Here is a 141,632-nt window from a genome sequence, read left to right as displayed (position 1 = left end):
TAAATGTTGGCTGTTAGGTGAAATCCACAAACAGCAGTGAAATTCCAAGATTTGGATCCTACGGGAGCTGGCATAGCCTAAACTGATCACAGCTATGCTAATTTGTGGTCTGTATTGATCCCATTATCAAACCTCCAGTGTTTGAAGTTGTGACCGTGTTTTCTCTTTAAATTTGGCCTGACAATATATACATTTTCCACACAAATGAGGGCGTTGAACATGCTGTTGCAATTCGGCTGCCATTGACAGGACTGTAACGCTTATTGTTACACCTGAAACGATTAAAAATTACATTTTATTGTTTACTTCCTGTTTCGTAAAAACCGGGTCCTGCATAGACGTCCTATATTAAATATGTATCACTCCGAGGCCGCAACCGAGATTGTGAAAGCAGTTTTGAGTTTTATCACAGCAACAGGAGTTCTCTTCCTCTGAAATAATTGGGAATCATAGGCGTCGCTACCATTATATCAGAGGGGGACGTGTCCCCCCCACATTTTAAAACGGCCCGTTTGGACCCCCCCACATTTACTGAGTAGGAAACTCCACCTAACGCTGTTTCGATTGCTCGTGAAAAACTCCGTTCCACTTGGTTCATAAGAGAATAACCTCACCGCTGAAATCCACTCCATGTTTACCACAGCGCTGCAATACCGTTACTATAGTAACAGACCTAACAAAGCCAGTGGTCTCTTCGAGCGAGCGTAAAACACCGTAAAGAGAACCGTCGGTGCTGGTCGAAGCTGGTCGAAGCTGGAGGAGGTGACGTCAGTGTCATCCCACAAAGTCCAGCTCATGCTGAAGCCTGACTGTTTGTCACATGGCCCCAGGAGACGTTAGGTTGATGTTAAATCAACTTAGAAAAGTTGGGAGGAAGCTACTGTTTACTGTCAGTTACAGTAGACGGTCTTATTTGTCTGACGACATGTTGTTGCCTTTTCTGCTCCCTCCCCACACACAATGGACATGAGGAGATTCCCAACAAAGACACGGAGAGTTAGAGTTGTTTTCAGCATTAACCCATGTTGTAATAAGGGCCAGGTTAGCTCCTGTTAGCCTGCTAGCTTCAGCCTCGCCGAGCCAGTGCACACAGCCACCTGCTCCTATTCTTATCAGCAAGAATAAAACACATGTGATGGACCGTCAGGACACAGTGGAGCATTATATGAACAGGGACACACTGATGCAGCAGATGAGGCAGCGCATCATTATAAACACATCCACAAGGTTTGTTGTGAATTAAGTAGTTTTATAAGCAAATAAAAATAAAGACATGCATCTTTTTGTAAGTTAGTATTTTTAGTGTTTCAGTATTATCTGCATTAAGCAGTTTGGTTCATTTTTCTATGGGATTTGCCAGTTTTTTGTCTCTGTAAATGAGAGAAGGCCTCAGATATGGAGGCTGTTAGTGTAGTAGCACCAGTATGTTTGACAAAACTGTTGTTTCACTTGGAATTAGTTTCTGTTTGTCACAGAGTTTTTGTTGAATCTGCCTCTGAAATAGTCATGAAGTGTTTACTTCTGTAGGTAAAATAGTTTAACAACCTGCTAAAATCCACAGGAAAACGCAACTACTTCATATTATTATATTATATTTCATAATATACTGATGTACTTTTTTTCACCACCCACCCACAGAAGGTGTCCCCCCCACATTTTTAATGCTTCCTACGCCACTGGCTAACGCAGGGGTGGGCAAACTTTTTTCGCTCAGGGGCCACATTGACTTTTAAAATTTTGCACACGGGCCGGGTCAGCACCAGATGCATACATATCAAACATAAACATAAAAAGGCATTACAGTGTTATTACTTACATGAACTTTTAGTGAGAACAGTGTTGCTGATCACCCATTTTTGCCAGTCCATCAAAGTCTGGTGTCAGTTTTGTTGTGGCAATTCTCAGAACAGATCTGAGGTGTTCATCACTCAACTGGGATCTGTGGGGTGCTTTGTTGGTGTTCATCACACTAAAAGTCTGTTCACACACATATGTAGAGCCAAACAATACCAGCATCCTCTGTGCTATCTTCTGGATGTTTGGAAATTTGGCTGCACTTAATGAAGCATAAAACTCATCCAGCTTAACAGAGTTGAACTTCTCCTTCATGACAATGTCACATTGGAGATCAATCAGTTCCAACTGCAACTCTTCTGGTGCTGTTTCAGGATCTTGTGTGAAGGGACATGACACCAGCTGAAGTGACTTGTCAATTTTTTCAAAATCAGAGAAGCGACGGCAGAATTCTCCATGCAGGTCATCCAGTGATTTCCTGTATTTTTTCACATGTCGAGGGGCCTCTTTCAGGGTCGCCAGTGTGGGGAAATGAGTGAATGACTTGTTTGACATTTGTTTTGAGAATAAGGCGAGCTTGGTTTTGAAGGCTCTGACGTTTGTGTACATATCATGCACAAACTGGTCTTTCCCTTGTAGCTTTACGTTCAGCTCGTTCATGTACGTCAGTATGTCTACAGCAAACGCTAAATCACAAAGCCAATCTGTGTCACTCAGCTCAGGAAAATCGTCAGCTTTCTCAAGTAGCTCCAAAAATGAGATAATCTCCTGTTTGAGCTCCCACACTCGTTGACACACTTTCCCCAAACTTAACCAGCGAACATTGGAGTGGTAAAGCAAGTCCTGGTGATCGGCGTCAGTTTCTTCAAGAAACTTAATAAACTGACGATGCTGAAGTCCCCTTGCTCGAATAAAGTTTACGAGTTTTACAACTGGCTTCACAACGTGGTCAAGCTGCAAAACAGATTTACACAGTGCTTCCTGGTGGATTATGCAGTGTAAGAAAACTACTTCCTGCTCAGGGTTGTCCTCTTTCACCCGGTCCTGGATTCTTTTGAGCAATCCGACATTTTTTCCAGTCAGATTTGGCGATCCATCTGTGGTAACGTTGACGAGCGTACTCCAAGGTAGCTTGTGCCTTTCCATGGCTGCCGACACGCTGTTGTACAAATCCTCCCCCCTCGTTTTCCCCTTCAGGGATTCCATGGCCAAAAACTCCTCCGTTATCTCAAAATGGTCATTAATCCCTCTGATAAAAATTAAAAGCTGAGCGGTGTCCTTTATGTCATTACTTTCGTCCAGTGCCAAAGAATATAATGTAAATGACTCCGCTTGTTTGTTTAGCTTGCTAGCTAAATCTTCATCAATTAGCTCAACACGGCGAGTCACTGTCCTGCGTGATAAGCTTATTTTTTCAAATTTGTTCTTACTCTCAGGACACAAAATAGCTGCTGTCTCTACCATGCACTCTTTGAGGAACTCTCCTTCGGAGAAAGGCTTACTGGTCTTTGCCAATTTGAATGCCAGTAAATAACTTGCCTTCGTGCTTGATTCTTGGATGGCAGTTTGTCGGGTAAAGGTGTTTTGCTGAGCCTGCAAACTAGCTGTCAATCTCTGTGCGATAGCTTCCTTTTCTTGGGCTGACTGGTTGTTAGCATAATTAGCATGCTTGGTCGAAAAGTGACGGCTGATGTTATATTCCTTAAAAACCGCAACGGTTTCTTGACAAATAAGACATACAGCCTTTGACCGGACTTCAGTGAAAAAGTATTTAGTTGTCCATTCCTTATTAAACACTCGACACTCACTGTCGACTTTTCTTTTCTTTGGCCCACTCATTGCTGCAGATGGGTTCAGAACAGTAGCAGAGTAATAACAGAGAGCAGCCCGGGCACCTCAAAATCAAGTCAATGTATCGCTGCGCCTAATGCGCCACCTGGTGGAAAGCCAGGTATTACAGGAAAAGGTCAAATGAATGTTGTCACAATTATGATATTTGATTTGAGCAATTCTGTTCCAATCTTTGGCGGGCCGCATGAAAAAGGCAAACGGGCCGTATGTGGCCCGCGGGCCGTAGTTTGCCCACCCCTGGGCTAACGTGATGCTAACGTGATGCTAACAGGCTCTTTCTGCATTTTGAAGCAGTTTTTCTTCCATTTACCGTTGATCTGATCTGACAAACTTGATGTGGATACAAAGACTTTGTTCTTGTCGATGGTCGTTATCATTATGGGTGCTGCTAAACATGCTGCGTTGTCTCTCTGTTGTTGTAGCTGAGGACGAGCAGAGCAGCGTCGTCTGTCATAGACCTGCTGCTGTTGTCATTGTTCAGTTTACTGCTGCTCTCTTTATGTCTTGCTGTAATTACTGTACATTGTGTAATTGTGATATTCTCTCCACAGCTCTGTGATCTTATGACCAGACGCTGCACCAGACCAGTCTTCACCTGCCTGAGGACAGCACGTGATAATAATTGTTATCACTGTTTTTGTTCTATCCTGTATATGTAATGCATTTTATTCAAATCCAAATACAGTAAACTGTTGCCAGCATATCTGGGTTTCATTATTTGTGCAGCATTTTAAAATAACAAATGTAAGACATTGAATGTTTAATGCAACAGACCACACACACAGTTACAGTTTTTCAGTGAACAGATTATTCTCATGTATGATCAACAAAAACAAAAAAAGAACAGAAGCACCAAACATGTTAGAAGCTGAAGAAATAACAGGTCAGTTCCAGGTGTGGGACGCCTCCCTGCTACACAGGCAAAGCCAGTCTGGTTGGCCTGGTCCGCAGTGTCTAGCTGAAGAAGAGAAGTCAGCTCCTCATACGCCATGGCGCCTCCTTCTGTTCTTTCTTTTCTTGCTTCTCTCTCTTCTTGCAATCCTTCTTTTCTTGCTTCTCTCTCTTCTTGCGATCCTTCTTTTCTTGTTTCTCCCTCTGCTCACGTTCTTTCTTTTCCTGCTTCTCTCTCTTCTTGCGATCCTTCTTTTCTTGTTTCTCTCTCTCCTTGCAATCCTTCTTTTCTTGCTTCTCTCTCTCCTTGCAATCCTTCTTTTCTTGCTTCTCTCTCTCCTCACGTTCTTTCTTTTCCTGCTTCTCTCTCTCCTTGCGATCCTTCTTTTCTTGTTTCTCCCTCTGCTCACGTTCTTTCTGCAGCTTCTTATCTGCCTTTTTTTGCTCCTTCTTGGAAATCTTAGGCTCGCTGAGTTTCTCTTCCAGGAGCCTCTTCTCCTCTCTAACCTCGTTAAGGAGCTGCTGCATGCTCTCAAGGCTTTCGTTTTTAACTGCGAGCACCTCTTCCAGGTGCAGCAGTCGTGCGTGCATCACCTCTGCGCTCTCCTTCAGTTGGCAGTCGAGAGCGTTTTTTTTACTGGTCATAGTGATGATGATGTCTTTATCCTCTTCTACGTGGGAGTGCAGAGTGCTAAGTTTACAGGTCATATCAGCACACCTCCTGTCCAAAATTATAGACCATCTCATAGAAACAGCTTTGTAGACCTGCAGCTCTTCCACAGTGTCTCTGAGGCACTGATTTTCATCGGCGGCTTCTTTGAGCTGCACATCCATAAAGTCATGCATGCCTGCCAATGCATGCTGTTTAATGGCCAGATCCTCCTTTAATGCTGCTGCCTGCTCCTCCCACTTTTGCTCCTTGTGGGCCATCTTCTTTTTTAGAGAAGCCAGGTCGGCACGCAGCTGATTGTTTTCTGCACGTAGCAGAGCAGCACTCTCACTCCTGAACATATCTTTAGTTGAAGAAATGATCTTGAATGCTGGAAATATTGTTCTGCTGTGAAAGAAATAGTCCTCACTCAATGGAAAATAATCCTGAATGCTTGAATCACTGTGTGCCAAAATGCTCTTGTTTGTGTACTAAGCTCCACGGCGACAACCTTTGATGATGTCATCAAAGGTTGTCGCCGTGGAGCTTAGTTCAGTGTTTTGTTTTGATTGTGGTGTGCCGTCTCCATGGTAACTTCACCCGGTTAGTACGGTAAAATAACACATGAGACGTTTCAGTATATTCACGGGATTCAGATTTGTGATTTTAACAACTAGCTAGCTAGTATGGTATCCAATGATACCAGATGTCGCCTTTCCCTTTAAGCCTCACAGCATGGGATGTCCTGTCCACCATCTGATTTGGTCCAGTCCACCTAGGCTCCGACCACTTCCTTTTTATCACCTTCAGGAGGACCCACTCGGCTGTGTGTGGTGTGGCTCCGCCTGGACTCTCCGTCTCTCCTTTCACCTGTAATGCAAAAGCTGACACCAAAGCTTTAAATTCATTATATTATGGTTTCTATTAACACCATACTGCATACTCTTTCAGTCTCAGCGGGCCAGCTGGTCCGGGAAACTGTAGACCTGCAAGAAGCTCATAGGTTGTAAATCATATGGTTATTAACAGAACATCATACACACATCAAGTCAATAGAAAATATTTGAACCCATGTTAATTTGGTCTGTGCACAGATTTTAGCCCATTTTTTGTTTTAGGTTTTAGTTTCATCCTTTCCACTTTTCCCTGTGACTGTGGCTGATATACTGCACCATACCTATGTTTTAGGCCTAAAGCCTGCTCCACCTTGCAACCCCCCTGCAGAACCTGGGTCAAATACATTAATACCTGTCTCACCCTCTTTTTTTCTGGAACAGAACACCATTCACAACTCCACCTGTTTCTGAAACATCCAGATAAAATGGAGCTAAGTGATCTAGGTGAGCCAGATCGGTGCGTAAAACACCGTAAAGAGAACCGTCGGTGCTGGTCGAAGCTGGTCGAAGCTGGAGGAGGTGACGTCAGTGTCATCCCACAAAGTCCAGCTCATGCTGAAGCCTGACTGTTTGTCACATGGCCCCAGGAGACGTTAGGTTGATGTTAAATCAACTTAGAAAAGTTGGGAGGAAGCTACTGTTTACTGTCAGTTACAGTAGACGGTCTTATTTGTCTGACGACATGTTGTTGCCTTTTCTGCTCCCTCCCCACACACAATGGACATGAGGAGATTCCCAACAAAGACACGGAGAGTTAGAGTTGTTTTCAGCATTAACCCATGTTGTAATAAGGGCCAGGTTAGCTCCTGTTAGCCTGCTAGCTTCAGCCTCGCCGAGCCAGTGCACATAGCCACCTGCTCCTATTCTTATCAGCAAGAATAAAATACATGTGATGGACCGTCAGGACACAGTGGAGCATTATATGAACAGGGACACACTGATGCAGCAGATGAGGCAGCGCATCATTATAAACACATCCACAAGGTTTGTTGTGAATTAAGTAGTTTTATAAGCAAATAAAAATAAAGACATGCATCTTTTTGTAAGTTAGTATTTTTAGTGTTTCAGTATTATCTGCATTAAGCAGTTTGGTTCATTTTTCTATGGGATTTGCCAGTTTTTTGTCTCTGTAAATGAGAGAAGGCCTCAGATATGGAGGCTGTTAGTGTAGTAGCACCAGTATGTTTGACAAAACTGTTGTTTCACTTGGAATTAGTTTCTGTTTGTCACAGAGTTTTTGTTGAATCTGTCTCTGAAATAGTCATGAAGTGTTTACTTCTGTAGGTAAAATAGTTTAACAACCTGCTAAAATCCACAGGAAAACGCAACTACTTCATATTATTATATTATATTTCATAATATACTGATGTACTTTTTTTCACCACCCACCCACAGAAGGTGTCCCCCCCCACATTTTTAATGCTTCCTACGCCACTGGCTAACGTGATGCTAACGTGATGCTAACAGGCTCTTTCTGCATTTTGAAGCAGTTTTTCTTCCATTTACCGTTGATCTGATCTGACAAACTTGATGTGGATACAAAGACTTTGTTCTTGTCGATGGTCGTTATCATTATGGGTGCTGCTAAACATGCTGCGTTGTCTCTCTGTTGTTGTAGCTGAGGACGAGCAGAGCAGCGTCGTCTGTCATAGACCTGCTGCTGTTGTCATTGTTCAGTTTACTGCTGCTCTCTTTATGTCTTGCTGTAATTACTGTACATTGTGTAATTGTGATATTCTCTCCACAGCTCTGTGATCTTATGACCAGACGCTGCACCAGACCAGTCTTCACCTGCCTGAGGACAGCACGTGATAATAATTGTTATCACTGTTTTTGTTCTATCCTGTATATGTAATGCATTTTATTCAAATCCAAATACAGTAAACTGTTGCCAGCATATCTGGGTTTCATTATTTGTGCAGCATTTTAAAATAACAAATGTAAGACATTGAATGTTTAATGCAACAGACCACACACACAGTTACAGTTTTTCAGTGAACAGATTATTCTCATGTATGATCAACAAAAACAAAAAAAGAACAGAAGCACCAAACATGTTAGAAGCTGAAGAAATAACAGGTCAGTTCCAGGTGTGGGACGCCTCCCTGCTACACAGGCAAAGCCAGTCTGGTTGGCCTGGTCCGCAGTGTCTAGCTGAAGAAGAGAAGTCAGCTCCTCATACGCCATGGCGCCTCCTTCCGTTCTTTCTTTTCCTGCTTCTCTCTCTTCTTGCAATCCTTCTTTTCCTGCTTCTCTCTCTTCTTGCGATCCTTCTTTTCTTGCTTCTCTCTCTCCTCACGTTCTTTCTTTTCCTGCTTCTCTCTCTTCTTGCGATCCTTCTTTTCTTGCTTCTCTCTCTTCTTGCGATCCTTCTTTTCTTGTTTCTCCCCCTGCTCACGTTCTTTCTGCAGCTTCTTATCTGCCTTTTTTTGCTCCTTCTTGGAAATCTTAGGCTCGCTGAGTTTCTCTTCCAGGAGCCTCTTCTCCTCTCTAACCTCGTTAAGGAGCTGCTGCATGCTCTCAAGGCTTTCGTCTTTAACTGCGAGCACCTCTTCCAGGTGCAGCAGTCGTGTGTGCATCACCTCTGCGCTCTCCTTCAGTTGGCAGTCGAGAGCGTTTTTTTTACTGGTCATAGTGATGATGATGTCTTTATCCTCTTCTACGTGGGAGTGCAGAGTGCTAAGTTTACAGGTCATATCAGCACACCTCCTGTCCAAAATTATAGACCATCTCATAGAAACAGCTTTGTAGACCTGCAGCTCTTCCACAGTGTCTCTGAGGCACTGATTTTCATCGGCGGCTTCTTTGAGCTGCACATCCATAAAGTCATGCATGCCTGCCAATGCATGCTGTTTAATGGCCAGATCCTCCTTTAATGCTGCTGCCTGCTCCTCCCACTTTTGCTCCTTGTGGGCCATCTTCTTTTTTAGAGAAGCCAGGTCGGCACGCAGCTGATCGTTTTCTGCACGTAGCAGAGCAGCACTCTCACTCCTGAACATATCTTTAGTTGAAGAAATGATCTTGAATGCTGGAAATATTGTTCTGCTGTGAAAGAAATAGTCCTCACTCAATGGAAAATAATCCTGAATGCTTGAATCACTGTGTGCCAAAATGCTCTTGTTTGTGTACTAAGCTCCACGGCGACAACCTTTGATGATGTCATCAAAGGTTGTCGCCGTGGAGCTTAGTTCAGTGTTTTGTTTTGATTGTGGTGTGCCGTCTCCATGGTAACTTCACCCGGTTAGTACGGTAAAATAACACATGAGACGTTTCAGTATATTCACGGGATTCAGATTTGTGATTTTAACAACTAGCTAGCTAGTATGGTATCCAATGATACCAGATGTCGCCTTTCCCTTTAAGCCTCACAGCATGGGATGTCCTGTCCACCATCTGATTTGGTCCAGTCCACCTAGGCTCCGACCACTTCCTTTTTATCACCTTCAGGAGGACCCACTCGGCTGTGTGTGGTGTGGCTCCGCCTGGACTCTCCGTCTCTCCTTTCACCTGTAATGCAAAAGCTGACACCAAAGCTTTAAATTCATTATATTATGGTTTCTATTAACACCATACTGCATACTCTTTCAGTCTCAGCGGGCCAGCTGGTCCGGGAAACTGTAGACCTGCAAGAAGCTCATAGGTTGTAAATCATATGGTTATTAACAGAACATCATACACACATCAAGTCAATAGAAAATATTTGAACCCATGTTAATTTGGTCTGTGCACAGATTTTAGCCCATTTTTTGTTTTAGGTTTTAGTTTCATCCTTTCCACTTTTCCCTGTGACTGTGGCTGATATACTGCACCATACCTATGTTTTAGGCCTAAAGCCTGCTCCACCTTGCAACCCCCCTGCAGAACCTGGGTCAAATACATTAATACCTGTCTCACCCTCTTTTTTTCTGGAACAGAACACCATTCACAACTCCACCTGTTTCTGAAACATCCAGATAAAATGGAGCTAAGTGATCTAGGTGAGCCAGATCGGTGCGTAAAACACCGTAAAGAGAACCGTCGGTGCTGGTCGAAGCTGGTCGAAGCTGGAGGAGGTGACGTCAGTGTCATCCCACAAAGTCCAGCTCATGCTGAAGCCTGACTGTTTGTCACATGGCCCCAGGAGACGTTAGGTTGATGTTAAATCAACTTAGAAAAGTTGGGAGGAAGCTACTGTTTACTGTCAGTTACAGTAGACGGTCTTATTTGTCTGACGACATGTTGTTGCCTTTTCTGCTCCCTCCCCACACACAATGGACATGAGGAGATTCCCAACAAAGACACGGAGAGTTAGAGTTGTTTTCAGCATTAACCCATGTTGTAATAAGGGCCAGGTTAGCTCCTGTTAGCCTGCTAGCTTCAGCCTCGCCGAGCCAGTGCACATAGCCACCTGCTCCTATTCTTATCAGCAAGAATAAAACACATGTGATGGACCGTCAGGACACAGTGGAGCATTATATGAACAGGGACACACTGATGCAGCAGATGAGGCAGCGCATCATTATAAACACATCCACAAGGTTTGTTGTGAATTAAGTAGTTTCATAAGCAAATAAAAATAAAGACATGCATCTTTTTGTAAGTTAGTATTTTTAGTGTTTCAGTATTATCTGCATTAAGCAGTTTGGTTCATTTTTCTATGGGATTTGCCAGTTTTTTGTCTCTGTAAATGAGAGAAGGCCTCAGATATGGAGGCTGTTAGTGTAGTAGCACCAGTATGTTTGACAAAACTGTTGTTTCACTTGGAATTAGTTTCTGTTTGTCACAGAGTTTTTGTTGAATCTGCCTCTGAAATAGTCATGAAGTGTTTACTTCTGTAGGTAAAATAGTTTAACAACCTGCTAAAATCCACAGGAAAACGCAACTACTTCATATTATTATATTATATTTCATAATATACTGATGTACTTTTTTTCACCACCCACCCACAGAAGGTGTCCCCCCCACATTTTTAATGCTTCCTACGCCACTGGCTAACGCAGGGGTGGGCAAACTTTTTTCGCTCAGGGGCCACATTGACTTTTAAAATTTTGCACACGGGCCGGGTCAGCACCAGATGCATACATATCAAACATAAACATAAAAAGGCATTACAGTGTTATTACTTACATGAACTTTTAGTGAGAACAGTGTTGCTGATCACCCATTTTTGCCAGTCCATCAAAGTCTGGTGTCAGTTTTGTTGTGGCAATTCTCAGAACAGATCTGAGGTGTTCATCACTCAACTGGGATCTGTGGGGTGCTTTGTTGGTGTTCATCACACTAAAAGTCTGTTCACACACATATGTAGAGCCAAACAATACCAGCATCCTCTGTGCTATCTTCTGGATGTTTGGAAATTTGGCTGCACTTAATGAAGCATAAAACTCATCCAGCTTAACAGAGTTGAACTTCTCCTTCATGACAATGTCACATTGGAGATCAATCAGTTCCAACTGCAACTCTTCTGGTGCTGTTTCAGGATCTTGTGTGAAGGGACATGACACCAGCTGAAGTGACTTGTCAATTTTTTCAAAATCAGAGAAGCGACGGCAGAATTCTCCATGCAGGTCATCCAGTGATTTCCTGTATTTTTTCACATGTCGAGGGGCCTCTTTCAGGGTCGCCAGTGTGGGGAAATGAGTGAATGACTTGTTTGACATTTGTTTTGAGAATAAGGCGAGCTTGGTTTTGAAGGCTCTGACGTTTGTGTACATATCATGCACAAACTGGTCTTTCCCTTGTAGCTTTACGTTCAGCTCGTTCATGTACGTCAGTATGTCTACAGCAAACGCTAAATCACAAAGCCAATCTGTGTCACTCAGCTCAGGAAAATCGTCAGCTTTCTCAAGTAGCTCCAAAAATGAGATAATCTCCTGTTTGAGCTCCCACACTCGTTGACACACTTTCCCCAAACTTAACCAGCGAACATTGGAGTGGTAAAGCAAGTCCTGGTGATCGGCGTCAGTTTCTTCAAGAAACTTAATAAACTGACGATGCTGAAGTCCCCTTGCTCGAATAAAGTTTACGAGTTTTACAACTGGCTTCACAACGTGGTCAAGCTGCAAAACAGATTTACACAGTGCTTCCTGGTGGATTATGCAGTGTAAGAAAACTACTTCCTGCTCAGGGTTGTCCTCTTTCACCCGGTCCTGGATTCTTTTGAGCAATCCGACATTTTTTCCAGTCAGATTTGGCGATCCATCTGTGGTAACGTTGACGAGCGTACTCCAAGGTAGCTTGTGCCTTTCCATGGCTGCCGACACGCTGTTGTACAAATCCTCCCCCCTCGTTTTCCCCTTCAGGGATTCCATGGCCAAAAACTCCTCCGTTATCTCAAAATGGTCATTAATCCCTCTGATAAAAATTAAAAGCTGAGCGGTGTCCTTTATGTCATTACTTTCGTCCAGTGCCAAAGAATATAATGTAAATGACTCCGCTTGTTTGTTTAGCTTGCTAGCTAAATCTTCATCAATTAGCTCAACACGGCGAGTCACTGTCCTGCGTGATAAGCTTATTTTTTCAAATTTGTTCTTACTCTCAGGACACAAAATAGCTGCTGTCTCTACCATGCACTCTTTGAGGAACTCTCCTTCGGAGAAAGGCTTACTGGTCTTTGCCAATTTGAATGCCAGTAAATAACTTGCCTTCGTGCTTGATTCTTGGATGGCAGTTTGTCGGGTAAAGGTGTTTTGCTGAGCCTGCAAACTAGCTGTCAATCTCTGTGCGATAGCTTCCTTTTCTTGGGCTGACTGGTTGTTAGCATAATTAGCATGCTTGGTCGAAAAGTGACGGCTGATGTTATATTCCTTAAAAACCGCAACGGTTTCTTGACAAATAAGACATACAGCCTTTGACCGGACTTCAGTGAAAAAGTATTTAGTTGTCCATTCCTTATTAAACACTCGACACTCACTGTCGACTTTTCTTTTCTTTGGCCCACTCATTGCTGCAGATGGGTTCAGAACAGTAGCAGAGTAATAACAGAGAGCAGCCCGGGCACCTCAAAATCAAGTCAATGTATCGCTGCGCCTAATGCGCCACCTGGTGGAAAGCCAGGTATTACAGGAAAAGGTCAAATGAATGTTGTCACAATTATGATATTTGATTTGAGCAATTCTGTTCCAATCTTTGGCGGGCCGCATGAAAAAGGCAAACGGGCCGTATGTGGCCCGCGGGCCGTAGTTTGCCCACCCCTGGGCTAACGTGATGCTAACGTGATGCTAACAGGCTCTTTCTGCATTTTGAAGCAGTTTTTCTTCCATTTACCGTTGATCTGATCTGACAAACTTGATGTGGATACAAAGACTTTGTTCTTGTCGATGGTCGTTATCATTATGGGTGCTGCTAAACATGCTGCGTTGTCTCTCTGTTGTTGTAGCTGAGGACGAGCAGAGCAGCGTCGTCTGTCATAGACCTGCTGCTGTTGTCATTGTTCAGTTTACTGCTGCTCTCTTTATGTCTTGCTGTAATTACTGTACATTGTGTAATTGTGATATTCTCTCCACAGCTCTGTGATCTTATGACCAGACGCTGCACCAGACCAGTCTTCACCTGCCTGAGGACAGCACGTGATAATAATTGTTATCACTGTTTTTGTTCTATCCTGTATATGTAATGCATTTTATTCAAATCCAAATACAGTAAACTGTTGCCAGCATATCTGGGTTTCATTATTTGTGCAGCATTTTAAAATAACAAATGTAAGACATTGAATGTTTAATGCAACAGACCACACACACAGTTACAGTTTTTCAGTGAACAGATTATTCTCATGTATGATCAACAAAAACAAAAAAAGAACAGAAGCACCAAACATGTTAGAAGCTGAAGAAATAACAGGTCAGTTCCAGGTGTGGGACGCCTCCCTGCTACACAGGCAAAGCCAGTCTGGTTGGCCTGGTCCGCAGTGTCTAGCTGAAGAAGAGAAGTCAGCTCCTCATACGCCATGGCGCCTCCTTCTGTTCTTTCTTTTCTTGCTTCTCTCTCTTCTTGCAATCCTTCTTTTCTTGCTTCTCTCTCTTCTTGCGATCCTTCTTTTCTTGTTTCTCCCTCTGCTCACGTTCTTTCTTTTCCTGCTTCTCTCTCTTCTTGCGATCCTTCTTTTCTTGTTTCTCTCTCTCCTTGCAATCCTTCTTTTCTTGCTTCTCTCTCTCCTTGCAATCCTTCTTTTCTTGCTTCTCTCTCTCCTCACGTTCTTTCTTTTCCTGCTTCTCTCTCTCCTTGCGATCCTTCTTTTCTTGTTTCTCCCTCTGCTCACGTTCTTTCTGCAGCTTCTTATCTGCCTTTTTTTGCTCCTTCTTGGAAATCTTAGGCTCGCTGAGTTTCTCTTCCAGGAGCCTCTTCTCCTCTCTAACCTCGTTAAGGAGCTGCTGCATGCTCTCAAGGCTTTCGTTTTTAACTGCGAGCACCTCTTCCAGGTGCAGCAGTCGTGCGTGCATCACCTCTGCGCTCTCCTTCAGTTGGCAGTCGAGAGCGTTTTTTTTACTGGTCATAGTGATGATGATGTCTTTATCCTCTTCTACGTGGGAGTGCAGAGTGCTAAGTTTACAGGTCATATCAGCACACCTCCTGTCCAAAATTATAGACCATCTCATAGAAACAGCTTTGTAGACCTGCAGCTCTTCCACAGTGTCTCTGAGGCACTGATTTTCATCGGCGGCTTCTTTGAGCTGCACATCCATAAAGTCATGCATGCCTGCCAATGCATGCTGTTTAATGGCCAGATCCTCCTTTAATGCTGCTGCCTGCTCCTCCCACTTTTGCTCCTTGTGGGCCATCTTCTTTTTTAGAGAAGCCAGGTCGGCACGCAGCTGATTGTTTTCTGCACGTAGCAGAGCAGCACTCTCACTCCTGAACATATCTTTAGTTGAAGAAATGATCTTGAATGCTGGAAATATTGTTCTGCTGTGAAAGAAATAGTCCTCACTCAATGGAAAATAATCCTGAATGCTTGAATCACTGTGTGCCAAAATGCTCTTGTTTGTGTACTAAGCTCCACGGCGACAACCTTTGATGATGTCATCAAAGGTTGTCGCCGTGGAGCTTAGTTCAGTGTTTTGTTTTGATTGTGGTGTGCCGTCTCCATGGTAACTTCACCCGGTTAGTACGGTAAAATAACACATGAGACGTTTCAGTATATTCACGGGATTCAGATTTGTGATTTTAACAACTAGCTAGCTAGTATGGTATCCAATGATACCAGATGTCGCCTTTCCCTTTAAGCCTCACAGCATGGGATGTCCTGTCCACCATCTGATTTGGTCCAGTCCACCTAGGCTCCGACCACTTCCTTTTTATCACCTTCAGGAGGACCCACTCGGCTGTGTGTGGTGTGGCTCCGCCTGGACTCTCCGTCTCTCCTTTCACCTGTAATGCAAAAGCTGACACCAAAGCTTTAAATTCATTATATTATGGTTTCTATTAACACCATACTGCATACTCTTTCAGTCTCAGCGGGCCAGCTGGTCCGGGAAACTGTAGACCTGCAAGAAGCTCATAGGTTGTAAATCATATGGTTATTAACAGAACATCATACACACATCAAGTCAATAGAAAATATTTGAACCCATGTTAATTTGGTCTGTGCACAGATTTTAGCCCATTTTTTGTTTTAGGTTTTAGTTTCATCCTTTCCACTTTTCCCTGTGACTGTGGCTGATATACTGCACCATACCTATGTTTTAGGCCTAAAGCCTGCTCCACCTTGCAACCCCCCTGCAGAACCTGGGTCAAATACATTAATACCTGTCTCACCCTCTTTTTTTCTGGAACAGAACACCATTCACAACTCCACCTGTTTCTGAAACATCCAGATAAAATGGAGCTAAGTGATCTAGGTGAGCCAGATCGGTGCGTAAAACACCGTAAAGAGAACCGTCGGTGCTGGTCGAAGCTGGTCGAAGCTGGAGGAGGTGACGTCAGTGTCATCCCACAAAGTCCAGCTCATGCTGAAGCCTGACTGTTTGTCACATGGCCCCAGGAGACGTTAGGTTGATGTTAAATCAACTTAGAAAAGTTGGGAGGAAGCTACTGTTTACTGTCAGTTACAGTAGACAGTCTTATTTGTCTGACGACATGTTGTTGCCTTTTCTGCTCCCTCCCCACACACAATGGACATGAGGAGATTCCCAACAAAGACACGGAGAGTTAGAGTTGTTTTCAGCATTAACCCATGTTGTAATAAGGGCCAGGTTAGCTCCTGTTAGCCTGCTAGCTTCAGCCTCGCCGAGCCAGTGCACATAGCCACCTGCTCCTATTCTTATCAGCAAGAATAAAATACATGTGATGGACCGTCAGGACACAGTGGAGCATTATATGAACAGGGACACACTGATGCAGCAGATGAGGCAGCGCATCATTATAAACACATCCACAAGGTTTGTTGTGAATTAAGTAGTTTTATAAGCAAATAAAAATAAAGACATGCATCTTTTTGTAAGTTAGTATTTTTAGTGTTTCAGTATTATCTGCATTAAGCAGTTTGGTTCATTTTTCTATGGGATTTGCCAGTTTTTTGTCTCTGTAAATGAGAGAAGGCCTCAGATATGGAGGCTGTTAGTGTAGTAGCACCAGTATGTTTGACAAAACTGTTGTTTCACTTGGAATTAGTTTCTGTTTGTCACAGAGTTTTTGTTGAATCTGTCTCTGAAATAGTCATGAAGTGTTTACTTCTGTAGGTAAAATAGTTTAACAACCTGCTAAAATGCTAAAAACAGGAAAACGCAACTACTTCATATTATTATATTATATTTCATAATATACTGATGTACTTTTCTTCACCACCCACCCACAGAAGGTGTCCCCCCCACATTTTTAATGCTTCCTACGCCACTGATGGGAATACATCGAACCATTACCAAACTTGACCTGTGAGGGGCAGCAACATGCCAATTGGCATCCAGTCTGCCAGAAATGAAGAAGAAGAAGAAGAAGCCGCAACCAGCAGTTAATACGGGCACCATTTAATCCGGCACACCGGGCGTCAAAGAGGAAGTCAGGAAGTAAAACGAAAAACAGATGAGGAGGATGAGAAAATGATGATAACATCAACACTGTACTAAGAGCAGCACAAAGAAGAGCTGAAGAAGACGACGGGCCACACCAGCCAGAAAGTTCAGGCTCTGCAAAGATGACACCGGTGTGATTTACAGTGACTCCTGTCCGCGAACTATATGTCAGCTAGCACTGTACATTCTGACGAGGAGGAGACACTTGAAGTCAAAACCAAACAAGGTGAGCTGACGGTGTGACAGGACTGATTAAAACGGTAGAATAGTTTGATGAAAAGGCTGATAAAAGCTTATGTTCAACTTTGTAGCTCAGTATCTGTCCTGGGAGCTGATATGTTGTCTGTTGGTCTCCACTGTTTGTTAGTTTGTTTTGTATTTTGTTAGTTGGTGGATTCTGTTGCCTGTGGACAGAACCAGGTGAGCTGTTTTTGTGCAGTCAGAAGTATTTTTATAAAAAATCCGCGTGAATCAGTTTCTCAGCTGAATTTGATCAAATCTACATTCAGCTTTACAATATTGGTACTGAAAGAGCTCGTCAAGTAGCGCAACATGGAATAGGTTCACACACATTATTTGGTACTTTATTGCATTTTTCGTCATTGGGGAAGCCTTTAACCCTCAGGCGTCATTGGGGACTTTTTTGTCCATTTGGGTAATTTTTGCCTCTTTACCTGGCCACCATCTGCTGTTTCACTTCGCTGAATCTCTCTAGCAGTTACAGGCAGCATCATTTCATCCTGAGCCTCTTCCACATAGAAACACCATCTTCATCTTGCTCCTTGGTTGTCACAGAAATAAAATTATGTTTTCTTCACCTTGACACATTGAAGGGGGCATGTTTTTGTTTACTTGAAAGAGTGTCTGTGGATGTATACTGAAGTAACTTCATCAGACATTACATACATAAGTTTTAACACCAACAATGACTACTGCAAAGACATGAAACAGCACACAGATGCATGCACACACACACACAGACACGCACACACACACACACACACACACGTATGCACACACATGGACACATACACACATGTACAAACACATGCACACACACTTAAAACAGCCTACTGAACACAATCCAAAACACATCCACAAAACACAAGGATTTTATGCATAGGAATATTGTAGGAGCCATGAAGTCAACGTGTAATTGCCTTTGTTTGTCGCTAGATGGCAGGTTAGGGTTGGTGGGTAAGGCTTAAATTAACACAGGTGATTCAGGTGAGCAGATCAGACAGGTATGGGAGCTGGGAGGTCGTACGGTTTTTACCGCTGACAAGGTTTCTTTGTTTTGTAATCATGACCTTAAATACTTTTGTTAACAATAAAAGGGAACCTCACCCAAAGATTATAATGCATCAAACGATTCATTTCTGAAATAACAGCGCGTAGGAAAACAACATCCCCTGCTCCCAACTGAGTGGCTGAAGGCTGGTAAAATCGCCACTACAAATATAATGGGTTAATGGCTGATTTTAGTGGTGAACAGTAGAAAATGTCAAATTTAACTATTTTTTTCAAAAATGAAACCCTTACATCAAGAAATGCATGGTTATATGTTGTTATAGCTATGATATTAAAAAATGTAGTATTATAATAGGAGTTACTGGGACCTAAGTGGAAAATACCATTTTAAACTGCTGCTACACAAAAACTAATAATGCATCAAACTCAATATTTTGGCTAATCTTTGACCTATCCATGACAGATATAAAAATAATGCCTCAGCTACCTAACTTTTGTTTTGTGGAAAATCATTTTTTGTGTTTTCTTCATAAAAAAAATACTGTGACATCAAGTAATCAAACTTGCATTTAAAGAGTTAAATTCCTCAAAATGATTTAATGTTTGATAGTTTTGAACAGGGCTGAAGTTGTTTAACATATTTATGCAGAAAAAGGAAGAAAAAATATTAATCTGTTAATTTTTTATAGCAGTTTTTTGGAAGTGGACTTTTTTGTCCCCTAATGACACAAAAGGGTAGTAAATTAAAGTGACGCCTGAGGGTTAAGTACTGTCCCCGCCACCAAAGCTATGCAAAATATAACCTAATAATTTCTAATAAAATAAACGTATATTTACAAAATTAAAAAAAAAATGCTTTCATGTAGTAGCGCATGTTCATGTTCCAATTAAAAATGTGTGCAATATATTAGGATTAAATTCTTTTATCAGGCTACCTTATATTTTTCCTAGCTAATTTCCTGACCTTATGAGCTGCAGGGTCAAACCTGTATGATTCTGTTGAGCTGTGATTAATACACTGCTCTGCACTGTCACTTCACAAGGACACTTTAGTATAATCACTGCGCAATGATGATCTGTTTACTTCCATCTTGCACTACTTTGCACACTAGTACCACCTCACAGATCCATGTGGTACCTGTTACACTCTGTTCATCAGGGTCTATGTTTGCCATTACACCCACCACTCATGTCCTGTTCTGTTCACTAATGTCATGTCAATTTACAGCCTTACTTTTAGATTACATTATTTACCTTGTTTACTTGACCTTATGTTATGTTATTTACCTTATTTCATGTTAATTGTTGTACGTTTTATGTATGCACCGATCACTAAGGCACATTCTTAGTAATCCTCTTCACTTACATGGCGTAAACACGATTCGGATTCTGATTCATGCCCCGCCCACCTACATGATATCGCACCAATAAATAAAAATATATAAAGTTCAATTAGATAAAAATTCCGATTTTTAATAGGATTCTACCACTGGTGGCTAATAACGGTATTGCACTTTAAGCCATTTCCGCTGCCGAGGACGGCACTTATTTTTAGGGTCTTTCGCATTTTCGCTCAGGCGATGCAGACTTGACTCGGAACTCAAAGGGGGCCTTAAACTATACACGTGTTCCGGGCATCGTTACCATGGCGGACCTACAGATGAGACTGCTCCGAAAGAAAATCCAGAAAAGAAATGAAAAGAACAAAGAACGCAAATTATTGAAGGAACAGGCACAAAATGAGGAGATCGGTATGTTTTCGTGTTGAAAGCCGCCATGTTGTTATTTGCGTACAGTGTACTTCGGAAAGTGACAAACTTCGCCTGCTGCTAAGCTAGCAGTGCGTAAGGCACGATTTGTTTTTTTTGCTAGAACGATTTTGGCAAAATCTGAATGATTAAATCCAACATTTACTGCTAACATTAGTTCATATAACTTTATAATTTTCAACCAGATAATTGTATTTAAGTCGCCGCATATACGGCTCGCCGCGGACATATAGCTAGCTGCTAGTTTAGCACATCCTGTAATCAAATGCGATTCTTTAGAAAATTTTGTAGTTTTAATCTAATACGTTCTGTCGTTCATTTGTCGTGTTGTGTCGTGCTGTAGAGGGTTTGTCAGAGTCTAACGAGCCGGAGGACAGTGCTGAGGAACCATCCACTGCTAGCAAGCAACCCAAGAAAAAACAGAAGCAGCAGTCAGAGGGACCAGTGGAGGACACCAAGGAAACTCCTCTGAAGAAGAAGAAAAAGAAGAAAAGGAAGCTCAATGATGCAGTGGGCTCCCCAGGTATCATAGCACTAGCCACTGGATATTGACACCACCTTTTCTGGAAGCTGTTGTTAATGCCATGACTTTGATTTCAGTTGAAAAGAAGAGCAAAACTGGTGAAGAAGAAGAGGAAGATGAGGGGGAAGAGCAGGCAGCTGTAGCAGATGTCAAAGATGTTAGGGCAACTGCAGATCCAGAGGAAGCTGCTTCTGAAGATGAAGAGGAAGATGATGACATGGCTGAAGAGGAAGAGCACGATGATGAGGAGGAGGAGGAAGGAGATCTACCCGAGTTACCTTCTGGATTAACAGGTATTACTCAAACAATGGCTTGTGGCTGTAGACCTTAACTGTCAGCAGCTTTGTTATAATAGCAGACGTGTTACATTGTGAAGTTTGGTCCTCTGTGGACTGCGGTGTTCCTCTGCTTGTCAACAAGACCTTTCAGTTCCTTCCCTTTAAAACACACAGCACAGTGTGTAACAAACTAGCTCTGCATGTTGCCTTCATGTGTTGCCCTTTCAGTGTTTCCATCATGAAGCGGGTGTCAAGTAAGGCAGACAGAAACTCTTGTTGTTCTCTTGGGGGAGTTACTACTGACTCTTCTGACAGGATTAACTGCAAGGACATGATAGATTAGAAGATTATACTTGCTTGTAATGGCTCCTAGAATTGTGATAGCTAGTCTCTTCTCAACAGCTGGTAACTGATAGGGAAATTGAAGCTTCATGAAGCAGTGAACCACACACTGCTTTGAAGTATTTCACACAAACGGTAGAGCGACATCTGCTGGCTGTGTGTCAGAACCGAAAAACCTCAACAAGGTGTGATTGTAGATGTACCGAAGCAGGGATCAACTCGCTGTCTCGCAAAACTTCAAAGATGTCAAACAAATGTGCTCAAGCATAACATAACTAGTCACTACTGTTTCAGGAGCATTTGAGGACACATCGTTTGCCTCTCTTGCTGGGCTGGTGAGTGAGAACTCACTGAAAGGAGTGAAGGAGATGGGTTTTGAACACATGACAGAGATTCAGCACAAATCCATTCGCCCCCTGCTGGAGGGAAGGTATGTCTGATTCTCCAGAGACATGTTAAGAATTGATATACCATAATACAATACTGAATCTTATGCGTTTGCCTTTCTGTAGGGATGTTCTTGCTGCTGCGAAGACAGGAAGTGGTAAAACCTTGGCCTTTCTCATCCCAGCTATAGAACTCATCTACAAACTCAAGTTCATGCCCAGGAATGGTGAGGTGGCCTGTAAAATTATGCACAACTGTTACTCTGATGACTCTCCTGCTGCTATTAAACTTGTTTTCTCTTTGTAGGCACTGGTGTGGTGATCCTCTCCCCCACACGAGAGTTGGCTATGCAGACATACGGTGTGATGAAGGAGCTAATGACACACCATGTGCACACCTACGGCCTGATCATGGGAGGCAGCAACCGCTCAGCCGAGGCCCAAAAACTGGCCAACGGCATCAACATCCTGGTGGCCACGCCCGGCCGTCTGCTGGACCACCTGCAGGTACAATAAGGGGAGATCTGAAAGAGGAAAGATTTGTTTGGTTTTTAGTACGTTAGGGCTTCACTGATGTTCTTTCTCTGTCTTCAGAATACACCAGGGTTCATGTTCAAGAATCTACAGTGTCTGATCATCGACGAGGCCGACCGTATCTTAGAGGTCGGCTTTGAGGAAGAGCTGAAACAAATCATCAAACTGCTGCCAAGTGCGTTTGCTGAAGCTTTTTAAAAAGTTTTGTAGTATTTTATCAAGGACCACACTCACCTCAACTCATCCCATTCTTGCCTCTACAGAGAAGAGGCAGACGATGTTGTTTTCAGCCACTCAGACCAGAAAAGTGGAGGACCTGGCTCGCATCTCCCTGAAGAAGGAGCCGCTGTATGTTGGGGTGGATGACAACAAAGACAAAGCCACAGTTGATGGCCTGGAGCAGGTACTGTCTATGTTCCAGCGTCATACAGGAAGTGGATTGACTTTGAGAGCTGAGAGTCTGATTGAGTGAGGTCTCCTGTGTTTCAGGGCTATGTGGTGTGCCCATCAGAGAAGCGCTTCCTGCTGCTGTTCACCTTCCTAAAGAAGAACCGCAAGAAGAAGCTCATGGTGTTCTTCTCTTCCTGCATGTCTGTCAAGTTCCACTATGAGCTCCTTAACTACATTGACCTGCCTGTCATGGCTATCCATGTAAGCCTCATCTCCCAGCATCCATCAGTCATTTATACAGTGATCTGCAGAGCTGGCTGATTAATATTGGTGTTCATCTCTCAGGGCAAGCAGAAGCAGACCAAGCGTACCACCACCTTCTTCCAGTTTTGCAACGCTGACTCTGGCATCCTGCTGTGCACAGACGTGGCAGCTCGAGGGCTGGACATCCCCGAGGTGGACTGGATCGTCCAGTACGACCCCCCAGATGACCCCAAGGTCTTAACTAAAAAAAAACGACACATATGTCTGATGCGGAATTGTGATTGTCACAGAACTGATTTTTAGTTTGACTTGCCATCCACAGGAGTACATCCACAGAGTGGGCAGAACAGCACGAGGCATCAATGGCAGGGGCCACGCGCTCCTGATCCTTCGGCCCGAAGAACTTGGCTTCCTGCGCTTCCTCAAACAAGCTAAGGTGACCATCTCAGTCAGCTGTGGGTCAGTCATGCTTTGACTATATGTTTTGTTTTGGTTTACATTTGTCTTATTTTGTCCAGGTCCCTTTGAGTGAGTTTGAATTCTCCTGGAGTAAAATCTCTGATATCCAGTCCCAGGTGAGAATTATTGATATCTCTGATATTTAAAAAGTCCTGATTTCTTTTCTTTTTTTAACGTTTGAGTCTGTATTGTTTCCTTTTTGTTGTTTCAGCTGGAGAAGCTGATTGAAAAGAACTACTATCTCCACAAATCAGCCCAAGAAGCCTACAAATCCTACGTGAGGGCTTACGACTCCCACTCGCTCAAACAGATCTACAGCGTCAACACCCTGAACCTCCCCATGGTGGCGCTGTCCTTTGGCTTCAAAGTCCCTCCATACGTTGATCTCAGTATCCTTTGCTGTCATTATCCACATGCTACCAACAGTGATTTCAGTGATGCCTGTGAAACGGAGGAAAGTGTCCAGATACTATCAGTGTTGTCCTTAATTCAACTTTTCTCTTCAGACGTCCACAGCAGTAAAGGAGTAAAGATGCAGAAGCGAGGCGGCGGAGGCGGCTTTGGATATCAGAAGACCAAGAACGTGCACAAGTCAAAAATCTTTAAGCATGTCAACAAAGGAAAAAGTGACAAGAGGCAGTTCTCTCGCTGATCATCCTACTCTGTAGGCTTTTATCATCTAACTGAACTGTACCTCAGTAAAGGGGTCTGCCAGTTGTACTGTCCTCACTTGGCTTAGGATATTTTGTAATTGTACATTCTGTGTTAAAGGTCAGCTCGGTGGACCTTTGTCTGCGCCATATTAAATCTGTACTGATTCTGTTAACATTCCTATGAATCATTTGAATGAATGATGAAGACAATGCAAGGTGTTAACATTTTATTAAACAACTCTGGTATTCACATTTTAGCATCTGTACATTCCCGCAGAGCTGAAGGGCTCTTGCTTTACATCTCAAACAATTACAGGAAAATCAATACAATTAGAAGGATTTCTGCATAAATGACAAAGTTGAACAGAACTTTGTAAATCAAGTAAGATGGACTGAACACGTTGACATCATTCCCTTTACATAATGAAAGATTAACATTCAGGTGACTTCATTCTGAAGTAAAAGTGGCAAAAATATGAAAAGCGTATGTAATGACTATAAATTAGTGTTGTGAATTAAAAAATGTCCATTATTAAAGGTAGGGTAGGAGATTTTGAAAACTCAGTGAGTGTCAGCCAGATTTTGAAAGTAAACACATGCCCCTTTCTCTTGGAGCTCACCCCGAAGCCACACCTTCCAACCAGTCTGTGACTTCGGCCATCATGCACGTACCTCTCTGATGCGTGCAGAGCAGAAAGAGAGCAGCCAAACCAGCCAATACTCCGCGCAGGGTTCACCCGGAGGATTGGCTGACATTTTAGCATTTTCTAGCTTCCACAGATGATTAATATTCTTCATTTTAAAGCGAAACTGCCGAACTAATTGGTTGCTATCGGATTGTAAAGAGAAGTTACACTAATTTAACAAAAAGTGCATCAGAATGAAATCTCCTACCCTACCTTTAAAACAGGTGAAGAACATCCCTTTAACAACCTGCTCTGCTCAAATTATACCCCCCCACACACGGGATAAATTATAAAGTGCTGCTGAGTGTGCAACGGTCTGCATCCGAATATTATTTCAATCCAAATGAATGAGTTGAGGTTCTTTCACGGTTTCACTTTTTCATGGACGGTATTTTACATCTATGCTTTAAAAAGTGACCATTTCCAATATAGAATTAGTCCTGGGCAGTGTGTGTAACATCCATTCAGTGCGTCATTCAGATCTTTAAGACAAAAGTACCCTATGTACAGAACAGTAAAAACAGTATCTACTTTTGTTACAGTGACGAGGTTCAATAGATTTCCTGTGCTGTGGTGAAGTAGTTGAAGGTTAATTCATAGATTTTACTGGAGGGTTAAAAAACAGTTTCTCTCTAAAAAGAGAAAATTCCATCTAAGAAAAAAAAAAAAAAGCTCCACATGTGGTGTTGCTCTTTGTTCCAGTCGGCACTTGAGGTGGAAGGTAAACTCCTGGAATACTACACATCGCTGAAGATGACTGTATGTAACTGGAGGCAGCAGTCAAGTCCTGTCCTGTGCATGTGTCCTTTTTCTGCCTTGTTACATAGTAGCCTTCATCTTCCCACCATGATCCAGCAAATTACTGCTCCTGATCTATGAGATGAGAAGAAACAAGCATTTTAATATGCAAATATGACGACCGAGGGGGTTCTGAACACACAGTGTGGGAGGAAAATCTGTTCAGTGACAGAGCAATGTTGCCAGCAGGTACAAGTAACACAGGAATATGCACACTGAACAACACCGAGGAGCGACCGATGCAGGGGTTAAATATTAGATAATAATGTCATCTACAACCGTTTCCTCTGTGACCACATTGACGTTAAAAATTTGCTAATTTTATAGCAGTTGATTAGTTCATTGATCCACATGGGTTGATTCTGTGCCCTAACCTATAAATATCTGAAACCTCTGCATCAGTCAGACCCACTGACACACCAAGTTAGTAAGACCCGTAAACCGTGTCCATGCCACAAGTTAGTCATAACTCCGCCAAGTGAAGGCATGCAGGAGCAAATGTCGGACCTTAGGGGTCCACTCTGGTGGGGGGAGGTGTGGGAGGAACCCCCCATGGGGTGCCATTCATCTTCTTTCCTAAACCTGTATTCAGTAAATGAGAGAGAGCATCCAAGATGGAGAACAGTCAGACTGCTGTGGTTGTTCGATCAAAGTTCAGGTATAATTATATATATTAAAAAAGCACATTAGAAGGAGTTCCTGTCTGTTGCAGATAAAATACCATACATAGTTATTATGGCAGTTACATACCATTCCCATTGCAGCTAGGCTCTGTGGTCTCCCAGTTCATGGCTTTCTGGACAGCCTTCTTCCATCGAGCAAAGCGGAACTCACTCTCTGTGAAAAAAAACACACAGCTTTTTAGTCATGATGCTGGTACACCACTAGATGGCAGCAAATATAAAGTAACAGCCGACCTTTGTCACAGCACACATCTTTAACCACAGTAAATATAATTATTGTTTTTAGATAGATAGATAGATATGTGGCTTTATGGAAGTTTTATTTGAAGGAGGTGGGACAGTAATTTAAAGGACATGAACATGACACAGCTGTCTGTAGTTACTGCTCTCTTTGTGGGACACTGTTGGGAGGGAAGTCATTCTAGTTAGCTTTGTAAAACCTTTCTGAATAATCACCTGATAAAAATCAAACACACACCTGTTTTACTAAAATTACCACAGGACTTGGTTTCTTACCATCAGAGTTGATCTGAGGTTCATATTTTTCTGACATGACATGTGGGAGCTGACCGGGGCTCAGGCTCCACACATCCACCCCCTCTGCTGCTCCAGCTGCCATGGCTGCACCCAGGGCTGTGGTCTCTGACATGGTGGGTCGCACTGGACCAAGATTAACACAAAGAAACAAACATCATATTAGAAACAAATCCTTTCAGCAAGAGTACCCACATCCCTCAAATTAAAAAGGTTCAAACAGCAGATGGACTTGGTGTAGATTGTCAGTGCTTTGGACTAATGATGAGGCACGAGTACCGTATTTTCCGGACTATAGGTCGCACCGGAGTATAAATCACACCAGCCAACATATGCGTAATGAAGAAGAAAAAACCATATATAAGTCGCACCAGCGGGAATTCCTCTTGAATTCCTCTTAACTTAAGTGGTGCAGCTGCAGGGCATTGAGAGTGAGACACATGCATTTCAAGTCCTCACGCAGAGAAATTATTAGTTTCACCGCACAGAAATACCTGTAAACATACTGTAAATAAGTAAAGGCAGAGTACTGTGCGCTCATATAACTGTCTGCGACAATTAGCGACATATCGACCACACGCGTCACCTATGCTCGGAATGCAAAGTGTGGACAAGCTGGAGAGAACCGTCAGGAGAGGAGCAGAACAGCTACCATTATATTTGTAATGGGACCTCAGGACACAAGGCTAACTAATTGTATATGTTTTCATATATAAGTTGCATACCCAGCCAAAGAATGAAAAAAAGTGCGGGTTATAGTCCGGAAAATACGGTACTGTATATACATTTGTGCTCGAAGTCTACTCTTGTGAATTTAAAGCCAAGGTTCGTGTTTGTTTTTTAAGTGGGGCAAAAGTCAGGGAAGACACACAGGTTTAAAGTCCTCACATAACTGGTTACTTATATTAACAATGATTTTAAAACGCCCAAGTTACTGTTTGAACTTTGCTATTGCTACAATGGCAGCTCTTATCTATGTCCCAATAACAGATTTACTGTTGTATGGCTTAATTTTGAACTGAACATGAAAACCGTCTTATATACCCTGAGTCATTGTCCTCTTACCAACGGGCATGCAGAGGATATCAGCTTGTAACTGCATGAGTAATCTGTTGGACGTCATGCCTCCATCCACCTGCAGCTGTGTCAGAGGGATGCCACTGTCCTGGTTCATTGCATCAAGAATCTGATACACACAACATAACAGGAACATGATTTAAAACAGACTTTAACACCTCTACAAATGTAGAATGAAAAGGTTTCTTTCTTTCTATTCGGGATTAAACCACAGCATCCATCATGAGACACTACTCACCTCTCTGGTCTGGAAGCAAACAGCCTCCAGGGCAGCAAAGGCTAAGTGGTTCCTGTTAGTGAACTGTGTGAGCCCACAGATGATGCTGGAAAACACAGACAGAAATAATCTGTTGCTGCAAAAAAACAACAAAGACACTTTCATCAAGCATTGCATTGTTGTCAAGCTGCCCGTCGTACCCTCTTGCACTCGGCTCCCAATAGGGGGCATAGAGCCCAGAGAATGCCGGCACAAAGTAACAGCCATAAGATGTGCCTACTGCAGCAGCTAGCTTCTCTGAAATGACAGCACAAGAAGACAAAGACATGAATTATTCACATAAATCTAAGAACATACACATCATTAGGTTTGTTTGTTTACAATATTTAAGGTGTTATGTGTTTATTATAGAAGGTGAGGAAAAATGTTATAAAGCTAGTACCAATCTCTGAGGAGGACTGCACAATGCCCATGTTGTCCTTCAGCCACCGTACCACTGCTCCTGCAATGGCCACTGAACCCTGAAGGAAAAGAGACAACCATCAATTACTAATCAGTGTAATCACAATATGGATCCAGATTAAAGATGAACACTGAGACACACACCTCAAGTGCATAGCAGGCTGGCTCATCTTTTCCCAGTTTGTAGGCAACTGTGGTGAGCAGGCCATGGTCTGACATCACAGGCTGACAGAGACACAGGAAAGTTATATAGATGCTGAACTAATCTTACTAATACTGAGATAATTATGAATATATTTAATATTCTACCTTGGTCCCGGTGTTTCTAAGTAAGAAGCAACCAGTTCCATACCTTTAGAAAGAATAAAAACAGACAAATGAAGTCATGTGATTAGATTGTGTGTGAGCTTCACAAACTCATTTATAGCTGGTGTATTTCTGCATGGTTATTTGTCTTATATTAAACTTAAAATATGTTACAAGGCACTTTGATTTGTGAGAAAGACACTGAACATCTGAACAGCAGAGCCATTGATGGGGAAATAGGATTCTCTTCTAAAGCTGTCAAGTCAAACTATTTTGGGACTAATTTGCATAGTAGTAAAAGTAGTCCACTAAAAATACTCAGGATCATTAATGGGAAAAATTCACTTGTGTACACATTGACATATGAATAAAAAGAACGCTTGGTGGAAAAAATGGCAGACGGCTTACGTGTTTTTGGCCTGGCCTTCTCTGAAGCACATCTGACCAACCAGGGCGGCTGACTGGTCACCAAGACACTGAGAAAAGGAGGACATGGTTGGTCAGCTGTCTATACAAACAATACCTGAGTGAATACATCTCAAAACAAATTGGCCTTGTAACAGAAATTAAAACTCCACTACGTCCATGTTTACAGTTCTCTATAACAGTGGTCCCCAACCACCGGGCCGGGGACCGGTACCGGTCCGTGGGTCATTTGGTACCGGGCCGCACAGAAAGACTGAGCAAAACATATATTATTCATTATCTGAGTCTGAAAGCTGTTTCATTTATAAATCGATCAGATTCATCCGCCTGTGCCTTTAAGCACCTGCCCAGACGCTTGTCTCGGTCACGGGATACGGCCCCAAAATTAAGCCCACAAGCAGCAAAAATGAAAAAAAAACAAACGTCTTTGGAGAGCTTCTTCGGAAAGGGGGAAAAGGCCTAACGAGGAGACAGAAGAAGAGGAGCCTACCCCTTCAAAGAAAAAGAAACCTGCATTTAAAAGACTATATCAGGAGTCCTATTTAAAATACGGATTTATTGCAACAGGTGATTCTCACACACCAAGTCCGCTCTGAGTGATGTGTGGCGACAGACTCGCAAATGAGGCAACGAAGCCTTCAAAACTGCGAGACCGAGCACCCTGCATTAAAAGACGAGCCATGGAAGAAATCATGAACAAGAACGACTGAAGCAATTAATGACGGCCAAAACAAAATTACGGAGTGGACTGGACATAAGAAACACACTTCGGGTGTCATGTCTCCCATTATCCCCAGATGGGACCGCCTCATTGCTGGGAAAGTGAGAAATTTTTTTTTTTTTTCTGTGCCGGTCCGTGAAAGTATTGTTTTACATGATACCGGTCCGTGGTGCAAAAAAGGTTGGGGACCGCTGCTCTATAATATATCTGATTATTTAAAAAAGTGCCAATACATATGTTCAGTTGTGGCATGAACAATGCAGTATGATTAATGTCTTGTACCTGTTGTGTGTTACATTTTAATCACTTCAATGTCCGGAAGAAAGTCACATGGAACACACACACTGTAGAACTGTGACAGCATGACTGCTAAGAAAATGTATTTGACAAAAGTAACTCCTTACCCCTGAAATTGGAACTCCGACAAGAGAGCTGGATTTCTGGTTAGAAGACAAACAGGCATATGGTTAGAACCTTGAATAATCTACTCAGTCATGACAAAAGGCTTGCATTACTTTATATGAAATTATGCCATAATAATGTATTATCACACATTTGAACAGAGTCTTTGATGAGGATCTCTCCTCTAGGTTTTCAAATGGTGATTATTTCATTCATCTGCAAAAGATTGCAGGTGGGAAGAAACTCCCACTTACTTTGTTACATACTTTGACACTTTGTGCCAAAAAATGTGACCAATAAAAGAAGAGGTAAACAAACAAAGCTGCCATGTGTCCGACCTAACGGACTGCAGTGCAAGGTGCACATTACATAACAAGCTTCAGCAGTAATGAGTGAGTTTTTGTGTAAAGATAAGACAAAAAACCCAGACAAACACAGGCAGTGAGCTGCAATTTATCCATCACAGCAGCTTCTCTATTCTACACACACACCACCAGCCACTCAATTCAAGAATTTACATAAAAGTTTTCCCCAAAAACAAAACTATTGATATTTTGAAACCCTGTTTTTTAATCCAACAGCTTAACAATATTTAGGCTGGAAGTCTTTTACTACTTCACTATCAGTTCTATCAGCATATTATCTGCTATTCTGATGAATTACACCTTTTATCTTATCTACTTTTATAACCATTACAGTAATTATAAGATTGCACGAGACCATTCACCAGAGTATTTTATGACTATTTTCTAGCACTTAACACCTTGATTTTACTAAAAGAGAGATGTAGGGTAGGTCCTATCAGGCCAAACACAGTGATATTCTCATACACACATATAACCCCAGGTTTCTTCGAGCTTACCATGCAGCCATATATTTCAGAGGAGCTTTTGACCCTGGGGAGGATTTCCATTGGGACATCAAAGTACCTACAAGCAACAGGGAGGCATCACATCACACAGGGTTCATACGTTTATAAGCATCATTGCACTTTTATTTCACAAACTTCAGAATCTGTAACTTGGAGCCAATATAGGTCATTTTTGTAAGGTCTTTGCTCAGCTAAAAGAAAAAGACATACCCCACTATTGGAAATGCTCTGTGATTTTGATTATGCCATTGGTACACAGTATTTATCAGGAAATACAGTTAGCTCACTTCCTTTTTGTTTTTTCTTACCTGCAGAGTTCCGGATCCCAGTCCATGGTGTGAATGTTGAAGAGCATGGTGCGACTGGCATTAGACACGTCCGTACAGTGGACCCCTCCATTCCTGCCTCCTGTCAGACACTGAGGAGAAATTGCACAGGGTTGACTTCATCGCTTTCAACATCAGTATTTATATAGACAGGACTTACCCAGATGATCCAGGAGTCCACCGTGCCGAACAAAGCACGCTCACTCAGCACAGCCTGTTTCACCTCATCCACATTATCCAGCAGCCAACGCAGTTTTACCGCACTGAAGTAAGTGCTGATAGGGAGGCCTGTCTTGTGCTGGGGGAGGTGAGGAAGATACAGATTAGAACAGGTCATCAACATGTCTTAAAGCAGGGGTCTCAAACTAGCGGCCCGCGAGCCGATATTTTGTGGCCCCCCCACTTGACATCAAAGTTTAGTGTTTTCTCACACACTTATTTGCTAAAGCTCACCCTGTGCATTTTATTTTTAGTTCTCAGCAGCCTAGCCATGCTGGTATGTTGACGGTGTTTGTTTTCAGGTGCTGCGTGATCTCTGTGCGCATGTAGCAGTGCTCCGTCAGAATATAGTCCCAGAATGGATCAAAGTAGGAGACTGCCGCATTTAATCAGCATTTCCATTTGTGCTCGCTGTGAATACGCAGGTCACATAGTACTTGGAATGTCTTTCTTTCTTTTTAATCAGGATGCTAGTTGAACAGAACCCGTGTTCTCAGTAGCTGCCCTCACTGTAAACAAGCTGCGCACACGCCTGACTCCTGGACATGTGTCTGTGTGAGGAGCCAGTGAAAAACTTCTTTTCATGTTAAAGCAGCTGGACATATTTTATTTAATTTCTATTCACAATTGATGTTGTTATTTTAACTTACATAAATGTGATTGTCTGTACTGTATCTCCAATGGTACAGCAAATCACTCATTAAGGAATATGACATGCGGTTTATTTAGCAAACAATGTTTAGATTTTAGTCTTAGTGAAACTGAGGGAAATTCAGGCCCAGGAAAATTGCTGCTTATCAATTAATTGTTAATCGATCGATAAGGTCATTCATCTAACGATTAATGAATTAATCAATAATTTGCATCCCTATTCTGACCTGTTAATAATAAAGATTGAGACGATTGGACCAGTTGTACTTTTTTGGAATATTTGAAACCCTTTTTTTTTTAATGCGGCCCACCCTCACCCAGACTCTACCCCCAGCGGCCCCCCAGGTAAGTTGAGTTTGAGACCCCTGTCTTAAAGAAACAAAAACATCCACCTTCGTTTACCTTGAGATGGTTCTTGTTTCTGCCTGGAGCTTTGTTGATGAGCCTTTCCACTGTTGATTGTGTGCGCAGGTCCAGCCAAACTAAGTACATAGCAGAGACGAGCAAGTAAAATACAATGATGCAAATTCCATTTGCTGCAGATTGTATTTATCATGAAAGGAACAGCACTGCAACAAGTATAAAAATGTTTTTGGCAATAAAGTCACCAGAGCACCAGAAAATTCTCTATTATCTTGTTGTGTACTGGTAATATGATTTTGCAAATCTTGTGAGAATCCAGGTGCCTTTCAAAGTAATTTTCACTGAAAAGTCTTCTCACAACATTGGAATAATCTGAGGAATGAATGACAATCAGTGACATTCCTTTCTTTTGTTCTTTTAGTTTACACTGAATAAATGACAACCCAGCCCCCAACATATCGCCTAGATTCCATCTAAATTCCAATGAAAGCGACCCATCAGGTTGTCAATAAACACGCTTGTAATCACCCTGTGGGTCCGAATCAAAGCCTTGTCTTGTCTGTAATATAACCACATAAAGGCAGAATGGGTGTGCTCACTGTGTCCTCACTGAACCACAGGTTAGTGGGGGAGTAGACACACCCTGAACACTAGAACATGTGTCATGTGTTGTGCAATTTCTCAAACGCGTTTTGAATTCTGATGCACTCACCAATGGCGTTGTAGAGTGGCTCACCAGTCTCTTTGTCCCAAACGAGGGTAGTCTCTCTCTGATTGGTCACCCCAACCGCTGAAAGTCAACAAGATAAATATCAATGAAAGCCAATACTCTCTGTAAGGTGTGGTTGAGTTTTGCACTCGCAGCCTACACCCAAAGTTCAGCAGTGCACAACGTGAGGGTCTCACCTTTTATGTTAGAGATGTCGATGTTGAGCTGGCAGAGTTTCTCACAGGTCCTCTCCATGCACTCATACACAGACTGCATTATTTCTTTGGGGTCTTCCTCCACCCATCTGAGTCAAACACAAACAAAAATGCATCTATAGAACATGTGTGTGCATAGAACTGAGCAGGCAACTGTTCGTCTGGATCTTATATGGATGTATGGAATATACTGGATTTTAGACAGAAATTGTTCTAGTTATTGTCTGGAGCTAATAAAATTAGTCAACTTAATGGCATCTCTTTATGCAGTTTTCAAAAGAACTTCACTGTTAGAACAACATTTTAGGCAGAACACACATCATATCCCGGTGGTATAATGTGGTACTGTGTACAAGGTGCTCATCAACAGCTAAATTTGTGTCAGCTTGTTGAGCAACCAATAAAATAAAGGTGGACCTTAGACACAGCTGTGTAACACACCATACAAAGTTGAATGCTGGATATAAAATGCAGTTACATTGTAACCTAAGCAGTCTGGTTTGTTTATATTTAATATCTGAAGTGGAATTAGGTTTTCAGATAATGTAATGTAATAAGAGCTCTTTTTTTAAGTAATATGTAATTTGCCCCAAGTTTCACTCAAGTCACTCACCCCTCCTTGGGGAAACTCTGGTTGATCTCTACTTGGTAGTGACTGATCACTTCAGCTGTTTTAGCATTGAATACCTGTAAGGAAACACAGTCCATGAGAAACTAAACACAGGAACAAAAATAAACTATGGATGTAAAATCAAAATAAAGTATTTAAGCCATCTTTATAATGCAGCACAGTGATGCAAACATTTTTTCAGTGGCATCAATGAGACCATCCTCATAGGAGGAAAGTAAAACAAAGAAAAGTGTAGACAGCTGGTGATGATCATTGGCTGGACGTCATCCTACAGCAGTTACTACAGTCATCTCACCATACTGGCCGGGGACACAGAAATCAAACATTTCTAGCTAGCAATTAAATCAAGATAAGAAAGGAATAAAATAGTGGAAGCGTGTGATCTGCAGTCAGACAGATGTCAGCACATATTCTAATTAAGTAATAGGATAAACCTGTGTGCAGCACTACCCTCCTGTATACACGGTGCAGTGTGTCCCTACAGTCCAGCTAAAAAACAAGTATATTTGAGTCAAATTGAAACCATATAGCAGACTGGTGACACATACTACGGCTGATCTCTGTGACAACAGAGGGAAAGAGGTTGCATTCAGCTGAAGTCACACTGCTGGAGAGCAGGGAGGAACATCATTACCCTGTCATAGGACACAGAGCAGGACATCATCTGATGTAAATTTAGTCTGAAATTGCATCATAAATATGTCAAGCCTGAATGAGCATGTATTCAGGACTCTCTTACTCAAGAGAGTAATTTTACGCAGGAATAATTTGTTAGGAAACTACACTTGTTAGCTAAACGTTACATTGGAAATAAGGCTGAAATCTAAATATTTGGTAAACTGTTCCTTTAACATCTGAAAAATCTAATCAGAGAATTCGCAGACCTCATTTACTTTTTACCGACTACACTTGTCTACATTGTAGTATGGTGGATTATCTTATTACTGAAACCCTCATGAGGAAGCCGTAAAACACAAAATTGCAAAACATTTTAGTGTCACAAATACGTCAATATCCCCAACAGCACGCAAAACATGTGACTTTAATAAGGAACTTTTAAATACGTGTGAAAATTTGGGGGCTAGTTAATGAATTTGTATGCATACACCTGCTGCTACATATAAGTTTGATGAGACAAACAAGGTCATGATGTGGATTTATTTTAGCTATCATCATGACTGCTTATTGCCGCCGGGATCTTGCGATGAAACTCAAAAACAACCTTCTAGGTTAAAGTTTAACTTATGGGTAGATGTACCTTTTATGTGCTTGACCTGAGTGTCAGCGGATGAGCATTCAGCCATGGACCATACGAGTGGTCATAGGCCATCTGAATAGAACTGGTCAACGATTAAGAAAACATCTTGGAGAAAGATCACCTACAGGACATTGATAATTAATCACCACCACAATTGTGTAAAAAGTGGAATAACCAAGAATAATCATCAGATGGAAATGGCATGGTGAGCAAAACTACAACAATGCCACGAATTGTGACAGAGTCTGAGAGAGAAATAGCTTATTTTTAGCCGTTCTCTAGTGACATCCGTTTCACAGTTTCAGCCGGCTCCTCCACATCTCTGGTACAGGTCACCCTTTTGTTTCAATTAATCAACTGAAAGCTGTTGGCAGTTCCACTTGGGCATCAAAACAGAACTTTTATGTCTCTACGGAACTCCATGGTTGCTGTATTTTGTGCCAAAGTTCAATTTTCCAGCTGACCTACTTGAAGAAAGTTAAATTATGTTCAGAAGCGACAACTAAGGATGATTAATGTCACCATTTTATATGACAGCACCACTAAAACAAAACAAAACCATTACGGAAGTAAACTTTTAGTAAACCAGATAAACAAAATAGTGAAGAACTAATTGAGTAGAATGAGACATGATCACCTGGAATATGTGTCTTCACATTTAGCTACTTTAATTTAAAAGTTATTATACATTATAATATGCATATGCATAGCACAAGGTTTGATCAACATGATCAGTCTCCTTATTATTTAGAAACAGTAATCAATAACTTATCCCAAAGTGTGTTTATAACTGGTCATCACTGCATGTTACATTTATTAGCAGGAGAACCATTTTGCACGTTAAAACTGATTTAAACACATTGATTACACGCTTTGATTTCAGTCATGGAGTCCGTTCACCAGTGTGAGATCAATGACTGACATTGGTTTTTCTGGCTTTATGTTTAAATGTGAACTGCACATGATCCATTTATCAATAAACACACGTTTAACTAGCTAACACAAGAACACACAACTCACACATACAGACAATTATACGCCTTTATAGCCTGCTAGCTAATTAGCAAAGCATTGTTATTGTTTCACTTCCCGCACGTTTCCATGCAATGACAGCGTGTCTGTAGTGGAGTTAGCAGACAGCTAATGACAGATACCCACACATGTTGCGTCAGACATTCAGCAGACATTTAGGTCACTCACCAGAAACCTCGTCGAGCTCGTGCCCTGGTCAATCGCTGCAACCAGCGGGTCCATCCCTGCACGGGTTTCTCGTGGCGGTTAAAATACTTCAAGAAAACACACAACCACCGGCGGCTGTCTTTGAGGCTGTCTGTGGTTCCCACGCACAGCTTTCTCTTGTTCTTTGAATACCGGCCGCGACTCCTCGTGAGGGGTAGGACGACACCGGCAACGGAGGGCGAGACCCTCGAGTAAGAGGACGTACCGGAACCGGCCTGCTCTGTGATTGGCTGCTCTGTCGAAGGCGTCGGTCACACTTCGTCCTATCAGGATGGGGGGCACGTTCATTCAGGAAGCGATTCAGAGGTCGCACCACCAAACTTTTTTTTGACGTTAAACGTTTAACTCCTGTATTCTGTGCGGAAGAGGATTAGAGCCACTGGAAAAACGACAGAAATAAAAGTAATTCTGATTTTAATCTCAGAATTCTCAGATTAAAATCAGAATGACTTAAAATCTCGGAATTCTGAGATTCAGAGATTAAAGTCAAAATGACTTTTTTAATCTCAGAATTCCAAAATTTCAGTGGTCCTAATCCTCTTTCATAATTTGACCTACAATTATGATATTAAACGCTCATATTTAGACCTCTGAATTATGGTTATACACAATATTTAATAACATGTTTGATCATTACACTTTGTCTTTATTGGCCTGCTTGCATGACACCTTCCAGATTATGTTAACTAAAAATTTCAGTTTCCACATACTAAGATAAAATGGGCAGTGTTGTTCTGTTCCAGCACAATACTCTCACACAAACACAACCCTTACATATGTAACAGCTCTAGTAGGAGTACAACTTTATACACACACAGAGACAACAGCTGTTGCAGCACCTCCTCTGCAGGCTGGCTGAAGGATTCAACACACAGTTTGGCCTTCTCTCCTTTCAGTCAGATGGGTTTCCACTGCTTACTGGTGACGATAGGAGACTAGAGTTTAAAAATAGAACAATCCTTATTTGTCTTTGTTGGGACTTTATTGTTCTACTAGATAGCTATTATAGTTGGTCGGGTTGTTTTTTTGTTTTATGCCAAATTGACAGTGACAACCACCTATTGGATGATGTGTCATTTTGGATGATATGTTCTGCTGACACATTTGCTCATTCACTTTTCCTTCAGTTACAATTGGGCCTTCGCACCACTCGGTGCTCGGGCCCTATCTTCAAACTGTGCACTGTATTGTGATATGGGCTTGTGTCTGGGGTGGGTAAAACAGACATAGTTAGAAAGACCCCAGTCTTTGTTTTTGGGGGTTTCTGGTTGCAGTAATGTTGCTGGCAAGTCTGCAGTTGGTGAGTTTGGTGGCTCAACATCGCACACCAGGAGGACTGAGATATGGCCGCAGAAGACAATATTACACTCAACAAAAATATAAACGCAACACTTTTGTTTTTGCTCCCATGTTTCATGAGATGGACTTGAAGATCTAAACTTCATTCCAGATACACAATATTACCATTCCTCTCAAACATTGTTCACAAATCTGTCTAAATGTGTGATAGTGAGCACTTCTGCTTTGCTGAGATAATCCATCCCACCTCACAGGTGTGCCACATCAAGATGCTGATCTGACATCATGATTAGTGCACAGGTGTACCTTAAACTGCCCACAATAAAAGGCCACCCTGAAATGTGCAGTTTTGTCTCACAGCAAAATGCCACAGATGCCACAAGCATTGAGGGAGCGTGCAATTGGCATGCTGACAGCAGGAATGTCAACCAGATCTGTTGCTCGTGCATTGAATGTTCATTTCTCCACCATAAGCCGTCTCCAAAGGCGTTTCAGAGAATATGGCAGTACATCCAACCGGCCTCACAACCGCAGACCACGAGTAACCACACCAGCCCAGGACCTCCACATCCAGCAGGTTCACCTCCGAGATCGTCTGAGACCAGCCACTCAGACAGCTGCTGAAACAATTGGTTTGCATAACCAAACAATTTCTGCACAAACTGTCAGAAACCGTCTCAGGGAAGCTCAACTGCATGCTCGTCGTCCTCATCGGGGTCTTAACCTGACTCCAGATCGTCGCCGTAACAGACTTGAGTGGGCAAATGCTCACATTCGATGGCGTCTAGCACGTTGGAGAGGTGTTCTCTTCACGGATGAATCTCGGTTTACATTGTTCAGGGCAGATGGCAGACAGCGTGTGTGGCGTCGTGTGGGTGAGCGCTTTGCTGATGTCAATGTTGTGGATCGAGTGGCCCATGGTGGTGGTGGGGTCATGGTATGGGCAGGCATCTGTTATGGACGAAGAACACAGGTGCATTTTATTGATGGCATTTTGAATGCACAGAGATACCGTGATGAGATCCTGAGGCCCATTGTTGTGCCATACATCCATGAACATCACCTCATGTTTCAGCAAGATAATGCACGGCCCCATGTTGCAAGGATCTGTACACAATTCTTGGAAGCTGAAAATGTCCCAGTTCTTGCATGGCCAGCATACTCACCGGACATGTCACCCATTGAACATGTTTGGGATGTGCTTGACCGAGGTATACGACAGCGTGCACCAGTTCCCACTAATATCCAGCAACTTCGCACAGCCATTGAAGAGGAGTGGACCAACATTCCACAGGCCACAATAGACAATCTGATAAACTCTATGCGAAGAAGATGTGTTGCACTGCATGAGGCAAATGGTGGTCACACCAGATACTGACTGGTTCTGAGTCCCCAGACCGCCAATAAAGCAGAAACAAAATGCACATTTCAGGGTGGCCTTTTATTGCAGAAGTGCTCACTATCACACATTTAGACAGATTTGTGAACAATGTTTGAGAGGAATGGTAATATTGTGTATCTGGAATGAAGTTTAGATCTTCAAGTCCATCTCATGAAACATGGGAGCAAAAACAAAAGTGTTGCGTTTATATTTTTGTTGAGTGTATATGTCCATAGTTTTCCTGGTGCATGAATGTGTTGTGAACTTATAGACTCAAATAAGTATAAGTATAAAGTATAAAGCTAAAACTTATTAACAAAACCCAATGAATTGGACTTATATGACCAGAATCTACCACTCTGATCAAAGTTTTGCGACTCTTCTGTGTTGTGACCATCATGACCTTTAATGATGGTCACAACACAAGACCTACTGCACAGTGACATCTACTGTTCAGCAGTGCCTACTAAACTGCATGACCATCACTGTTTCTTTATTTTGTGAGGCATATGCTCTAATATATATATATATATATATATATATATATATATATATATAATATATATATATTATTTATATATATAATATAATAACAGTCAACAACCACTAGGTTTAACACAAACAGTGTGGCTGTGTGGAAAAGCATATCTGTTGTGTTACAATTTTCAGACAGCTGTGCAATATCACCACACTGTGCCTTAAACTTCGAACAGATTCTACAATATAAAGATACAGTTTTCCTTCTCCAAAATCATTGACAGAAGAAACATTCATGTCTGTGCTTTATTAACTGTACACCAATCCAACAAACAGTTTATATTATAAACAGAACAGAACATTAAAAAAAACATTTTTGTTTGGACTACTGTAGCACCAGAGCAATATGCAATACTTTGTTAAGTATACCCTGGCACTTTTTGCACTTATTCTTATTGTTCTTATTATTTTTTTTCTGACTTGTATATACACATTGTACAAAGCTGTATTTTGATTTATTCAACATATTCTATATTTGTATATGCTTATATCATGCAGACCTGCTCCCCTGCTTTCGTTTTTTAGTCTTAATCTATTACTGTTGAGTCTGCTGCTGTAACACTATTTATCTGTCTGTATACAGATGTATGTACAGCTATCTGTGTTTGTGTTTAAATTTAATACTGCATACACCAACATTACAACAAAACCTGCCTAGAATCCAATACAGTACTTGTAGATAGTCCAGGTAAATAAGATTTAAGACTCAGCACATTGCAAACAACATCAGCTCACTGTGCGTCGGCTTTGGAGGCTTCAGGTGCAGCTTCTGTCTGGCTGTTCTCCCTGCTCAAAGCTGCCTCCTTGTTTTTGGCTGCATTGTCAGCCCGGTTCTGCTTCTCTCTCTCCAGGGCTTTCTCCATCTCAGTGTAGTAGTCCAGAGCCTTCCGTACTGGGTCGATAATGTGTTGCTGGGAGAACGTATGAAGAATGAAAGTGATTGAACCAAACATGAAAAGATTCAAATCTGGGATTGTATTACCTCCAGACAGGGGAAGAGGTTGGCCAGCTCAATGAAGAGGGGCAGGAGGACGAATCTGATGAAGCCTGTTTGAGATGAAGGCTTGGTCACTTTGTCCCGATCCATAAAGGGAGTGACTGGGAGGCCCTCTAGCTTCTCCACATCACTCTAACCGCAGAAAGACAACACACGGATATTAAATACAAATACATGGTGGTACAACCCAAGACAGCATCACCCAAGATCAAGCCATCATGACTGGTCTGACCATGTGAGCAACAATGGGAGGGTGCTGCCTCACCTGGTTGTAGAATTCCTGCAGAAGACAGTCTAACCAGGGCTCAGCCACCTCCATGGGCCGTGCCTCATTGGAAATGTCACTGACTTTGATCAGGATCATCATTAGCTGCACAAACATGAACAAAACAATGAGGAAACTCACACTTACGATCCAGGGGATATTCCACAAGACCTTTGATGACTTCTGCTTAGGGTTTGGAAGGTACTAATCAGATCAACCGGGCAGACTCATGAGTCATGAGATACCCTGTAAGGAAATCTTCACCACTTGCATCCTTCCAGTTTTTAAGGAATTCTAGCAAGTGCAGTTGCCTGGATGACTGAGAATGTAACATGATAAAGTCTTTCACATCGATACAGTGCACTGCTCTGTTGCTTCAGTCTTACCGTGTCCTTGTGGTCCTTGTTGTTGAAGTCAAAAGCAGGCAGGAGGGACTTAAACTTATTGAGAATCTCATTGTGCTTCGTCATGTCAGTGGCCAGAATGCATCTGCAATTATAACAATACACACACCATCACATACTGCTGTGATGTTATGATCAAATGAAATGACAATATGTGAGTAAAATGAGAACGAGGAAGATGAGCTCACTTGATGATCCCCTCTCTTATCCGTTTGTACTGATCCATGGACAGATTTCTGAAGATGTTGCTCTCTGTCTATAAAACAAAGCGCTGTTCTGGTCATTGTGGCAGCTGTGTGGTTGAAATGATCTTTATATTCTCAACTGTGTTATGGCTGCTTGCCTTCTCCAGAATCTCAAAAGCTACAGCACAGTGGTGGTTCTCCAGCGGAGAGATGTCATTGTAGCGAAGAGCAAGCTCAGTCCGAGCATTTATCTGAAACAATGAAGTGTTATAAAGTTTATACTTTAATGATAATACAACTTGAGATAAGATATATTACATAGATCGTCCACTGGCGACAGTGCACTCTCCTCTCAGTATGTATCACTGATAACTTGATGAGCTAATTGAGATGTCAGAGATTTACTACCTGATAGGCATTGTTGTATCCTGTGTGGTCAAGGTCGTGGCAGACTGCTGAGGTCAGCATGATCATCAGGTCAATGCTGTCCATCTTACTCCTCAGATCAGTCAGCCAGATCAAACCATACATCTGTTTAGAGAGGTGAAAAACAAAGTATATGTGATGGGACCTGGAGATGTTCTGTTACACAAGAAAATCTTAACACACTTTTGGTTTGTCTTTAAAAATCTGGCCCCTCTGAGTTTATAATAGGTGTCATCGCCTCACTGAGAGAAGGAGAAAAATCATCCACACACACACACACACACACTAACCATCTGGGTAACACAGAAGCAGTGTTTGAAGTTGTGGAACGGGATGTTGTTGTATCGCCGGTAGACTTCGAAGAGGAACTGCTGCAGCACTTCAGGCTCAATGTTAAAGGTTGCTATGAAGTCTAAGTCTGTGTACATCACCTGCAGGAGCACCATGATCTCTGCGTCCTCCCACTGCCTTCACAGACACACAGAAAAATACACGTTTAGGTGAAAGGAGGGAATAATGTTCTTTGACCATATGAAAGCATTCAGTTTATTTTCAATGAATCTCACATTGCTCACAAAAATGTATGAATTCATGCTTAAAGTGGTTCCCAACAAATCCCTTTATTTTAGTAGTAGGAATAGTTGGAGGCTGAGCTGTACTTGGCGTTGGGAAGACAGAAGTGTGGATGTTGGCCTCTTTATGGAATGTACATATGAAAGTAAAGTATATTTTACCAGAGTTTATCAGAGGAATCCTGTGTGTTTGCCATGATTATATGAAGCTCCAAGCTTCAGTTCTTCTTTTGCAGCCTGTGCGTCATTTCATTTCTATCCACCTCTATCAGTGTGGGCCTGCTTTAAAAGCTTTGGGACAAATGAAATGATAACCAGCCTTAGTGGATGCATTCTTCCCAGTAAAGCTCACTTCAAACATGGTCTGTTGATTAAGCCTTTTATGAAGACCTTCTTTCAATTTGCATGCCCTCAGCAGGCCTATTCATATTGAGATGAGTGTGTTGATCAGAAGAAAAAGGAGAGGGCTGCTATCCTCTTCAGAAATGCATCTGAAGTGCTTGTTGGGCCCGACTGTCATTAGCTGACCGTCTGCTTCACTGTCTGTACACTGAGCAAACAGCTGCACTTGTTTTGTTTGTGATCACATAGGTGCAAAGAAACCCAGCACACTAATTCAACCTGATTCCTGCTTTTCAGATCAGGACTTACCAGTTATCAAAGGTTGGGGTCTTTAAGTACTGCCTCACCTCCTCTGATACCTCAAGGGAGCTGCAAAGGCGACAACAAGAAGCACACACATATAATAAGTGAAAGGACAACATTTTCAGTCAGTGATTTCTGCCCATGAACACACCTCATTTGAAGGAACTTCTCCCGCACATGCTCACACTCCTCTCTGGTTTTATGCAGGGTTCTCTTGTGGTAGAAAGGCGAGGGCTTGTGAGGTCCCTCTGAGAGATCTTTGAACAAGCCAAGCCAGCTTAGATGTTCCACACTCTGAAGAAAGAGTTGAATACATTCAGTCAGGAGGGCAGAAAAAAAACACGTCATATAGCTCACTACAAATCAATGTTGAATTATTGTCTGCAAGAGCTGGAAAATGAATGAGAGGTGCCAAAACCTGTCAGTGCTCAAAAGCATTTGTAAGTGTAATTCACCTATTTACATAGAAAAGCTTAAAAGTATGTATTAGTGAGGGGCCATGGCTTACAAAAGAAAAGAAAATAATAGCAAGTTTTCTGAGAGGACCATATGCTGATGTTTGTCATGATCAGATGTGTCGACCTCATCGCTTGGTGAAAACATGACCCTGTGTCCACGCTTCATGTAAGGTCTATATTAGATTTAAACTATGCTGATGTACCTCTAGTTTCTCCCGGAAGGAATCCACCTGTTTCTTCATCTCATACACAACTGCAGGAGTATCACCAGCTTCAATCAGGATTTTCTTCTCCAGGCCCTGCAGTCTGGGATTACACACCATGAGGCATTTATTAATCTATGAGTGTGTTTTCTTAAATTCGTGTTCTTGGACTATTTCTAGTACATTGCCATCACTGATTATAGCATGACTACAGTGTAGTTATGCTATATTCAGTCATAGTACTTTTCCCTGTGGATCATCATGTTTACCGTCCTGTCTACCTTTTTTCCATGGATGACAGATCAAATCCGAGTGCACCAGCAAGCTCTGCACCTGAGATGAAGGAAAAAAAAGAGACACTGTCAACAGTTTTTTTATGAACTGAAGCACTGTGAGTCCCATGGTGCTAAATTAATGATACCTAACGGCTCACTGTTGCAGTCGGCGGCCACCACCTCCAGCTTGTAGCAGGAGGTTGGGCTGTTGGGCTCTAGATTTGGAGAGATGTTGATGATGTTGCCTTTGGGGTTGTACAGTTTCAGTATGTCATGGGGTCCCGCCTCCGCTGCAGAGCGGAACAGATCTGGAAAGAAGAGCTTAACGTTCCTAACATGCTTCCAGTTAGTCAAATGTGACACATAACAATATTGTATTATTATGGTTGTTATTATTATTATTGTAACAAACAGTATATGCAGCAATGTAATGTGTCACTTTGGGCTCTTGGTAATTGTGGTGTTAATATCCATTGCTGTAATGAGAAGATGCATTTAGAGCAGATGTGTTTTGCCAGGTTTCTATGGAGACGACCTGTCTTTACAGCTGTTCTGCCCCATGTGCAAATGTGCACACCAGTCTGTTCATATGGATCACACTGAGGTCTGACAGTGTGTTTAGTTTAATTAATAACAAAAGGGTTTAATTATCTGTTACCGGTTGTGGCAACAGACGTGTATGTAGCAACATTTCTGACTGGCTGGTTTCGTTAACAATGAATACAAGAAATATAAATCTCTCACTGCAAACCCTCTCTAAAAGCTGACTTGTCAGAACGTGGTGCTGCTAGTCACAAACTATGAACTAGGCCTGTTATGCTGTTCCTTCCTGCCTTCTTCATAACTTGTAATAAGAACACAAACCTGAACACAGCATCCAAACATCTGAGGAGCTGTCAGTGGCACCTGTATCCCTGCCTGCAGCTCACACTGCCTGTGCAATACCTATTTGCTTGTGTAATGGTCAGTGAGTGTCTGATCCATGTGTTTAGTTTGAGTTACAAAACCGCACACGTGCTGCCAATATGCACTTTTATTATTGCAACAAAAATAAATCCTCTTAACACTGGGAATGATAAAGTTTATGATGACAAACCACAGATTTACATTCCAGTCTTTCAATGAGGATAAACTTATATAAACATAGTAACAAACACACAGGTTGATATGATATATTTTAAAAAGGTCATATTAGAATTACACAACAGTATATCTGCACATGTAGCTGTGTGTGCACACTGACATACCACACATACATATAATAAGTGAACCTCCCTCAGTAACACCCAGCTCTTACCTTTGACGTCTTGTGCAGGGCAGTCAAGCGGGAACTCAGCCTGCTCTGGTCTCCCGTTCACTGTGAAGTAGATTATTTTTGTTGCCATGTCATGCATTAAGAACATGTGATGATGGTGCCCGCACTGCTGATCTGTATCAAATGTCTATGTCCCTGTCATTATTTTCCTGATAAACACTCCGCCCCCTTGTTTATAATTCTCTCCTCCTCCTCTGCTCCTCCTACCTATTCCTCCTTTGTACTCTTTCATTACACAACACAAGGTATAATTCATTCACACATGTTTTTATAGTGTGTGTGTGTGTGTGCGTGTGCATATTTGTATTATTTATCTATCACACATAACCACAGGTAGCTAACACCTGGGGACATACAGTATGCATGATTTATGCATTTTAGAGATGTTTTATACACAGTGAACAATAATGATTCATAAACATATGAAAGACTTCAGTGTGGGCCGTCACACAAAGGTTTCCTGATTGTTTGTCCTGAATAGTCCTTTCAGTTTCTGTTTTTATTGATTTTCATCTGGGGAAAAAACAATCACTGATATTGAATGAATGTATGATATTTAGTCTCAAAAACATACATGTGCTGTGTGATTGTTATATCCTTTTTACATTTCACTTTGACTCTGACTTGGGCAAATGGGCAAATCCATATATGCAACCACATATTGCTTAGGCCTAATGACCCATCTCAGGCTTTTTGTGTTTTGGTTGCTGCTACATGTATTTCCAATTATTTTGGTAGGTTTCTTTCCAAAAAACTACCTGCTTCATTAAAGTGCTGTGGTATATGTTTCTATATTGAATAGATCTTTGTGTTGATTTCCCTTTTCTTCCACGACAAAACATTGTTTCTCTAAAAATTACTAATAATAAACCAGTTTTACTCACTTTCCTTGCAGTGGCTGATGCCGTTGATAAACCCCTCCACGCCTGCAGGTGGCGCTGTGAACAGCACAGGCACAGCACAGATAACACTTCCCTCCTCTGCGACTCTTTGGTTGCCACCACATGGACACCCGGACGAAGAGGGCCAACGTGCGTGGTCTGCTGACAGTAGGCCTGTGTTGGGTTTTTTAAATTTATGTTACATATCACAAGTTATTAGAGATGACTGAGAGTAAAGCAGAAAAGGCTTCTAAGCCGGCAAAAGAGCTGCTGGCCCTGAACCCCGCACAGGAGTCCGAGTTCAAGAAGAAGGTGCAGGAGGTGAAGAAGAACCAATCCAGCAAGGTGGGTCCAGATGGAAGAAGAACCACGAGCTAAACTGTCTTTTTATTTACTAAAATGTGGTGTTTTTCTGGGGCGATATCACTTTCTGTACTAATTAGAATTCTGGGTATTTATTAACGTTTTGACCGCGTGCTCGACTGGCGCAGTATGGACTCAGCGTGATACCAGAACTAAACTAGTTACTCTGCTCAAATATTTAACTGTTTAGTGGCGATAACAGAAACTGCGACACCAGTCAAAGCTGTAGGTACATATGTTTGGTGTACATATGGACGTGTATATACACGTTATATATATATTTGTGTGTGTGTATGTATGTATGGGAAATGTTGAATAATCTATTAAATACCATTATTATAATGTAAGCTTAAAATGACTACACAACTACTGAGAGTGTGTTACAGTAAACTCAGCATGTTACTGTCAGACTCCTCCTCACATCATGAATATTCTTGTCTCAGGGGGGTCGCTTGACTCCAGGAGTCATTTATGTTGGCCACCTGCCGACGGGCTTGTTTGAGCCTCAGCTCAGAACTTACTTCGGACAGTTTGGGAAGGTTCTGAGGCTGCGGCTGTCGAGGAGCAAGAAGGTAATGTGTTTGAAGGTTTTCTTTGATTTTGATGATGCTCTGGCTGAGACTGAAAATCTTCCCAGACTTTACAGTGGTCTGTGGTTAGATAACTTAGCCTAAATTACTCTGGTGCTTTAGCTTATCGCCAGCTCTGCATAGTAGCTGAGTGATAAAACCCATGCGCCAACAAATGCATGTTAAGAAATAACAGAAAATTGTTTAAATATGTTGTGGTAAAGCATATCATATAGAGAAGTTTGAATGTTGTCTTTCTTTTTTGCAGACTGGTGGAAGCAAAGGCTATGCTTTTGTAGAGTTTGAATGTGATGAGGTAGCTAAGATTGTTGCAGAAACAATGAACAACTACCTCATGGGAGAGAGACTCATCAAATGTGAGTATTGTTCCCCTACATGTCTGTTCATTCTGGCAGGAATCCTCCGATCTCAATAGATTCTCGAGGCTAATCTTAAAGTGCACACCACCATATTACAGTAAATTGCTTCTTCCTTGTTTTTTATCGTAACCACCTTGTCTCATGCTGTTTCCAAGGTCATGTGATGCCTCCAGAAAAGGTACATGAGAAGCTGTTTACTGGTTCGCAGACACATTTCAAAAAACCCTCACAGCCTGCTGTAAAACGCTACAATAAGGTGCGCACAGAAGAGCAGGTCAACAAGATGAGAGACAAGCTTCTGCGCAAAGAGGCCAAGCTCCGCAAGAGGCTCGCGGCTCAAGGCATCGACTATGACTTTCCTGGATTTGTAAGTGCTTTTTATAGTCAAAACTTATGTAGGATTTTAACAGAAAAAAAATATTATTGATACTTATGATTTCATTAATAGTTTGTGTATCATATGTACGTGTGACGTGGATTCCCTTTCAGGAAGTGCCTCCATAAAGCCCAGTATGGGCTAATGTAACGCCAGTTCTAGACGGGGCCAAATTGATTCTTCTGACACACCTGAAAAATGAGGGGTTAAGGAGTAGTGTTTGTTAGTGGCAATCTCACTACCAGATGCTATTAACTACGACACAGTGGTCATTTAAATAGTGGCTTACAGTCCTAATATGTGGTGCCAAATGAATTACAATAAAAGTAACTTAAAAAACGTACTAGAGTTACTTATGAGAGTTGTGTTTTTTTCTTCTTTTCCAGGCTGCCCAGGTGCCTCAGAAGAAAAAGCCCTCTGATGCCATGAATGCGTCTACATGCAGTGTAAGGCCAACTCATTATGTCTAGCTTTGGCACAGACTGAAAATGACCTCAGGTCTATCAGTGATCTGGGGTCAGATACCTGTGCCAACAGTATTCTGGTGCATTAAGCTTATTGCGCTTGTCGCTTGGTGGCAGCGTGATAAAACCCATGTGCCGACATCAACTCTAAAAAGCTAAGCTACAGTTATTTAAAGGAAAAGTGTGCAACAAGTCAAATCTCTCTCCTCCACTACAGGACACCACACCACTCTGCACCCCCTCTTTCCTGGAACGGAGGAAGTCCATGGTCGTCGGCGATGATGAAGAAGACCATGAGATTGTCGTTAAAATGCCGGATATAGAGAAAAACGAAGAGTGCTCCGGTGAGGAGGAGAGTGATGATGATGATGATGAAGAAGAGGACGGCGGCGGCTCAGAGAGCGAGGAAGAGGACGCAGAGGCACAGTGACGATCTTGAATGTTGTGTTGTGGACTTTGGCTGTCAAAGCAGAAATACACATGTCAAGAACCAGAAAATAAACTGCCTTTCTACACGTGGCAACCGCACCACAATGTAGAATAAGCTCTTATGTAAGATTCCACTGTAATTGTGTCAGTGCCATGGGTGGTACTGGAAGAAGTCATCACAGTGTGTCTGACTGATTTTCATTTCAGTGGTGCAGAGGGTTGTTGTATTTGTCATGTGATGCTGTAAATGTATAAAGTGGTGTTTTCTTTTGCTTTGTAAACAAGTCAATTAAATTTCTAGTATGTAATCTGATCCTTAATGTGTCATTTTAACACAATGCAGGGACAGCAAGCAGAACATGCATTGTGTAGTGGATGGTTTCCTCTTGACACTTTCATATGTCACTGTTTAAGTTGCACAGGTGCAAATCATTGCATGCACAATTAGCTTTTTTTGTTTTAATTATGTAAAGCATCAGTCTAATTGTTCATGTCAATATGCCTCTTTCCTGAAACCTATGTGGAGCACTCAAAGCTGCAATAATTATGAAATTATGACAGAAATAATAAAGGTTGTTTTTTTGCACTTCCTGTCCAGTCACAATGCTGCATTCCTACAGGTGCACTGACTTCATTTGTCCGGTAGGTGTTGCTAGAGGTCCTGTTAAACCCCTCTGTAGACTTATTTTTTTCAGCAATGCCGATTGCCATGCGACAGTTTTCCAAGTGCCAACATCATCCCTGGACCGATTGCGCCTGCGCACGACGATCCCATTCTTGTCCTGCAGGCAGCATTCCGGGTGGAGAGTAAGAGAAAGAGACAGAAGAGATTTGAGGCCGTAGACTGTATTTACACCGGGGAATAAAGAGCTGTCGTCCACACCCGCTGCGGTAATTACGCAGGATATGGTAAGTGGAAACCTGAATGTTGTAGACACAGCTCCTCACCTCCTTGTTACATGTTCCTCTCTTTGTTTCTGCCTTTCTGACGGCTTAACTGACGTTTCATTGAAAGGAACGGCTGCTTCGCTAGGGGCTAGCTTTAGCTTTTATTCCCAACACACACCTACTTCGTCTGGCACAGTGGAAAGGTTGTTGTAGGAAAAAAAAAAGAAAGGAAAATGAGTGTTTAATTGCCACTGGGGTAAAATACAGGGGACGCTTTGGGTTCATGTTAGCAGCAGGGTCTGGAAGCTGTCAGGGCGCTCCTGCGTTTGGCAGTGCTAGCAGTGATGGTTCAGGCTCTCAGCTAGGAGCTAACGCTGCACAAAAGCACAGTGTGTGTGTGTGTGTGTGTGTGTGTGGCAGAACAAACAGAGACCAAGCAAATCTGTGTGAAAGGGGTGAGTGACTTGTCAAAAGTGAGAGTAGATCTAGTTTAAACTGAGGATTTTATTATGACATGATAGCATTGTATTAACAAATTATAAATTCCAATCAGAGTCTGACCGATGGACCAAATATGTTGTTATCATTATTGATAAGGACATTTGACATTGTTATTGTTCATTCACCTTCCAGCACTGTATTTAAAAACTACTTCTTCTTCTCTACATCGCCACAGATTCAACATGTACTCAAACATGCCGAGTATATTGTGAACACTGAAGTTAAAACATCACTATATCTGAAAATCCTTTGGTGTTACAGTGAGGTTTAAGTTTTCAGGTACCGTTATGTGTATGATATGCTGAAGATACAGGCTCTAAAACAATTGAATGTTTAATTTTTACAGCAGAAAGAGCCTTGTATTAACACATGTAATAGAATTTGAGTGTGGTAACTCTGAAAACCAATATCTAAAGTTCTGTCATAAAGTTTGCTCTACATGAAAGAGAAAATACCCCACACATTATAGCACCACTGGTCATAGTCCAGTAAATCTGGCTCCTACCTAGATCTTTCAAGACATGCAGGTTTGAATTTCACTTTCCCATACAAAGGCTCTCATGTGATAGAGGTTGTTTAAGCATTCCTTTCTGCTTGATAATCTTGTCACACAAAAAACCCTGTTTGAAGGGAAAGCACACGAGCGAAAACAAGATTGTAGTGATGTCGATTGTTTGAAATGCACTCATTTACATTAATTTAAAGGTTGCATAATTTAGGGTTTGATGGCTTTGGTTAGTGATCCAAGATCAAGCTGCTTTCCCACACCACAACCCATCTTTTGCAGCTCCACTCATGCTTCACCTGTTAAACATATTTGGATTAACTGGAGTAATATCCTTTTTGCATTGGACACAACAATGGCTGCACCCTAAAGCCCATTAATGTGCATTGCTGGTGCAACCAACAAGCCACCTATAGTTTAAACAACAAAATAAACATCATTTCTCCACCTATTTAAGGGAAAGGTAATGGTGAAACAGTGCTGGTCTATTTCATAATTTGTATAATACTATTCAAGCCAAACATTATTAAATGTATATATATATATATGCGTTGTTTAAATCAATAATGTCAATGATCTGTTGGCTTTTTGCTTCTCCAGGGAAACCGAAGGCAGATTTGGAAAGAAGACATGGAGCTCTGAGCTACTCCTCTCTATCCATCTCCGTTTGCTGCCTCTGCCACTGTTCGCCTAAACCACTTCTTCTTCCCCCGCTGTAGCGGTTTGGCTTAGACTACCCTCAAAGAAGAAGAGGGGAAAAAAAGCCCAAGTGGGAGGGAGTAGTAAACTTTCCCCAGCTGCTGTCCAGACACACACATGCTGCATTGCTGCCATTCCCCAAGCCCTGCTCCATCCATCCCTAGGGCACGGCCACTAGCTTGCTAGCAAGCTAGCAATTGGCACAGAAAGCAGGCCTGTCCTGAGGGATAAAAATATAAGCAGACTGTGTACACTGGCTTCTTCCTTTTTTCTCCCTTTTCCGGGTCAGCTAGCTGCACTAGCTGGAACTCCTTTTGTTTAAGTGTCATTCCCGCTGCTCTGAGCAGTGAAGGATTGCTAGTAGCCAGTCAATCACACAGGCCAGACAGACTGAAGAAACCAGAGGGGGTGTAAATAAGAGGCCAGGATGATGGAGCCCAATATGGAGAGCTGCCTGGCCCAGGTTCTGCAGAAGGATGTGGGTCGACGGCTGCAGGTGGGACAGGAGATCATTGATTACATTTTGGACAAGGAGAAGTCCCATGACTTGGAGCAAGATCAGACAGCGCTGGACAAAATGGTGGATGGCATCGCCAGCTCCTGGGTCAACTCTAGCAACTTTAAGGTAAGCTTGGCTGAAGAGGTCGGAAATAAACTGGATTGTGGGAAGCTTTTCATACACCTGTACTCACACTGGACTTTACAGGCTCACATGTTTTGCTGTTTTAGACAGAATCATTTTAATGCACTTATGCTTCTCTCTGTAGGCTTTTTGGTCTCAATTAAGAATTCATTTTCCACTCGCTGAAATGTTTTTGTTGACTGACACTCTTCACAGAGCGGTAGTGGTTTGTGTAACAGTCATTTTGTTTGTTTATCAGGAAACTGTCTGTCACAGTTCCATCAGGCATGTTACGATCCTGTGAGTTAATCAGTAATATAGATAAGATTTATTTCATATATCCAAGCTGTGCTGAATGTTGACAGTTTTCCTTTACTAAATCACAGCTTCTTGCACTATTTTGTTTGTATATAATCTATACCATATCAGCATTTTTAGTTTGTTTAAAGAGGAATTTCCAGTTTTTCTCTGTTCTGATGCAGGCAAAGGGGAATAACACCATTGTTCTCTCACAGCATTGAGCTGGATCACATTCTTCTGTGATTGATTGTGCTTTTATTTTGGAGTTCAATCTGGGGCACAATTTTATCTGACCCTGAAAAAGTGATTATATCAGCACTTCTATGTGAGCCTAAACACTGGTTGCTTTCTCTGTCAGGAGCACATTGTTTGCTAAAGCTCTGATTTCATGTTGGGATATGCTGCTTTTGCTCTATGTGGGCCTAAAAATGGCAGATCACTGCCTGAACAAAGCCAAGCATGCCTCCTGTGCCCTCCATACTTTGAGCTAGGAGTACAATGCAAGGCTTTCCTGTAGTATCTCTGCAGCCTTGTACTATGGTGCTTGTTTCGATGGCAGCCTTGTTGCACTGGTGTGTTTGTGCTCTTACTTTGGTACATGCCTGAGAGAAAGTGATGGCGAGGGCTCAGGCAGGGTTTAATTAGCTTGGGCTCTGTTACAGCTCAGATGAAGGGGTACTAGGAGGCCACAACTGGCTGATGCAGAGCTTCACGAAAAGGAGTCAGTACTTACGGGTGGCTGACAAACCAATGGCCTGTTTTCAGTGTATATTGTACAATTCTTTTGTTGTAACTTTTCAAAAAACTTCAAAAATACATAAAAAGAAGTCATAGTTGCGTTTTCTGCATGTGCTAAAGCTATGTATCCTCTTTTACTCTACTGTACTGTTTTTATAGTCATTCTAACACAGGCCGGATCCCCTGCAGCAGGCTCAACTGATCATTTGGCAACTAATGTGGAAACTATTTAGTTTGAGAGAGGGCGAGAGAGGGTGATGGATTCATTTGCCATAAATGGAGGTTTGGGGGATGCCTCTAATACCAAGCATCTGTTTAAAGGAAGAGCTTTACAGTGTCATCATACATAGTGTAGAATTTGGTCAGTCAGTGTTTTTTGCTTTTGCATGGCTACAAAATCTTTAACATCATGATGTGGTGATACTGAGACTCACTTCACAGTCACAACATAAGATAAATGAGAAAAAGGAAGAAAGGTGTTAGATTTCTGAGTTTATAGTTTGTTACTGTTGAGTACAGTAGGCATATGTTCCTGACCAATATTGTTTGGCCAGTGTCATTAGTACTCTGAATGCAATATGATAGTTTTGTAGAAAATCTGCAGTCTCGATATGTGACTCTGTTTTCCTACTGTGTGTACAACGCTGCTTGACATCTAAAGTGTTCCCTCTCCGCTTCATAATTATTGGTTCATCCTGTACTGTGTCTCACAGAGACCAGACCCACCTCTGGACTCACATTGTTGCAGTGTCCATCTTTGTGATCACATTCAACACACTTCTGAGTTACTTGTCTTAAGCAGTTTCACATTTTTAGTCGCTATGGTCTCATTTTTGCAATATAACTGCTGTAGTCCTGCACCTCTGTGGAAACAACACACTCATAGCTAGAAGTAGACAAAAGCTCGAACATGTCTTTGTGCATTATAACCTTGGTCTAATTAAATATAAATGACTTTGATTTATGATTAGTCTAAAAACAAAAAAACAGAATCCAGCATGTTGAATGTTTGTTTCCCATCGATCTTAACAATTGCAGAATTAATTAATAAATTAATACTGGAATGTAGATTAAAGCGGTTATGATCATATATCACAAACTTTTTCCCATTTTTCAGTGAAGCTCATGATCTGATTTTTTTTAACACCCATCTGTGATACAGAGGTTTCATTTTTGTCAGATGTCAAAGGCCCCAGTGCAAATAACTGTGGACAGATTTTGTGCAATTTTCAGCTCTCAGCGCTGCAGGAACAGAAGACTGCAGTAAACAAACCACTGAATCTAATTTTTGTACGTCAGCCTCCATATCATCCTTCTTTATTTTACACTTGCTTCAAGGAGACCGGTTAGGGTCTTGTCACTAAGTGTTCATCTCATCACCCCTTCCCTTCATTTGTTTTCATTTCTATCTCTGCCTGTGCAGAGCTGAACATGAGAGCCGAGCTGGCTTACTGTCTGAATCAACTAAGGCTGCCAGGACCCGTTTCCGGATTGATGGGCCTTGAATTGATCGCTCAGACAACCTGGTGCCACCTGTAATATTATTCAGCCATGTCTGGGCCAAGTTGGGCGAAGAGACCACAGACAAGGGTTTTACAGGATCAGTGCTCATGTAGTTTTCATCTTACAGGGCACCAGTATAATACTGGTTGGACCACCATCCAGTTACTGTTTTGTCGGTCTTATAATTCTTATTTCTGTTTGATCACAGATGCCTCAGGAAGCCATGACTCTCACTGCCACCCCTGCTTCTCCTGGGGCTTCAGTCAGCTTAGCTGCAAGTGTTTGTGAAATGTGTCGAAGCTGATGTTTCACTGGACAAGGGGCTGGTGCTTTCTTAAGGGAGACATTTTGCAGGTTTTCTCCTTATGAAAGCCTTTTTGGTCTACTGCTCATTATTGTTTGCTGTGTGATGTTGTGTAGAAGGGTAATGCCACATAAAAATGAGAATGCATTCTTTCGTTTGCCTGATCAGCTGACATCATCAAAGAGCTGAATGCTACAAGGTAGCTCAATGACATCACTTTGAAGTTGTGCTCATAAAAGGCAGCTTCTGTTGCCCTGCAGGGGAATCTGATGTCTCAACAGGATATTGTAAAACAAATAATGGGACCTATTAGGACAAGAGAAACATTTCCCTCTGGCGATATCTTAAGTGCTTACATTTGTTAGCTTTTGTTTCAGCAAACAGCACGGCTAAATGTGATACAGCTACCTGAGCCAATGTTGAACTGAAATCATACCTTCCTGGGCTGTATATAGGTGTGACATGCATGGTGGCAGCTTGTGTGGTGTTGTGCTTCATCCAGGTGTTATGTCCAAGAGTTTAAATTGAGGAAACTGGACTCAGGGATTTATTCTGAGAGGAATGAATTGAAATGAACGTTTCTTCTTTTTTATTTAAGGGTAAAAGTGTTGTTCCAAATAAGAATAAAACATTGGTTTGTAGAGTACAATACAGACAACAAACAAGCTAAGATACTGACATAACAACATGCAGTTAGGTGCAGGGTTCCCCTATCATCCACACGTGATTACACTGAGACTAGACACTTGTTTGGCTGTTAGCTGAGTGCCTGTCTGCCTGTCTGTGTGTTTGTCTGCCACTCCCTGATCTTGTGTCTCTTTCGCTTTGCAGAGGTGGAATAGTGTGTCTGTATTTCTGTTTTTGTTTTAACTGACAGCTACAAAACTACGTTAGCATTTTGTTTTTTTTCTACTACTAGCTTTTTCCAAAGCTAGTAGTAATAGGTTGGACTAGTTAACCTCAAACGAGTGAGTGCACCCTCCAGAAATACAAATCCTCTGGTGCCTAGCTGATTTTCTTTAGTTTGACAATGTAGTACAGTTGGTAGAATTGTTTTGTGCTTCTTATCTGAGCACTATGAGCTTTTAGTAGCCTACATCAGATAAACCACCACTTCCAGACTGAGCTGGTCATATCAGCGTGACAGAGAACTTTGAGTCCCTGGCATGCTCCTACGTTAAATGTTAATCCCAGATGATGTTAATATTGTGAGATTTGTGCAGACCCTCAGAGGGAAAAGTTGCAACATACTGATGAATAAAAGTCAAGTGTGGTTCTTCCTGATGATTTACAATCCAAAAGATGTCTGTTAAAGGGGAAGTATAGGGGTAGGGTTGGTAGTTTGAAGATTGGGGTTTCTACAGTGTTTGAATGACGCAGTCATGCGATGCATAATTTGTGTTCACTGTAGCAGAGCAGGATTATCTTGTATTATGGTGTCTGATTTTGTTTTATTTGTTTGCTGTTAGAAAGGTTTGCTGCCATTGATACAATGAATTCATGCATTGAGGCATACAATTCTTTTGAATCAGAATTTTCCACCCTTACGGTTCATTTAACTTCTCTGGAAATTCTGTGTATTCTGTTTCATTTTGTATTTTGCAGAATACTAGATCCCTCAAAAGCTCATAACGTGGTTGTTCTCAGGTGTTTGTGTAGTGAACCTCCCTGTCTGTGTCCATGTGTGAGGTTAGAGCTGCAGGGTATAGAGTGTTTGTACAATGAAAGAAGAACCAGCTTGGCAACAGGACTGCACCATGATGTTAATGACGCAGCAATGGATACAGAGGGAGGAGCACAGAGGAGGAGAGCAGGACAGAGTGCAATAATGGACTGGCTGTTGATGCTCTGAGAGTTAAAGCAGCAGCAGCAGCAGCTCCTGGATCCAAACCAACTGGCCCGTTTATCTGTTTGCTGTCCTGTTTCTCTGCTGCTGTGGTTGGTTTTATGTGCTTATGTCTGTAGCTTTCCCACTTGTTCTCTGGTGTCTGCTTTCCTTTTCTCAGTCACACTCTACGGTGTTCCTCTGTCACCCTATTTTTACCCTGTGAAACCCACCTCCTATGTCTTTTCTATAACTGAATGCAGTTGCTGTCTGACACTCCTTTTGTGTGTCACCATCATTGTCACCACCAACAGCCACAGCTGTAAATCCCCACATCTTCCACCTCACTGTTGGGAAAAAATCTGTCCAGTGGCGAGACCCTTTGTTGCCCAGACCCCAGCCATAATCTGCTCTCTTCTTTAATCTACTTAACAGGATGCTTTTTCCCCCTTTTATTTTAGTTAAGCTAACATTTCCATGTGTGTGTGTATCCCCCACTGTTTCATATAGTTTTTATTTAGTCCACTGGTGAACTTTTTGCTGAAAAGGAAGGTGTCTACTTAAGTCTTTTCAGTTTATATAATAAATGCTATCCAGCTAACAGTTAGTTAGCAGTTGATGAGCACAACAGTCTGGCAGATGAGAGAGATAGACCACTGAGTCAGCTTAGGGTGAGTTAGTCTATGGCAGTTGACACTCTCTTTACAGCGCAGTGAGATAAATAAGGGACCAATAACTCTTATCAGCACGACACAAGGACCCTAACAGGCACAGCAGTGTGATATCCTGAAGTGATAGCTGCAGTAGTGGCATGTCTGATTGTGGGTGTGCATGAGCATAGACATAATGATGTGTGATAACACTTACTGATGCAGCCGTAATGACCGGAAACTCATTTAATCTAAAAATGTAAACATTTGTCTGTCAGTTACCTGCAAGAACTCCGAATTGCCAAGTAGATTACAACTGAAGTCGGTTATTAAACATAATGGCCCAGTTTTCAGTGGCATAAATCTCTATAATTGTCCAACCAAGGATAAAAGGCTATACTTTTGTGTTGCAAAACTGTTGCTTATATGTCACTGCATCAGCTCAGAATCTTCCATGGTTGCACTGTCTATACCTCCTACCTGAAGCTATGCAGGTAGGAGTCATCTAAACACACTAACCACACTGATCTGCTTGAGTTGGTCAAAACTCTCACACCCTTCAGGGGGAAGTCGCAGCTCTTTATAGCTGTGAAAACAGAGTCCTTTCATAACTGCTCTGACTTTTTGTGTTTGTGAATGTGCACCTGCAGGCATTGATCAGCTGAGTGTCACTGTGTTTGTATTTTATTTTTGTCTGAACACTGATCCTGGTTGTTGTGAGTGTGTGTCAGCTGAACTCCAATCCACAAACATCTAGCAGTTTAATGTACCACTTCATGTTTGATATTGTCCTTGTGTCAGAATAAACCAGAATAGCATTATGCATGCTTGCTCCTCCTTCTTTTGTCATGTGTTGAACTTTGAAACTCCTCAACTCTGTCACCTCAGCCCAAGAAAACAAATGTAGTCCTTGGTTAGTAACAGTGTTGTGCTTTGCCTGCACTCAGTTTTATTTCTCTGAATATCTAACTTTCATGCGTTGTGTGAGAAACCTGTAAGTGCAGCTGCTTTGTTGTCTTGCTTTACTCAAGCGTCATCTACACAGTAACTCCCTCATGTTGCACAGTGAGGCATGTGGCAGTGTCCTTTATGGCAGCAAGCACAGCAGCCTCTCCTTAAGCTACTACATCATCAATTTTGCAGCACCCAGTCAGCCCTGCTCCATCACAGATGACTCTAATGCTGTTTTATACTATGAATCAACAATACATCTAACCATACTGTGCAGTTGTTGAAGAAATTGTTGTGGGAATGTGGTGGCTGCTAGTGTTGTCCCTTGTTGTCTGCCTGTCCTTGCTGCTGCTTTCTCCTGATGAAAAATACAAAGATAGACTGACAAACCCTTAGTCTAGTTGCTTCTCAGTGTAATACACTTTCCCTGTTACATTGTTTTAACCTGATGACATAATGTCTAGTGACAGTCTTCTAGCCCCTAGTGGGTGTGATTTGATCTCGTCCCTCCTTTCTGTTGCAAACTGTGTACCAAACATTGGGACTTCCTTTCCCTTTGTTCCCTATAGCTTGTGTCTTTGTGAGAAGTCTCCCAGACAATACCTCATCTTTGTTCAAAATATAATTTACCGTACATACTATCAAACAAAAGGTTCAGCTCTGTGTTTTTTTTAATTTTAGTTTGTATTGTAGTGTATTGGGGAAGGCATACAGAGTATATATATTTTCATAGAAAGGACAAGTTTTCTCATTTTATTTTTCTCCTCCATGTCAGCCCGGGGAACTCTTAACATCTGTATCATGGTATTAGTTTTGCTTTTTGTTCTGCTGAGTCAGCAGAGCCCAAGAAAGACACCCCCGAGTAGATTGTCTAGCTAATGTGCTTTGTCATGGTCTAAACTGAGCACTTTGGATGTGTGCTGTGTCATGGAGTGGCAGCTTTCATAACTCAAAAATATGCTTTTGATGAAAACTGTAAGGGGGGTTATTTGGGGAAATGAGAAAAGACATTTTGCATCCTACTCTCAGACCACACAAGTAGGTATTGTGACAATTTAGTAACACGAGAGCTGCCGAAGGCTGGTTTGTTTTTGTAGCTTTTGCTGACTAACTGCTGATGTTATTGCTTGGTTGGAAAACCTGAACCTAAGCAACCTATTGAGTGGTTGATACTGTAGGTATGCATTTGTTTCCTCGTGAATGTTTTTCAGAAGAAAATTCTTCTGCATAGCTGTGGTCAGGCATAAAAATGTGGCCTCATTCAAGCACATTAAAATGTAATCACAGTGACAACGACTTCCCAGCACAGGTAGTTTATTACCCATTATCCGGGTCCACATTGCTTTCGGTTAAGCAACCATTTCTTGCAACAATTATTACTTGAAATTAAGTCCTTCACCTAGAAGTAGAGAAAACTCTGCATAACACAGTTAAATGTACAAAAATCATAAAATAAATCTAAAGAATGTTGTCACAGCTGACCATAAGTTAATCATTGCTTCCTGGTTGCTTATTCTAATTTTAATTTTTTAATTAAGCGTAGCATCTTAACCCCTCGACAGGTTTTAGGAGTTCAAATAGTTGAAGAGCAGTTATGTACCAACTGTAAGAATTACTAAACTTTGCACATTGTAAGCTCTAAAGTACAGTTTGTTTGGTGAAGCTTTTTTATTTACACTAAATTTAAATAAAAAGGTAATCTGTTTAAAATCCTGCACTATGCAGAGTGGACACACTTGGTCATAATGATGTTGGCTTCATGCCATTTGATGCTCCCTGTTAGCATGAGTGTGGAGAGGTGTTAGCCTTGGCCATGTTTGATTCTCAGAAACACTCCTGTTTTAATGGTACTTTTGCCAAACAACCGACTGCCCTTCACACATTGTCATTGTTTTGAGTAAGCAGCCTGAGTCAGCTGTCTCTGCCTCAGTGTCTTGTTATTCACATGGTAGTTTGCTGCCACTTTCATTAAGAGACTTGTCTGATTGTGGAGTAATGTTGGCCTCTATTCTGTCTGGCAGGTGCCATAGCAGTGCATCCATGTCTCAGACACGGAGTAGGGGCTTAAATTCTGAAATTCCCAGGAAAAATGCTGCTGTAACCAGGAGCAAGGTGATGACATTGTACTGCTGATATTTAGAAAGAGCTGATTGAGATTAACGTGTATGTGTTTGTGACAGAGTGGTGATCAGCATTCACAGTGTCCTCAGTGACCCTGGTTCTCTGCTCTCCCCTCTCAGCCTCTGTTAGGGTGTATGAATGTGAATGTTCTTTAAAACACAGTTAGTTAATTGTTGACACATCAGACTGGTTTGAATACTTTTGTCTAATCTATAACATCCATTACAGTGCCCTGTGTGTTATCTGCTTGCGTCAGTGTTAGTTGTTGCTTGGTTTTGCTGCAGCTGTTTTTAGTCCTCTGCCCATGGCGAACGGGACTCATGAGCACCTCACTTCACATCATGGCCTGTCCCGTGGTTGCTGTCTAAAGGGCCACATCTCCACCTCTAGGATACACTGGTGTGGGCTGCACTGAGATGGTTATAAATTGCATGCAGCTGCACAAAGGTTATTACTGGAAAAAAGGTTGGGTTTAATGGGGTTTAATTCATTCTGTCTTGTTTTCCTTTTAAATTCAAACTATTTTTCAGTGCATAGTACTGTTATAAATGTATTTTCTATTTTCAGTTATATTATCCTTATCGCACCACTGCCAGATGCTGTTTAAATGTATGTATATTGATGATAAATTACAGGAAGAGTTTAACTGAATAAATAAAGTCAGATGTCAGATCCACATACAGAGGGGATGCTGAAAGAAATAAATGCCCAATTTTTCCCTGGCTAAGCCCACTCTGTACTCCTACAGAGTGTCCTGCATTGCTGTGCAAATGCCAGTCATGTTGTGGTTTTTCCTTACCATATATTGCTCAAAGTGTTCAAGCTGTTTGAACGTACACAAGTGAGACAGAACAGGAGAGGCCTTGAATTAGTATCAGTAGCAGTATGTCTGGAGGTGAATGCTCCCATTTCAGTGTTTTTACTGCAGCAAGTCATGCGTAAAGCATGGTCTGTGGAGGAAGTGAACTGTACAGAGTGTGTACATGTGTAGCTGTTTGCTATACTCATCTTTGTATGTCTCTGTGTTGGGCGTTTTCTGTAATGAGTGTTTAGTGTACATTCCATCATGGAGTTGCGAACCTGCCTGGGGTTCTAAGCTTGGCTGAATGAAGTTGAGTCACTGTGCGGTCACTGCTGGCTAATCACACCTCAGGAAAATGATAACACAGCGGTTCCTGCCTCCAAATGCTGGCATAACAACACAATTACTCATTCTATTGCTGTTACTGACTCCTGTGTGAGTTCGAAATTGTTTGGATGTGTCCGGCCCTGTCTGTGGTTGAACTGGGTAGCTCCCAGTGTGCATCTGTGCAATGGTATCAGAATGGTTTAACTGAAATATGAACACTAACCAAATGCTTCAAAGACAATATGTAGTGTCACAACTACAAATCACATAATTGGCAACATGGATAGCATAACGGTTGTATGTCAGCAAAGCTTTTCTCTGCAAACCTAGAGAGAGAAGCCATTTGCATATAGGAAATAAAAACATTTTATTTCAAACTGTATTTGCATAAAGCTGTAACTCTCATTGTTCTGTCACCAGGGCAGTAGCAGCTTAAAGTGGTTGACAGGCTTAAAAGGTACCGTAATGCTAGCAGCTGAGCACTTGGGCACTTAGTTGCAAATGTCAGCTGCAGTGATTTCACATGGGATCCAGTCATTAATGTAGCAGGAGGCTGGGAGCAGGGGCCAGGTATGTCGCACATAATCACAGAGCACTCTGCAAGAAAGTGATTTCTGTGTTTGTGTGTCATGGACTTCTTTTGGAAGACTTGTCTTGCACACATTGAAAAGAGGTTTTCTTCTTACAAACAAGTGATGAAGCAGTGTGTGTTTGCGTATATACATCCACGGCACACCAAGGCTTTTTCTTGAGTTGCAGGAAATCACTGAACAGATGGCAATACAGCACTGTGTGTACGTTTGAACTTGTGTCTGATGTTCTTTTGGTGTGTGTGTGTGAGAGTGTGCATATAGCTCTGTGTGCACATACGTGTGTGGTGTTTCCACTGGTAATGAGATGACAGGCTTGGTAGTGAGGGAAGAGAAATCCTTGATTTAATTTGAAGGCTGTGGTCTGCTGGGTTTTTCCAGGGTGAACAGACACATGTGTTCCAGTTTGATCAGAGCCTGATTCTGAGATCCAAGAATACTTTACTACAAGTTCCTCAAATTCTTTTTTTCTGTCATGTGATTCCTGTAGTTGCTTGTTGCAACATAAACAAGGTAGTAGAACTTAATTGGTGGTTATTGTCAGTTGTAATTACAAGCCACAGCTGCGTTTATGACACGAAAGAGCATTTTCTGTGGAAACTGGCTCTACAGGAAAGCATTAGTCTCTGTGTTGAGAAAAAGAATATGCCCAGGAGAAGTGAAGAAGCTACTTGTGCGAATTCTTATATGGTACAAGTTATTATTGAAGTTTTTAACAGAATTAGATTTGTGGCAGAGGATAATAGGGAAGGCTGGCTGTGCTTGTGCTTGTCAATCTTACCTGTTGCATTTGTCACACAGGTTCTCCAATACCACTTCATCCTCCTTCCCCTTTCCTGATTTGCTCAATTTATTGCCTATAGCTATTTCTTCTCGGTCTTTTGTCACTTCTTCATCAGTCAGCAGCATTGTTTGAAGTCTGGTAATAGTCATAGTAAATTAAGGCCAATGTTGGTACAAGAGCCGAGTGAGGTGGGTTATTATATACTGGTGGCACCCACCTGGTCTCAAGCCCAGTTGGGGGCTTGATGTGTTTGCTGTGTCTTCAGTTCAAACACACCCAACAGCTACAGACTGAGTCAAGGGCAAGAGACAACCTGCCTCTTAGAATCTGTCTGAACACATGATAAACTTTCAACCTGAAGTATTTGTCTGTTTTCGTTGTGTGGGATTCAGCATTATTCACTATTCACTATTCAAACTCATTGACAATAAAACATTATGACTCATGCAGTGTTTACTGTGCCTTATACCATGTAGTATAAGAAAAAAGTGTGAGTGAATATAGGGGCACTTGGATTAGGTTTTTGTCTTGTAATGTGGATGTTTGTCCTTTAATATTTAGCTTTTGCTGACACTGTTATGAATCCTGCTGTTGTGAGCTAAAGTGCTGTAGAAAATTAAACCAGAGGCTGTCGGGTAGGAGGATTTGGGAATTTGGAAGGGATGATGTCTGTGAGATTTGGGTCTGGAGCCTCGAAGGGGGGCTGTGTGTTTGTGTGTGTGTGTGTTGGGGTGTCCGGATGAGGTTGACAGCAAAAGAGAGTTAGCCATCTGTCTATTAAGAGGAGGGACATGTCCGTCCTCATAGCAACTGGACTAGACATTGTAGTTTGGTGCCTCTCTTCTGTGTAACAGTGTGCCATTGTTTCCATGGTACCTTTGTGACTCAGAGTTCAAAGATGGAAGAGAAAGAGTGTGTTTACCTCTAAAGGTTAAACAGTGACAGTACCCTAAAATAGAGCTTAGACTAGATTTGAGTGTTAAACTGTGGAGTTTCTGTGGAGGATTGCACCATTGTTAAATGTTGCTGATCCATCCTAGGGCTCTCATTCACTCTTTGTTTGGGCCTTGTCATTAGTCTAATTACTGTAATTGTCTCCAGTTGGAGAACAAAGGGACTGATCTGAGGATTAGAACTGTAGATACCAGGCCTCTTGCCTGTTGGGACCAATACTATGTGTACTTTTTAGTGGGTGAAAGCAAGAAAATATGCAAAGAAATAAGAACCCACATCAGGATTAAGATGCATGAAAAACACACACCACCTTATCCTAACACACATACAAAAGGTTTTTTTTCCTGTTGTCTGATCCTACAATAAAATCATTATTTACTAGGCCACTAGATGGCAGCAGAGCTGTGTTACCTTCTTTATTTTCAACATGTACAGAGGTTCCAAAAATTGCACCATTTTCTGGACAGGAGCCCAGGTGATGCATATGTGTTGTTATGGTGTTAGCAGGGCTACTCTCACTCGGCGTTCATTGAGCAGCTCTCTCACCCCATGACAAGGAAAGTTAAAGTAGGGTGATGCATGCATATTACATCAATGTTTGGCCAGACGGTGTTCAGTCATGGTGCCAGGATGGAACTTCATTTTATGTGCTGTTTGAGTCCCACATGTGTTAAAATTCAATGCTTTGAATGTGTCGGAGAGACAGTATCATTTGTAAACCCAAAAAACCCTTAAAACTTAAAATTGCTGTGTTACCCACAATGCATTGCAGCCCCCTCAACTGTGGCCTCTCCAGCACTGTGGAGAAGCCAAAACCACAAATCTGTGATTATATAACATGATTGTGATTAACACCAGAGAAAACAAATAGAGTGCTTTGTGCTACTGTTTATATGAAGTTGTATTTATATATTTGAATAATTGTGTCTCCACTAGGTGGCTCTGCTTGGATTGGACCTCCTGTCTGCCTTAGTGACAAGATTACAGGATCGATTTAGGGCCCAAATAGGAACAGGTAAAGTTCTTTTTATAACATATGTAATGTATTTTTTCTTCTGGTTTTTTAATTTTAGGTTTTATTTGGCTTGTCCTGCAAACTGTGTTTTGAGGAATTAGAATAGGATATTTGTTGGGCTTAGTGTTCTACATCCTAAGCTGATTTGGAACAATTGAAACCTCTTCTCTGCTTTTTAGACCACCATTCTCACCTCACTATCACAGCTTTAATTGTTGGTGTCCTCTGCCCTTTTTTCTTCTTTTGTACTTACTTTAAATCAGAATAACAATTCAAATGTTTAAATTATTTCCCCTGTCCCATGTCTTTGTGAAAGCCCTGAAGTTTGTAAAGTTTTTTCTTTTTTAAGATTAAATGTTAAATGTTTTTTTAATTTAACACTTTTTTGTACCTCCATAAATCACAGCAATTCAATTGATCTAGTAGTGTTGTTGTCTCTTGTTCAAGTCGTGTTCCTTCTGTACTCTCACAGTCCTGCCCAGCCTTATTGATCGATTGGGAGATGCCAAAGACCAAGTACGAGACCAAGACCAAATGTTGCTGCTAAAGATAATGGAACAAACTACCACCCCACAGGTACACACCTAACGGAAACGTGCTTTTATTAGAAAGGTCATTATTTCTGTGAGTTTAAGACTTCAGACAAAATCAATCTGATGATCAATAATGTATCTTTATGCCAGTATTTTTGTTCCCCTTATGCTGATTTAGCATAGTTTTAATGGCTCAATTTAAATTGTAGCTTCACAAAAATCACTTGTGCTGTCACCCTCAAAATGTGATTGTTGTGACTATAATTTCTTTGGTTTGTATTTTGCTGCAGTATGTGTGGGACAGAATGCTGGGAGGCTTCAAACATAAAAACAACAGGACCAGGGAAGGAGTGTGCCTTTGTCTCATCGCCACGCTGAGCACGTGAGCTGAATGCTTTCATTTCATTTGATTAAGTGGTTAAAACATCCTCGTTGTCAGTTTTATTTCCACACTCTTCTTACTTGTCAGTTATAACACTCGTATTTCATTGTCATTTTTTCACTTCATTTTTGTTTCCAGATATGGAGCTCAAGGCCTGACCCTCAGCAAGATTGTTCCCCATATATGTAACCTCCTGGGAGACCCCACAAGTCAGGTAATCCCAGTCATGTGTTTTCCTGCATCTGCTTGTCATTTGGGCAGCACCAAAAGACAGTAGGCCTAAACAGTCTACATCCACAATGCCCCCCTTAGTGATAGTACATTGATTGATAGTATTGATGATACTACATTGTCATGGTATATGTTGGGTCCAGTAAAACTGGTCCAAGTGTAATAAAAAGAGAAAAAAAAACACTGATATGTTTCAGTTGTTAATGACTGTGTTGTGATGATCAGGTACGTGACGGGGCTATGAGCTGCTTGGTGGAGATCTACAGACATGTGGGCGAGAGGGTGAGGCTGGATCTCAGCAAGAAGGGTCTGCCACAGTCACGGTATGATGACAGACAAATCTGTTGGTGTCATTTTCTGTGTTTACTATTTTTTTTTCCCTGTTTTGTGTCATTTCTCACCCATCCATCCACATGTACACATCAGTGCACATGTGACAGAGGAGGAGAGGCCTCCAGTGCTCAGACACAAAGAAGCAGCAGGCTGCAGCACTCCACACAAGGTTCTCCCCCTAGTGGAAACCTGAAATATTGCACCTTCAGAGTACAAAAATCCACAAAGGGTGATTTTGAATGATTGATTGATTTTTGAAGTAGAGCCATCTCTCTGACTTCAAATGGCAGGTTCATGAAATTCACCATGTTAGAGTTGTAGCAGTTTGGATAATGAAGCAGAGCTTTGCCTCTTGCGATTACACACACACTGCTGTCCCCATGTAATAATTCTGGTTAGCCAGAATAGACACTGCTGACACATGCTGCTTGCACTTTATACCATAGGACATCTACACAGAGTCATTTTTCTTTCATATTGAAAGTGTGATAGCTTTTCTACATATTCATCATGACATTTTCAACAATTCAGCATAGTTTGCCCCGGGCGGGGTTGGGCTGGTTTGACACTATACGTTTCAGCTGATCTTGTGCTTGTTGCTGTTACTGTCATCTCAGCTAAACAGCTCCACACTTGAACATTAAACGCCTCGCTCAAGAGTAGGATTATAGATGGTTAGCGCATGTTATTTTATTTAGTTGCCTGCTCTAGCACAAGGTGAGATTGCAGAATTAATTGTCATATTTTCATTTAGAATTTATTGTGTTTGACTTACTGTCATCTTTCTTTTTAAAAGGGTGCCTGAATTTTTTTTATTTCAGATTTGGACAGGCTCTGTATTACATGAGGCCTGTTACCTTTTTGTCCTTTTTGTTTAACACTGGACCATATGTCTCTGCATTCGGCCATCACCTCTCTCTGGCTCTGGTGCCAGTCTGTGTGTTATGGACAGAATCTATTTTGGTCCTGGCCATCCCCCCTGCCCAGAGCAGAGGGAGTGCTTCTTGCCTGAGAAGTGATGGATGGTGCAGGCAGTTGGTACTTTATTGCTGCCAATTCCTTCCTCTCCTACCATCGTCTGACACCTTTTACATGTTTTTAAACAGGTTTTATTTTTTCTTGCTTTTTGTAGGTTGAATGTAATCTTTGGCAAATTTGATGAAGTCCAAAGATCCGGGAACATGATCTCATCCTCTGGCTCAGGTGAGTGCTCGTCCCGTGTCCTGTGTTCACGTTTCTTGTAGAATGAAAGTGTTTTTAGAGGCATCCATCAAAACAATCACTGCTGTGCTGGCTGGTATATGTTGTTGTGCACAACATGGTTTTCATTTGGTTTTCCTTCCCACTAACATTGAACTCTGTGGGAGATATAGGAGAGGAGGAGGGGCAGATGCACTGAGGCGTTGTAGTCTCAGTTTGACAGCAGGAGTTGAGAAATGAGTTTGTAGATTTGGAGCAGCTTGGTGGTTTGCCATGCATCATATGGCAATATTCAACAATTATGTTTGACAGCAGGGCATTCTGATTACTTAAAATGCAGGTTTGTTCATCCAGGCACACATTTTCATCACACTTCATTGGCATGAGGTACGGTAGTCTGCATGTGTGTGACATTAGTGTGAAGAAAGTAGGGGGACTGCAGGCCAGATGGACAACTTGGAGCAGGAGTGGATGAGTTTTCACCATAGTAGGTGGGCATCCACTGGAGCTTTCAGATGACCACCTGTGGATTCAGTGAACAAAACAGACTTCTAAAGGCTTTAGTCAAACTGTAAAAATATATAAGAACAGGCAGAAACAGAAAAGAGACACAATTACAGTAAATATTGCAGATGGATGGATGTTTTGCACAGTTGTGAATTCTGTGCAGGTGAAGCTGCTCAGACACACTGACTGCTGACATTGTATCATTACAGCTGAGCAGGGAGAATACAGTATGACAAAGATCAGTCTTTCAAAACATTCCCTTTACATCTACTGCTCTATCTTAAATCCCATGAGCAGTTTAACAGCAGACATCTTCATTAACCCTAACATCTTTTGATCTGAACTCATGCTGTTGAGTAAACTGCTCCTGTTATACAAATGACTGTCAATACACTTGTCATGATCACATTGTGTAATGCTCCTTTGTCTCTTACTGAAGAAAATAACATATTTTGAACAGTCCGTCTTACTCGAGTGGGGATGGCTAGATATTATGACTACATATGGCTACGTATTAAAATATCAGATGCAATGTTTTAGGAGATTTGTCCCATATAAGGTCCAATTTGTGGTCAAGTTGTTCCTTTATCTAAAAAGGTGTCACTATTGTTTGTTTAAAAAAATCCTTGCATGTAAAAGACCTGGATTATGATTATATCTTAGTAGATAAATTAGACACACTCACCTCTATAATCCAATGCATCATCTAATGTCCAGATGATTTCATTTTTTATTTTGTTCTATGCCTTTAAACACAACTCTTAAAGATCTGCTACTTACAGTATTGTTGGAGTTCACTGAGGTAAATTGAATTATTCCTGAATATGTGTCTTGAAGATAGACATTTTAGCCATAATCTCAGCTTCTTTTATGTTGTCCTATGGAGAGATGCCCAAAGTGGATTTGTTACATGACTCATTTTAGCAGTTATTAGATAGTCGGTGATTATATCCATCATGACCAGCCACTTGGCTTAACTTCTCTCTTTCACAGCTGCACTGAAATTGACTTTGATGACGACTTAGTTTAATTTAAATCATTTGCCTCAGAGCTGAGAAGAATGTCTGGAGTTAATGTGAATACGGAATAAGCTGCACTGTTACACATTTAGGCCTGCAGCTTAGGTTGAAATGTCTGCCATCAGCTACAAAGTAAGATCAGTGTACAGAGGAGATGGATTATTTCCTGAAAATGTTGAAACTAAACTTTTAAATTTGCTATATACACTGTATGGGTAAATTGTGAAATGTCTGAGGACATCAGTTTTTACAGTCAGAAAACTGCATTACATTTTTTTGAGAAAGACTTTAAGTATGAAGGTTTTTTTTGGATGGACTTATATGAGAGATGGTTTTAGAAAGGGTGGATTTGCTATGGTGCTGTTGCACAGGCACAGAAATAAAGCAAAGGGAGGGGGATGGACGGTGAGAAATAGAGAGATTGTGGAGGGATAGATAGAGCGCAGAGGGAGCAAAACAAAGCAGCCATTTCTGTAGCATCACCAAGAGGTAAACAGTCTGAAAGAGAGAGTGAGAGAGACATAGAGGAGAGACTATAGAGGGAGCTTAGCGATCTCTCTGTAGTAGCATTCCACCCCCGCTTCAGTACTGAGTGTTGCTTTGCACCATGACAGCTGGAGAAGGTAAGACGGAAATAGTTTTCTCTTTGCTAAGGTCAGACCACAGACACATGGATCACATAGATGTAAATGACACACAGATTATCCATCTTCCTAGAGGTTGTGGAGTGAGAGCTGTTTAAGGAGAAAAGAACTCTTATGTAATATTTGTTCTGCTGTTTCCTTTTTCCTGCTGCAAACCATGTTATGAGTCAGTCTTAATTATAAATCTTTGTGAAGAAGGAAGCCTGTTTTGATGTCAGGCAATAGGGCATGGCGCTGTACTGTTACATTTTGTGCCTCTTGTTTATGTGCACTATGGAAACAGCCTCGCCTCAAGCAGCCTCGCCTAAAGCATCCCAACACTTTCATCCCTGTCCAGCTGAGATGATGGGAGTTCTTGTTAGTGCTAAAATGGCTACATGCAATATTTGCTATGTAGTACATTTAGCTCCTTCTTTTTTTGTGTAATCTGGATAATTTTTGAAAGGCTGGAATAGTTCTGATATTTACTGATATTTGGTGTTTCCAAAAAATTCACCTAATTGAAAATTTAAGTCCTGGTTATGAAAATGTAAATAAGCACTAAGCATTGTAACATACTGTTTTTATGTGCTGTAATATGTGGAATCAGCAGGTTCAGACTTTACTTTTTGTATTATTTCCAGCTTTACATTCTTCTGATTGCTTATATTTAAAGAAAATGACAAAAACCACTGTGTTTTAGATACATTTATATTGAACATCAGTATTCAATTTAAATGTGTTCAGTCCTTAGATTGAGGCCTTTGCACTTTTGGATCTTTCGTTCATAGTGTTGATTACGGTAGGTGATGCAGGGCATTTTTATTTATTTATTTATTTAGCCTTTATTTAACCAGGTTTGTCCCATTGAGATCAACAATCTCTTTTACAAGGGAGACCTGGCCAAGAGGGCAGCCTTAGTTACGTTAAAACAAACAATAACAGATAAAATTAATTGATTGATTGCAGTATTTAGGACGAATGCTTAGAGAGTGATTCTGATTGTTTATTAACTTTCCAGAGTTAGACTAAAATTCACCTCCTGTGCTAATACAAAATTATCAATTGAGTCCACAACTGTTTTTGTACCAGGCTGTAAACATGTTTATTTCTGCTCTAAAGAAAAGACATTTTGATGATTTGAACTGCCCTGCTACATCAGATGGGTCAGTCTGCATCAGCTTGGGTCCATTTATAGCAGAGTTATACATAATGCAAACTAAGGATTCAAATAGAGACAGTATTCATAGCTACAGAGGCAGTCAGCCAGCAGCTCTAACTCAAAACAGAGAAAACTGAATATACTGTTTAAACCACAGTGTTTCAGGCAAGGGCCTCTCAGTTTCTTCCACACAGTCACACTTTGTAATTGGCTTTATTCCCAAGACTTTTGTGCATATTTGTCTGTATGCGCCCACAACCTTCCTTCAGTGTCCTCAATTCCAGCTCTCTGTTGTTACATAAATGCTGCGGACACTGCAAGTCTGTCTTTTCCCCAGTGTTGAGCTGTGACGAGCAGCAAACTGAGAGCAGTATAATTCACCAGGTCACCTTCAGCTCCATCATGTCAGTGAGTTCAAATGTTTTCACTGACACACACCTCTAACTTTTAATTGCACCAGGCAATTTTACTCAAAGTTTGTTCAGGTGACATCACACTATACATCTATTCACTTAGTGTATATATATATATATATATATATATATATATATATATATGTTGTGTCTGCAGAAGGAGAGCACTGTGTGTCTGTGTGTATCAGCAAATAGTGGGTGAGGAAGAGAAAGGGCAGATGAATGCCTATTCTAAGCAAGTCCTTTGATCATGACATACATACACAGAGGGAAGGGACTGCTCTGCAGAGAGCTTAACATGCTTTTCAAAGCGTGTATGTGTGTCTGCTCATGTATCTGCTGCTATTGGCTGTTTTACAGTGTGGAGGAGGCTTTTGCTTTAACGCTCTGAAGAAACACCTTTTCTGTTTATGGTAATTTTGGGGTATACTTGCAGTGAATAAAATAAGATGCTCTGCATCATTGCTTCTTGCAGCAACTTCCCTATTGTGGGACAAATAAAGGGTTTCTTAATGGTGCTGTGCAAAAGGTACAGAAGCTAAAAATGAAGGCTCCATATTTAGAGATGGTAATCTGATTATATTGTTAGTAACTGACTGTTCAAAGCTGTCAGTTAATAAGTAATATGTAGCTAAACTAACACTTGAAGGTAAATGCCCAGTAAAAAGATGCTTTCTGGCTAGTCTCTTTGTTGTCATATCGATTATTAATTTCTCCACACTGCCTTTCCTGCTTGTGGTAAGTTTTTTTTTTTTTAGAAGAAGCTGAAATCTGTGGTTGTGACATTACACCGTTCACAATAAATAGGACATTTCTTTGAGTCTTAACAGTTTTGTATTTATCAAGAACAGAGATAGATTGTGTGTGCATGTGTGGGGGACTTAAGATGCAAGAAAGAAACATGGATGGAAAGCAACATAAACTGTAGCCAATCTGAATAACATGATTGTTCTCCTCATGTGTTCTGCCAAGTGAAATGTTCAAGCAGCCCCTGTGTTCCTGTGACTTTAAAGGGAGTCTTTGCTGAACACAATCAGTGACAGCGGCTCTGCTGTCAGGACAGAGGCCAGGGTTGTCTACATCAACTGCACACAAGTTCTGTAGAAGTTGCTTTAAAGCATCCTCAGGGATTAAGAGTTTGTTTAAAATGCCATCACTAAAGTTGTAAAATCCCTCTAGACTTTGCAAGGAAAACTTTGCAGAAAGTTGTTCTAAGCATCTTGGACAACATCATCTCACCATGTGAATGTGAAGCCCTGTCTTGAGCTTGTTGAGTAGTTAGAGAAATTACATTGTCTTAAATCCTTTGTGGCTAAAAACATTAGACTAAATCCAGCATGACTGAGTTAATAGAACAATGATGTGTGAATCAACATGATCAAGAGAAAATTAGCAAGTCAATTTCCTGCCTCTGTTGCTCATTCCTTTAGATCTAAAGGTCACAGTGGAACAGCCAGCTCATTGTCCTGAGAATAAACAAGTCTGTATGCTGTGATAACATCACACCCACAGTGAATTACCTTTTTTTCTTCTCTTGAATGTTTAAAATATTCTAATTTAGAGATTATTTTTCTATTCATGTGATGACGGTCCAGCACCACTTAGGTTTTTTTCTGTCTCAAAAACCAAATTTTTTTTGCTCAATCAATGAGTTGTTCGACTGTTTTCAACAGATTTATTATTTATATTTTTGTTTTCGTGGTTAAGATCGTGTTAATTAATCCTGGTCTCTGTGTTTAAGCTGCTTTGATAAGTTTGTTCACTCTTGTTTAAAATGCTTCTCAAAAAGCCAAAGTCCAGAGCATTAAGGCCCAGATGTTTACTTATGTTAGTTAAAATTGATTGTTGGGGGAAGGGGTACTATATGAACCTTGCCAAGCTGTTTATGTGTGTTTGTCAATCATTATGGGGTCATTTTTCAGTTCAGTGTAATTACAATCACGGCTGGAGGCAAGGAGAAATCAAACATCTGTCCACCCATTATCTGAATCCACTTTGTCCTGCAGCAGGGTCACAGGGGGCTATCCCAGCTATCTATGAGTGAGAGGCAGGGTAGACCCTGGACCGGTCAGACCTCAAACATGTCTGTTTAATATTACAAAAGCAGCACACACACAGCAGTTTTTGGGGTTCTGGGGGTAAACAATGCAAAAACCCTTAAGAGCCTCAGTATGGAGCCAGAGCTCTGCTGTCAGAGGATAGGATTGTCTATCAACACGCTAAATATCTGTATAACTTTGCTACAAAACTACCTCAAGGATTGAGAGTTTCTGTGAGCAGGCTCATTTGTTAGTACAAAACTTGTGAATATGCATTTTGTAACAATCTTTAAAATCCTATCATAAAGTTGTGGTGAATAAATGGCCCTCTAGACAAGAGAAAACCTGAAATCCAACAGTGTCAGAACAAGTGTCAGAGCTCCCTGTAGCTGTGAAGTAAACTCCTCTCCTTCTTGGCTGTCCCTCGCAGATATCTGACAGACCAAATCCTGTCAGGATTAAACAGGTAGACAGTCTTTCTGAGGGTACAAAAGCCGCTGGGATAAATTAGTGACAGAATAAACTGAGACGCAGTTAAATAGACGCTTTATTCACTTCCACAGAAGCCTGTCCTCTTCTTTTTTCTTTATTGTGACATAACACTGATCACCAGTCATCTGTCTTATGTAATTCCAACCACCGCAGGCCTGTGGGATGGACATGGCTTGTAGAGAGGTGGAAAGCCCCAGTAGCTTCCTCTGAGCTCTGGGGAGAACCAGGAGGTGATAAAGACTTAAAAAAAAGCGTGACATGAAAGAAAGTGAGAGAATAATGAGGCACAGAGAGATAAGGACAGGGTGATCCTGAAAAACCATTCCCTTGTATCACCCCTTCTACAAAGCTGTTGACTCCCCAGTTCTGAACATCTTAACTCACAGAACCTTCTTTTAATCCCTGGTGCCTTTTGGGTTTTTATTCTTTTTGAAAAGAGTACAGCCAGAGGAAAGAAAATCCTCCCTATTATATAAATGTGTGTTCAGATTACTGGTGGCAACTGCTGATGCCAGTGCAGTTTCAGCAACTTTTTGAGTACTTGAGTATGTGGTATGTTGTAATTTCATGGAGAGTCCTGACACCTAGTGGCTGATGTATTTTTTATTACTGTGAGTGTTTTAAAGGACTAAACCTGGGGTGTCTATATTAGGAATGTACAAGATATCTCCAGTTATTTCAAGATCAGTAGTTACACTTCCACAACAGCAGCACGTGATTTGTCAAGGAGGCTAATACAGATTGTTATTCTTATTTCATAAGTTCTAAAATGATCTCATATTTAAATATCTCATTTACTTATATAGCCAGATGCTTGTAATATCAATATTATAGGCATAATATTACACATATGGTTCTGGTGAAATTCAACCTTATTCCACTGAAGTAAGACAAACAGCCATTTAACAAAAAATAGACTATAGAGTTAGAGTTAGAATAGATTTCAGGTCAGTATCAGGGTGTTTCTAAATGTAATTCCTGTTGAAGTGTCTTAGAGACGCCTTTATTTGGAGATAGTTGTAGTCAGTGGAGAAGTCTGTCATAAGACATGAGTATCTATGAGACAAAGACTTAACATGATGAGCTGCTGATTCCCTCTATCAGGGAATAAACATCTACAGGAGATGTTAGGAGGCACTGCTACTGCTAAGTCCTCTTTACGTTCATACTCCATCAGTGACTAGCATCAGGCTGCAGCAGACGGTGAGTGTGTGCGTGTGTTGGAATAGCTCATCTTATGTTGCAAGCAGCTGTAATTGCTCCCCTGACACACAAATAAATCACCTCACCATTTGTGTCAGCACTGGTGACAACAGATGCTCTGACTGCTATAATCAATATCCTCTAATTGTGGCAGAATGCTGGGCTTTTTGTTAAGGTGTTTAAACTATTATAGAATCATGCAGGGTGAAGTCATATCACAAAGATGTGTGTCATTTCCTTTTGGCCAGCCATTTTGTGTGGCTGAATACTCAGTTGTTCTCACAGTATTTTGGATTTTAAAGGGAGACATTCAGCTCACGATTTACCTATAGATATTGGCTGTCTTTAGCCTCTGGTTGCATCTTGGCATCAAGTAGTGACAGACTCATCTGTTATATAATGTATTGTGTTTTTTGCAGTGGTTGAAAATTAGGGTCGCTGCATATTATTAGTATCTTTGTCATATTATTGACATATCCCACCTTGTACGGCCCCTGGGAACATTTTCCTTGTATTCTAAGCCTCTGTAGTGCTGTAAATGGTTAATGAATCAATAATGCTGTCTCTGTCCATTTTTATGTGATTTATGTCCGGGTCTGTAAAAGTAGAAGCACTGGCGGTTGGTTAGTTTTGGCGGTATTGTAGTAGTAAGGTAGTAGTTGTTTTGTTTCTAAGAAAAGTCTGCACAGTCAACACAGAACAGACGTACGAACAGACCCCTCCCTGTTTTCATCACGAGAGACTCTACAGTCCAACAGCATCACTGGGGATGTTATTGTGACACACACACACACACATACACACACACACACCACCGAGAGCATCTTCATCACACACACGCTGATAACGGAGAGAGGGCTTAAGGGGTGGTTAGTCTGGCACTGTGTCAGGGCTCAGCAGGAAACCGAGGCAGAAGCAGAGCACACACACACATCCCAACGCCAGCACACACCCTGTTTGACAGAGATGTCTGGTGAAAAAGAGAAAGCGTGTTAGGAGGGAGCTGCAGAGACATGCTGAGGAAGCTGATGTGCAAGAAAATCTGCGCTCGTAAGAAAGACGTTATCTGTGTTCCTTTTCGCTTTTGTCTGGCTCTGTGTGACTGTCTTTCTTGGAGTATTGTCCTCTTTCTGTCGTTGTCTTTTGTCTTTTCGTGTTCGTCTTTCAACCTGTTGCTCATGATATCGTTCTGTCTGATGCAGTGTCATGGTGACCAATTACAGGAGGGACATTTAGAGAGCTTTTTTTTGTATTCTGTGATTATTTTTTCCCCTCACATATCTGTGTAGTGAAGCCATCATTACTGAACAATGTGTTAACATAAGCCTTTCTACACACACACACATTCTTTGATTTATTGTAAATTTAATCTTGCTTAGAACAAGAACATGATTTGAGCTGCACTCTCTCTTCATCGCCCTCCCTTAGCTGGTAGAAACCACCCCTCACTGTCATATCTGCCCCTGGCTAATCCCTCGTGTGAATGGTCACGTTGGGCAGGTGACAAGGGGCCATACACATGCATGGCTGCCAAACCAGATTAAAGTCAGCTGGATGGATAGATAAAGGTTGAATAGATACATCTCGACAAATTAAATCCCCTGATGCTTACAGAGGTCATACAATGCAGAGATGACTCAGTTCAGTTTAATAAGAAGAGGATGGTGATGCACATGTTCACAGTGCGGCTTAATACTAAGAACCCTGTGTCAGGATACTGACCTCAAGAGGCAGCGATGACTGAATGATTATTTATTGATCCTTTCGGGAAATCTCTCTCTCAGTCATCAAGTGGTATCTCACCCAGGTTAAAGTGTGTTTTCTTCTTCCTGTTGTGTTGCAGATAAGAACTTTGAGGATGAGGACTCCATGGACGGGGGCCGGTCCTCCTCCTCCTCCTCCTCTAAAGCACCCCCCAGTGGCAGGAGGACTGTAATGAGCTCTGTTAGAAGGCCCAGCTCAGCCTCTTCTACAAAGACCACAGGTGAGCTAAGTGTTCAGTTCACACAGACAGACTCATAATTGATGCTGCATGAATGTGCACATTAAAATCATATGAAGAGCCAAGACTTTTCTGCTTTAAAGATAATTCTTCACCAAATGTTAAATACTTGTTACAATACCTTGTGTGTTTTCTTTCAAAGGTAAAGAAGCAGGTGCTGGTGCTGTTGATGAAGAAGATTTCATTAAAGCCTTTGAAGACGTGCCCTCGGTTCAGGTACGCTGATCACGTAGATCACAACGAATCTCTTTTAGTCGCATATCATTGTGGTTAGTTTACCTTGTACAATAGCATAATATCTAGAATGTCACCCGGATGGTTGGTCCACGCATCTTTAGGGATCTTAGCATGATCTTAAGAGGATGAGTTTTAGTTGTTTCTTTGATCTTTGACTTTTTCTCTATCACCACCATGAGGCTGAGATGTGTTTCTCTGTGAACATATATCAACAAATGCCATCAATGTTTCTACACATATCCATTTTGACTAATTATTGATGATCCCTGACTGTATAAAGACATTCATGATTCCCAGACAGTGCATTTGAAACACAAACTGTCTGTGTCTACAAAGGTGTGGCATTTGTAGACTGTGAAGGTCAGGTAGACGTTTGCCCTTACAAATGAAGTCCTTGGCTTGTCACTGGTACACAATGAACATTAGCTTAGCTTCTGTCACAAAGGATCCAACAGGATGATATGTTTGGGCGGACGAAGGATGCAATATTGTTGCGCTGATATGATGTGGCTGGTCTTCAAATGCAGCCTACAAAGCATGAAGCCTAAAGTTGAGACACTTAAGAAATAATAATAAAGAATAAAGAAATAATGGATAACTGATGTATCGCTGTTCCTAGATCTACTCTAACAGAGAATTAGAGGACCAGCTGACCAAGATCAGAGAAGTGCTGTCAGATGACAAACATGACTGGGAGCACCGGGTGGTAGCGGTAAGACTTTCTCTCAGATACATATGTATAAATTTAGTGTTAGTATATTAAACCATTTCTTTCTCATTTCTTCTGTTTGGCTCTCCAGTTGAAGAAGGTCCGTTCCCTCATGTTGGCTGGAGCTGCCGACTACGAAGGTTTCCCTCAGCAGCTGCGACTACTGGAGGCCTCCCTCAAGCTGTCTGCTAAAGACCTGCGCTCCCAGGTGGTCCGTGAGGCCTGCATCACACTAGGGTAAGATGAGGTGGCAGCAGTTGTTCACATTGCAACACAACAGTTACACACTGCATTTAATTTGGTCATTTGTTGATTTATTACCAAAATGGTTATCATTTGGAGAGTCATTCACTTTCCTATGATTGATAAGTGTATGTTACCCCATACACATGCTCCTAATGGCTAGGATTGGCAGGACTGACATTAATGCTAATCTGTAACAGATCGGCTTGTGGTATAAGAGTATTTGTTCCACACACTTAAGCTAATGAAAATCAGTATCGGTCAGGTATGAAATGAGCAACACACTCTCTGCCTAAAAACATCCGTCATCCAAATTTTAATACAGCCCTGATGAGCTGGAACAGAGCAGAAATACACTTAAAGAGCAGGAAGTTGATAGATATATGCGGAACCACATGGATCCTGGCATAATTTCAACACTAACATCCCCCTCAATCTAGTGGAAATGTTACTTTATTCTGATTTTAAAGGATTCTATCTGTAAGAGATGTGTTTTTAACACCTTTTGTAATTTTCTCTCTCTCTCTCTGTCAGACATTTGTCCTCCTTGCTAGGTAACAAGTTTGACCACGGAGCAGAGAGCGTCATGCCCATTCTGCTGAACCTAGTGCCCAACAGTGCCAAAGTCATGGCTACATCTGGTGTGGCTGCGATCCGCCTCATCCTTAGGGTGAGACATTTTCAAAATCAAGTGATGTTTAGTCTGTGCATGTTTAAAAATAAAACAAAAACATCCAACCATACTTTTGAACTTTTTTTGTCTTTCTTTTCCAGCACACTCATTACCCCCGTCTAATCCCCATCATCACCAGTAACTGCACCTCCAAATCAGTTGCAGTCAGACGGTAAGAATTGTGTATTTTTTGTTTGAAGTAACACTCCTTACAGGGTTTCATATTAAATAACTGTTTATGCAAAATATGTTTTTATATGTTCATGTGTTTTTCCCTCCTACCAGTCGCTGTTATGAGTTCTTCGACCTAATGCTGCAGGAGTGGCACACTAATACACTGGAAAGGTAAGCTCAGTACCCACAGCACTCTTTACTCCTGTTGCTGCTGTCAGCAAGTGTGTGTGTTTGTGTTGGATAAAGCGTTACAACACATGAGAGTGTATGTATGGACGGGGGCACGTTTTATGGCTGTTGATATGTAGTGGAGCTGATACATCTTCTCCTCCCTCCTTTTACATGATGGCATTTGAGCTGACTAAGTATTGGCTCAGTGCGCCACTGATGAGAGCCATTAAATTGATGAGTCCTGCGAGAGCCGCCATCATTGAGACTACCCAGGATTAAGTGACTTTCCCTCTCTGTAACCATGACAACCATAGTAGAGACTTTAAAAGGCGTGTGACAAGCTCTGTATGTGGCCACATTCCCTGTGGACCACCGGAGGAAGAAAAACAAAGGGAGAGGAGGGAGATACCCTGGGAGTTCTTTTTTAGTTCTTTTATGATAGTGAAGTTGTTAATCAGTACTAACTGGGTTACTTGTGATCTTTTCCCAATGTTCCCTTACTATCCCAGACATGTAGCTGTTCTGACTGAAACCATCAAGAAAGGCATACACGATGCTGACTCTGAGGCCAGATCCATTGCAAGAAAGTAAGACTTGTTTCATGGCTTTGCATCTGTACATGTTAAATGCTTTTTTCTTTTGCCTCTTTTGTAGCTCTGGCTAACTTTCTTCATCTCATCTTTTCACTTCACCAATTAGATGCTACTGGGGCTTCCATGGTCACTACAGCCGGGAGGCAGAGCTTCTGTTCCAGGGGCTGGAATCCACCTATCAGAAGGCCCTCCAGTCTCACCTGAAGAGCTCTGACAGCATTGTGTCTCTACCCCAGTCTGACCGATCCTCGTCATCATCACAAGAGAGTCTTAAGTAAGAACCGCATTATATTCTTCTTTCCTCTATTTTTTTCCTTAATGTAGCTTTAACACTAAACCTTTTCCTGCACTTGTATTAGACTTGCTTTATTTTTAAAAAGCTGTCATCACTGTCAAATGTGCAGAGCGGTGAGAGCATGTCCTTAAATCTACTGCCATCATTTACCCAGTTTTTATATTCCGTGCAACTAAGACTTATAAAAGTAGATTCTTAAGTGAGTATTACACAGACTGTATGTAATGTATTATGTATTAAAGTGCTTTCTCAGCAGATTTACACCAGCACATTCACAGCTTAAAATGTGGTTGTATGTAAGTCTAAAAAGTGTCTTCTGTTTTTTTTTTTTTTGCAGCCGGCCATTGTCAGTCAAGAGTGTCATAGGAGGGAGCATAACAAGGAGTAAGTCACAGTCTCTTCTTTGGTGTGGGAAGCATAAACAGGTTGTGAGAAGAGTGGTGATGTTAGAAAAGTGGCTCTAGTTAAAAGCCGGAATTCCAGTGGTTTTTGATAAGCACCAGTATCTTTTTTGAATTGTGCCCAATGAGGAAGGGGCATATGTCCGTAAGGAAATGCGCATCAGTCAGTGTGTTTTGTCAGGGTACTTTTTTGTGCAACCTTAAAGAGTATCTGAACATTTCAGAAAGGTGGAGGTATCCTCACTGGCAGCCTTTTCCTGTAACAACTAGTCAACCCAGTAACGCTAGTCTGTAGATAGTGATTTATCTGACAGAAATCAATCCAGCAATGACAGAAATGCCATTTCAGGGTTCCTACAGTGGACCAGACACCTGGTTAAAAGTAAAATACTGTTGTATTTAGGAACTGAAAGGATGTTTTGGGGCTAAAGTAGAGTGGTTGACTTAGACAATATCGGTATCAGAATTGCAACAGGCTTTTTAATCCACCACAGAACTGAAATGTAACCAGTCAATCAAGAAATAAAACAGATCCTTTTAGTCATAAAGTTACTCAGTGTTCGCTAGTGATTTGTTGTGCATTTAAACATAATCTTTAAACATAACATTCTCATCTGCAGAATCATTGTTTTTTACATTAGTTGTTACAAGAACAATAAATTGATAAGGTGGTTAGCTGTGTTCTTTTATTGTTTGGTTAACTGATGATTCATCACTTTGCTGTTGTAGGTAAACTTGTTGGCAGCAGGGTAGCCACTACACCAGGATCCCTCCAGCGTTCCCGCAGCGACATCGATGTGAACGCTGCCTCCAACGCTAAGTCGCGTCTGTCTACTGTTCCTGCCTCCTCACCGTTCAGTTCTGCAGCTGCCCTCCCCCCAGGATCCTATGCCTCTTTAGGTAATCATCAATTATCTTCCCTTTAAAAACATGAAAGACAAACCTGCATGGCAGCAACAGCGTGTGTTTGAATCATGAATACAATCACTGGCACTTAGTTGAAAAAGTTGTATAAAGTGTAGGGTCCTGTCATTATGAAGTATTAAAGCATTTTCTCCAGTAATCAGTGGCTTTTAAGGACCTGACTGGGATTATTAATGGACACCCATGTTGTCATTAGACTGTTCTGTCAACAGGAACTGTTTAAATCCTGCCTTGACACACTTGACATATTAATTTGATAAGGCTGAGTAGCCCACTAGTGACACTTTTTAAGGTGTTCCACAGAGATTTAAGCTAATGGGGGATGTTCAAGTCATCCATTGCCAGTAGATAGGAAATTTTCTATCATCTTTTTTCCCATGCAGAAACTTGTCTCCCTCTCCTCCAATGAGTCCATGCATCAATAATGACCTTTACTAATAATGAGGCCCTTTGCTTACCCACTCTCTCCTGTTCCTGCTTCGATTGCTACTAATGTCTTCCTCTATACCTCTCCTCCCACTCTCTGCTGCTCTGCCTTTCTTAAATGCCCAAAAGATGGCACCCCTGGTAAAAGCGATGGTAAGAATTGTGTGTGTGTGTGTGTGTTTGCAATTCCAGAGCGTAAGAAGGTGAAGACGTATGAGTGTGTCTTTTTGTCACAGGCTTACATGTTCACATTTTCTCTTCATCTGTGTTTTTCTCTCTTTATCCTCCCAAGTTAGCTTCAGTTTCTCTGCATGGACTGTCTGCATGGATTTCCTCCTTCCTTCCTACTGTAACCTTAACTATGTTCATCAACTCTCTTATGTACACAGTGAACAAATATGTCTGTGTTGTTCTCAGTTGATAAGAGTTTTGACATGTGGAGTATACTTATGGATGCTGTGTTGGGTCTTGTTTATACTGCACATTAAAGCCAACCCAATCTATTGGTCCACCCTAGCTCATTTTAAAAACCTACAATGAATTTGTTTTTATTACACCTCCCCTTTTATAACAGGCTTCGGAAGTCAGAGTAGCAGGAACATGTTCATGATAAACCAATAGTTCTCACAGCAAGGTGTTTTTATGTGCAAATATACTTTGAGCACTAAAACCATATTGTGATCCACTTTGTGTTTATAGTAGGGGTGTCTTGACTGTTTCTCCATGTCCATGTCCTGTTTCTGCCCCAAAAATGACTAGTAGGTATCGTTAGCATGTCTCACTCAATCTGATAAGCACAAAACTGGCCTTTGTTGTTAATGGGGTTTAATAAAGTTAATAAATCTTATTCTTAAAGTTAGTATGAAGTACGTTAGTAAGCTATGCTGAATAGGGGTGATATTGAATACATGTGGTGTAGTTTGTTTATAGCATGACATTTACTTTGTTGATTTGTGAGCTTGGTCTTGCTGAACAAAGCGTGTTCTTTAAAGTTCGGAAAAGCCAATTAAAACAGCACAGGATATTTAATGTTGTCTGTCTTTCTCCAGACTTGGGTCATAAGTTTTGCACATATTTCTTATTGTTTGTTTAAGCACCTGTAGAATCATAGGTGGGACGTGACACAAGAACGTAAAAAGTCACTTTGACTCAGCGGTCATCTTGATCTCAGATGGCAGGATAAACAAACACTCGGAATTATTTGCAAATACTTCTGGACCCAGGTGTGTCCGTTTTCCCCTCTGTGTTTTCAGAGAGGCTCTGTCTCCTCATCCAGGTCTTCTTCATTCTGTCTCCCCAGACTGTTTCTCCTCCAGCGTCTCTATCCAGGGTTGGGCATAACACCAATCATCTATTATTCACATCTATTAAACCTCTGCTTTCCTTCTCCCTGTCTTGCTATACCAGGTCGTGTTCGCACACGGAGACAAAGCTCAGGCAGTGTAGGTGGAGCCAACACATCGGTGGTGGACAGCAGGGGGCGAAGCCGGGCCAAAGTGGTCTCCCAGTCCCAGCGTATGTACACACACCTCACACACATGTTTATGCACTGAAGTCAAATTTAAATCTGAGTCAGAATCTCTTTAATCACAGCTGCATACTGTCACTCATATTCCAGTGTTATCTTTGTCTGTTGGGTCTTGCTGTATCTTATGTTTGTGTGTGATTGTTCTCTTTCAGCCTAATGAAAAAACTTGCAGTCACTCACAAATGTTGCTTATTTGTGTGTGTGCATGCACAATATGTAAGCCTGTGTAGACCTTATAGTGTGTGTGTGTGTGTGTATTGCTTTACATATTCTTGAAATCAATCAAACATATCTGCAGCCACCCGGAGTGCATGCTGGGTAAAAACAATCAATAAACATTATCCCCTCCTATCTCATTTTGACCGTTCTCAATCTCCACCCTGTCCTGCCTATTGCTTCCATCACCCAGGATCCAGATCAGCCAATCCCATCAGTGGTAAGGCCTCAGCTTCATCCAATCACAAGCCAGACGTCTCATCCCAGACTCTGTGCCCCCATCACACAGAAGGTTGCATGTCGTCCCACTGTCCCGCTTTGTGTTTGTAGCCTTTTTATCGTTTGTTGTTTCACCCACTGGTGTAGCAGCATGCTGCACCGATTACATTTTTATTTCTAGTTACTTCCCTCCCACAGTTTGAGAAGATGTTTGGAGTTGGAAATGTCAGCCATTTTGTTATCTTTTATAGTCTTGTTTTTCACTGTTGTGTGTTACCATGATACCACAGTTAGATCATAGACCCCTCACCACTCCCCATCCTGTGTGTAGCATCTGTATTTGAATGTTGAAAGACTCAGATTTAACTTTCTGTCATTTTTTTTCCTTTTCACTTCACTACAATATTTCACTACAATAATAACAATTCACCTTTAAATAAAAGGGACATTGGTTACTCTATAGTCAAAATATTATCAGTTACATTAACTTTGCTGCACTGCCCACACAGCATTGTTAACAAAGGCCATGTTTTGGGTCTCCTTGTCCTTACTCTCATCCAAACCCCCTGAATATTGTCTAACATATTTCTGTTGGTTTCTCTGAACAGCTGGCAGTCGCTCAAGCTCCCCAGGCAAGCTTCTCGGCAACAGCTATGGTCGGATCCCTCGAGCCACTGCAGCAGCCGCCTCTACGACTGCAGACAAGCGAAGCAGAATCCCTCGCAGCCAGGGCTGCAGCCGAGAGACCAGTCCCAGCCGACTGGGCCTTGGTAAGGCTAGGACTCTGGCATTAACCACACACAGAGGTCCAGCTGTGTCTTTAGAAGCAGTTGTTCTGCTCTGTTCTGTTCTATTTGATGCTCCGAATAATACCTACTGCAGGTTAATGCAATAAGGTGATTCCATATGCCTAGTTAGCGAACGCTAACATTGGAATAAGCTGCAAATGGAAGTGTAGAATTGAATAACAAACTCAAATGCCACAGAATGCTGTTGTTGTGACATGCATGTTATGGCATCTGTGCGCACTGACAAGAATGTAAACACATGGACTGATAAGTGACATAAGTGAAGCTGGACTTTTTCCTTTCTCAGCACCCTGATAGCACATGGACTCTTGTTTCTGTTTCGTCCTTTGAAACGCAGCAATGTTTACATTTCCTGCTGATCATAAAGCTGAGCTTGGTTATTGTTTCTTTTCTAGTCACAATAATCCTATTTATCCTGAAATGATTATTCCTTACGGGTTTATTCTGATGTATGAGAGGCAGCTGTCATTGCAGGTGTTACAGTAGCTGGCCTTATTGATAGCTGAAATTGCAGATATACTGTTGTCATCCCAAATAAGGTTAAATAGGGTGGAATGCTAATGATATAAACCCTTTTTATGTCTAATGTTTGTAACAAGCTTAAGTTGCTCTTTGGAGTGTTTAACAAACTAGCAGAATGCTGCTTGACCAACTCACTTGCTCAGCCTTCGCTTTTCCCACAGTTTTCCCTCTGACATCATTTCTCCTCTGCTACTCCTTTGCATTCTTTATCTCTCAGTTATTTGTCTCTCTGTGCAAGGTTAGGTAAATAAGTGGTAAGGTCCACGAGGATGACTATGTCTATTGATGGGTTTATCAGTCGCTTGATTAGACAAGTACAGAATACTTTATCTATTGGCAGGATTGCCAAGAAATCAGTGGTGCCTATTCAAAGCCCATTATGGATTATTTCTAGTGGCTATTGTGACTGTCCAAAATGTTCCCTCTGAAAATCAGCACAGTGCAGAGATGAAGTCAGACGAGTTAGAGTGGAAGGATGACGGTAACTACATCAACCCCACAATTCTGCTGCCTTTGTAACACGCCACAGATCAGCTAAAAAGGCAGCGTACACAGAAAGATCAGTTACCATCAGAACTAATATGTAACTGAACTGATTTTCTAAACGCTAAAATGTGTGAGTTTTACATTTGAACATGTTCATAATTTATAATAATTTCATAATTTATTTTTAGAACAGCAAAGGTTATCATTTGATATTAATTTAAAACCATCATATCATCCTCCAGGGGCTACATCCATTCTCACTTTTTCTCCCCTATACTCTACCTTTCTCTGGTCTCCCATCGCTGAATCTCACTCTCACATTGCCCCATGAATGCAGACTGACACTCCCACCTAACTTGTTGTCCTGACAGCCAACCTGTGTGGTAAAGCTCTTCTTCCTGCTGCTCTTCCCTACCGCACGCTAGCCCGGAGCCGCATTCCCCGTCCCAGCATGAGTCAAGGTTGCAGTCGCGACACAAGTCGCGAGAGCAGCCGCGACACCAGCCCCGCTCGGGGTTTCACTCCTCTTGGTGAGTATTGCAGAACTAATAGCTGTCCACACTGTCCCTCCCAGTAAGCTGGAGGTGCTTTACCACATGCTTACATGACTCTGCCACTACAGTCTGTTTATGGTGCTCTCTCAAGTGTTTCTGTGTGCATGCACTAACTTTGACTTTCTGGGTTTATGTGATTCTATGTGTTCTTTTCTTTTCTTGGCTTCATGTGTTAAAATTATTTCTAAATGAATCTGTGCTAATAATTTTTGCATTAAACAAAAGAAGTAGAGGCAGAATTAGAGCTAATAGAAAAAGCACACAATCATTGCCCCTGGTTCTGGTGCTATTGTTGTACTGCAACATTCTAGGAAATGATGTCCTAACTCTGTAGCCCAGCTTTGTAGTTACTGAATCTATGAAGCAGTGGTGGAGGAGTTTGTATCAACTCCATTTCTGAATTTGCTTTTATGCCCCTCATTTAAATTTCTGGACTGTTTGCATATTTTATATGCAGCTACACTGCCCAGCCTTTTACATTTGGCACCATTAGTCTTTCCACAGGGAAATGCTCTGAAATTAATGGCAGTTAAAATATTTTTCGCACCTCCAGCGTGCATCTTAGTGCATCTAGGAAGCAACAGTTGACTAACTTGGTACCACAAGTAACTGGTTGGTCAGTGTTATCCTCTAGATGGTGTTAGTATGAAAAACTGTTTGTAGAGGCTGTAAAATGCAAATAGTTAAATATCTGTTGCATGTGGAGCTCCCTGCTTCTGTTCTGTTCTGTTCTGTTTCCACAGAGGTAGAGGAGGCTTTGTATCACACTAAAAATGAACTCACAGTGACTAAAATGTGACATGGGTGGAAAAAAAACCCAGAAACACTTTGGGTTTGGAGGGTTAATATGGTTTCTGATTGTATTGGAACCTGTGCATTTTCTGCAAAGATAAGTCAAAATGTCAGCTGTGAAAAAGACCTGTTGTGTTCTGCAGTGACATACAGTTTTAATGCTAATGTTTTAATATTATGCTCAATAATGGTGATTTACGAGGGACAGAAGGCGGAAGGCACTGATGGTGTGCCAGTCCTTTATCTAGATGTGACACTTTTGTGACACGTTTGCAAAGCTTGTCCTGTAAACGTCCATCATTAATACTATCCATTTTTATATTTTACTGTAATTTAAGTGATGGTCAGTACAGTAGAATGGAAGTGGCTATGGGGGTGTAACATTAAAGGCTGGTGTTTATCCTGTGTGTGTGCACCACTAATCCCCTGGTCCGGATGCGGCCCACCTCTCCTGTCACCCTGCAGCCTCTCGACGTCACTCCCGTTCAACCAGCGCTCTTTCCACAGCTGAACCCCATGGCCAGTCAGGTGACCTGCATGCATAGACCTCCCAACTTCCCCGTCGCTCTCGGTTTTGTCCCAGATTCTAGATCCATAGAGGCAGCAATGCCTGCCAGCATGTTTCCAGTGTTGTGTTCAGTAATGTGACTGCAGCCAGCATGTATCGTTCCATTTTTTATGTTTCCTCCACAGTAGTCTAAAGTTTTTGTTTATTTTTTCATCAGAAAAGGTAAAAATAGACATCTAATTTGTTAAGCATGTACATTTTGGATTTTTCAGTGCCTTATACAAGTTTTTTCTTCAGTTGTGCCTTATTGTTGGGCCTGTGGTTGGTTTGCGGTTTCATTCTTTAGGAGTTTTTCGCTCAAAAGGAATCCATTTGATCACATTTACAAATGATACACAGAATAATACTGTCATCTGGTTTTGCTGTTTTTCCGGTTTGAGTTGTGCCTCTCTTGTTTAAACTTTTAACGTAAATGCTCATCTTTATGATTTTTCCTCCTCGGTGGTCTGTATTCTTCATGTTCCAGCAAAACAGCCATACAGTAGCTGCAGTGCTTGCCTGTGCTTCTGCCCAAGGGCTTTTTGGTGGTTGGATATTGTATTTACAGCAATGTTATGTGTGTGTTTGTGCATAAATGTATCCAAAGACTGTATGGTTTAAAAAGAACAGCAGGTAAGTTAGGGAGGACGCATGTTCTGCAGTTGTTCTTTAGCTTCTTCTCTCTATTGTGTTTTGGACAGACCGGTATGGTTTGATTCACCAAGCAAGAATTTCAGCATCAGTCAACGCCATGAGGGTCCTGAACACTGGCACCGAGGTGGAGGCTGCAGTTGCTGATGCCCTGGTAAGTTCCAGTAGAAGTCCAGAGTCCAAACTCTTTAGAGATGATTTTGTTACTTTTTCCAACCTGATCGGCAAGAAGAACTTTTTTTCTGAGCTCCTCAGAACTTTTTTACAGGGCTCCCAGTGATACTTGATTCTCATCTTTTTGATTGAAAACCACCATAATGATTAATTGTTTTAAATCAATAAATGACACTATGGACTCACAGGACTTTTGAAATTCTGCTGATGTTGCTGATGCACAACTTCAAGCTGTAAACCTTATTATTTTGTCTTAATGTTTAACTTGATTGCTAAAATACTAGAAATGAGTGCTTGTACTGAGATAGATGTTTACATCAGAAAATATAGTACAAACCAAATCACATTGTCTCTTGCATACAAAGGACTGTACTTGATCCTCCTTTAAACCCTCCTTCTCTCCTTTCTCCCCTCTCAATTGTTGTTTGTTACCATTTCAGCTGTTAGGTGACTCCAGGAATAAGGTAGTTGTCGGTCCTTTTACATACGTTTTGTGTAACCACGGCATCATGCACTAATCAATTCAGAAAGCAATAATGCAGCTTGGCTCCTTATGTTGACTCATGACATGCCTCCACCTCAAACCCTTATTATTTTTTATATTTATTTTATGTTTTACTTTGAATGTTTCTGTCCTTTGCATCCTAATGTGTGCATCTATCTGTGGTGTCCAAACAAAACCTTTCTGTGATGTGTTGGAATTTTTTTTTTTTTTTTCAAAAGTCAATGGAATTAGATGTGCTCTTCTGTTTGCCCCTAACTGCATCGCATTTGTAGCTAAGACCTTTGCTTACTTGTGGCATTGCTTGAGTGGTGTTTGTCATTAAATTGAACATAAACTTGACAGGAACGGCGTTGACAGTAAGATGTGCAAGTCTGAATTATTCTGAAACCTGGCTTTCCAGGGGGTGCTCCTGTTTTAACTGGAGACACCAGACATGTCCTGCAAGAGAAAATTAAATGAGTTTGAGCTTTATCTGATTTCTATGTTAGTAAATTTGTACTTGATATTACCATATCCGTGTATGTACAAATTTACAGCACAGAACTGCATGACTTACCAGATCCAACTGCATCCTTGGATTCAAATTTCTAACCTCCTGACTGACTTCAGTTAATATTAAGTTATTACAGTGTTGGTCTGTTGTTCTCCTTTCTTCCACAGAGGAAGCCATTGAGGCGAAGGTACGAATCACCTGGCATGTACTCTGATGATGACGCCAACAGCGACGCTTCAAGCGCCTGCTCAGAGCGCTCATATGGTTCTCGAAACGGAGGCATCCCCCATTACCTGCGGCAGACGGAGGATGTGGCAGAGGTCCTGAACCATTGTGCCAGCTCCAACTGGTCTGAGAGGAAGGAGGGCCTACTAGGTCTGCAGAACCTACTCAAGAGCCAAAGAATACTAAGGTAAGATGGTGCCTGAAAGTCTCTGCAAACAAAGGGGGGGATGGGAATGATTGTCTTAAACCGAGTGCTACAGCTGTAAGTCTGGAAGTTTATTAGCTTTTTAGCATGTCCGGGGTCCCTGTTATCAAGTCAATGTTCAGTATCATGTCCCATTAACATGAGACTGAACATTGTCGCTGCTTACTTTTACAGGTGGAGATGTGAAATAAATATTGTCTGTCCTGTGTAATTTAACTGTTTATCCTACAGTATATAAGCACATTACTGGCTACAGACAAAGCCAAAAGACACTAAATATGTTGTGGTCTGTGTTTTAACCTGTTGTCCGGTGCTTTCGGTTCACTGCAGCCGAGTGGAGCTGAAGAGACTTTGTGAGATCTTCACAAGGATGTTTGCAGATCCACACAGCAAGGTACAAATCTGACCAGTCATTTTCATAAATAGTGACTTGAGTGTACATGCATGCTCAACAGTAAATGATGGAGCTTTCTTGTATGCTGTGACTTATTCAGTACTAATGAAGTGTCTTTTGTTGCATGGTCTGCCGTGCGGTGGATTTAATAACAGAGAGTAAGTGTGCACTTCTGTTCTAAATATGACTAAAAGTCCAGTGTCTTCAGTTCTTTGTAGTAAATGTTTGACTCGGTCTCAGGTGTTCAGCATGTTCCTGGAGACACTGGTGGATTTCATCCTGGTGCACAGAGAGGACCTGCAGGACTGGCTTTTTGTGCTGCTCACACAGCTGCTGAAGAAGATGGGTGCAGATCTGCTGGGCTCAGTACAGGCCAAAGTCCAGAAGGCCCTGGATATTACAAGGTCTTAAATGCAAGCAAAGCTTTAGAGAGGGGATGACAGCCTGCTCTTTTAATGTTAATACATTACATTACATTAATGTTTAATGTAAATCTTTAATTGTTAACATATTAGAGTAAACCAGTGTTGTCAGTTTGTGTAAATAAGTCAATTAGAAGCAACACTCACAATTTCAATTGATACCAAGAGTCATGTAGAAGAATTTGACCTCTCTTTCCTTTGTGTGTTAGGGAGTCCTTCCCATTTGACCAGCAGTTCAACATTTTAATGAGGTTTATTGTGGATCAGACTCAGACACCAAACCTCAAGGTACAGTAGAGAGCAATTATGTTGGAAACAAAGCTGATTTTAATGTAATTTGTGTAACCTCGGAAACACGTGACCATGTGATGTGTTGTTCTTTGTCTTTTTAGGTAAAGGTGGCTATTTTGAAGTACATAGAGTGCCTGGCTCGGCAGATGGACCCTGGAGACTTTGTTAATTCCAGTGAGACTCGACTGGCAGTGTCGCGCATCATTACTTGGACCACTGAGCCCAAAAGTTCTGATGTCAGAAAGGTAGGCTGGCCCACTAAACATGGGTTTTTTTTATCATGTAGCACCAATAATTGAAAAGAGTGATGTCCTCATTTTTTGTGTTTATTATTATTTATTATTATAATTATTTTTAATTCTGTTTTACTATTGGAAGGATCAGAATATATGAATGTATTATTTAATCCTCTGAACCCAAAACTGTTAAATTTTCAGACGGTCCTTGAATGCACCATTGTTATTGATTGTAGCTTACAGCTTTCATTTTTTTATTACTTCATGACTTTTTTTTGACTTTTTGTGTTACACTGCACAAATGTGTGTATGTTTTGACCTCTCTCTACCTCTATTCATGAGCTGTTTACATTAAGGCACAGTAAAAACAAACCCAAGTTGCCTGAAAATTTGACAGTACCCACAAATGCCCAGAAACTCCTTGAGGTTCAGAGGGTTAATATTTCTGTCACATTAAGAACAATACATGCCCTAAAATGCTTTAATCCTCATGGTGCAGAAAATGTTCACTCTAATGTACCCAGATGCAATAACAGGATATCATGAGGAGCTATCATGGCTTCCTGCCGCACTAAACTGTTATAATGTTTGCAGGTAGATGGAAAAGCTTATTGCAGAACTAATTTTAATAATACATGTAATACTTTTAGAACATCTGTTTTTAGAATAAATAGCGAAATAATAATACAAATTTCCCCTCAGTTGATCAGAGGTACTGAGAGCTAATGGCCAGTTGTATACTTCTATACTTTTCTTCATTTGATTTTTTTATCCTGTTGTGTTTGTCTAGCAGCACATAAACTTTGATAACAGGCACTGTCCGTGTGGATGGCTTTGGGTCAACGGCCCATTATCTTCCCCTTGTGTGATGCGGGTCATAAGTTGTCCCTCTGTGTCCCCTGCTGTCTGTTTTTCCACTGTTGTTTTCCCACACGGAATGCAGGACCGCTACATAAACCTATCAGTGTGTCTGCTGCTGACAGTCATTGTTTTAGTAGAAGTATCCGTTACCTGGTAAAATGTGATGGTGGAGGACCATTGTCATGCTGTAATGCCCATTCTGCCTTGCCACTGTGCCTCAGACTTTTCATAACTGGGTGAGCGAGGAGCTAGCTGGCAGGTCCAGTACTGCAGCCTTACTGTCCACTGAGGGCAACCAGGAAGAAAGGTGTAAGCAGGTAGAGCCCATTCCAGTAGCCAATCACAACACAACAAGCACGCAAATGCCCCGCCTGCCTGGTGCCTAACCACCAAACTTCAAGACTGTGAAAACAAAGTCTAGCATCTCTCACTCACATTTTATGCTCTCAGCTGTAACAACCCAACTTCAGTCTGTGCCTTGCAGATTGACAACTCACCACACAGATTGAGCTTGTTGTGCAACCAGGAGTCTTATGTTTAACATTAGTGTTTCTCTAAATTACAGGAAAGGCTTGTGGCTTTTTTTTGAATTTGTATGGATTTTTTTACTACTGTGTGCCTAACACATTGTGCCTGTTTGACTCATCCTAACAACCTGTCATCCACCTGCATACCTGCATGTTTTTAACATGTTACTTTTCTGTGTGCAAGATTATGCAATTTGAAAATAGGCATTAAAAGACACATGTAGTTAAATGAGTGGCAGTGCATCCCTTACATATGGATAACAAAAGTTAAGTGCCTCAGTAAACATGTTAAAACCCTAACAGGAAGTAAGTTTAGTTAGACAGCTATACTTATTAACATGAGGGGTAAGGAGATGAGTTATACAGCCCTTGATGTGAGCAGAATGTGTGCAGCACTTTATATGGAAAGCATCGGCTTTATATAATAAATTCCAAAATATGTTTAAAAAAAAGACAAAAGAGGATATCTGTTGAGAACAGGTTATTTTATAAATGACCTGACGACCCTCGCAAGCACATTTCAGATACCTCTGGATTTAGCATTACTTCATTAAATATTACTCCATCAGTAATAGCAAGCTGATAGTTGCTAATAGTTCCATTAGTTCCGTTTAGTTCTTCTGTACTCACTTGCATGTTGAAACACTGACATTGTGACAACGTGATTAGTTGTGTTCTATCTCAGTTTTCCACTGAATGCAGCTTCAAACACTTTTAACAAGTTTCTTTTTACAGCCCAGCGTGTGTTTGTCTGCCTATGGAGCGGAGAAGTTGGTTGCCTTGGTTTCAGAATAGTTTGTCTTTTTTTGGCAGAAGCCTTTGCAACACATACACACAAAAGTCTAACAATGGATAATTTAGTTTTATGTTGAAAAATGATTTCTTCATTTTATCTGACTCTGGTGAAACACCTGGTTGAAGGACCTTGACATTGCTACTTCTGAAACCATGGAAACCAGTACTTCCTCCTCCTTTGTGTGCTCTGTCTCCTAATCCGTTATTCTACACTGCCTGCAGGCGGCACAGGTGGTGCTGATTTCCTTGTTCGAGCTCAACACTCCAGAGTTCACCATGCTGCTGGGAGCGCTGCCCAAAACTTTCCAGGATGGAGCCACCAAACTGCTGCACAACCACCTGAAAAACTCCAGCAATACCAGCAGCAGTGTGGTAAGGGAATATAAACACGTATATATTTTTCAATGTGGTAACCTTACAGTAGAACTAGTATATCACAGGGTTGCCATATCTCAGTATTATTTCCTTAAATTTCCAGGGCTCTCCAAGTAACACCATTGGCCGGACGCCGCCGCGCCACACCCCCAGCAGAACCAGTCCCCTCACCTCGCCAACAAATTGTTCCCATGGAGGCCTGTCTCCAAGGTAGCCATCGACTGCATTATGAAATTATTACCTATTGTTCAGCACAGTTCTTGTCCTGATGCATGGTTATTTCTAACCACGTGGACACTACTACTGTCATTATCTGTCTATTTGTAGTCAAACTAACACACATCTGGGTTGGTGTAGGTAAGCTACTGAGCGAGTTGCTGTCAATATGTTGGGGTTCCTTACAGTATAAATGTGATTTTATTTCCAGGTTTGAATAATACATTCTCTGAAATATTATGTAATATGGCAACATTAAGTGGTCGCGCTCGTTCATGAATGACATAGATGCTTGTGCGTATACAAAGATGACCATAGACGGTACATAACTATGGACGGAATATACTTGATGTCACTCTTATCGTCGCCATTTTGCCATCACAGTCCACCTAAACTCCAAATAAAAAGAGGTGGAGTGCAAGCGGAATTGGGACATGCAAGCAGTTGCAGATGTAGAAATGTGGAGCTGTGAGTCTGCACCCACCTGTCATTTAGGCACCAATAATTTTGTATAAATCCTCATATAATTAAAATATACCATTGTCACACACTTTCTAACACTGCGGCATGGGCTACATTTATCAGCGCCGAAGGTTGTCGCTTGGTGTATGCACAATTGTCCCTTTGTCACTTTCGCAAACACAAAGGTAACTCTACCACTCACAGTAGTAAGGCCCCTTGCTCATGTTCTGTGGAGTTGTGCTGCTTGCCACTGCTCTCCTTTATATTAACACTTTTCCTTTAACCTGAAAGCTCAGACTAGTTTCTTTTTGACTTTTCTCTTTCTCTTCCTGCACACTCGTTGTTTTTCCTCTCTTTCCTCCCCCGTCCTGTCTTGTCATCTGGTCTTTCTCCTTTCCATCCACTTTACCCACACTCTCTCACTCCTGTTTGTCCGTCCTTCCCTCCTGGCCGTGCTGTGGCAACAGTCGGTTATGGGGTTGGGGTGTCGACGGACTGTCAAAGCAACCCCCTGCCCCTCCTCCTCCTCCGCCTCACTCCACCCCTGCTGCCCCCTCCCTAAGGGTCCTTCGCAGAGCATACTCACCCAGGTAATGAGGCGGGCTGAGACACACCTAAAATCCTGAAGGAAGCCACACCCTGAAACCAATTAAAATATTTAATAGTCAGTTTTAAGTCGCATCTAGAAAAATCCACATTTAAGGTTTACATCAGTTCTGAGCTTTCGCTTTCTCATAACTAATCTGTGTGTAACAGGCAATGCTCAAACACTTTGCATGTTGCAAATCCATGCCTGCCTATCAGCTGCTCTTTTTTAATATCACATTTTGTGCATTAAGTGCTGGTGTGTATTTCTGTGTTTGTGTCTGGCAGCATGATGGAGTACGACACAGAGAACATGAACTCAGAAGAAATATACAGCTCACTCCGTGGAGTCACAGAGGCCATCCAGAGCTTCAGCTACAGGAGCCAGGAGGACTTGAACGAGCCAATCAGACGGGAGGGCAAGAGGGACGACGCAGTGAGTCATAGGCTTCTCATCCAGGACTGTTGTTACATTTAGTGTTTTACACGATAACGGTGGTTTAAGCTAAACACACCCCAGAGGCTGCAGAGAGAACTTGAAGACATAAAACATGAAAAGGGGAAATTATTGTAGATCACTGTTAATCCCAGCTGCGTGCCCTCCTGTTTTACAGGCTGGCAGAGAAGGCGTAGCATCATCTCCTGGTTCTGATGCTCGCCTGGGCTTAGACATGGTGGAAGGGGGTCGCACGGCTTTGGACAACAAGACCTCTCTACTCAACACACCATCACCACGCTCCTTCTCCGGGCCTCGGAGTCGGGAGTTTGCCCCATATGGTTATGGAGAAACCATCTGCACCTATGACAAGAGCGCCCTGAAGGAGGCCGTCTTTGATGATGATGTGGAGCAGTTCCGAGACTGTGAGTAACATCTATAACAAAGACAGAGATCTACAATTACAACACATGGCACACTAAAATTCTCTGATTGGCACACCCACACCTCGGGCAAAATTTGCTGAAACCATCTTACTTCTGAGCCTCAACCTAGATTTGAGGAAGTTTTGTTCCAAGTCTCAGTTTCTGCTCTCAGAATCAGAATCCTCATAGTTCTGTCTGACAGCTCAGCAGACTTTTGTCTTGTCATTCTGCCAACCTGTCCTCCACCCCCAGCCCCCCTACCCCACCCCCATCACTGTGTAATCTGACCATGTCATGTTAGGAAGGAGGAGCAAGGCAGAAATCTAGAGCTGTCCTCCATTCCATGTGTGACAGCTACTGTGTGCAGCCCACTTTGTCTTTATGCAAATTTACACAAGATATACAACAGGTCTACATTATGTTTACCTCAAATGCAGGCGTGAGTCTGTAGCTCCTCTGTTGTAGTGTGTTATTGTTGTCATCACATCCTTTTCTTTACACCCTCCTGTATTCCTCCACCTCCATCTCCACCTCCAACTCCGCTGCACCTCCTTCTCCAGGCCGGCGTCAGGAAAGTGGTGAAAACAAGATGACTCTCCCCAAGGTCTTTGCTCCTGGTAAACAAGCCTAACCTCACTGACTCCTTGACAGATGTAACTTTCTGACTGCTCCTTCACTTCCCCTGCCCTTTGTCTTAGTCTGTGTTTACCTTGCTCACCTCAGCTCCCTCTGTTCCCTCAATAGTTTCTTCATGGTCCCCTAACTTGTTTTAACACCACTTAGTACCTTTGTGTCCAACCTTGTGCTTTTATGACAGCTGTAACAATGTGGGATATTGTGACATAACAAATAATATGAAACTCTAAAAAAGGTGATAGAATAGAATTTTCTCTATTAAAAAAAGATTAACCAACTGACTGATGACATTCTGACTGGAGCAGTAAGGTTTTTGCAGTAATTAATTCACCCCTCTCATCCTCTCTTGGTGATCAGTTGGTCAGGACCACTCAGACCTGGTAGCTGACCTGCTAAAGGAACTGTCCAATCACAACGAGCGTTCTGAGGAACGTAAAGGTGCTCTGGTGGAGTTGCTGAAGATCACACGAGAGGACAGCCTGGCTGTGTGGGACGAACACTTCAAAACCATCCTACTGCTGCTGCTGGAGACACTGGGAGATAAAGATGTATGTAATCTGACAAAAGTTACCAACACCATATAAAATGTTAACATGTATGTTTGGGCTTCCTCCCACATTCTAAAGACGTGCTTGTTAGGTCAATTGGTCACTCTAAATTGCCCGTAGGTGTGAGTAAATGGTTGTTTGTCTGTGTATGTTGCCCTGGTGACCTGTTCAGGGTGTACCCCGCCTCTCACCCATATAGAGCTGCACTGCAGGACAAAGCGGGTTTGTATGATGGATGGATTTATGTTATGGAGTATTTTGATGATGGAAGTGTGCCCAGTGTGTCTTCTAATACAGATGCAGGTCGGTAAACCTCTGTTCCAAATGGATTCGTTCTGTAGATTTTAATACAGATGACATTTTCCTGCCATTGAAAAGCAAGCAGAAGAATCCATTTGTCTGGATATAACCACACAGGACTTTAACCAAACATTTTGATGCAGCCAGGGGTGTGGCTTATTTCTTATGATGTCAAAAGGGACCTCCTAACCTGAATGACTCCTTTTGATTGATGACAGATATGGTCTTTTCTTATATTTTTGTGTGTTTGAACATACCAGGGAAATTTGATATAACAGAATATTTCTACTTTTTTATTGACTGTTCTGTTTTCCCCAGCACACCATCCGAGCTCTGGCCCTGCGAGTGCTGAAAGAAATTCTGAGGAACCAGCCCGCCCGCTTCAAGAACTATGCTGAATTAACCATCATGAAGACATTGGAGGCTCACAAAGACTCTCACAAGGAGGTACACAACTTGCAGCATTTCAAAATTAAAATGAGAAAAATGAAAGATGAATGAAGGAATGAATCAAATCAAAAGATTGTGTTTTGCAAACTTCTCAAGAAGGCGAGAAAAATGAGCCAGGTGAATATAAATACTTGTGTTAATTAGTACAAGCAACCCATATTAATCTTTATTTAATTTAACACACATGTATTCATAAACTTGTGGCAGAACTCCTCCAGCTTTATTCAGACTTTACAGGCTGGTTATCAGTGTGACAACAATAGCTGAACACAATAACTGCCACCTTTGACCCCTTGCTCAGGAACACACTGCAGAGTTACTGTGGGTTACTTTGAGAGGAATTTTCCTGCCCTGACTGTCAGGTGTGCAGAGGGGGGTACACAGGGTGGGTAAACAAAGGCCACGTGTTAATACCACATTGAACAGTGCAGTTTAGTTCATCAGTTCTCTGAATGGCAGAAAAGCATCACTTCTTTCATTCTTTTTTTTATTTCCAACAATATGACTGATTTAATGTGTATATGTCAAAGGTGGTGCGTGCAGCCGAGGAGGCGGCGTCCACTCTGGCCGGCTCCATCCACCCGGAGCAGTGCATCAAAGTATTGTGCCCTATTGTGCAGACGGCCGACTACCCCATCAACCTGGCTGCCATTAAGATGCAAACCAAAGTCATTGAACGCATCGCCAAGGACTCGTTACTGCAGCTGCTACCCGACATCATCCCTGGACTCCTGCAGGTCTGAATTGCAAAACAAGATTTAAGCTTTTAATTTACAGATATAAATAGTTGTTTTTGAAGATTATCCTAGTTTTATCAAATAAAAAAAAAACACAAACTTTTATACATTTAGAACACATGTATAAGTATTTTTCCACAAGAGCAGAGGTTTTTCGGGGACAGAAACATCCTCGCAGGCTCCAAAAAGGCATATTTGGGCAATGTTCATATTTGGACAGTGGGAAATGTTTGCCTTATTTGTCTCTGGAAATGTTTGTGTGTACTCTGCACTCATTACAACTCCTCCCATGATCCTGCTGACCCCTCATGTGTGTGTATGCCTGTGTATGTGTGTGCACACGCTGTGCCTGATGCTGCCTCGTCTCTCCGCAGGGCTATGACAACACAGAGAGCAGCGTTCGCAAGGCCAGCGTGTTCTGTCTGGTGGCTATCTACTCTGTGATTGGCGAGGAGCTGAAACCCCACTTGGCACAGCTCACGGGCAGCAAGGTACTGATTGCCGCCAACAAGTCGCTTCATGCACACACACACACACACACACATCACACACACCTGGTTACCAAAACCTCTTTGACAGACGCAAAGCCTTATCATCTTCCCATGTTTCTCAACCGCTTCAAAACAGCTGTCCAATTCTAAAGCCCAGGGTCATAGATGCCCTACTTTCTGTACAGCATGTGTCCTTGAGTTATGCAAGGGTTGAGATCTGAGGGTCAGGTCCACCTGACTGGGGGGCGGCCCTCCCTGTTCACCTCCACCTGTGATCTGTTGGCCAGCTGTGTTCGACTCAGCACCGTAGCCTCAATGACCTGATGCAAATAATTACAGCATTTTGTTCCTGCACATTTCCTCAGCACCTGCAGTGGCTGCTGCCCAGTTCAGTTTATTAGCATCATTCTTATTTTCAAACATATCCACAATGAGTCTCCTCTGAGATAGCTAGTGTGAATGTGGAGCATTGCTGCTGCAGCAGATTACTAGTATATGGTTTTAAAATCACTTATCTCCTTTGTTAACACCCTTTAGATTTAAATTAGATTAAATTTAAATCACTTGTTTGATTCCTATCAATCTAACTGCTTGCTTCCTTACTGAATGGCTAAAAGAATCCAGATCATCTGACCAGAGTCTTATGTTTTGAACCATATATTTATTTTCAGGACACAGTATAATAATAGTCCTTGTGTTCGGTCCCCCCTGAAACAGAACTGAGAGTAACCCCAGCAGTGACCTGTGCTGAAGTTAATATCTGTTTGTCTGTTTGCAGATGAAATTACTGAACCTGTACATCAAGCGAGCTCAGACCACCAACAGCAATAGCAGCAGTTCCTCGGACGTCTCCTCTCACAGTTAATGGAGGAAAGTTTCATTTAGATCCCCTGTGTGTGTCTGTTTGTGGGTGTGTGGGTGTGTGTGTGTGTGGGACGTCTCCGTCTGAACTTCCCCTCCTCATGATGATTCTGCCGTGTTTTTCTGCTGAAAGGATCTGTGTCGTTTTGCTCCTCCCTTCTGCTCTTTTGAATGTAACTGCTGTACTGGTGGGAGGGAATCAACACCTTCTGGAGTTTTTGGATGAAGAAGATGAAAGTTTCTCTTCCTCCATAGTTCCCACCACCTCTTGCCTGTTTCAGATTGGTCAGTCTGAGGACTTCACACATAATGCCATCAAATCAACCACAGATTGGGATTTTGTGTCATTTGGCTGGCCCAGTGATGGTAATAAACCTGTTGGCTTGGGATTAACAAAAAACAAATATTTCATAATATTTGCAAGGGAACAATGTGACAGAAAAATAAAGTACTGTATGAGCTTTTTTAGTTCAAAGCCTGTGCATCGATTGTAATTTATATTAATTTGTTATTAAGGGTGACTTAACACATTGAATTCTCCTTACACAAAGTCATTACACCCAACAAGTTCAAAAAAGTTTCAGCTACTTAATCGACAATCCTTCAAACTGTGTGCAGATCTTACCTTTGGATAGCTGGATTTATATGGAAACTCCAACCAATCAGCAGACACAAAGTAGAAGCTGAGTCTGTGAAAAGTTGTGTTGCCTGTATTTTCACACTAAACCTTTTTTGTGTTGCCGACTTGTGGCACCTTCTGAAAGGCTCCCACTCGGTCTGAGCGTGCTCAGTGAAGAGGACGTCCTTTTGTAAATACTGCAGGTGTGGAGCTGGGAGAGAGAGACGTTACCAGGCCTTATTCACTTTACACTCGCTTCATGTTTGTTGACTGTGGAAGGTGAACAGGATGCGCAGCACTGCAACTTTCTCATAAAATGTGAATCTGCAGGAAAAAAATGAGCATCGCGATGCTTTCAACCTGCGATGATGCAAATCCAGTATTAGTTGTATTTCCTCTTTCATTTCTCCCTCATCTATACACAGCTTCTGCAATAACTCACACATATAAGGTATTTTGTACATACACTTTTTGACCACTGCTTTACAAATTTTACACGTCAAAAAAAAAGAGTGAACAGGTCAACTAACTTTTTTGCACGTTAGCAAATTTAGCTTGCATGTAAACTGCAGCACACGTCACCTTTGTGCTGTACTGAAGGGCCCAGGTTTTTTTAGCTGGTAAAAGTGCACTTGAAACATCATCAGATTGATCATTTGTGTTTTAGTGTTAAAGAAGACATTCATTCAGATATAGCACCTTTAATGGCCCACTGGTCTGTGCAGCCACAATTTATAATGCTACTATGTGTGGGAACCAGCCTGTGATGGTGGCAACGAATGAGCATGTTGACAGTTGAGTCTAATGTGGGGATGGCTGCTCTGTAAAATGTAAACGGTGCAACATGATGCCAATAATGATGACCAAAATGTTGGTTTATTTAAGTTTGTAGAAAGCAGGAAGTTTTGAATGAGTCTAAGTTTTAAAGCTTTAAGATGGATTCCTGCTGTTTAAATGGATTTTTATTATTGATCTGATATGATTTATCACAGTACAGTAGTATACTTTACTGTAAGAATTGATTCACTTTCTTGTCTAATTTGCTAACTTCTAGCAAACGACCATTAATAACAAGTACTTCTGGTTTCTCCTATGGACGGCTGGGGTCCAGTGTTTTAGTTAGGAGGTGTTTTCATTGACTGAGTCCACTAAGAATGGGCCAATTTTGGTTATTTAAGTAAATGAATGTACAGAATTTACATGTTGGTGTCTTAATTTGCTGTTTGAGTATTGGTACTGAAAATAATTTCAGTGTAAAATGTCTCTCTGACTTTTTGTTTCACTTCCATCCCCCTCTGACCCTTTAATCAGCTGAGTTTGTGTTTTAATGGGCAGATGTGCAGCTGAAGGGGGAACGTCAGCAGAACCTGTTATCACATTGCTGGTCCTACAAGATATTCTTTGCAAACTGTTCACTATGCATGTTCAACTGTACACTGTCTTTCTTTTGTCTCAGTGTAATATTCATACCTGTATTTATATATTTTATTTGATTTTATTTTATTTTGTCGTCCCATGATAAATTGTACAGCAGGGCTTTTTTGTTAACATCCACCTGTGATAGATTTGCAACCATGTAAAAACTGTTTGCTCTAGAAATAAACAGACTAAGAACTGATGTCGTGTGTTCTCTTGTCTGTTCTCCCAGGATTTCACAACCACTAAACAAGTTACTTAATCTGGTGTGAGATTTAGAGTCCATCAAAGCTTTCTACGTCTTCTAACCTCTCCCTCCCAGGTTAAACCTTGGCTTCCTCTGTCTGTGACTGTGTGTGTGTGTGATCATCCATTTACGAGCTCATGCATCCAAGCGCTGAGGTGTGCTTAGCTGCTCCATGTAAACATTAACCTAGGCAGACTTTGAGATCACCTGCTGCCAATCTTTGATCCCTTTAAGGAGCTCTGACAAGACCAGACAGCAGCTGCTGGTTTTTGTGCTCAACTAGGGAACTCTTTAAAACATACATTTTGGGATAGAACTGTGTGCTGTAAAAACAAAACACCATTCATTTCAACGTCATATACACGTCTTAGCTTCTAGCTTGTGTAACAGAAGAGGTAATCACACAAAGATAATCATGTTTACACCTTTAAACCTGCAGCCAATCCTATGTTTGTTTTCACAAAATGCACCTCTAAACATCATTACCCTACGTAATTCCAGCTTTAGGGCCACAGTGTCAACAACCCATCAAGTGAAACTGCTATAAATGCATCAACCAAGCCAGACGTTTGGTAGTGTGTGTTTGTGTTTGTGTGTTTGGGGGGGGGGGGGGGGGGGTGCGCGCACAGACGCTGCCTCTCAAAGGTCATCCAAGGTATGCTAATGGAAGTCCTGATGACATCACTGGGACAATATAAGAGGCGGGCAGCGAGGCTTTGGCTCCAAACCTCTCTGAGCCGAAATCTGAGGAAGGTAGCCCCTGTCCTGACTCCACGTCCTCCCTGCAGGTCTTGGGATACAAGAAGACACCACGCTGGAAAATATGCTGTTCTGCCACTCCCAGCCTGAGTCCTACCACCAGCACTCTGCTAGTTACATTAGGTAAAGCACAGCAATTGTGAAGAGAAGCTTTCATGCACTTTTATCTGGGAGAGATCTGCACAACAGTCATGTTTACTTGCACAAGAATTTGTTCTTAGTTCTCATATTCAAATATTATAGTACTATCAAATTTTGTAAAATTTAGAGGAACCTTGCAAAAACAGATTATATACACTCCTTTTTTCTAAAATAAAATGAATCGTACCATGAGAGAACAATGCATTTTGTACCCTCAGCCTTTTGCACCTTTGTTCCTGTCATTGGGTGATTACATTACAACATACTGAGCCCCTCTCTCTCCTTCTTGGTCTCTTTCAGAGAGGCCTTGCCGCCTTTCTTGAAGAACGAAGAAGCCAGGTTTATGGCTGAAAGTGACTCTAAGAGGAACCCATTCCAGTACATTCTCTGTGCAGCAACTTCGCCAGCCGTCAAACAGCAGGAGGAGACTCTCACTTACCTCAACCAAGGTAGCTATGTGTCCTTGCAAGTTGACGTCGATGATGACTGAATGGACCGGAGCTCATGTTGTCACAGCAGCAGTGTTATATTAGGTCATAGTGAAGCTAAAGCTCTGTAAATGAATGGCTTGTAAAGTGTGTCCATGCTGTGGTTTCAGACCAGAAACCAGATAGTGAAGACTTGGGTGAAAAGTCACAGAGATAATAATGAGCTCTATTCTCTAACGGAATAATCAATCATGACCCAGATCTAATGTTAGGTCTATGGAGGCAAAGGAATGCCAAAATTATAGTTTTTAAAAGTGGTTTGTGTGTGATTGGAAAATACCTATCAATATGATATAATGCATTTTTATCATTCAGGTTTTTAGTGAAATATTAAAATGCAGTTAATAAGTTAGTTCTTCTTTTTTTTAGATATATCTAGATAATTTAGATACATCAGCAGGCCTTTTTACACTGGACATTAAACCCACTACCCCTTAAACCTTCACCCATTAGTGCTCAGCAGTATTTACTTTTAGCCCTCTCTTTATTTCAACCCATCTCCAGCTGAACTTTAGTAGCTTGCTATCATGTAGCTATCATTAGCAGGTTGACATAGGGTGGTAAAATACACAGTGAATTTTTTTTTTTAGCTAGCCATTGACTGACAGCATATATAATGCTGCTGTTTACTGTTCTGCTAACATTGCTCACATACAGTACTGTTGATACAGTTTATATAGAACAGAAATGAAACCCATTAGGAAGAGTCAAACACTGCAGTTCAACCCACAGCCTCTAGGGGCTGGTTCCAAACTCAATCTCCTTAGACCTCCATGTTAATGATAATGTTATTTGTGAAACACTAATTGTTTTTGTGTAACATAAAGCTTACTTTCAGGGAAGTTTATTTTACTGCTATACATTCTGCTGAAGTTTTAATAAAGGACAAATGTCTCCACAATTCAAAATAGATATAAAACTGCTAATATATATTGGACAGTATGGACTTCCCTTTTAGTAAAGTTTCTGAGAGGACAGCAGTAAGATGTTATAACTGTAGTGCAGTAGTGGGTTTATCTGGACAATATGAGCTCCTTCATGTGTGTGAATTTGTCTGATATTCATCTTCTAATCTTACTCACTCTCCTTCTTCCCCACTTCTCATCACTCTGATTCCTTCTGTCATGTTGAACACTGACATGTTTTGTCTGTGCTTCATTCACCTCTGCTTATCTGCTCTGCAGTAATTTCTTTAGAGTTAAAAGCACAATGAAAGTGAGCTTGCTGTAACATGCAACTTCTGGCCAACAATTCAAATGTAACGATGGCATGTATTGATTAGACATTAATTGCCATCAGGGTCTGTAGCTTAGCTCTCAGCTGAATAGATAGACTTGTAGCTTCTCTCATTGGCTATGTTCCTGAGGTTTTCTTGTGCTATTAGACCTTATTGTATTATATTTGATCAGGATGGAGATATGCAAACGTTTTGTAGTGGCTGGCCTTGATATCTGGCTTAAAAGGTTTCTAATTTGATTCAATCTCTATCTCCACTGCCCCTCTTTTCTGATTGACTTATTTTCCATTTTTCAATTTTAATCAGGTTTTTTTTTTAATGTTTTAAAATGTAGGTCAGTCCTACGAAATCCGTATGCTTAACAGAAAACTAGTGGAGTATACACATATAAGCAGCAAATATGTGAAGGTAGGTGTAAGGTATTATGTATGTATGTTTTTTGACCTTGATGTGACCTCTTCCTCTTTCTTCTCTTATCTGTTTTCAAGTCTGACTTTCCTGGTTTGTCGCAGGTCCCTCGACCCTCCCTTCCACTTCAGGGGTAGGGGTGTCGACCTAGGAGAGCTTGGTACTATCACCCAAACCCACCTTTCCTTCTTCCCTACAGAAGCCCTATACACACATTCAGCTCATCTTTCATCACATATTCAGCACACACACACACACACACACACAGACACACACACACACACACACACACACACACACACACACACACACACACACACACACACACTGCTTTGGTCTACTGGGAGTTTTACACAAAGACTTGGACATCTTTGCTCTTTTTTTGTGAAGAGCTCAAACATAGTATAACAGACAAATAATGAAGTTTCCAGTTTCTCTGAGGCGTGTTAATTGTTGGTTTGGCATTTTTAATGTAAGACATGTCGTATAATGTGCATCCAAAAGCTCAGAGTGTATCACTTCTGCCTATTTTTTTACTGATTTTGTGCTTTCTCAAAGTTATAATGAGAAAAATAAACCGGTGTCCATCTGATGTCCTTACTTTGTGTAAAACGCCCATTAGAATCCACTTTCATTTTTATCACACAGGTTCTGGTGACACAAAATGTGTCTCATTCATTTAAAAAGGCATCTCTCTGCACGCTCACTTAAGAATGAGGAGAGGTCAACTCGTGTCATTTCTGTGTGAGTGCATCCTCTTGACATGTCTGTGTCGTCAGGCTTCACCGTAGCCTCAGAGCGTAATTCTGCCCGTAGCATCCTAGAGACAAAAGAATGGGACAGGTGGCGTCTATGCAAACAACATGACGTGGTGGATTCAGAGCCGTTTGAGTTCTGCTGCTCAGTCATGCATGAGGCTCCGTCCATATAAATATCCCCAGCGGTACATGTTTTCACAGGTTGTTAATCTCATTTCATGTTGCTGCTCTTTATAAAAGCAGATTCATTCACCGTTTTAATCATTTAGCCAACTTATTCTAAACAGTTAGCTATCTGCTAAAACATGGACTTTCCCTGTTCACACAATTAATGACTGCATGGGAAAGAACTTCCTGGTTCTCAGCTTCAGCCTGAATATGAAGAGCTGTGCTGTGGGAGCATTGCTATGTCATTATTGCGTCTCACAGGTATCACATGTAGCACCATTGTCCTCGTGGATATGTGTGTGTTTAAAGTTTGACTTCTGTCAAAATGGACATGAGGGGAGCTGAGATTCACCTTGAATTCCCACCTCCTTTCTTTTACCGACTGAAACTGTTTCATATTGTTGTGATGATGATGATGTCAGGGGAGCCTTTTCGCACTTTGCCCAACAGCTTTGTGCGAGCTGCCCTGTTCAAGCTGCAGCTTGTAGCTCTCACCCTGAAGCCTGATCCTGCCTGTTCACAGAGCATTGTGCGAGTGGTGTTTCATGACCGTCGACTGCAGTACATGGAGCACCAGCAGCTGGAGGGATGGAGGTGGAACAGGCCTGGGGACAGAATCCTGGATATTGGTGAGCTCACGGTGACAATGATAAGTGTGTGTCGTACAAAATAAAGAGCAAATAAGCAGCTGACCGGTTAATAACTTGCAGACATCCCACTGTCAGTGGGGATAATGGAGCCTCGTTCACACCCTCTGCACCTCAACACCATTGAGTTCCTCTGGGATCCTGCTAAGAATGCTTCTGTTTTCATCCAGGTAGTTACAACCTCAAGCCATATATCTCCAAGAAGGGGGAGGGGGAGACTCTGTTCCATTTTTCAGCTCATCTCTTGTGTTCTCAGGTCAACTGCATCAGCACTGAGTTCACCCCCAGGAAGCATGGCGGGGAGAAGGGGGTGCCCTTTCGCATCCAGGTGGACACTTACACCACCAACGAGCACGGTGAACACATGGTGCACGTCCATTCGTCCAGCTGTCAGGTTAAAGTCTTCAAGGTAACACTCTTGGTTTATGTTTTTTGCTTCTCCTGCGCTCTGATAAGCTCAGTGTATTACGCTGATAATGTCATCTGCTTAAGCCTAAAGGAGCGGACCGCAAACTGAAGACAGACAGGGAGAAGATGGATAAGAAGGCCCTGCAGGACAGAGAAAAGTATCAATCGTCCCATGACACCACCATGCTGAAGGAGGTGAGGCGATCTGCCCTCTAATCTAAGATCAGCCTGTGTTTGCTTTTACTTTGCAGCCATAACTTTATTAATTCCAGCGATACATTCTTGTGTCTCTTGGATATTTGTCTAATCTCATCAGAACTGAATTAATACAGCCCATCAGTCAGAGAGTGCCCCTTCCGCCAAACCCGTTAAATCACTGCATGTTAATGTGTCACTGCTTCTGAGTTGTTGTGGCTGAGCTTTGTCAATGATTGGGGCTGTCAGTGTGTCACTTTGGTGTGTTCAAATGTCAAGAGATTCTCAACTGGATGAAAGATAAATCTGGTCACAGCAGATCCAGTCAACATTATAATAGATTTAAATTTAAAAATTATTATTATTATAATTTTTAATATTCTGGTATAACTGAAGACGTCATTCCAACCTGTGCAGCGTGAATATATCATTTTTAACCCTGTAGTCATTAATTTCATCCTCTTGCTGAAGTGTTCCCCATGGCCTGATGCTTTAAACCTCACCAGCCACAGCAGCAGCAACACTCCGTCCCCAGTTTACCACAGCTCACCAACGTCCTGCAGCTTCACAGATGGGTGAGCCACCATCCACACCACATGTCACCATTCTGGTTTTTGCCAGCTATGTTAAAAACTGTATGTGAATGTGATTAAGACGAAAATATAAACATGTCTTATTTGATTTGACTGTGCTTCAGTAGTTAATTTTATTCTGACAAATAAAAGCTATTAATACATTCTAAAGATGAGGCGGCTAGAACAGAGTGTAAGAACAGACAGATCAGCGTCTCACACCCCTCACCTCTGTTCTTTTCCATCATGTGCATGTTTCTCTAGCAACTGCTCTCCAAACCAGCAGGGGGAGCTGTTCATGCCCGGCTGCTCTGATGTAAGTAAAGGAGAACAGTGCAGTGTGAAAGTGTTAATGTTGCTCTCTCGTTCCTTTTAGGCCATTATTTGGAGACAGGTGGATGCTGTGCTGCTATACTCATTTCAAGGACTCTTCTTCTTTTTGACATGTAGCATGTTCTGCAGTCCTTCTCGCCTCAAGACACTCTGCAGTGGTTGCACCGTCACAGGTTTACACCTTTCTCAAGGCTCTTCTCCAGCTTCTCAGGTAACATGGGTGGTCTTCACTTTACGTTTGGGTCTTTGGAACTTTGGATTTCCATTGATGTGTTTGTCAATGCAGGAGTATATAATGTAGGGCAAACTTTCTGCTGTTGTTGCAGGTGCTGATCTCCTGAATATGAGCAGGGACGATTTGATCCAGATCTGTGGTCCAGCAGACGGCATTCGTCTCTTTAACACTATGAAGGGAAGGTGAGGCATTAATCCCTGCAGATTGCAGGCTGATAAATCATCTGAAATTATAAACTGGTGCTGACATATAAATGTGTGTGTTTACATGTACACTTTTAGGTTGTTGCTCTTTAACCACCTTTATGACCGCCTCTGCTCACTTCTCCAGGTGTGTACAGCCCCGTCTCACCATATATGTGTGTCAGCAGCAGTCCAGAAATCAAACTCCCACCAAGCCAGGCGGCAGAGGCTGTAAGCAGCCATAATGTGTTCTTTCTTCACTTACATACTGGTCTCTTCGGGACAAACACATTCTGTCTTTTTGTCCTCTCTGCAGTCTATCATGCTCTGTTCCTGGAAGAACTGACGCTGTCGGACCTGTGTGAAAAGATTGCTCTGCTGTACAGCATCACTCCACAACAGATCGCACAAATCTACAAACAAACAACCAGCGGGATCCACGTGCTAGTCTCTGATGAGGTATCGTCCTCATACTGTTAAACTATTTGTACCTACGATGGATCAGCCCAGTGAGGGTGCCACAATTTAAATCTATGAGACTAATTTGACCAGTCACAGTGTTTGCTGCCCCCTAGTGGAATCAAATGTAGTTACATAATATACATACAATACCTTTCACTTCTACATGTCTGGTCCAATCTCTGGATTATTAGAATAAGTGAAAAAATCAGTCACAAAATCATCAGGCTGAGGTATCGGTTATCAAATTGATATATATCGACATATTACACACAATGCAAATCAGCTCCAGTCTGTTTTTCTTGTTAGATGGTGCAGAACTTCAGAGAGGAAATGAGCTTTATCATCAGCACCGTAAGAGGTAATTTTACTGAAAGGCTTTTTATAGCTGGAAGTGGATGTCAGAAATGAAACTTTGTCAAATAGATGAAAGCTTTAACTTCATTGTTCTCCGTCACACAGATGAAAACACTGACGGTTACCACGTTGTGTTGAAGTGACCAGCAGGAACTCAGGAACGCTTCATCAGTGAAATTTGTACAGAGTGTAAATACGTCTCTCCTCACTACAATGTGTGACACTTCAGTAAAAACTACATAACAGTAAATGTGGTTAAGCTTTCCACTCACTGGTGATATTGTTTATTAGTGTTTTGTTTGTATTTCCTGCAGTTACTGATCCTTGTTTGATATTCTGTGTGATTAGTGGTAAGCAGTGCTTTATTTCTCCTTTCACATTTTTAACTTAACACGTATGTGAGGTGTAATGCCTGTCATGGTAGTAAAGCAAATGTCGTGCGCACACAATGAAAAAGGCAAATGAACAAAACTGTAATGCAATATGTTGTTGAAAGAAGGGCATCAGGCTGAAATGTGGATCAATGGTCCTGACATGCTGTGTATTTTACACATAATAAAATATTTGGTTTCTTTTTTTGTGCCTTTTACAAACACACACTGCCTTTGTTTTGTGAGTACATCTACAGTGTTAATGTAAATAAAGACAGACATGGGAAAAGTAATCTGACAATGGTAGCTTCAATGTAACCATTCAGATGTTTTGCTGACAATAGTCCTTCAGATTTTGTTGAAAATGTTTTACTTACTCGAAATAGTTAGTGTGAGCTGTGGCCCACACATGTTAAAAAGCTCATGAGAGCAAAGTCCCAAGATGCAGCTGGTCAGCACGCCCCTCCTCTCCTTACTGCACAGGCCCTGTGGAGCCCTCTTGTCCCTGGTTCCCATGTCTCTGCTGGGATTAATCCCTGAACCACAGGTGTGATAATCCCAAACACAATGGTGCTACTGAACACAGGGGCTGACAGCGCTCAGATCCCTGTCTGCTTTGATCAACAGCAACAACAGCTGTGATGCTGTTGGTCCACAAACTCCAGGACCCACTTCTAAGGAGAAAGGAGGGTTAAACAAAGCAGACTTGTCAAACAGAAGACGATGATGCACTTTGATTATAGAGTGGTAGAGGTTCATGACTGAAACACACACAGCTAGTAACAAAGATGACAATAGAAATGTGTCCAGAAAGTGCTTCTTGCTGAGCTATTGATAAGCCAAAGCAGTGGCGTAGGAAGCATTAAAAATGTGGGGGGGACACCTTCTGTGGGTGGGTGGTGAAAAAAAGTACATCAGTATATTATGAAATATAATATAATAATATGAAGTAGTTGCGTTTTCCTGTGGATTTTAGCAGGTTGTTAAACTATTTTACCTACAGAAGTAAACACTTCATGACTATTTCAGAGACAGATTCAACAAAAACTCGGTGACAAACAGAAACTAATTCCAAGTGAAACAACAGTTTTGTCAAACATACTGGTGCTACTACACTAACAGCCTCCATATCTGAGGCCTTCTCTCATTTACAGAGACAAAAAACTGGCAAATCCCATAGAAAAATGAACCAAACTGCTTAATGCAGATAATACTGAAACACTAAAAATACTAACTTACAAAAAGATGCATGTCTTTATTTTTATTTGCTTATAAAACTACTTAATTCACAACAAACCTTGTGGATGTGTTTATAATGATGCGCTGCCTCATCTGCTGCATCAGTGTGTCCCTGTTCATATAATGCCCCACTGTGTCCTGACGGTCCATCACATGTGTTTTATTCTTGCTGATAAGAATAGGAGCAGGTGGCTGTGTGCACTGGCTCGGCGAGGCTGAAGCTAGCAGGCTAACAGGAGCTAACCTGGCCCTTATTACAACATGGGTTAATGCTGAAAACAACTCTAACTCTCCGTGTCTTTGTTGGGAATCTCCTCATGTCCATTGTGTGTGGGGAGGGAGCAGAAAAGGCAACAACATGTCGTCAGACAAATAAGACCGTCTACTGTAACTGACAGTAAACAGTAGCTTCCTCCCAACTTTTCTAAGTTGATTTAACATCAACCTAACGTCTCCTGGGGCCATGTGACAAACAGTCAGGCTTCAGCATGAGCTGGACTTTGTGGGATGACACTGACGTCACCTCCTCCAGCTTCGACCAGCTTCGACCAGCACCGACGGTTCTCTTTACGGTGTTTTACGCACCGATCTGGCTCACCTAGATCACTTAGCTCCATTTTACAAATGAAACAGGTGGAGTTGTGAATGGTGTTCTGTTCCAGAAAAAAAGAGGGTGAGACAGGTATTAATGTATTTGACCCAGGTTCTGCAGGGGGGTTGCAAGGTGGAGCAGGCTTTAGGCCTAAAACATAGGTATGGTGCAGTATATCAGCCACAGTCACAGGGAAAAGTGGAAAGGATGAAACTAAAACCTAAAACAAAAAATGGGCTAAAATCTGTGCACAGACCAAATTAACATGGGTTCAAATATTTTCTATTGACTTGATGTGTGTATGATGTTCTGTTAATAACCATATGATTTACAACCTATGAGCTTCTTGCAGGTCTACAGTTTCCCGGACCAGCTGGCCCGCTGAGACTGAAAGAGTATGCAGTATGGTGTTAATAGAAACCATAATATAATGAATTTAAAGCTTTGGTGTCAGCTTTTGCATTACAGGTGAAAGGAGAGACGGAGAGTCCAGGCGGAGCCACACCACACACAGCCGAGTGGGTCCTCCTGAAGGTGATAAAAAGGAAGTGGTCGGAGCCTAGGTGGACTGGACCAAATCAGATGGTGGACAGGACATCCCATGCTGTGAGGCTTAAAGGGAAAGGCGACATCTGGTATCATTGGATACCATACTAGCTAGCTAGTTGTTAAAATCACAAATCTGAATCCCGTGAATATACTGAAGCGTCTCATGTGTTATTTTACCGTACTAACCGGGTGAAGTTACCATGGAGACGGCACACCACAATCAAAACAAAACACTGAACTAAGCTCCACGGCGACAACCTTTGATGACATCATCAAAGGTTGTCGCCGTGGAGCTTAGTACACAAACAAGAGCATTTTGGCACACAGTGATTCAAGCATTCAGGATTATTTTCCATCGAGTGAGGACTATTTCTTTCACAGCAGAACAATATTTCCAGCATTCAAGATCATTTCTTCAACTAAAGATATGTTCAGGAGTGAGAGTGCTGCTCTGCTACGTGCAGAAAACGATCAGCTGCGTGCCGACCTGGCTTCTCTAAAAAAGAAGATGGCCCACAAGGAGCAAAAGTGGGAGGAGCAGGCAGCAGCATTAAAGGAGGATCTGGCCATTAAACAGCATGCATTGGCAGGCATGCATGACTTTATGGATGTGCAGCTCAAAGAAGCCGCCGATGAAAATCAGTGCCTCAGAGACACTGTGGAAGAGCTGCAGGTCTACAAAGCTGTTTCTATGAGATGGTCTATAATTTTGGACAGGAGGTGTGCTGATATGACCTGTAAACTTAGCACTCTGCACTCCCACGTAGAAGAGGATAAAGACATCATCATCACTATGACCAGTAAAAAAAACGCTCTCGACTGCCAACTGAAGGAGAGCACAGAGGTGATGCACACACGACTGCTGCACCTGGAAGAGGTGCTCGCAGTTAAAGACGAAAGCCTTGAGAGCATGCAGCAGCTCCTTAACGAGGTTAGAGAGGAGAAGAGGCTCCTGGAAGAGAAACTCAGCGAGCCTAAGATTTCCAAGAAGGAGCAAAAAAAGGCAGATAAGAAGCTGCAGAAAGAACGTGAGCAGAGGGAGAAACAAGAAAAGAAGGATCGCAAGAAGAGAGAGAAGCAGGAAAAGAAAGAACGTGAGGAGAGAGAGAAGCAGGAAAAGAAGGATTGCAAGAAGAGAGAGAAGCAAGAAAAGAAGGATTGCAAGGAGAGAGAGAAGCAAGAAAAGAAGGATTGCAAGGAGAGAGAGAAGCAAGAAAAGAAGGATTGCAAGAAGAGAGAGAAGCAAGAAAAGAAAGAACGGGAGACGGGAGGAGCGACGCCGTCTGGAGGAGCGACGCCGTCTGGAGCCCGCCCTCTGGCCGAGACGGGAGGAGCGACGCCGTCTGGAGCCCGCCCTCTGGCCGAGACGGGAGGAGCGACGCCGTCTGGAGCCCGCCCTCTGGCCGAGACGGGAGGAGCGACGCCGTCTGGAGCCCGCCCTCTGGCCGAGACGGGAGGAGCGGCGTCGTCTGGAGCCCGCCCTTGGGCGGCACCGGAGAGGATGACGACATCTGGAGCCCGCCCCTGGGCGGCACCGGAGGGGATGACGACATCTGGAGCCCGCCCCTGGGCGGCACCGGAGGGGATGACGACATCTGGAGCCCGCCCCTGGGCGGCACCGGAAGGGATGGCGTCATCTGGAGCCCGCCCTCTGGCGGCACCGGAAGGGATGGCGTCATCTGGAGCCCGCCCTCAGGAGTTGGGGCTGGGTCGAGGAGTGGGCGGGGAAACCAGGGGGGCAGCATGGGGGCCACAGGAGCCTGGAACTCCTCCATGTCCTCGAACGCCCGGGCATAATGGAGGTGGAGCCACGGGTTAGCGCTCAACGCTAGATCCATCTGGGCTCTGAGCTGTTGCTTAAGGTTCCACAGCTCCCCCAGCTGCTGCAGAAGTGAAATCCTCTGGTCCACCAACTGCCTCACCTCCCTCCTGTCCGCGGGAGGTGAGGGCAGGTGATCCACCCGGTCGAGCTCAGCTTGGAGCTTCCTCCTAAGCTGCTTGGCCTGGCTCCAAAGGATCACCAGTTCGTATGGCACGAACTCTGGGCCGCGGCTCAAGGCAGCCGATGTAACCACTTCTGTGCCTGCTGTGTCCATAGTGGCTAGTTCGTACTGTCAGGGTTTGTGTGAGGAGAGCGGACACAGTTGCAGGACGCAGAGCGGTTCAAATCCAAAAAACAGTCTTTTATTTAAAGGCCAGGAGGGCAAAACAATACAAAACTAAAAATCACACTTGTCGTGGTCAAAAGGTAAAGTACAAAATAACTAACTGAAAATCACACTACACGTGGCAAAACTAGAAAAGCAAAACTAGGAAACTTAGCGAGGGTTCAAAAACATAACATGAACAAAGAAACTACCTGGAGCATAGCATAGCATGGCATGGCATGGACGAGACATAGAATGACACAAAGCCCACACAGACGAGACGAACTAGCAAGGACAAAGGGGAAGACACAGACTATATACAAGGGGACCAGGGAAGACAACGAGGCCCAGGTGACGCACATGAGGGCAGGGCTGGTAATCAACCAGGAGGGAAAACACAGGAAGCAAAACTCAAGACAATACACAGGGAGGACAGGACTACCAAAGTAAAACAGGAAACACAAGACAAGACTAGACAACTAGACAACTAGAACACAAAACAAGACTAGACAACTAGACAACTAGAACACAAAACAAGACTAGACAACTAGACAACTAGAACACAAAACAAGACTAGACAACTAGACAACTAGAAACACAAAACAAGACTAGACAACTAGACAACTAGAAACACAAAACAAGACTAGACAACTAGACAACTAGAAACACAAAACAAGACTAGACAACTAGACAACTAGAAACACAAAACACAAACCCAAGGAAACAAAACACCAGAACTACAGGAAAATAACAACAACTAAACACAGATTAAACTAAAAACCCAAAACAAGGAAAACAAAACCATAAATAAACACCAGGTCATGACAAAAAACAGTGATAACAATTATTATCACGTGCTGTCCTCAGGCAGGTGAAGACTGGTCTGGTGCAGCGTCTGGTCATAAGATCACAGAGCTGTGGAGAGAATATCACAATTACACAATGTACAGTAATTACAGCAAGACATAAAGAGAGCAGCAGTAAACTGAACAATGACAACAGCAGCAGGTCTATGACAGACGACGCTGCTCTGCTCGTCCTCAGCTACAACAACAGAGAGACAACGCAGCATGTTTAGCAGCACCCATAATGATAACGACCATCGACAAGAACAAAGTCTTTGTATCCACATCAAGTTTGTCAGATCAGATCAACGGTAAATGGAAGAAAAACTGCTTCAAAATGCAGAAAGAGCCTGTTAGCATCACGTTAGCATCACGTTAGCATCACGTTAGCCAGTGGCGTAGGAAGCATTAAAAATGTGGGGGGGACACCTTCTGTGGGTGGGTGGTGAAAAAAAGTACATCAGTATATTATGAAATATAATATAATAATATGAAGTAGTTGCGTTTTCCTGTGGATTTTAGCAGGTTGTTAAACTATTTTACCTACAGAAGTAAACACTTCATGACTATTTCAGAGACAGATTCAACAAAAACTCTGTGACAAACAGAAACTAATTCCAAGTGAAACAACAGTTTTGTCAAACATACTGGTGCTACTACACTAACAGCCTCCATATCTGAGGCCTTCTCTCATTTACAGAGACAAAAAACTGGCAAATCCCATAGAAAAATGAACCAAACTGCTTAATGCAGATAATACTGAAACACTAAAAATACTAACTTACAAAAAGATGCATGTCTTTATTTTTATTTGCTTATAAAACTACTTAATTCACAACAAACCTTGTGGATGTGTTTATAATGATGCGCTGCCTCATCTGCTGCATCAGTGTGTCCCTGTTCATATAATGCTCCACTGTGTCCTGACGGTCCATCACATGTATTTTATTCTTGCTGATAAGAATAGGAGCAGGTGGCTGTGTGCACTGGCTCGGCGAGGCTGAAGCTAGCAGGCTAACAGGAGCTAACCTGGCCCTTATTACAACATGGGTTAATGCTGAAAACAACTCTAACTCTCCGTGTCTTTGTTGGGAATCTCCTCATGTCCATTGTGTGTGGGGAGGGAGCAGAAAAGGCAACAACATGTCGTCAGACAAATAAGACCGTCTACTGTAACTGACAGTAAACAGTAGCTTCCTCCCAACTTTTCTAAGTTGATTTAACATCAACCTAACGTCTCCTGGGGCCATGTGACAAACAGTCAGGCTTCAGCATGAGCTGGACTTTGTGGGATGACACTGACGTCACCTCCTCCAGCTTCGACCAGCTTCGACCAGCACCGACGGTTCTCTTTATGGTGTTTTACGCACCGATCTGGCTCACCTAGATCACTTAGCTCCATTTTATCTGGATGTTTCTGAAACAGGTGGAGTTGTGAATGGTGTTCTGTTCCAGAAAAAAAGAGGGTGAGACAGGTATTAATGTATTTGACCCAGGTTCTGCAGGGGGGTTGCAAGGTGGAGCAGGCTTTAGGCCTAAAACATAGGTATGGTGCAGTATATCAGCCACAGTCACAGGGAAAAGTGGAAAGGATGAAACTAAAACCTAAAACAAAAAATGGGCTAAAATCTGTGCACAGACCAAATTAACATGGGTTCAAATATTTTCTATTGACTTGATGTGTGTATGATGTTCTGTTAATAACCATATGATTTACAACCTATGAGCTTCTTGCAGGTCTACAGTTTCCCGGACCAGCTGGCCCGCTGAGACTGAAAGAGTATGCAGTATGGTGTTAATAGAAACCATAATATAATGAATTTAAAGCTTTGGTGTCAGCTTTTGCATTACAGGTGAAAGGAGAGACGGAGAGTCCAGGCGGAGCCACACCACACACAGCCGAGTGGGTCCTCCTGAAGGTGATAAAAAGGAAGTGGTCGGAGCCTAGGTGGACTGGACCAAATCAGATGGTGGACAGGACATCCCATGCTGTGAGGCTTAAAGGGAAAGGCGACATCTGGTATCATTGGATACCATACTAGCTAGCTAGTTGTTAAAATCACAAATCTGAATCCCGTGAATATACTGAAACGTCTCATGTGTTATTTTACCGTACTAACCGGGTGAAGTTACCATGGAGACGGCACACCACAATCAAAACAAAACACTGAACTAAGCTCCACGGCGACAACCTTTGATGACATCATCAAAGGTTGTCGCCGTGGAGCTTAGTACACAAACAAGAGCATTTTGGCACACAGTGATTCAAGCATTCAGGATTATTTTCCATTGAGTGAGGACTATTTCTTTCACAGCAGAACAATATTTCCAGCATTCAAGATCATTTCTTCAACTAAAGATATGTTCAGGAGTGAGAGTGCTGCTCTGCTACGTGCAGAAAACGATCAGCTGCGTGCCGACCTGGCTTCTCTAAAAAAGAAGATGGCCCACAAGGAGCAAAAGTGGGAGGAGCAGGCAGCAGCATTAAAGGAGGATCTGGCCATTAAACAGCATGCATTGGCAGGCATGCATGACTTTATGGATGTGCAGCTCAAAGAAGCCGCCGATGAAAATCAGTGCCTCAGAGACACTGTGGAAGAGCTGCAGGTCTACAAAGCTGTTTCTATGAGATGGTCTATAATTTTGGACAGGAGGTGTGCTGATATGACCTGTAAACTTAGCACTCTGCACTCCCACGTAGAAGAGGATAAAGACATCATCATCACTATGACCAGTAAAAAAAACGCTCTCGACTGCCAACTGAAGGAGAGCGCAGAGGTGATGCACACACGACTGCTGCACCTGGAAGAGGTGCTCGCAGTTAAAGACGAAAGCCTTGAGAGCATGCAGCAGCTCCTTAACGAGGTTAGAGAGGAGAAGAGGCTCCTGGAAGAGAAACTCAGCGAGCCTAAGATTTCCAAGAAGGAGCAAAAAAAGGCAGATAAGAAGCTGCAGAAAGAACGTGAGCAGAGGGAGAAACAAGAAAAGAAGGATCGCAAGAAGAGAGAGAAGCAGGAAAAGAAAGAACGTGAGGAGAGAGAGAAGCAGGAAAAGAAGGATTGCAAGGAGAGAGAGAAGCAGGAAAAGAAGGATTGCAAGAAGAGAGAGAAGCAAGAAAAGAAGGATTGCAAGGAGAGAGAGAAGCAAGAAAAGAAGGATTGCAAGAAGAGAGAGAAGCAAGAAAAGAAAGAACGGGAGACGGGAGGAGCGACGCCGTCTGGAGGAGCCGTCTGGAGCCCGCCCTCTGGCCGAGACGGGAGGAGCGACGCCGTCTGGAGGAGCGACGCCGTCTGGAGCCCGCCCTCTGGCCGAGACGGGAGGAGCGACGCCGTCTGGAGCCCGCCCTCTGGCCGAGACGGGAGGAGCGACGCCGTCTGGAGCCCGCCCTCTGGCCGAGACGGGAGGAGCGACGCCGTCTGGAGCCCGCCCTCTGGCCGAGACGGGAGGAGCGGCGTCGTCTGGAGCCCGCCCTTGGGCGGCACCGGAAGGGATGGCGTCATCTGGAGCCCGCCCCTGGGCGGCACCGGAGAGGATGACGACATCTGGAGCCCGCCCCTGGGCGGCACCGGAGGGGATGACGACATCTGGAGCCCGCCCCTGGGCGGCACCGGAAGGGATGGCGTCATCTGGAGCCCGCCCTCTGGCGGCACCGGAAGGGATGGCGTCATCTGGAGCCCGCCCTCAGGAGTTGGGGCTGGGTCGAGGAGTGGGCGGGGAAACCAGGGGGGCAGCATGGGGGCCACAGGAGCCTGGAACTCCTCCATGTCCTCGAACGCCCGGGCATAATGGAGGTGGAGCCACGGGTTAGCGCTCAACGCTAGATCCATCTGGGCTCTGAGCTGTTGCTTAAGGTTCCACAGCTCCCCCAGCTGCTGCAGAAGTGAAATCCTCTGGTCCACCAACTGCCTCACCTCCCTCCTGTCCGCGGGAGGTGAGGGCAGGTGATCCACCCGGTCGAGCTCAGCTTGGAGCTTCCTCCTAAGCTGCTTGGCCTGGCTCCAAAGGATCACCAGTTCGTATGGCACGAACTCTGGGCCGCGGCTCAAGGCAGCCGATGTAACCACTTCTGTGCCTGCTGTGTCCATAGTGGCTAGTTCGTACTGTCAGGGTTTGTGTGAGGAGAGCGGACACAGTTGCAGGACGCAGAGCGGTTCAAATCCAAAAAACAGTCTTTTATTTAAAGGCCAGGAGGGCAAAACAATACAAAACTAAAAATCACACTTGTCGTGGTCAAAAGGTAAAGTACAAAATAACTAACTGAAAATCACACTACACGTGGCAAAACTAGAAAAGCAAACCTAGGAAACTTAGCGAGGGTTCAAAAACATAACATGAACAAAGAAACTACCTGGAGCATAGCATAGCATGGCATGGCATGGACGAGACATAGAATGACACAAAGCCCACACAGACGAGACGAACTAGCAAGGACAAAGGGGAAGACACAGACTATATACAAGGGGACCAGGGAAGACAACGAGGCACAGGTGACGCACATGAGGGCAGGGCTGGTAATCAACCAGGAGGGAAAACACAGGAAGCAAAACTCAAGACAATACACAGGGAGGACAGGACTACCAAAGTAAAACAGGAAACACAAAACAAGACTAGACAACTAGAAACACAAAACAAGACTAGACAACTAGACAACTAGAAACACAAAACACAAACCCAAGGAAACAAAACACCAGAACTACAGGAAAATAACAACAACTAAACACAGATTAAACTAAAAACCCAAAACAAGGAAAACAAAACCATAAATAAACACCAGGTCATGACAAAAAACAGTGATAACAATTATTATCACGTGCTGTCCTCAGGCAGGTGAAGACTGGTCTGGTGCAGCGTCTGGTCATAAGATCACAGAGCTGTGGAGAGAATATCACAATTACACAATGTACAGTAATTACAGCAAGACATAAAGAGAGCAGCAGTAAACTGAACAATGACAACAGCAGCAGGTCTATGACAGACGACGCTGCTCTGCTCGTCCTCAGCTACAACAACAGAGAGACAACGCAGCATGTTTAGCAGCACCCATAATGATAACGACCATCGACAAGAACAAAGTCTTTGTATCCACATCAAGTTTGTCAGATCAGATCAACGGTAAATGGAAGAAAAACTGCTTCAAAATGCAGAAAGAGCCTGTTAGCATCACGTTAGCATCACGTTAGCATCACGTTAGCCAGTGGCGTAGGAAGCATTAAAAATGTGGGGGGGACACCTTCTGTGGGTGGGTGGTGAAAAAAAGTACATCAGTATATTATGAAATATAATATAATAATATGAAGTAGTTGCGTTTTCCTGTGGATTTTAGCAGGTTGTTAAACTATTTTACCTACAGAAGTAAACACTTCATGACTATTTCAGAGACAGATTCAACAAAAACTCTGTGACAAACAGAAACTAATTCCAAGTGAAACAACAGTTTTGTCAAACATACTGGTGCTACTACACTAACAGCCTCCATATCTGAGGCCTTCTCTCATTTACAGAGACAAAAAACTGGCAAATCCCATAGAAAAATGAACCAAACTGCTTAATGCAGATAATACTGAAACACTAAAAATACTAACTTACAAAAAGATGCATGTCTTTATTTTTATTTGCTTATAAAACTACTTAATTCACAACAAACCTTGTGGATGTGTTTATAATGATGCGCTGCCTCATCTGCTGCATCAGTGTGTCCCTGTTCATATAATGCTCCACTGTGTCCTGACGGTCCATCACATGTATTTTATTCTTGCTGATAAGAATAGGAGCAGGTGGCTGTGTGCACTGGCTCGGCGAGGCTGAAGCTAGCAGGCTAACAGGAGCTAACCTGGCCCTTATTACAACATGGGTTAATGCTGAAAACAACTCTAACTCTCCGTGTCTTTGTTGGGAATCTCCTCATGTCCATTGTGTGTGGGGAGGGAGCAGAAAAGGCAACAACATGTCGTCAGACAAATAAGACCGTCTACTGTAACTGACAGTAAACAGTAGCTTCCTCCCAACTTTTCTAAGTTGATTTAACATCAACCTAACGTCTCCTGGGGCCATGTGACAAACAGTCAGGCTTCAGCATGAGCTGGACTTTGTGGGATGACACTGACGTCACCTCCTCCAGCTTCGACCAGCTTCGACCAGCACCGACGGTTCTCTTTATGGTGTTTTACGCACCGATCTGGCTCACCTAGATCACTTAGCTCCATTTTATCTGGATGTTTCTGAAACAGGTGGAGTTGTGAATGGTGTTCTGTTCCAGAAAAAAAGAGGGTGAGACAGGTATTAATGTATTTGACCCAGGTTCTGCAGGGGGGTTGCAAGGTGGAGCAGGCTTTAGGCCTAAAACATAGGTATGGTGCAGTATATCAGCCACAGTCACAGGGAAAAGTGGAAAGGATGAAACTAAAACCTAAAACAAAAAATGGGCTAAAATCTGTGCACAGACCAAATTAACATGGGTTCAAATATTTTCTATTGACTTGATGTGTGTATGATGTTCTGTTAATAACCATATGATTTACAACCTATGAGCTTCTTGCAGGTCTACAGTTTCCCGGACCAGCTGGCCCGCTGAGACTGAAAGAGTATGCAGTATGGTGTTAATAGAAACCATAATATAATGAATTTAAAGCTTTGGTGTCAGCTTTTGCATTACAGGTGAAAGGAGAGACGGAGAGTCCAGGCGGAGCCACACCACACACAGCCGAGTGGGTCCTCCTGAAGGTGATAAAAAGGAAGTGGTCGGAGCCTAGGTGGACTGGACCAAATCAGATGGTGGACAGGACATCCCATGCTGTGAGGCTTAAAGGGAAAGGCGACATCTGGTATCATTGGATACCATACTAGCTAGCTAGTTGTTAAAATCACAAATCTGAATCCCGTGAATATACTGAAACGTCTCATGTGTTATTTTACCGTACTAACCGGGTGAAGTTACCATGGAGACGGCACACCACAATCAAAACAAAACACTGAACTAAGCTCCACGGCGACAACCTTTGATGACATCATCAAAGGTTGTCGCCGTGGAGCTTAGTACACAAACAAGAGCATTTTGGCACACAGTGATTCAAGCATTCAGGATTATTTTCCATTGAGTGAGGACTATTTCTTTCACAGCAGAACAATATTTCCAGCATTCAAGATCATTTCTTCAACTAAAGATATGTTCAGGAGTGAGAGTGCTGCTCTGCTACGTGCAGAAAACGATCAGCTGCGTGCCGACCTGGCTTCTCTAAAAAAGAAGATGGCCCACAAGGAGCAAAAGTGGGAGGAGCAGGCAGCAGCATTAAAGGAGGATCTGGCCATTAAACAGCATGCATTGGCAGGCATGCATGACTTTATGGATGTGCAGCTCAAAGAAGCCGCCGATGAAAATCAGTGCCTCAGAGACACTGTGGAAGAGCTGCAGGTCTACAAAGCTGTTTCTATGAGATGGTCTATAATTTTGGACAGGAGGTGTGCTGATATGACCTGTAAACTTAGCACTCTGCACTCCCACGTAGAAGAGGATAAAGACATCATCATCACTATGACCAGTAAAAAAAACGCTCTCGACTGCCAACTGAAGGAGAGCGCAGAGGTGATGCACACACGACTGCTGCACCTGGAAGAGGTGCTCGCAGTTAAAGACGAAAGCCTTGAGAGCATGCAGCAGCTCCTTAACGAGGTTAGAGAGGAGAAGAGGCTCCTGGAAGAGAAACTCAGCGAGCCTAAGATTTCCAAGAAGGAGCAAAAAAAGGCAGATAAGAAGCTGCAGAAAGAACGTGAGCAGAGGGAGAAACAAGAAAAGAAGGATCGCAAGAAGAGAGAGAAGCAGGAAAAGAAAGAACGTGAGGAGAGAGAGAAGCAGGAAAAGAAGGATTGCAAGGAGAGAGAGAAGCAGGAAAAGAAGGATTGCAAGAAGAGAGAGAAGCAAGAAAAGAAGGATTGCAAGGAGAGAGAGAAGCAAGAAAAGAAGGATTGCAAGAAGAGAGAGAAGCAAGAAAAGAAAGAACGGGAGACGGGAGGAGCGACGCCGTCTGGAGGAGCCGTCTGGAGCCCGCCCTCTGGCCGAGACGGGAGGAGCGACGCCGTCTGGAGGAGCGACGCCGTCTGGAGCCCGCCCTCTGGCCGAGACGGGAGGAGCGACGCCGTCTGGAGCCCGCCCTCTGGCCGAGACGGGAGGAGCGACGCCGTCTGGAGCCCGCCCTCTGGCCGAGACGGGAGGAGCGACGCCGTCTGGAGCCCGCCCTCTGGCCGAGACGGGAGGAGCGGCGTCGTCTGGAGCCCGCCCTTGGGCGGCACCGGAAGGGATGGCGTCATCTGGAGCCCGCCCCTGGGCGGCACCGGAGAGGATGACGACATCTGGAGCCCGCCCCTGGGCGGCACCGGAGGGGATGACGACATCTGGAGCCCGCCCCTGGGCGGCACCGGAAGGGATGGCGTCATCTGGAGCCCGCCCTCTGGCGGCACCGGAAGGGATGGCGTCATCTGGAGCCCGCCCTCAGGAGTTGGGGCTGGGTCGAGGAGTGGGCGGGGAAACCAGGGGGGCAGCATGGGGGCCACAGGAGCCTGGAACTCCTCCATGTCCTCGAACGCCCGGGCATAATGGAGGTGGAGCCACGGGTTAGCGCTCAACGCTAGATCCATCTGGGCTCTGAGCTGTTGCTTAAGGTTCCACAGCTCCCCCAGCTGCTGCAGAAGTGAAATCCTCTGGTCCACCAACTGCCTCACCTCCCTCCTGTCCGCGGGAGGTGAGGGCAGGTGATCCACCCGGTCGAGCTCAGCTTGGAGCTTCCTCCTAAGCTGCTTGGCCTGGCTCCAAAGGATCACCAGTTCGTATGGCACGAACTCTGGGCCGCGGCTCAAGGCAGCCGATGTAACCACTTCTGTGCCTGCTGTGTCCATAGTGGCTAGTTCGTACTGTCAGGGTTTGTGTGAGGAGAGCGGACACAGTTGCAGGACGCAGAGCGGTTCAAATCCAAAAAACAGTCTTTTATTTAAAGGCCAGGAGGGCAAAACAATACAAAACTAAAAATCACACTTGTCGTGGTCAAAAGGTAAAGTACAAAATAACTAACTGAAAATCACACTACACGTGGCAAAACTAGAAAAGCAAACCTAGGAAACTTAGCGAGGGTTCAAAAACATAACATGAACAAAGAAACTACCTGGAGCATAGCATAGCATGGCATGGCATGGACGAGACATAGAATGACACAAAGCCCACACAGACGAGACGAACTAGCAAGGACAAAGGGGAAGACACAGACTATATACAAGGGGACCAGGGAAGACAACGAGGCACAGGTGACGCACATGAGGGCAGGGCTGGTAATCAACCAGGAGGGAAAACACAGGAAGCAAAACTCAAGACAATACACAGGGAGGACAGGACTACCAAAGTAAAACAGGAAACACAAAACAAGACTAGACAACTAGAAACACAAAACAAGACTAGACAACTAGACAACTAGAAACACAAAACACAAACCCAAGGAAACAAAACACCAGAACTACAGGAAAATAACAACAACTAAACACAGATTAAACTAAAAACCCAAAACAAGGAAAACAAAACCATAAATAAACACCAGGTCATGACAAAAAACAGTGATAACAATTATTATCACGTGCTGTCCTCAGGCAGGTGAAGACTGGTCTGGTGCAGCGTCTGGTCATAAGATCACAGAGCTGTGGAGAGAATATCACAATTACACAATGTACAGTAATTACAGCAAGACATAAAGAGAGCAGCAGTAAACTGAACAATGACAACAGCAGCAGGTCTATGACAGACGACGCTGCTCTGCTCGTCCTCAGCTACAACAACAGAGACAACGCAGCATGTTTAGCAGCACCCATAATGATAACGACCATCGACAAGAACAAAGTCTTTGTATCCACATCAAGTTTGTCAGATCAGATCAACGGTAAATGGAAGAAAAACTGCTTCAAAATGCAGAAAGAGCCTGTTAGCATCACGTTAGCATCACGTTAGCATCACGTTAGCCAGTGGCGTAGGAAGCATTAAAAATGTGGGGGGGGCACCTTCTGTGGGTGGGTGGTGAAAAAAAGTACATCAGTATATTATGAAATATAATATAATAATATGAAGTAGTTGCGTTTTCCTGTGGATTTTAGCAGGTTGTTAAACTATTTTACCTACAGAAGTAAACACTTCATGACTATTTCAGAGACAGATTCAACAAAAACTCTGTGACAAACAGAAACTAATTCCAAGTGAAACAACAGTTTTGTCAAACATACTGGTGCTGCTACACTAACAGCCTCCATATCTGAGGCCGTCTCTCATTTACAGAGACAAAAAACTGGCAAATCCCATAGAAAAATGAACCAAACTGCTTAATGCAGATAATACTGAAACACTAAAAATACTAACTTACAAAAAGATGCATGTCTTTATTTTTATTTGCTTATAAAACTACTTAATTCACAACAAACCTTGTGGATGTGTTTATAATGATGCGCTGCCTCATCTGCTGCATCAGTGTGTCCCTGTTCATATAATGCTCCACTGTGTCCTGACGGTCCATCACATGTGTTTTATTCTTGCTGATAAGAATAGGAGCAGGTGGCTGTGTGCACTGGCTCGGCGAGGCTGAAGCTAGCAGGCTAACAGGAGCTAACCTGGCCCTTATTACAACATGGGTTAATGCTGAAAACAACTCTAACTCTCCGTGTCTTTGTTGGGAATCTCCTCATGTCCATTGTGTGTGGGGAGGGAGCAGAAAAGACAACAACATGTCGTCAGACAAATAAGACCGTCTACTGTATCTGACAGTAAACAGTAGCTTCCTCCCAACTTTTCTAAGTTGATTTAACATCAACCTAACGTCTCCTGGGGCCATGTGACAAACAGTCAGGCTTCAGCATGAGCTGGACTTTGTGGGATGACACTGACGTCACCTCCTCCAGCTTCGACCAGCTTCGACCAGCACCGACGGTTCTCTTTACGGTGTTTTACGCACCGATCTGGCTCACCTAGATCACTTAGCTCCATTTTATCTGGATGTTTCTGAAACAGGTGGAGTTGTGAATGGTGTTCTGTTCCAGAAAAAAAGAGGGTGAGACAGGTATTAATGTATTTGACCCAGGTTCTGCAGGGGGGTTGCAAGGTGGAGCAGGCTTTAGGCCTAAAACATAGGTATGGTGCAGTATATCAGCCACAGTCACAGGGAAAAGTGGAAAGGATGAAACTAAAACCTAAAACAAAAAATGGGCTAAAATCTGTGCACAGACCAAATTAACATGGGTTCAAATATTTTCTATTGACTTGATGTGTGTATGATGTTCTGTTAATAACCATATGATTTACAACCTATGAGCTTCTGGCAGGTCTACAGTTTCCCGGACCAGCTGGCCCGCTGAGACTGAAAGAGTATGCAGTATGGTGTTAATAGAAACCATAATATAATGAATTTAAAGCTTTGGTGTCAGCTTTTGCATTACAGGTGAAAGGAGAGACGGAGAGTCCAGGCGGAGCCACACCACACACAGCCGAGTGGGTCCTCCTGAAGGTGATAAAAAGGAAGTGGTCGGAGCCTAGGTGGACTGGACCAAATCAGATGGTGGACAGGACATCCCATGCTGTGAGGCTTAAAGGGAAAGGCGACATCTGGTATCATTGGATACCATACTAGCTAGCTAGTTGTTAAAATCACAAATCTGAATCCCGTGAATATACTGAAACGTCTCATGTGTTATTTTACCGTACTAACCGGGTGAAGTTACCATGGAGACGGCACACCACAATCAAAACAAAACACTGAACTAAGCTCCACGGCGACAACCTTTGATGATGTCATCAAAGGTTGTCGCCGTGGAGCTTAGTACACAAACAAGAGCATTTTGGCACACAGTGATTCAAGCATTCAGGATTATTTTCCATTGAGTGAGGACTATTTCTTTCACAGCAGAACAATATTTCCAGCATTCAAGATCATTTCTTCAACTAAAGATATGTTCAGGAGTGAGAGTGCTGCTCTGCTACGTGCAGAAAACGATCAGCTGCGTGCCGACCTGGCTTCTCTAAAAAAGAAGATGGCCCACAAGGAGCAAAAGTGGGAGGAGCAGGCAGCAGCATTAAAGGAGGATCTGGCCATTAAACAGCATGCATTGGCAGGCATGCATGACTTTATGGATGTGCAGCTCAAAGAAGCCGCCGATGAAAATCAGTGCCTCAGAGACACTGTGGAAGAGCTGCAGGTCTACAAAGCTGTTTCTATGAGATGGTCTATAATTTTGGACAGGAGGTGTGCTGATATGACCTGTAAACTTAGCACTCTGCACTCCCACGTAGAAGAGGATAAAGACATCATCATCACTATGACCAGTAAAAAAAACGCTCTCGACTGCCAACTGAAGGAGAGCGCAGAGGTGATGCACGCACGACTGCTGCACCTGGAAGAGGTGCTCGCAGTTAAAGACGAAAGCCTTGAGAGCATGCAGCAGCTCCTTAACGAGGTTAGAGAGGAGAAGAGGCTCCTGGAAGAGAAACTCAGCGAGCCTAAGATTTCCAAGAAGGAGCAAAAAAAGGCAGATAAGAAGCTGCAGAAAGAACGTGAGCAGAGGGAGAAACAAGAAAAGAAGGATCGCAAGAAGAGAGAGAAGCAGGAAAAGAAAGAACGTGAGGAGAGAGAGAAGCAAGAAAAGAAGGATCGCAAGAAGAGAGAGAAGCAAGAAAAGAAAGAACGTGAGGAGAGAGAGAAGCAAGAAAAGAAGGATTGCAAGGAGAGAGAGAAGCAAGAAAAGAAGGATTGCAAGGAGAGAGAGAAGCAAGAAAAGAAAGAACGGAAGGAGGCGTCATGGCGTATGAGGAGCTGACTTCTCTTCTTCAGCTAGACACTGCGGACCAGGCCAACCAGACTGGCTTTGCCTGTGTAGCAGGGAGGCGTCCCACACCTGGAACTGACCTGTTATTTCTTCAGCTTCTAACATGTTTGGTGCTTCTGTTCTTTTTTTGTTTTTGTTGATCATACATGAGAATAATCTGTTCACTGAAAAACTGTAACTGTGTGTGTGGTCTGTTGCATTAAACATTCAATGTCTTACATTTGTTATTTTAAAATGCTGCACAAATAATGAAACCCAGATATGCTGGCAACAGTTTACTGTATTTGGATTTGAATAAAATGCATTACATATACAGGATAGAACAAAAACAGTGATAACAATTATTATCACGTGCTGTCCTCAGGCAGGTGAAGACTGGTCTGGTGCAGCGTCTGGTCATAAGATCACAGAGCTGTGGAGAGAATATCACAATTACACAATGTACAGTAATTACAGCAAGACATAAAGAGAGCAGCAGTAAACTGAACAATGACAACAGCAGCAGGTCTATGACAGACGACGCTGCTCTGCTCGTCCTCAGCTACAACAACAGAGAGACAACGCAGCATGTTTAGCAGCACCCATAATGATAACGACCATCGACAAGAACAAAGTCTTTGTATCCACATCAAGTTTGTCAGATCAGATCAACGGTAAATGGAAGAAAAACTGCTTCAAAATGCAGAAAGAGCCTGTTAGCATCACGTTAGCATCACGTTAAAGGCTAAAGAGGTAATGTCACTGGGAGAGCAGAAAATCACAAAGTAATCCATTACTTTCTGGGTTCCTCTGGAAACATCTGAATTAGCTGTTTGAAGGTCACATAGCACAAGAGAGTTCAATCTGAATTTTGTTGATGTTGATGTTGTTCCTTTAAAATCTGTAACTGTGGCATTTGGAGCTGTTTTTTGCAGACACAAAATTTTGCACACATAAAATCACACCTGCTGTCATAGACCAAATAACAGGAGAACATGTTGCACCATTAATGGTGATTACAAGAATAAAACTGATGGAATTAATTTAAAATCAGGTGAAAACTCTCAGGGCCCTCACACTCATTGGTTTGTGGCGAGCAGCAACTAACATGGGCTGAAAAATGAGGCCAATGCAGATGTGTTTTAAGCTGCAATACTACCACTGGCCGGCAGGAGGCGGGCTCCAAAAAGCATTTAGCTCCAACAGAAACCATTGAAAACTGACCTGAAATAGATCTGCAAGTTTAAACACTCTTAGGAGTTATATTAACAAACAAATCCAAATCAAACAAACTAGAGAGAACATAAGCTGATGTTAGAAGAGCATTTTGTGTGTTTGTTTTTTTTTACTTAAAATTTTAATTTGTAATTAGTTGAAACGCCATGTTCAAATGTACAAATTTAATTTAAAATGCTCAACTCAGAAATAAATAGTAAAAATGACAATCCAACTTTAACTGAATTCGTAATTTATGTCAACTTGACTTTAGGGATAAGTTTACGTCACAGGCGCGAGCAGTGAAATGCCGTCAGTCAATCGCGGTGAGTGTTTTGACCCCCTCCACTTGCCTTCAGATGTCGGATATTCTCTTCACTGTTTTTGCACGCAGCTGGTGATTCAACTCAACATATTGAAGATTCATGTTTCGACCTGATGTTGGAGCAGCGGGGAGACGGACCGAGACGGTTTTGGTGAGTTTTGCTTTCTTTCTATGGAGTGCCACGCCAGACGTATGTTGGTAGGCTAAAGCTAAAGCTAGCTGAAGCTAGGTGAAAGGGAGAATGCAGATGGTGTACGTTATTATTTTCTGTTTAATGCGGAAATGAGTGTCTGTAAGCTTGTGTTTTTGTTTTGTGTGGGGTTTTCCATTCATGAAGTTGACTTGTAGCATGCGGTGAGTTGTATGTGTGTATGTAGATGTTGTGCTGGGGGCTGTGCTGTGCTCGTAGCAGCGTAACAGTGTTGTCTGCGTTTTAGCTGTGCTACTGCTTCTTCTACTTGGTGTGCGGACTTAGGCACAACTGGGTCAGGCAGCTCAGAGTAACATCTGCCCTGATGACAGAGAAGAAGAAGACTTGTGTTTTGGTCCCACATCTGTCTCACCTAGGATGCATTTGGCTTTGAACCGTAGGTCCACAATAGAGGCAATGTCCAACAGGTCACTGGTGGATGGGTCTAAATATTTATTAATGAGGTACTCCACAGTGCTGGTTTTGGTGGATTTACACAGCATGCTATCCCCCTTATCAGGTATGAGGAGATTAGCATTAAACAGGTATAGCACAAGGACTGACATATGAGAGGGTCACGTACTCCTCTCCTGAAAGAGCATCATTGAAGTCCTGAAGGGAGTTTCAGAGCTTTCTGAACTACCTCCGGGACCTCTGTGTCCTGCCAGGTAGGGACAAGAGGTCTGGTTTTCATGTCTGCAGATAGGACTTTAGAAAGTGCTCTTTCATGCTCAGGACCCTCTGAATCATTAGCAGCCTTGATCCCCAGTGAGTGCCTGACTTGATAAGCCGGTGACCCGGCAGACCCAGCTGAATTTCAACCAGTTCTTTTTTTCCTTCAGCTGTAGGAGAAGCTGCTGATAACTCTCTTACACAGAGAACTGCCTGTGATGCAGGAACCATCCATGCCCTTTCTTTTTTTATGTAAGGGGGCAATTCACTATTTAGCCTTTTCCTTCTTCTAAGGACTCTTCTTCTTTAGTTTTGTCTCCTCTGCTTCCATGTGGTTTGTGTCCAAAGAGCGAGGGGGCCAGGGCAGAGTCAAACTGTTATAACTTGATGTATTGCCCAGCCCTTATCCAGCTAAGGTTTAAGAGTCACATTTGTACTACAGTGGTAGGCCAATGATTCCAAATAATTCAACTTTAAAATTACATACATTTTTCAGAATCTTTTCAAACAAATGATCCTCCAATGTACATGACCTCAATGTACGTATACAGGAGCTTGAAATGCCAAGAACTGACATTTCTTATTGTCCATACTGCAAGCAGATATGGCAGAGAGTTATGCAATTCATGTGATCTTTTATTTAAACTGAAAGGTCAAAAGGAAAAAAAATGTTCATAATTGTTTCATTAAGTTCTGAAAATCATATTAAATAGCTATAGAAATTACAGTTGAGGTGGGACAATGCACTTATTTGTCCACTAGATGGCAGCCTTTACCAGGTAATTACCTGGTAAATTACAGAGACACTCCCCGCTGTTCTCATCATTTGCCATGGGGAGTGCCAGTGTGTCACTCTAGCTGATGAGAAAGTCCTCTGCTCATACTTTTCCACTCAGCTTGAAGCAGCTCTGAAGTCCCATAATAAACAGTACAATTACCAGATGTGTTGCCTGAGAACATTGTTTGTGTGGAGACTGATGCTCAGATAAGGCTGATGTATTAAAAGCAATGCCCCGCAGTGAGCAGAAGGTCTGTAGCAGGAATCCAGCTCAGAGGGGAGATTCCACACACACACACACACACACACTGCCATGACTTTTTGCTAATATACCCTCCCTGTTGTCCTGTCAAGTTGTATTTCACAGTGCCAGGGTCACCCACTATGTCCCAGTCTAAGCCTCTCCCTTTGATTCATGGTCTCACACACACACACTGACGCTGCAATCAGATTAAATGCAAAACGTTCCACATCAAAGTGTGGCCAGCTGTGCATGTCCTTTGCTAAGTATGATTCTTTTTAGATTTGATTTCTCCTCATATTTCAATTTTTTTTCTTGTATTAAAGTTTTACTGATCACAGATCCTTCAGTGTTACCAACAGTGAAAACCGTAGTAATAAATCACTAATAAATCAGAAGGATCCTTTTAGCTACTCACGGTTTAAATGATTAAAAAGACTTCAATACACTATATCCTCGAACAGTGGGGTTACCGCACAAACAAACCCCTGCCGACAGTACCAGCCAGCCTCCCTGCCCTGGGATCTGGCCGCTGACCTTTATATGAATAGGGGAAGATATTGACTGACAGTGCTGGTTGAATAGGAAGCCTGGTTAGCTCCCAGTTGAGCACCCGGGTAAGCTGATACCCCATGCCCCCCCACTGCTTGAGTAAACACCTCAGTCCCTCCGCAAAAACTGCAACAGTGACTAAGAGGTCATTCTCCTTCAAACGCAGACATTCCCTCCTCTGTTCCAGACCCCCTCTAACTTCCCCCTCCCCACTCAGACCGGTGTCACAAGGCCAAATCGATGCATCTGACCTCACTTTTCTTTTGCTAGTGAACTTTCACCCCTAGCCTAACAAAGCAAGAAAGAGAAAAAAATGTCTTCTTCTGAGAGTTTTTTTTCAGTCTCAGTGCTGAGCAAACATAGCTGTCCTCCAACTCCATCACACACTCAAGGGTTTGTGTGAGCAAAGGTTTAGATAGTGAGATGGAGGGCATTTTGGAGCAGGACATCCCATCCTAAAAGTGCCAAAGTGTCTGACAGGGAAGTTAGAGTCTACATAGAGCTGTGGGAACTTAAGGTGTCTTACTTGTGGAACCAGATTTAAGTTCTAAGATAACTCTTTAATTGTAGTGACAAGAAAAATGGAATTTCAAATATAGTTGCTCTGTTGTGCCAATTTTCAGATCAGTTAGCTGGTTACTTCCATTGTAATAACTTATCTAGTGTCAACAATAACATTTGTGATACATGCTAGCAGTCCTCAAAGCAGCACTCATGATAGAGGCATCTTAATGCTGAGCCTCTACAGGGATGCAAATTTTATGTTATGCTGGTGCTTCCTACTTTCTCAGCCACTTACAGTGTCTTTACCTGTTTATGTGTGAGCGTATGCAACACTAGCACAGTGTGACCCTGAGAAAGTGTCGGAATGTGGCCTCTTCCCATCACTCAGTTGCAGTGGAAAGATGCTGGGAGCAGGATGAGACATCATTCCCACCTGATCCCCGCAGGGAAGGAAAAGAATACTGAGAACAGGAGGAAACTGGGTGGAAAACTGATGGTAACAGAAGGGAAACAAAGTAAAACATCATAGCTCAATGTAGAAAAAGTTTAACTGTGGCTCCTTAAAGTTAAATTAAATTTTGATACAGGATGTGAGTGTGGGTCAAAAGGGACTATGTTGGGATGTCAGAGAGGAGTATCTGGCAGCTCAGGCTGTGTGTGTCTGCTGGAAGGACATCTGTCCAAACAGTTCAGCCTAGTTAGTGTTTGCTGCTCTGACCAAGGCCATGAATAACAAAGACAACGGCTTGGTTTACTAGCCCCTGGCTGAGTATCTGTGTATGAGCAGAAATTTACTGTTCCTAAAGAATGCAATAAATATTTGGGAGCTTTAGTGTAAATGTGCTTTTATAAGTCTGTTTCTGCAGTTCTGTATGTGAATAGAATTCTTTGCGTGTGATTTATTTTTTTTCTTTTTACACTTAAGAGGTCAAAACGACGTAAAGTATAGTTTTGCTCGCTTTGTAGCTGGCAGGAGGTGAATGATGGGTGAATGGGAGGAGAGCAACCAGGTGCATCTCACCTGACCAGGTGTGACACACTCACACAAACATGCATGGCTATGATTGTCACAGTGAATACACAAACCCCTGAGTTGGCATAATGGTAACACCCCTGTATTCCTCATTTCTGTAAAAATCTCTATAGTGTGTATTCATTGTGTTATTGTTTAGCATTCATTCTTCTTGTGTGTGTGTGTGTGTGTGTCAGTGAGTGAACAGTAGTCACTTTACAGCCTGCAGGGCTCCCCAGGCTCAGCCATAAAGCAGCAGCAGTAGTAGTGGACTTTTACGGGGGGCTGCAGGGTGTTCAGTCAGTCACTAAAACCATAATGGATGCCTTCAGCCTAAACACACCTTTCACACAAACAAGTGTTGCCACAAACAGTTTGTGTTCTATTGTACCTGTGCGAACATGCCCAGAAACAACACAATATGCAGGATATTGCAGTGAGAAAGTGTTAATGTCACCTTCTTTTTAACACAATTTCTGTGCTATCTACTATGCAGGAAAAGTTGGTGTTGTAAACACTGACATCATTTTGCATTTTTCTTACATTTAAATGATAATTAAAAATGTACCTTGTGAGGTCGCTGTCACATGAACTAATTAGCGTCTTATTCAGAACACACTGTACCTTACTGAAGAGTGAAACTTTTTCCTTTTAGCTGTTCTAATTTAACCCATTTTACTTCTGAGGAGCATCTCCTGCTAAGCACACTCGACTCCTCTGCATAAACCTGCCTGTGTTAAACTGTCTAAGAAAATGTCCTCATGATGTAGACTTGAATGTGCAGACAAAGAGATCAATAAAACTGTCTTTTAGCACTTCTCTTGTTAAGAATCCAGGAAGTAGTAAATACCAGACATTGAGCATTGTGTGAGGAAACCTGTGTAACTGTGTGTGTTTGCCCTACTGACCGTGAAATCCTCTGCTTTCTCAGTCTCTATCTCGTCCACCCACTCACTTATCTTCTGATTATTGAACGGTTTTCACATCGTCCTGAGCTTAAATCAGGGAACAGCAAAGGCAATAATATCCACGAGAAGGCAGTGAGGAGGACTATGCTGAAAAACAGGTGCACTGTCTTTATTCTTTGCTTCAGGTTAATGAGATGAACCAGCAGGGCAACAATAAAACCTTCAGCAGTAATTCCAGTCTTTTCTGTCAGAACACAAAGGTTTGAATGGACCGTAAGAGACTGTGTGTGTGTGTGTATGTGGAGTATTTTAGCATCTTGATTTCTGCACTCCAGAAATTCAAACCACAGTGAATAGAATGTGACTGACTCGGGGTCATTTGTTTCCACCAGAATCGATCGTCCAACATCAGAGAAACAATACCAGTGTGACACTGTCCATAGTGCTCTGTTGGCATGACACACATGCAACACAATGATGTCATTGTGAAGCACGTTGATTATCAATCAAGTTAAATATTTATTTAGTGTCTCAAAGTGAGTCAGTGATATCTACAGAGAGATTAGAAAACACTCTCAGGGGTGTTTGAGAGTGTGTTTTAATAGTACAATTGATTTTATTTGACAAAATTCCAAATAAATATATAGAATTAACAAAACCTGTGATGTGGGTGCAGGTGAGAGAGCTCCAGGGGTTTTCAATGAAACGTAAGGAACTGAGGAAATTCCAAATTATTATTCAGGGTGTTAAACCTCCCTGTCATATGCTCGTCAAAGTTAGAATTTCTGAATAAACTCAGATGACACGGGTATGACCTTCAGCCCAGCTGCAAATCATCGGGTGTAACTGCACCACACTAATGGAATTACAGAGGTCCAAAAACAAACAGACAAAATCTGACATGTTTAAATACTGCTTATAGTCAGAAATGACGCAAAAATATATAGATTTGGGTAAGACAAAAACCAAATGTAAAGTTTTAGATAATGTAGTTATCAGCCCCCTCTTCTGCACAGTTATTTATATAGAATCCCATAAAGGCCGACTGCTAAAATGCCCAAAATGTATTTGTTTCCACACTTACTGAAGCTGTTGCAAACAAAAAAGTCGAGGTCAGAGCTCAAAAAAAGGTCTGAGACCTTTAGTACTTTTTGTACTAGGGCAAAGCTGCCAATGTTAAACATATATTATTTATAAAATTCTTGACCTCACACTCTTTGTTTAGGAAGGCTCGTTTCAAAAGTGATCTCTTAGCAGCTACCTCTCTCCTGCCAGACACGAAGCACTCAGACCTCTGAGGGTGTTAACAATGCCCATGCTGGCCTCCCACACAGTGGCCTGACTGCAGCTGGTGCCTGTGAACCCTCAGCAGCCGTCTCTCACATGCCTGTCTGTTATTCCCCGCTCAACTCCAGCTGAGCGCAGGGGGATCCAGACTTAAAGAGGCAACACTTGGAAACAGGGTATTGTCAGAGACCTTATATGTGTTTGACTTTGAGGGAGAGGAAAGGAAAACACAACAGTTTCTCATCTACTTGCTGCCATGCTGGAGGCCAAGGTGATACGGAGGAGCTCAGCTCCTGATGTGGCATGGAGGGGTGTGTGTCATAAGAGCTTTATAGAACGGTTTGTGTGTTTTTAAGCACTGAACTATAAATCATACTTTGTGTTTCATACACATTTTCCTCTGCACTTAAGTGTACTTAAATTTGATGCATTTCCTCAACTCCTCCGTGGTTTAAACTAATTTCTGGCCTGTGGAGAACAATCTTTCAGAAACATAATTGAACATTAATGAAGACATTATCGTCAGCTGGAATTAACATTTTCATTGAGAACAAACGTCTCAGTTTATTAGCTCCACACTATTATTATCTCAACAGCGGACTAATATGTAGCCTGTGCACCTTTAAGCACGGTGTTTTTGTCTAAATTGTGCACAGCTGATAACATAGAAACAGATCAGAGAGCTTCAGAATGAAGCCACCAACTGAACCAAGATATTTTTGTCAACTGATGCACGCTTTCAGTCAGTGAGCTGGATTACAAAGGTGAGCTTCCTTCAGATTTTCCATTCACAAATGAATCTGCAAATCCTTGAAACAAAATAAACTGGACTGTTTCGGAGGCAGAAGTTTAAAAATAAGTTAAACTTCAATGCAAGTTCTTTCAGCACCAAGCTCTAGGTGTGTGTGTGTGTTTGTGCGTCAGCAGAATCTTCCCTGAGAACCAGACTGGATGCCTTTATCACAGACTAACACCACATCCGAGAGCAGTGATGTAGAACCAGTGTGTGTGTGTGTTTGTCAGTGTTCTGTATATACAAGCGTGTGCTTTCGTCTGTGTTTGCCCTCACATTTGCTGACTAGGCTGGCACTCATTAAATGTGCACATTTGTGTGTGTGTGTGTGCGTGCGTTTTAGTGTGTCTTCATGTCTGAGGAATGTTAATGCATGGTGGACAGCAATCAAGGAGGAAAGCAGAACAATAGAAAATGGATGAAGTGAGAGGACAAAGGACCTGGCAGATCAGATTAATGAAACTGAACAATGCGCAGTGTATACATCGAGCTTGTCAAAACTGTGTGACTAATACATCTAGAGGCTGTTTAATTGTTCTTATCCACATGGACATTGTGCTCTGATTATAACTTTAATATTTGGAAAGACCTTTCAGTGGCTCTGGTCTATTGTTACTCTTATTAAATACAAAGTAAAGGATCCAAACTTCAACACAAACTATGTAAAAACTGCATTAACTCACTCAAGGGCAACCTCAGGACCAAGCAAAAAGCTGAATATGAAACACTACTGTAAAAATATTAGCATTTTTTTTATAGTAGTGTTACAGTGCGGCTCCAAAACCATAACAAAGAGAGTGGAACCACAGGTAGTATGTCTAAGGTTAAATGTTATTATTAATGAAATTCATTGTAACTCCCCTCCGCTTGGAAATTAAACAGGTCCTCTTGGACTTTAATTCTCAATACATTTATATTACAATGACAACAAACAAAAATGTAACTTTTAATAGAAACAAATTGTTCACTCAAAAATATTATCAATTAAATAAACTGAAGTCACTACATTCATACAGTCACGATACATTCATAATAAAATAAATAAGGAAAAACAAAGCAAGCAAGCAAACAAAACTGAAGTGGGTTAACCCTTATTTTAGAATGAAGAATACAACTAACAACAACAGAAGTTAAATAATACAACCAAACTAACACAAAACAGTGGCAAGAGGAAGAAGCTGTGGGGATGAGGCGGGAGACAGTGGCCAGCTGCCTCCAATTTCCCACTCAGGCAACCTGCAACACAGGGGAGAGACATGACAAACACACAACACACAGGAGGCCAGGGTGGAGCCCCGGGCCTTCACATAAGCTATACTTACTTTACACATACAGCAAAATGTTTCACATATTTATTACAGATGTCATAAACTGTACATTTATTTACAGCAAATTAATTCTGCTCCATCTTGCCACCTTGGGGCCACATTAGGTACTGCAGGTCATGAAATTGTGAAATTGCAATGAGACTGATTGCTGTTAGAAGCTTTCATTTCTGCTGTATTAACAGTAGTCCTCTTTCCTTTCATGCCATGGTTTGGTTCATCTGTGTTTTGTTTACCCCAGCCTGTTTCTTAGCCTGAGTATACTTTATTTTTTTAATTCTGTCGCTGTTTAGTTTTGCTTCCTGGGATTTGTCCTTCCATTAGGTTTATATCTCTTCTGGCATCCCCCCTTCAGAACTGTAACTAACAGGCGAGCAGTCATAAAACATCTCCAATCATTACCACTCCTCTCTTTATTTTCTCACTGGAGGAGCATCCTGAGCCCAACAAAGGTCCCAGGAATGTCTTCTCATCACTCCCAGGCAATGCGGCAGCTTCAGGAATGCGGAGGAGGTGGAGGGAGAACTCAATGAAAAGAAGAGAGAGAAATGAGAAGGAGTTTCATGTCTAGTCCCCCTTCTCGCTGATACAATCACCTCCAGTTGTCACAGCGTGAGAAAGAACAAAGTAGTGAAGGAGCAGAGTATGCCGTTTCTTTAAGGCCCCATGCTTTGCGTCGCTAATTGCAGGAATGAGAGGAATGGGACGATGGAGCCTTGTTGGGTGCTGGTAGTCTATTTGTCACTCTGTGCCATGGTGGCAAATAACAGTCTGAATGGATGCAAAGGCAGCATTGGAACAGTTGTAGAGAGAGGATTTTGACATGCTGTTCTGGTTGTAATTTCCAAAGATAGGAAGTGACAGAACCAAACAGAACATTATTATTAACCAGAAAGAGATCTCTATGCTGCCCAAACCTGCTGTTTCTTGGTCGGGCATTCAACTTTATGGTGGTATGACGCCTGACATGTTGTTTTTCTACACGTTTCTGATGCTGGTGGAGACTAAGGGAAAAGTCAACCTGAGAAAGAGTCAAATCTCTGCACATTTCTCATTTGCTTTTAGTTATCACCATATCCAGTGCAGCCACTTTGCTGCTATCCTCTTTTAGCTCACAGCTCTGGCTGATATTTTTAAGTGTTCCAACATTTCAGTATTCCTGAAAACATCTCTGTCTCTGTCATCAGTAAGCCTTTTGATCAAAGTTGAAAAATTCCTTTTGTGCTCTTTTCTCTGGATGGAGTGGAGAAATGTTTGGATCAACAATACAGGCCTTAACACTTCTGCGAAAAACCAATGGCGATGAAGAAGGTATCTGTCATTTACGACCCTTAACTTGCCAAAATGTGAGCTCCTGCCAGGGAACAAAGACAGACATGGCAGTTATCTTTTTTTAATTTACAGCCCGGACGACCAGTGGGATGCGTCAGGGGAATAAGATATGTAGTGAAGTGACAGGAAGCCTGCTGGTTCGATCAGGTGTACATCTGGACTCTGTTACAAGAGATCTGTGCTTCATCTTTGGCTGTATTTTACCTTGTAATGGTGAAAACTCCTCTGGGTACAAAGATAACTTTACTGTCAGTTCCTCCAGGGAGCACTTTACATAACAAAAGCAAAGAGGCTGTGCTGCTTTTGACAGGTTGTGTGTGTGTGTCAAGTTTTCTAAGGCCAAAGAGTAACACTTCTGATCTGACCACTCCCTTTCCTCTACAGCTCGCCTGCAGGGGCAGATTAACCTATAACACACACACATGCACACACAAAAGCTACACAGAAATCCATGCTTATAATGATGAATTTATGAGTGGTCAAATGAGGAATTGCGTGTATGAGCTGTGAATATGTCAGGCCGAAAGTGTGTCACTGTTGACTGAGTGCTCAGGACCCAAACAGAGGTAAATTGTGAGAGTGTGTGACTAAGTTATCTGTGTGTATGTGTGCAAACATGTGTAGGGCAGAGGTCATGACAACAGCCCCCAGGTTCAGGAGGGCAGCTGTGGTCCTGAAAGTATCCACTCAGCTGTCTCTATTTCTGCCTGATAAGACTATAACAACAGCACTGATACATGGCTTTGTGTGTGTGTGTGTGTTTGTGCATGTGCGCATGAGAGAGAAAGACAAACAGGTTGCTGTTATTCTACTGTCTTTTCCTATTTGTGATGTTTAGCTGAGAGACAGGTAATAGCGATGGAAAGTAGAGGAGGGCATAAATAATCTAAGAAAACAAAAGTAAAATCACCACATCTAACTATCAAACATGTCAAACCATGAGGGGAGGAGGAAGAAGGTATCGGCCTTCTCTTGCTAGCCCTTCCATTTTTTTTTTTTTTACTCCTGTTTTTAATGCTGTTTGAATGTTATGAATGCCCATATGTGACTCCCATGAAAGTCCATCTGGAAAATGTGCATTTGTATCACTGCTTTTAAAAGGTATTTTCCCCTTTTCTAGAGAAAATGTGTAGAATATTTTAGAAGTCTTTGCAATTAGTCTTCAGACAAAAAATGGTAGAAAATCAGTGTTTAAGCATTTATTCATCTTCATGGTCACAGGGAGGCCTGTCCCAGCTATCTATGGCTGAGAGCTTACAGACCTGGAGTCCATGTTTGTCACGATCCTTAGTCACTATCATTTGTTCCACTGTTTACTATTTGTACTAGTTGTACACAACCCAGATACTGTCCCTGTGAACCCGGAAGTATGATGTCGCTAGCCGCATTCAGTTTCAGAACTTCGCCAGATTTCAGCAGATCCAGCTCAACCCTCCTTCTAGAGGTGGCTCTAGCCGGATTTAAACCAATCTGGCTGATTTTGTGCTATTGATGTAGATTACACAAGTCTGAACTGGGTCTTACACACAGAGAGATGTAACATCAAATCCTTTTTTTAATGGTGATGTCTGAAAGTAAGTACCTAAAATCATTTGTAAAACACAAATGACTTAGAAAGCTGATTAATTTGCATCTACCGTAACACAGGATTTGACCTTTTGTTTTAATTTAACATATACACCTCTTTCGTTCTGCTGACATTTTATAATTTGTTATTTGTGGTATTTATGACTTACCAGCAAATACGACTATAATTATTGTTTTTTTATATTAGAGTCTGTAGCTTGTTCTTTCCCCACTGTGTTGTCCACATTGCATGTGTGCAATTTTATTTTTATTACTGAACAATTAGATTATTTTTTTTTTACACCATTGAATTGAATTTCCATCTTATCTCTGCGGTGGTACGCACACAGCTCGCTCACATTGACACCACGCCAGCTCTCTGTCAACTGAGGATTGTTTCTGTTCACCAAAAAGTTTACGTTTGTCCACAAAACCAGGCACAAACAATGTTGAGTTCTTTTGTGACCTTATCAACAAACACCAATGTGCATTACAATTAGAGGCATGTTGCCACTGAAGGGAAAGACCTTTTCACTTCATCATGTTTGGAAATTAAAATAACTGGTACTAAAAGAG

The 141,632-nt window shown here is 42.3% G+C and overlaps 6 protein-coding genes and 3 non-coding genes across 34 annotated transcripts; 6 read left to right on the top strand and 3 right to left on the bottom strand.

The window, feature by feature from the left end:
- The first annotated feature begins 17,016 nt into the window (after positions 1 to 17,016).
- On the top strand, positions 17,017 to 24,165 carry ddx18 (DEAD (Asp-Glu-Ala-Asp) box polypeptide 18). 2 transcript variants are annotated; one of them, XM_028393252.1, is made up of 14 exons: positions 17,017 to 17,292; positions 20,430 to 20,609; positions 20,687 to 20,902; positions 21,524 to 21,659; positions 21,742 to 21,842; positions 21,923 to 22,122; positions 22,210 to 22,324; positions 22,413 to 22,552; positions 22,639 to 22,800; positions 22,885 to 23,037; positions 23,126 to 23,239; positions 23,322 to 23,378; positions 23,474 to 23,651; positions 23,769 to 23,914. In XM_028393252.1, the coding sequence occupies exons 1-14, from the start codon at positions 17,232 to 17,234 to the stop codon at positions 23,912 to 23,914; spliced, it is 1,959 nt and encodes a 652-aa protein (XP_028249053.1). In that variant the 5' UTR covers positions 17,017 to 17,231. The 2 variants fall into 2 exon arrangements, with proteins under 2 accessions (XP_028249053.1, XP_028249052.1); XM_028393251.1 differs by lacking the exon at positions 17,017 to 17,292 and adding an exon at positions 19,883 to 20,068 and having other exon boundaries at positions 23,769 to 24,165.
- Positions 24,166 to 25,177: 1,012 nt separating this feature from the next.
- LOC114426096 (glycerol kinase-like) lies at positions 25,178 to 36,906 on the bottom strand. Of its 3 annotated transcripts, none has more exons than XM_028393253.1 (20): positions 36,671 to 36,904; positions 34,195 to 34,268; positions 33,564 to 33,670; positions 33,370 to 33,447; positions 32,697 to 32,776; positions 31,585 to 31,722; positions 31,407 to 31,516; positions 31,090 to 31,156; positions 30,230 to 30,265; positions 29,087 to 29,154; positions 28,682 to 28,724; positions 28,517 to 28,597; positions 28,353 to 28,431; positions 28,111 to 28,207; positions 27,932 to 28,016; positions 27,682 to 27,802; positions 26,599 to 26,742; positions 26,150 to 26,236; positions 25,907 to 25,981; positions 25,178 to 25,474 (listed from the first exon to the last, which is right to left on the bottom strand). In XM_028393253.1, exons 1-19 carry the CDS (start codon positions 36,722 to 36,724, stop codon positions 25,908 to 25,910), a joined length of 1,623 nt encoding a protein of 540 aa, XP_028249054.1. In that variant the 5' UTR covers positions 36,725 to 36,904; the 3' UTR covers positions 25,178 to 25,474; position 25,907. The 3 variants fall into 3 exon arrangements, with proteins under 3 accessions (XP_028249054.1, XP_028249056.1, XP_028249055.1); XM_028393255.1 differs by lacking the exon at positions 36,671 to 36,904 and adding an exon at positions 35,471 to 35,578; XM_028393254.1 differs by lacking the exon at positions 25,907 to 25,981 and having other exon boundaries at positions 36,671 to 36,906.
- Positions 36,907 to 40,657: 3,751 nt separating this feature from the next.
- On the bottom strand, positions 40,658 to 45,780 carry LOC114453755 (high affinity cGMP-specific 3',5'-cyclic phosphodiesterase 9A). The gene is made up of 14 exons (XM_028433650.1): positions 45,654 to 45,780; positions 44,503 to 44,664; positions 44,363 to 44,414; positions 44,082 to 44,184; positions 43,572 to 43,714; positions 43,427 to 43,486; positions 42,494 to 42,671; positions 42,186 to 42,308; positions 41,936 to 42,028; positions 41,781 to 41,848; positions 41,575 to 41,677; positions 41,189 to 41,293; positions 40,909 to 41,055; positions 40,658 to 40,837 (listed from the first exon to the last, which is right to left on the bottom strand). The coding sequence occupies exons 1-14, from the start codon at positions 45,757 to 45,759 to the stop codon at positions 40,658 to 40,660; spliced, it is 1,623 nt and encodes a 540-aa protein (XP_028289451.1). The 5' UTR covers positions 45,760 to 45,780.
- An 879-nt stretch (positions 45,781 to 46,659) lies between these two features.
- Positions 46,660 to 49,446, top strand: nifk (nucleolar protein interacting with the FHA domain of MKI67). Its single transcript, XM_028393574.1, has 6 exons — positions 46,660 to 46,897; positions 47,359 to 47,487; positions 47,753 to 47,861; positions 48,020 to 48,231; positions 48,627 to 48,686; positions 48,922 to 49,446. The coding sequence occupies exons 1-6, from the start codon at positions 46,775 to 46,777 to the stop codon at positions 49,132 to 49,134; spliced, it is 846 nt and encodes a 281-aa protein (XP_028249375.1). The 5' UTR covers positions 46,660 to 46,774; the 3' UTR covers positions 49,135 to 49,446.
- Positions 47,532 to 47,661, top strand: LOC114426930 (small nucleolar RNA ACA64). The gene has a single exon (XR_003669408.1). It is a non-coding gene; the product is annotated as a small nucleolar RNA ACA64 (small nucleolar RNA).
- On the top strand, positions 48,718 to 48,848 carry LOC114426929 (small nucleolar RNA ACA64). The gene has a single exon (XR_003669407.1). It is a non-coding gene; the product is annotated as a small nucleolar RNA ACA64 (small nucleolar RNA).
- Positions 49,447 to 49,905: 459 nt separating the features above from the next.
- On the top strand, positions 49,906 to 102,378 carry clasp1a (cytoplasmic linker associated protein 1a). Of its 21 annotated transcripts, none has more exons than XM_028392984.1 (44): positions 49,906 to 50,042; positions 51,628 to 52,351; positions 65,134 to 65,212; positions 65,685 to 65,788; positions 66,036 to 66,127; positions 66,266 to 66,341; positions 66,584 to 66,681; positions 67,824 to 67,894; positions 77,193 to 77,333; positions 77,494 to 77,567; positions 78,208 to 78,300; positions 78,389 to 78,534; positions 79,075 to 79,210; positions 79,315 to 79,385; positions 79,499 to 79,558; positions 80,068 to 80,145; positions 80,258 to 80,425; positions 80,784 to 80,830; positions 81,577 to 81,747; positions 82,327 to 82,350; positions 83,605 to 83,712; positions 84,769 to 84,930; positions 86,403 to 86,507; positions 87,789 to 87,851; positions 88,572 to 88,675; positions 89,136 to 89,159; positions 89,861 to 90,105; positions 90,454 to 90,517; positions 90,673 to 90,675; positions 90,758 to 90,921; positions 91,149 to 91,227; positions 91,332 to 91,475; positions 92,549 to 92,644; positions 93,872 to 94,021; positions 94,128 to 94,234; positions 95,170 to 95,292; positions 95,576 to 95,723; positions 95,902 to 96,148; positions 96,709 to 96,765; positions 97,142 to 97,332; positions 97,951 to 98,079; positions 98,613 to 98,819; positions 99,194 to 99,310; positions 100,089 to 102,378. In XM_028392984.1, exons 2-44 carry the CDS (start codon positions 52,154 to 52,156, stop codon positions 100,173 to 100,175), a joined length of 4,851 nt encoding a protein of 1,616 aa, XP_028248785.1. In that variant the 5' UTR covers positions 49,906 to 50,042; positions 51,628 to 52,153; the 3' UTR covers positions 100,176 to 102,378. The 21 variants fall into 21 exon arrangements, with proteins under 21 accessions (XP_028248785.1, XP_028248782.1, XP_028248788.1 ...); XM_028392981.1 differs by having other exon boundaries at positions 86,349 to 86,507; XM_028392987.1 differs by lacking the exon at positions 82,327 to 82,350.
- On the bottom strand, positions 64,634 to 64,760 carry LOC114426928 (U4atac minor spliceosomal RNA). Its single transcript, XR_003669406.1, has one exon. It is a non-coding gene; the product is annotated as a U4atac minor spliceosomal RNA (small nuclear RNA).
- An 817-nt stretch (positions 102,379 to 103,195) lies between the features above and the next one.
- On the top strand, positions 103,196 to 109,988 carry tfcp2l1 (transcription factor CP2-like 1). 3 transcript variants are annotated; one of them, XM_028393745.1, is made up of 15 exons: positions 103,196 to 103,335; positions 103,654 to 103,802; positions 105,413 to 105,486; positions 106,936 to 107,041; positions 107,123 to 107,229; positions 107,316 to 107,468; positions 107,552 to 107,662; positions 108,134 to 108,237; positions 108,499 to 108,550; positions 108,685 to 108,778; positions 108,894 to 108,984; positions 109,133 to 109,215; positions 109,301 to 109,443; positions 109,753 to 109,804; positions 109,906 to 109,988. In XM_028393745.1, exons 1-15 carry the CDS (start codon positions 103,277 to 103,279, stop codon positions 109,941 to 109,943), a joined length of 1,416 nt encoding a protein of 471 aa, XP_028249546.1. In that variant the 5' UTR covers positions 103,196 to 103,276; the 3' UTR covers positions 109,944 to 109,988. The 3 variants fall into 3 exon arrangements, 2 of the variants coding, with proteins under 2 accessions (XP_028249546.1, XP_028249547.1); XR_003669354.1 differs by lacking the exon at positions 109,906 to 109,988 and having other exon boundaries at positions 109,084 to 109,215; positions 109,753 to 109,799; XM_028393746.1 differs by lacking the exons at positions 109,133 to 109,215; positions 109,753 to 109,804; positions 109,906 to 109,988 and adding an exon at positions 109,084 to 109,132 and having other exon boundaries at positions 109,301 to 109,418.
- Positions 109,989 to 141,632: the final 31,644 nt, after the last annotated feature.

Source organism: Parambassis ranga, chromosome 21, assembly GCF_900634625.1.
Source record: "Parambassis ranga chromosome 21, fParRan2.1, whole genome shotgun sequence".
NCBI lineage: Eukaryota > Metazoa > Chordata > Actinopteri > Ambassidae > Parambassis > Parambassis ranga.
Note: the sequence above shows the minus strand (reverse complement) of the source record. Positions and strands in the feature narration are given on the sequence as shown.

Coding starts and splice junctions, on each gene's coding strand:
- ddx18 (XM_028393251.1), top strand. CDS start 19,963: ATGGCGGACCTACAGATGAGACTGCTCCGAAAGAAAATCCAGAAAAGA. Junction 20,610..20,686: donor TGATGCAGTGGGCTCCCCAG/GTATCATAGCAC, acceptor CTTTGATTTCAG/TTGAAAAGAAGAGCAAAACT. Junction 22,325..22,412: donor AATCATCAAACTGCTGCCAA/GTGCGTTTGCTG, acceptor TTGCCTCTACAG/AGAAGAGGCAGACGATGTTG.
- LOC114426096 (XM_028393253.1), bottom strand. CDS start 36,724: ATGGACCCGCTGGTTGCAGCGATTGACCAGGGCACGAGCTCGACGAGG. Junction 34,269..36,670: donor CGAGCTCGACGAGGTTTCTG/GTGAGTGACCTA, acceptor GTTTCCTTACAG/GTATTCAATGCTAAAACAGC. Junction 31,723..32,696: donor GAAACAAGAACCATCTCAAG/GTAAACGAAGGT, acceptor CACCTCCCCCAG/CACAAGACAGGCCTCCCTAT.
- LOC114453755 (XM_028433650.1), bottom strand. CDS start 45,759: ATGTTCTTAATGCATGACATGGCAACAAAAATAATCTACTTCACAGTG. Junction 44,665..45,653: donor CCCTGCACAAGACGTCAAAG/GTAAGAGCTGGG, acceptor TCTTCTTTCCAG/ATCTGTTCCGCTCTGCAGCG. Junction 44,415..44,502: donor CTGCAACAGTGAGCCGTTAG/GTATCATTAATT, acceptor CCTTCATCTCAG/GTGCAGAGCTTGCTGGTGCA.
- nifk (XM_028393574.1), top strand. CDS start 46,775: ATGACTGAGAGTAAAGCAGAAAAGGCTTCTAAGCCGGCAAAAGAGCTG. Junction 47,862..48,019: donor GGGAGAGAGACTCATCAAAT/GTGAGTATTGTT, acceptor GCTGTTTCCAAG/GTCATGTGATGCCTCCAGAA. Junction 48,232..48,626: donor ACTATGACTTTCCTGGATTT/GTAAGTGCTTTT, acceptor CTTCTTTTCCAG/GCTGCCCAGGTGCCTCAGAA.
- clasp1a (XM_028392981.1), top strand. CDS start 52,154: ATGATGGAGCCCAATATGGAGAGCTGCCTGGCCCAGGTTCTGCAGAAG. Junction 77,568..78,207: donor AAGACGTGCCCTCGGTTCAG/GTACGCTGATCA, acceptor CGCTGTTCCTAG/ATCTACTCTAACAGAGAATT. Junction 78,301..78,388: donor GGGAGCACCGGGTGGTAGCG/GTAAGACTTTCT, acceptor TTGGCTCTCCAG/TTGAAGAAGGTCCGTTCCCT.
- tfcp2l1 (XM_028393745.1), top strand. CDS start 103,277: ATGCTGTTCTGCCACTCCCAGCCTGAGTCCTACCACCAGCACTCTGCT. Junction 103,803..105,412: donor TCTCACTTACCTCAACCAAG/GTAGCTATGTGT, acceptor TTTAAAATGTAG/GTCAGTCCTACGAAATCCGT. Junction 108,551..108,684: donor TCATGCCCGGCTGCTCTGAT/GTAAGTAAAGGA, acceptor TTTGACATGTAG/CATGTTCTGCAGTCCTTCTC.